This window comes from Sus scrofa, chromosome 2, assembly GCF_000003025.6.
Source record: "Sus scrofa isolate TJ Tabasco breed Duroc chromosome 2, Sscrofa11.1, whole genome shotgun sequence".
Lineage (NCBI taxonomy): Eukaryota > Metazoa > Chordata > Mammalia > Artiodactyla > Suidae > Sus > Sus scrofa.
This window is the reverse complement of record NC_010444.4, coordinates 75490247-75631388: the sequence shown is the minus strand read 5'-3', so window position 1 is coordinate 75631388 and position 141142 is coordinate 75490247. Positions and strand designations below refer to the sequence as shown.

The 141142-nt window shown below is 49.6% G+C and overlaps 4 protein-coding genes and 1 long non-coding RNA gene across 20 annotated transcripts; 1 reads left to right on the top strand and 4 right to left on the bottom strand.

Annotated features, from left to right (window-relative positions):
* LOC110259662 (zinc finger protein 57-like) lies at positions 4838–38985 on the bottom strand. Its single transcript, XM_021085144.1, has 6 exons — positions 37960–38985; positions 29251–29303; positions 7946–8072; positions 7323–7503; positions 5566–5696; positions 4838–5490 (listed from the first exon to the last, which is right to left on the bottom strand). The coding sequence occupies exons 1-6, from the start codon at positions 38048–38050 to the stop codon at positions 4838–4840; spliced, it is 1236 nt and encodes a 411-aa protein (XP_020940803.1). The 5' UTR covers positions 38051–38985.
* Positions 68280–80670, bottom strand: LOC110259369. Of its 2 annotated transcripts, none has more exons than XR_002341701.1 (5): positions 80442–80670; positions 79972–80154; positions 78041–78341; positions 76635–76689; positions 68280–68562 (listed from the first exon to the last, which is right to left on the bottom strand). It is a non-coding gene; the product is annotated as an uncharacterized LOC110259369 (long non-coding RNA). The 2 variants fall into 2 exon arrangements; XR_002341700.1 differs by lacking the exon at positions 68280–68562 and adding an exon at positions 70183–70619.
* On the top strand, positions 80713–93748 carry TLE6 (transducin like enhancer of split 6). 9 transcript variants are annotated; one of them, XM_021084151.1, is made up of 17 exons: positions 80713–80832; positions 81423–81507; positions 82255–82328; positions 83311–83356; positions 84880–84921; positions 88972–89034; positions 89119–89383; positions 89501–89523; positions 89645–89897; positions 89983–90086; positions 90176–90213; positions 90566–90818; positions 90908–91158; positions 91438–91579; positions 92261–92411; positions 92633–92709; positions 92857–93743. In XM_021084151.1, exons 2-17 carry the CDS (start codon positions 81460–81462, stop codon positions 92959–92961), a joined length of 1935 nt encoding a protein of 644 aa, XP_020939810.1. In that variant the 5' UTR covers positions 80713–80832; positions 81423–81459; the 3' UTR covers positions 92962–93743. The 9 variants fall into 9 exon arrangements, 8 of the variants coding, with proteins under 8 accessions (XP_020939810.1, XP_020939808.1, XP_020939812.1 ...); XM_021084149.1 differs by having other exon boundaries at positions 81423–81528; XM_021084153.1 differs by having other exon boundaries at positions 81423–81528; positions 89837–89897; positions 92857–93742.
* TLE2 (transducin like enhancer of split 2) lies at positions 94577–121113 on the bottom strand. Of its 7 annotated transcripts, none has more exons than XM_021084148.1 (20): positions 120947–121113; positions 115797–115894; positions 115349–115412; positions 114848–114892; positions 112570–112632; positions 109370–109444; positions 108974–109157; positions 108612–108631; positions 106856–106963; positions 106545–106589; positions 105797–105973; positions 103930–104068; positions 102944–103104; positions 101552–101628; positions 100535–100784; positions 99888–100135; positions 99603–99750; positions 97648–97798; positions 95975–96051; positions 94577–94867 (listed from the first exon to the last, which is right to left on the bottom strand). In XM_021084148.1, the coding sequence occupies exons 3-20, from the start codon at positions 115367–115369 to the stop codon at positions 94760–94762; spliced, it is 2097 nt and encodes a 698-aa protein (XP_020939807.1). In that variant the 5' UTR covers positions 115370–115412; positions 115797–115894; positions 120947–121113; the 3' UTR covers positions 94577–94759. The 7 variants fall into 7 exon arrangements, 6 of the variants coding, with proteins under 6 accessions (XP_020939807.1, XP_020939803.1, XP_020939804.1 ...); XM_021084144.1 differs by lacking the exon at positions 120947–121113 and adding an exon at positions 115970–116294; XM_021084145.1 differs by lacking the exon at positions 120947–121113 and adding an exon at positions 115970–116294 and having other exon boundaries at positions 108974–109154.
* AES (amino-terminal enhancer of split) lies at positions 129846–139181 on the bottom strand. Its single transcript, XM_021084158.1, has 7 exons — positions 138981–139181; positions 137749–137846; positions 135294–135357; positions 133906–133950; positions 133146–133208; positions 131046–131120; positions 129846–130961 (listed from the first exon to the last, which is right to left on the bottom strand). The coding sequence occupies exons 1-7, from the start codon at positions 139005–139007 to the stop codon at positions 130740–130742; spliced, it is 594 nt and encodes a 197-aa protein (XP_020939817.1). The 5' UTR covers positions 139008–139181; the 3' UTR covers positions 129846–130739.

The window sequence follows — 141142 nt, the reverse complement described above, 5'->3', positions numbered from 1 at the left end:
CTGTGCCAGAGCCACAGCAACGCAGGATCCAAGCCGCGTCTGCAGCCTACACCATAGCTCACGACAACACTGGATCCTTAACCCACTGAGCAAGGGCAGGGACCGAACCAGCAATCTCATGGTTCCTAGTCGGATTCGTTAACCACTGCACCACGACGGGAACTCCCTAGTTTGTTTGTTTGTTTGTTTTTTTTTTGTTTTTTTTTTTAGTGTTTTCAATCATGAAAGGTTGTTAGAGTTCCAGTCGTGGCTCAGTAGAAACAAATCTGACTAGCATCGATGAGGACACAGGTTCGATGCCTGGCTTTGCTCAGTGGGTTAAGGATCTGGCGTTTCTGTGAGTTGTGGTGTAGGTGACAGATGTGGCTCGGACCCGCTGTGGCTGTGGCTCTGGCATAGGCCAGCAGCTACAGCTCCAATTAGACCCCTAGCCTGGGAACCTCCATATGCCACAGGTGCAGCCCTAAAAAAAAGACAAAAATCAATCAGTCAATCAATCATGAAAGGTTGTTGAATTTTCCCAAATGCTTTGTCTGAATAGATGATCACTTTGTCTGAATAAGGATGAGCACTTGTTTTTACCCTCCATTCCGACATGGGATATTGCACCGGCTGATTTCCATATTGAACCATCTCTTGAATTCCAAGAATTCCACTTGGCCATGGTGTATAATTCCTTTATACTGAATTCTGTTTGGTAGTATTTTGTCGAGGATTATTGTATCACATCTTATGATGTCTGTAATTTTCTTTTGTTGCTGAGTCGCTTTGGTATCAGGGTAATGCTGGCCTTATAAAAAGGAGTTAGGAACTGTCTCCACCGCCTGTTTTTTTGTTTTTGTTTTGAAAAGCATGAGAGGGATTATTAGTTTGTTTCGTCTCTTTTGTCTTTTCTAGGGCCACATGCGTGGTACGTGGAGGGTCCCAGGCTAGGGGTCTAATGGGAGCTGTAGCCACCAGCCTACACCAGAGCCACAGCAACGCAGGATCCGAGCCGCGTCTGCGACCTACACCACAGCTCACGGCAACGCCAGATACTTAACCCACCGAGCCAAGGCCAGGAATCGAACCCGCAATCTCATGGTTCCTAGTCGGATTCATTAACCACTGAGCCACGACGGGAACCCCATTGGTTGTTTTTCTAAATGTCTGGAAGAATTCACCAATGAAGCCATTAGGATCTGGATTTTTTTGTTGGGAGATTGTGGATTACTGGTTCAATCTGCTTACTAGCTATAGAGGGATTCAGATTGTTTATTTCTTCATGATTCAATCCTGTAGGATTTGTTTCCAGGAATTTGTCCACTTCATCTAGGTTATCTAATTGTGTGTACAGTTGTTCATAGTAACCTTATTAACCTTTATTTCTGTAGAATCAGTAATGATGTTCCCACTTCCATTTCTGATTTCAGTAATTTGAGTCTTTTTTTTTTTTTTAGTCCGTCTCACTAAAGGTTTGTCGGTTTTGTTAATCTTTTGAAACAAACCAACTTTTGGTTTTATTGATTCTATTGCTTTCCTGTGCTCTATTTTATCTCTACTGTAATATTTATTTTCTTCTGCTAGCTTTAGTTTAACTTCTTCTATTTTCAGAGCAATTTGGGCTCTGCATGCCAGTTTGCTCTCAAAGCACTCACAGCAGTTTGGAAAAACAGCAGGGGGAGATTTCCTCCAGGAAGGGAGGAAAGTTTGCAAGGAAGGATTCTAACAAACAAGCCTAACAGTAGCCTCTACCTTTCTCTTGTTGCCTCTCATATTCCAGATTTGTGGGTATCCCACTTAACAACCATAACATTACATTTTTAAAATCCCCTACTTTCATCCAGACCTTTCCTCTGGAAGGACTGTACAGAAGAGACATAAAAGTATTTCCAGGAATTCCCATCATGGCTCAGCAGTAACGAACCCTGCTAGTATCCATGAGGACACGAGTTTGATTCCTGGCCTCACTCAGTGGGTTAAGGATCTGGTGTTACCATGATCGGTGGTGTAGACTGCAGATGCAGCTCAGATCCTGCGCTGCTACGGCTGTGGCAAAGGCCGGCAGCTACAGCTATGATTTAACCCTTAGCCTGAGAACTTCCATACATCTCGGGTGCGGCCCTAAAAAAAAAAAAAAAAAAAAAAAGGCAAAACAATGGTATTTTCAGAGGAAAACATTTTGATACAACTTACTCAGAAAAACAAATTGTAAGGATTACTCAGGATGAAATCCTATGTTTTCAAATATTTTCAGTTTTCAAGTTGGCGTTGTAAAACCTCTCAGCCTTTTTGTTAGGATCATTTCTATAGTGTGTGGCTCCCCAAAAATCAGTATGTTTCTGGGGACAGCCACCTTAGTAGGCCAGGAGAAAGGTGAGGAAAGGGGGGGAGGGTGTCGTCCTAATGATAAGGAAAAATTTTAAAACTGCTGTTCTATTGGTCTTGGCCTTGTGTTAGTGATGCTATTGGCTGCGAGTGCTTGAAGCACTCGCTCGGGCGTGTACACTTGTGGGGAGGCCACACACACATTTTCCCTGAGGGAGCCAGTGTTGTAATTTGGCTGGCACTTGCGGTTCTTACTATGATTTTAAGAAGCACCCCAGCAAAAAAGGCATCAAGGAACTTAGAACAAAATGACCCAAAATGGAGAGTATGCTACATGTCCAGGGGCCACACAGCAAGGTCATGGGTAGAGAGAGACTGTGGACCTGCCTTAATTCTGGTTCCTATGTTAAATTTAAAACAAGAACTGGTGGAGGTTCCTGGTGGCACAGCAGGTGAAGGATCTGGCATTGTCACTGCAGTGGCTCAGGTTTAATCCCTGGCCCAGGAACTTGTGCGTGCTGCTGCAGGTGCAGCAAAAACAAACAACAACATCAAAAACCTAAGAACTGGAATTAAGGCAAGGGAAGGGAAAAGCATGGAGACTCAAGTGGCCAGTTACCTAGTTTACACCCAGCTTTCTGAAAGAGAAACTTCATGGGTGAGTCAGCCTGGTCTTACATGTAGTCATTTTGCTAGTAGCTGGCAATATGTCTGAGACAGATTTCTTTGAAATGGATGAAAAGCTTATCGGCAGGAACTTACACTGCAATCAAAAAGCCTAGTGTCAGATCTTCCTGGTGGCCTAGTGGTTAAGGATGTGGTAGTGTTGCTGCTGTGGCTCGGTTTGATTCCTGTCCCAGGAACTGCTGCTTGCTGTAGGCTTGGCCAAAAAAAGGTGGGGGGGGGGAATAGAAAATGTGAACATATAACCAAACAGAGCTGGTAACAAATCCAGGTTCAGTTGCTCATCACTCGAAAGGCCAAGACTTAAGAGACAAGTGTCGGGGGAAAAGGAAAGGTTGCTTTATTCAGGAGGCCAGCCGCCTGGGAAGATGGTGGACTAATGTCTGAGACCATCTCCCAAGTTGCTGGTTGAGAGTCAGAGGTTTTAAAGGCTCTGTGAGGGAGGGGGCTGCAGGGTGGGCGAGCCATTTGTGCAGTTCTCAGGTTAGTTGGCAACAAGGTGAAGTCTGGGCATCACCAGTCCTTTGGTTTCAACCAGTCTGGGGTCTGTGTGCTTTCGGTCAGCAATTTTCATCTACTTGACGTCTGCTTCCTTTATAAAAGCACCTTCGGAGTGTGTGTTAGACCTTCTTCATCTGTATCTTTCAGGGGACTGTGCTGCGCAAGGGAGTAGGAATGAGGAAAGGCTTTCCCACATAACTTACACACAGAGGCCTTCTCTCTGGTGTGCGTGTTTGATGATTTTGCTCTGTGACTGACTTAAGAGTCTAAATTGCTGCTAGAAAAGAATGAAATTCTGTCATTAAGGACATCATACATGATACTAGAGGGTATTAATCTAAGTGAAATAACTGAAGCAAATACTGTGTGATTTCACTCATATGCAGAATCTAAAAAACAAATCATGGACAATCACAGCAAAACAGAAACTGACTCATAGATACAGAGAAACAAGGGGTGCTCATCAGAGTAGAGGGTCGTGAGAAAATGAATATATTGGTGAGGGAGATGAAGAGAGAAGAATTCCAGTCATTAGCCCCTTGTATCACAGCAGGTTACAGATCTGGCATTGTCACTCAGGTGGCAAGGGTCTAATTCCTATCCTGGTAATTTCCACAGGCCATGGGCTCGGCTGAGAAAAAAAGCTTAATGTCAGGCACTTCTACTACAGTACTACATAAAAGAAAAACTTACGTTAAATGCAAACCTCCAGGACTTGCCATTGTGGTTCAGTGGGTTAAGGACCCGAAATAGTGTCTGTGAGGATGTGGGTACAATCCCTGGCCTCGCTCAGTGGGTGAAGGACCTGGCATTGCCACGAGGTGCAGCACAGGCCTAAAGCTGCAGCCCCGATTCGACCCTTAGCCCAGAACCTCCCAGGAACTCTGATGCCGCAGGTGCAGCCCTAAAAGGAGTAAAAAAAGGCACATTTCCAATCACTACAATTCCAATAACCTTTAAAATGAAAAAATATTAACTGCAAAAATCAGAAAAAAAAAAAAACAGTATTCAAATTTATAGCTGAACAAAGAGTTTGACAATACTGTATTTCCAACTTCTATCATTTTTTCCCCTGGTATAAATTTTCTGGAGCTGTATACATGAATTAGCACAAGTGTCTAACGTTACTTAATTGTAAGATTTCCCTCTAGACAGAATGACTTAAGGCTTTTGAGCATCACACGCAGTCACTGTGCTGCTACCCAGTGTGTACCTTCATGTGATTTTTTAAGGATGAAGATTGACTGAAAGCTTTCCCACACTGTGTGCATTTGTGTTTCTCTCCATTGTGAGTCCCCAGGTGCTTCTGAAAGGCTCCAAAATCAGCAAAAGCATTCCCACATTTTCACAGTTTCTCTTCATGGTGCCTTCTTACATGTTTCTGAAAGGATGAGAGCCAACTGAAGTCTTTTCCACACTGTTGACACGCGTAAGGTTTCTGTCCAGTATGAGTTGCCATGTGGGCACGGAAGGATCTGAGAGAAGTGAAAGCTTTCCCACAGTTTTCGCAGTTAGAGAGATTCTCTCCTGTGTGCGTTCTCATGTGTTCTTGAAAGCTTCCGGGCCAGATGAATGCTCTCCCACATGCCTTACATTCATAGGGCTTCTCTCCAGTGTGAACCTTTTCATGTCTTTGAAGAGACTGGAGATGAAGGAAGGTTTTCCCACATACTTCACATTTGTGGGACTTCTCACTGTGTGTTATCATGTGTCTTTGAAATGTGGAGGGATACACGAAAGCTCTCTCACACTCCTTACATTGATACAGCTTCCCTCCAGTGGGAGTCTGCACGTGTCTAGCAGGACTGGAGGACTCACTGAGGGTTTTCCCACACTGCCTGCCTTCAGAGTTTCTCTCTGTGGCGTGAATCAGGATGTGCTGCGCAAGGGAGTAGGAATGAGGAAAGGCTTTCCCACATAACTTACACACAGAGGCATTCTCTCTGGTGTGCATTCTTCGGTTTGAGGGACAGACACAGGCCTGACTGCACTCCTGACCTGGATAGGGTTTTGGTCCATGATGAGCTCTGACACAACTTGAAATGGAAGAAAGATGCCTGAATTCTTTCCTACATCTGGGGCATTTATATGGTTTGATTCTGGAAGAAAGAGTCTTGTACAGGTGAAGAGTGGGAATGTGACTGCAGGTTTCTCCACGTTGATTTCCTTCGCTAGGTTTACAGAATCTGCCCAAATTGTGATTTCTGCTAAAAGTGAGAAGCACTTTATTAATGATTTGTTAGTAGCAATGAACAAGTATTAGAAACAGATCCACAGATATAAAGAATAGCCTTGTGGTTGCCAACGGAGAGGGAAAGATTGGGAATTTGGGGTTAGCAGATGCAAATTATTCTTTTTTTTTTGTCTTTTTGCCTTTTCCAGGGCCGCTTCCCGCGGCATATGGAAGTTCCCAGGCTAGGGGTCCAATCGGAGCTGTAGCCACTGGCCTATGCCAGAGCCACAGCAACAAGGGATCCGAGCCACATCTGCGACCTATACTACAGCTCATGGCAACGCCAGGTCCTTAACCCACTGAGCAAGGCCAGGGATCAAACCCGCAACCTCATGGTTCCTAGTCGGATTCGTTAACCACTGCACCACGATGGGAATTCCAATGCAAAGTATTCTATATAGGATGGATAAACAAGTTCTATGGTATGGCACAGGGAACTATATTCAATATCCGTGATAAAACTTAATGGAAAAGAATATTTTTTTAAAAAGAAATGTGTGTGTATGTATATATGTGTACATATATGTCTATGTATATTTGCGCGTATATATGTATACATATATGTGTAACTCTGTGGGGATATGTGTGTATCTATACGTATGTGTATCTATGTTATGTATATATGTGTGTGTATGTATATATATGTGTGCGTCTATGTATCTATGTGTATATACATAGACGTGTGTGTGTGTGTATATGTGTATATATGTATGTCTAAGTGAACCATTATGCTCTACAGCAGAAATTAACACAACACTGTAAATCAACTAGACTTCAATAAAAGAACCTTAAGAACAACAAAAAAACCCAAGCATTGGAGCTGCATGTCTAGGGAACTCCCACTGTGCGGCACTGGGTTCAGGATCTGGTGTTGTCTCTGTGAAGACAAGGTTTCCATCCCCCGCCCAGCACAGAGTTAAGGATCCAGCATTGCCGCAGCTTCAGTTCAGATTAGATCCCTGGCCTGGGAACTTCCACATGCCATGGGTGAGGCCAAAAAAAAAAAAAAAAAGAACTATATGTCTGACTATATTTCAGTATATAAGAATTTGTTCTATATTCTGAATTTTCTGAAAGTAAATTAAATAAACACTTTGGAAGAGAGCTCAGCTGTCGTTACTATACACACACTGTAGATCATAAATGGGATTTCCCTGTAACTGTTTCTACCTGAATTTTGTTTCAAACACTTACTAAGTCAAATTATATTGTTGGGGAGTTTCCATCATGGTACAGGGGAAACAAATCCCACTAGTATCCATGAGGATACAGGTTCAAGCCCTGGCCTCGCTCAGTGGGTCAGGGATCCGGTGTTGCCACGAGCTGTGGCATGGGTTTCGGACTCGGCTCACATCCAGAGTTGCTGTGGCTGTGGCGTAGGATGGCAGCTGTAGCTCCGATGTGACCCCTAGCCTGGGAACTTCCACATGCCACAAGTGCGGCCCAAAAAGGTGAGCAACAACAACAAAAAACCCCACACACAAAATTACGTTGTTGAATAAACAAATCTGGAGCTAGGATTTTTTTTTTTTAATTTCACAACCTACTAGGATTCTATCCTGGGACACTACTGCTTTCTCTTTTGAGTGTAACTCACCTCAGATGCCTGCCCTGGTTTCTCTGAGCTCCAGTACTGTGATCTTCCCCACACTCTCCTAGAATGTCAGCACAAGAATTATATTTTGTGAATTTTGCTATTTTCTGTTTGTGACAGATTTTTTCCTCAGATGTATCCTGCTGAGCAACTGACTCGCTGGCTTTAGACAATGTCTCATAATCTGAAAGAAAAGAAAAATGAATACATGCATTTAGGAATAAGGCTCTGTGAGCAAAGACAGACTCTGAGGACGTCAGCACTTTTACGACCTCAGTGCGGCCAGGCACAAAGGGTCAAGAATGGCAGACAGTTCACGAAAGACCGTCATGAGGCTTCAAACCATAAACCTCTCTCTCTGTGAACCGAAAGGACCCACGAAGCCTGTACCCACACTAATGACAATAAAGGAGCATCCAGTCTGTTAAGCCAAGACAAAAAAAAAGTCACTGCTAACACACGGATTTCCACTGTCCTGAAAACATTATCAGATTCTAGGCTGTGGCCGCGGCTGTCTCATTTACCAGTGTATCTACCGCTTTTCCCATGTTTCAAGTCTGGCAACAGCGCTGATGAGAAATGCCTGTTCCCTGAAGGACGAAGTGCACGGGCGAAGCTCTCCTCACCCACAGAGGCCAGGTTCCTGCAGGTCTCCAGCATCACGTCTCTGTAGAGCCTCCTCTGAGCAGGGTCCAGCAAAGCCCACTCCTCCAGGGTGAAGTTCACAGCCACGTCTTCAAAGACCACAGAGCCCTAAAACACTCAAATTTGTGCAGGAAGATGGGTGAGTCTGTCAGCACTGGGAGGCTGGATTCAAGTCCCGGGAAGTCCAGACAGGGTCCTGTGGGCCCCAGACACCTGCTCAGATTCTTCACAACTCACTCCCTATTTCACAGCACCCCCAACAATCTGAACTTAACTCATTTATCCTGTCTCCTTTTGCCTTACTCCTTTCTACCTGTAGGGCCCAGAAAGAGGGGATACATACGAAATAAACACTTCCATCTGAAAAATGTGCAGCGAAAGGGCAACTGAGCAGGCCTCAGTGGGCCAAACCCTGAACTTCAGGACTAACCCTTGACCAGCTCCTGGGAGAAAGCGTGTAAGGCCCTGGAATACATTGCCTGATAAGAACATCTGTGTGCCTGGGGTCTTGGGCCATGCCAGAGTTTATGCCGACGACATGACTTATGATGTATGCCTGGTTTTTGCCATCCTAGGTTTTGGGGGAACATGGTATCAAACTTCTAGAGAAGCCGGACACTGACAGCTAAGGTCAGTGCATGGGCACCCCAATGCCTATGTGACCAACAATCAATAAAAACCCTAGATTGGCAGTTCTAGGGCTTGGGTGTGCTCCCCTGCTTAGTATATTTCATACATGTAGCAAATTAAACTCTGCACATGCAGTGCAACTTGCACTGAGAGGATAACAAAGTTTGAGTCTACCTCTCCTTCACAATTTCTTATTTTGTGGCCTCACCCACAGCACATGAAAGTTCCTGGCCCAGAGATCCAATGTGAGCCACAGCCACCACCCAAGCCATAGCTGTGGCAAAGCCAGATCCTTTAACCCACCACACCAGGCCAGGATTGAACTTGTACCTCCACAGCAACCTGTGTTTCTGTAGCCAGGTTCTTGAGCCACTGCGCTACAGCAGAGACTCCTCTCCTTCACTAATTTTAATATCTGTCCTTTTCATAGGAGTTCCCTTGTGGTACAGCAGGTTAAGGATCTGATGTTGTCACTGCAGTGGCTTGGGTCACTGCTATGGTGCAAGTTTAATCCTTAGCCCGGGAACTTCCACATGCCACAGGTGGGGCCAAAAATCAAAAAAGGAAAAAAAAAAAAAAATCCTGGAGTTCCTGCTGTGGCTCAGGTCAAGGATCTGGCATTGTCTCTGCGGTGACTTGAGTTGCTGCTGAGGCTCAGGTTTGATCCCTAGCCTGGCTTATGGGTTAAGGATCATGGCATTGCCACAGCTGCAGTGTAGGTCACATCTATGGTTTGGATTCGATCCCTGGCCAGGGGAACTTCCATCTGCTATGGGTGAGGCAAAAAAAAAAAAAAAGCCGTGTCCCTGTAATAAACTGTGTATAATCACTATTCTGAAGTGGTTCCCCCTGAGAGCTCTGTGGTGAATCCTTACACCTGGGGCTGGTCCTGGACACCCTGACACAGAGGACCATCAATTCCTTGCAATAAGAAGCAGTTCACTAGAGCCAGTTGAAACTGGCAGAGGAAAGAATCACCGAACTTGAACACTGACAGATGATATGAATCAAGGTGAAAGAGCCTCAGAGAAATGTGGGGCTGCATTTAGTGCACCAACATCTGACAGCAGCACAAAGACAGGAAAGAGGCCATGGGACAAACAATCAAGGCAGCACTGGCTGAAAGCATGCTAAACTTACTGAAAATCACCAAACTACGCAGACAGATGTCAAAGCGAGGCACGATCAAAGTCAAAGGCAAGGAGAAAAGCTTGAAAGCAGCAAGGAAAACACCTTGTCACCTAAAAAGGAACCACAGTAAGACCACGAGCTGATTTCTCAGCAGAAACCATGGAGGTCGAGGTATGGGATAACACAGACAAAATGCTGAGAAAAGGAAAACTATCAATGAGGGATGCACATCCGGAACGTGATCTTTCAGAAATGACAGTGAAATGAACACACTCCCAAGTAAAAACTAAGAGGAGTTCCTGCTGTGGCGCAATGGGATCAGTGGGGTCTCTGGAGCGCTGGGATGCTGGTTCCATCCTTAGCCCCTCACAGTGAGCAGGTGGTACCTGTGGCTCGGATCTGATCCCTGGTCCAAGAACTGTATATGCCATCCCATCAAAAAAGAAAAATAAGAATATTTTGGGAGGGAGGTGGTCAAGGGAAGTGCCTTATAAATACTAAGGCAATTCTTCAAACTGAAAGCAACTGTCCCAGATGGTAATTCAAATCCACATGAAAAAAAAAAAGCATACCGGTAAAAGTGTTTATATAAATACATATCCTCTATGATTTAAAAGGCAGTTGTGTAGCAGCTGCCCAGCTAGCTCAGTCGGTAAAGCATGAGACTCTTAAAAGGCAATTGTGGGAGTTCCCATTGTGGCTCTACAATAACTAACCCGACTAGTATCCACAAGGATGTGGGTTTGATCCCTGGCCTGACTCAGGGGGTTAAGGATCTGGCACCATGAGCTGTGGTGTAGGTCACAGGTGTGGCTCCGATCTGCTGTGGCTATGGTCCACCCCTAGCCTGGGATCTACCATATGCTGCAGGTGAGGCCCTAAAAAGAAAAAAAATTTTTTTTAATTAAAAATGAGGAGTTGGAGTTCCCATGGTGGCGCAGTGGTTAACCGACTAGGAACCATGAGGTTGCGGGTTCGGTCCCTGCCCTTGCTCAGTGGGTTAACGATCCAGCGTTGCCCTGAGCTGTGGTGTAGGTTGCAGACGCGGCTCAGATCCCACGTTGCTGTGGCTCTGGCGTAGGCCGGAGGCTACAGCTCCGATTCGACCCTTAGCCTGGGAACCTCCATATGCCGCGGGAGCGGCCCTAGAAAATGGCAAAAAGACAAGAAAAAAAAAAAAAAGTTCCCGTCGTGGCTCAATGGTTAACGAATCCGAGTAGGAACCATGAGGTTGCGGGTTCGACCTCTGGCCTCGCTCAGTGGATTAAGGATCCGGTGTTGCTGTGAGCTGTGATGTAGGTCACAGATGCACTCAAATCCCACACTGCTGTGGCTGTGGTATAAGCTGGTGGCTTAGCTCCCCGATGCGACCCCTAGCCTGGGAACCTCCATGTGCCACGTGGGTGCAGCCCTAAAAAAAAAAAAGAAAGAATGAAAGAAAATATTGCCAAAGCTAAACGACTAAACAGGATTAGAGGCCCAGAATTAAACCCACACACCTAGGGTCAATTAATCTATGACAAAGGAGGCAAGAATATACAATGAAGAAAAGACAGTCCTTTCAATAAGTGGTGCTGGAAAAACTGGACAGCTACATGTAAAAGAATGAAATTAGAACACTCCTTAATACCATATATAAAAATAAACTCAAAATGGATTAAAGACCTAAATATAAGACTGGATACTATAAAACTCTTAGAGGAAAACATAGGCCAAACACTCTCTGAACATAAACCACAGCAATATCTTCTCAGATCCACCTCTTAGAGTAATGACAATAAAAACAGATATAAACAAATGTGACCCAGCTAAACACTTTTTTTTTTAAGTTTTTGCACAGCAGAGGAAACCGTAAACAAAATGAAAAAACAACCCACAGAATGGGAGAAAATATTTGCAAATGAAGCAACTGACAAGGAATTATTCTCCAACATATATAAATACCTCCTAGAGCTCATTATCAAAAAACCAAATGACCCCATTGAAAAATGGGCATAAGATCTAAATAGACAGTTTTCCAAAAATGACATACAGATGGCCAAAAAAGCACATGAAAAGATGCTCAACATCACTAATTATTAGAGAAATGCAACTCAAAACCACTATGAGGTACCACCTTACACCAGCCAGAATGGCCATCATCAAAAAGTCTACAAACAGGAGTTCCCGTCGTGGCGCAGTGGTTAATGAATCCGACTAGGAACCATGAGGTTGCGGGTTCGGTCCCTGCCCTTGCTCAGTGGGTTAACCATCCGGCGTTGCCGTGAGCTGTGGTGTAGGTTGCAGACGCGGCTCAGATCCCTAGTTGCTGTGGCTCTGGCGTAGGCCAGGGGCTACAGCTCCGATTCGACCCCTAGCCTGGGAACCTCCACATGCCTCGGGAGTGGCCCAAAGAAATAGCAAAAAGACAAAAAAAAAGTCTACAAACAATAAGACCTGGAGAGGGTGTGGAGAAAAAGGAACCCTATTACACTGTTGGTGGGATTGTAAATTGGTGCGACCACTATGAAAAACAGTTTGGAGAGTCCTCAAAAACCTAAAAATAGAATTACCATATGATCAGCAATTCCACTTCTGGGCATCTATCTGGAGAAAACCATGACTTGAAAAGATACATGTACCCCAAGGTTCATTGCAGCCCTGTATACAACAGCCAAGACACAGAAGCAACTTAAATGTCCATTGACAGAGGAGTGGATAAAGAAGATGTGGTACATACACACAATGGAATATTACTCAGCCATAAAAAGGAATGACAAAATGGCATTTGCAGCAACATGGATGGACCCCGGAAATTACCACACTAGGTGAAGTGAGTCAGACAGTGCTACACACTTATATGTGGAAATTTTAAAAAGGACACAACGAACTTATTTGCACAACTGAAACCGACTCACAGACTTTGAGAAATTTATGGTTACCAAAGGAGACAGGTGGAGGTGGGGAGGGATGGGCTGGGGGTTTGGGATAGAAATGTTCTAAAATTAGGTACAAGTAATATAATAAAATTCATTTAATTTTTAAAAAATGATAAAATAATAATAAAGTAAAAAAGACTGAAGGGATGAAGAGGCTCTGCAACCAGAGGAAAATCGTTTGGAAAATAATGCAGCTTTGGAAGGACCCACTAAGCTTTCTTTTCTGGATCTAGTGACAGTATTATTTAGTAAATGAAGACTGAGCACATGGAAGAATCATGTTAGTTCTCATGTGTACTGTAGCAACCTTTAGAGTTCAGTGTGGAAGTCTGTTAACAGTTACTGTAAATTGGCATTTATGCTACAAATTCTTTTTTAGTCATTTGTCTTTTTGCAGCACAAGTACTAAAATGAAAACATCCTGTGGAGCAAAGTGAGTTTTGATTATGAACTCTATTCAAATAATGGCTTAAAAGAGGTCCTGTTCTGGACAAAGGAAGTTAATCATGTAAAAATCAGAACTGTCCTAAGGTGAAAAGCGTGTTTTGGCTTAAAAGAGATACATGTTTTTTGGGGGGGGCGGGGGGCAAATCTGTGGCATATGGAGGTCCCCAGGCTAGGGGTCAAAATCAGAGCTGTAGCTGCCAGCCTACACCACAGCCACAGCAATGCCAGATCTGAGCCACATCTGTGATGTACACCACAGCTCATGGTAACACTGGATCCCCAACCTACTAAGTGAGGCCATGGATTGAAACTACATCCTCATGGATACTAGTCGGATTCATTTCTGCTGCACCACAACAGGAACTCTGCCCTATACTTTTTGATCGAACAGGTTCATGGTGAAAATTAAAATTTCAAATTTCTTTTAAGGAACTTTTTTTTTTTTTTTTTTTTTTTTTTTTTTTTTTTTGTCTTTTTGCTATTTCTTGGGCCGCTCCCGCGGCATATGGAGGTTCCCAGGCTAGGGGTCGAATCGGAGCTGTAGCCACCAGCCTACGCCAGAGCCACAGCAACGCGGGACCCCAGCCGAGTCTGCAACCTACACCACAGCTCACGGCAACGCCGGATGGTTAACCCACTGAGCAAGGGCAGGGACCGAACCCGAAACCTCATGGTTCCTAGTCGGATTCGTTAACCACTGCGCCACGACGGGAACTCCAGGAACTTTTAAAGAATAACCATTAAGTCATATTTCACAAGTGGTAAAGAAAGCCTTATTTACTGGAAAAATTTTGTTTGGCATAGTAGTAACTGGGTAAAAAAGGTGTAATATGTCAAAATGAGAAATAAAAAGCTAAAGGCTATTTAGCTAAATAGTATAACTGGAAATTTTTTACTCTTTAGCATGGCTTTTATAAATGCATGGTTAATAATTTTATTTGCTGTTGGTAATTAATAGCTCATTAATGTTTTCCCCACCTCTGATAATGAATTTTAAATTACAAAAAATTGTCCAATAGCTTCAATTTAAAAAGAAACTAGATGTTGAAATAAATATATTTTTATAAAAAAATAAAAAGACGTGGTACATATACAGAATGGAATACTACTCAGCCATAAAAAAGAATGAAATAATGCTATTTGCAGCAACATGGATACAACTAAAGATTCTCATACTAAGTGAAGCAAGTCAGAAGTACAAATACCATATGGTATCACTTATATGTGGAATCTAAAATGTGGCCCAAATGGATCAATCTGCAGAACAAAAACAGACTCACAAACATGGAGAACAGACTGGTGATTGCCAAGGGGAAGGAGAAGGGACTGGGAGTTTGGGGTTAGTTGATGTAAACTATTACATTTAGAATGGATAAGCAATGAGGTCCAACTGTATGGCATAGGGAACTACATCCAACCTTTTGGGATAGAACATGATGGAAGATAATATGAGAAAAAGAATGTATATAGAAGTATGACTGGGTCACCTTGCTATACAGCAGAAATTCACAATATTGTAAATCAACTATATTTTAATTTTTAAAAATTTTTTGAATAAAAACTTCCAATGGGAATTACCCCCTGTGGTGCAATGGGTTAAGAATCCAACAGCAGGGAGTTCCCGTCGTGGTGCAGCGGTTAACGAATCCAACTAGGAACCATGAGGTTGCGGGTTCGGTCCCTTCCCTTGCTCAGTGGGCTAACGATCCGGCGTTGCCGTGAGCTGTGGTGTAGGTTGCAGACGCGGCTCGGATCCCGCGTTGCTGTGGCTCTGGCGTAGGCCGGTGGCTACAGCTCCGATTCAACCCCTAGCCTGGGAACCTCCATATGCCGCGGGAGCGGCCCAAGAAATAGCAACAACAACAAAAAAAAAAAAAAAAAAAAAAAAAAAAAGAATCCAACAGCAGTGGCTCTGTCACTGCAAAGACACAGTGGGTCTCCGGTCCCAGCCCAGCACAGTGGGTTAAAGGTTCTAGCATTGCCATAGCTACAGCTCATATTCAACCCCTGGCCTGGGAACTCCCATATGCCACGGGTGCAGCCATAAAACATAAAAAATAAATAAATAAGGGAGTTCCCTTCATGGCTCAGTGGTTAATGAACCTGACTAGGATCCATGAAGATGCGGGTTTGATCCCTGGCCTCACTCAGTGGGTTAAGGATCACGTGTTGCTGTGAGCCTACCATGAAGGTTGCAGACTCAGGCTTGGATCCTGAGTTGCTGTGGCTGTGGTGTAGGCCAGCAGCTGTAGCTCCAATTGGACCCCTAGCCTGGGAACTTCCACATGCCATAGGTACAGCCAAAGAAAGAAAAGAAAAGAGAAAGAGAAAGAGGAGTTTGGACCTCCCCTCGTGGATCAGCAGGTTAAGGACCCAACATAGTCTCAGTGAGGATGGGTTCAATCCCTGGCCTTGCTCAATGGGTTAAGAAACCCACATTACCACAGCTGTGGCATAAGCCTCAGCTGCAGCTCCGATTCAACCCCTGGCTTGAGAACTTCCATATGCCACAGATGCAGCTGTGAAAAGGAAAAAAAAATTATAAACTTCCAACAAACTGAAGTCCAGGCCCAGATGTCTTCACAAATGAATTCTATCAAACATTTATAGAAGAATTTAACACCTATCCTTCTGAAACTTCCCAAACTCCTCTTTCTTTCAGAGGAAGGAATATTCCCAAACTCATTCAATGAGACCACCATCACCCTGATACCAAAACCAGACAAAGATACCACAAAAAAAGAAAATCACAGGCCAATATAACTGATGAACATAGATGTAAAAATCCTCAACAAAATACTAGCAAACCAAATCCAGCAATACAGTAAAAGGATCATACACCATGACCAAGTGGGATTTATCCCAGGGATACAAATATCTGCAAATCAATCAGTGTGATACACATTAACAAACTGAGGAGTAAAAACCATATGCTGGAGTTCCCGTCGTGGCGCAGTGGTTAACGAATCGGACTAGGAACCATGAGGTTGCGGGTTCGGTCCCTGCCCTTGCTCAGTGGGTTAACGATCCGGCGTTGCCGTGAGCTGTGGTGTAGGTTGCAGACGCGGCTCGGATCCCGCGTTGCTGTGGCTCTGGCGTAGGCTGGCAGCTACAGCTCCGATTGGACCCCTAGCCTGGGAATCTCCATATACCACGGGAGTGGCCCAAAGAAACAGCAAAAAGACAAAAAAAAAACAAAAAAAAAAAAACCATGTGCTCATCTCAATAAACTGAGAAAAAGCTTTTGACAAAATCCAACACCCATTATGATAAAAACCCACCAGAAAGTGCACATAGAGGGAACCTACCTCAACATAATAAGGCCATGTATGACAAACCCACAGCTAATGGTGAAAAGCTAAAAGACTTTTTTCGCTAAGATCAGGAATAAGACAAGTGTGTCCATTCTCGCCACTTTTATTCAACATAATTTTGGAAGTCCTAGCCATGGCAAACAGAGAGGAAAAGAATAAAGGGAATCCAAATTGGAAAAGAAGAAGTAAAATTATCACTGTTTGCAGACAATGTAATACTGTACATAGAAAGTACTAAAGACCCTACCAGAAAACTGTTGAAGCTCATAAATGAATTCAGAAAATTTGCAGGATATAAAATTAATACACAGAAATCAATTGCATTTCTATATACTAATAAGGAAAGATCAGAAAGAGAAATTAGGGGAGTTCCCAAGGTGGCGCAGGGGAAACGAATCAGACTAGTATCCATGAGGATTTGGGTTCAATCTGTGGCTTCGCTCAGTGGGTCAGGGATCCAGTGTTGCTGGAGCTTGTGGTGTAGGTCTAGATGTGGCTCAGATCCTGCATTGCTGCACCTTTGGTGTAGGCTGGCGGCTGTAGCTCCAACTTGACCTCTAGCCTGGGAACCTCCATATGCTGTGGGTGAGGCCCTAAAAAGGAAAATTAATTAATTAATAATTAAATTAGGAAAACAATCCCATTTATCATTGCATCAAAAAGAATAAAATACCTAGGAATAAACCTACCTAAAGAGACAAAAGACCTGTACTCTGAAAACATAAGATGCTAATGAAAAAAATCAAAGATGACACAGACAGAAACATATACCATGCTCTTGGATTGGAAGAATTGATACTGTCAAAATGACTATATGACCCAAGGAAATCTACAGATTCAATGCAATCCGTAACAAATTACCAATGACATTTTTCACAGAATTAGAACAAAATATTTTCAAGTTTGTTTGGAAGCAAAAAAGACCCCCAAGAGCCAAAGCAATCCTGAGAAAGAGAAATGGAGCTGGAGGAATCAGGCTTCCTGGCTTCAGACTAAACTACAAAGCTACAGTCATCAAAACAGTATGGCACTGGGACACACACAGAAATATCAATGGAACAGGATAGAAAGCCCAGAATTAAGCCCACACACCTACGGTCAATTAATCTACGACAAAGGAGGCAAGAATATGCAATGGAGAAAAGACAGTCCCTTCAATAATTGGTGCTAGGAAGACTGGACAGCTGCATGTAAAAGAATCTAATTAGAACACACCCTAATACCATCCACAGTGGGAACCTGCTTATAGCACAAGCAACTCCAGCCAATATTCTGTGATAGTGTAATGGGGAGGAGAAAGGGCCCTCCCAGAACAAAGGGAAGGCAACATGCAACATCAGCTCCTGGCCAGCACAGTTTTGTAACAATGTAACATAACCTGAATCCATGGGCACAAGCATATCTATAACTGTCCCCTCAGAAATTACAGAATGTGTGTTACCTTATAAGGGGGACAAAGGGACCAGAATGTAAAAGAAAAAATAACAGAGGGTATATAAGACAGCGCCCCTCTGCATTCGGGGCTCAGCCTTTGGATATGAATCCGCTGAGCCATTGCTGGCAGGAATAAACACTGCGTCCTGGCCTCGGTATCCTGTCTCCCTGTATGTAAGTCCTGCAACAATAGTTTATTTGGGAAAAATAATCTGAAAAAGAATGAATATGTGTGTGTGTATATATATATATGTGTGTGTGTGTGTGTGAATCACTTTGTTGTACAGCAGAAATTATCACAATATTGTAAATCAACTATACATCATTAAAACTTTTTAAAAATGGGGAAAAAAATTTTGCAAGAGGTTGTAATTATAGCTCCAGGATCTACTAGTGGAACTTGTCTGGATCTCAGAGAAAGGAGTTCCACCCAGCAGATGCTGGTGTTGTTAGGAAATCAGATACAAGGGAAGTTCGGAGCTCAGTGGTTCATCAGCAGCCAGGTTCCTGCCCCACCTTAAACAAGAGATAAGTGGCCTCTTGTTCCAAAGCAGCTACACTCTGCCACTGGTCAGGATCCACGTGGCTCAGCTCCACAGAGGTCCCAGCAAGTCAAGGGCAAACCTGACTCTCCTTGGTGTGGCTCTCACTGTGTACAGCCTGGATGGCTGGGTTGCTCGGGGACTCTTGGAGCCTACAGATGTCCCTACAGTTAGCCCATTCAGGGTGCCCAGAACCTGTGGGCACCATGGATGGAGCCCCCACCAGGCATGGTCATGGACACTGCACGCCCCTCTCCATGGTGCAACTTGCTGACCTACTGATGGATCCACTCAGCCACCTGCACAGCCATGCTTATCACCATGCCCTGCCCCCGGCCTCCAGCACATCTGCTCAGAACCTCCCCACTCTTGGCCGCTCTGCCCTGCGTGGGTCTCCACCTGGGAAGCCCCCCACCCCCAAGCACACCAATGCCTCAGAGGGTGACATCACAACTTGAGCAAATTACGAGGGTAAGGATGCTTCCCACCCCTCTGGACAGTGGGGCATTCCCCTCCTGGGTCACCTTCACATCACGAAGGAAGAGACAAATCTGATGGTCAACCTCAAGGTCCAGCTGCACTAATGCCACCAGCTGATGGATGCTGAGGGCCCTAAAGAGGACTGTTTTTCTGAAATAGTTGCTTGCCTCTGAAAATATTTAGTAAGTTCCCTCCAACTGCATGGCCCCAGTAAGGTCACTGCACCTTCACAGCAAGCCAAGCCTTGTACGTGTTCTAACCCCCAGCAGCCATGGGGAGGGTGGGGGAGGCACTTCCCTGCAACACCCCCAGCTTGGCCTGGAGATCCTAGGGTCAGGGACCTCTTGTTGCCATGTTCACCAAGTGACCTGTAGGTTATTTATGGCCTGATGCACCCACAGAGATCTGACTCCCTGTCATCACGGCTGCCACCAGCACCTGTCTTGCACTCAAAATCGCCACCTTCCTTCCCCCCATCTGCTACACAAGCCCCTCCTCATTGTACTGTGACCCCTACCACACGTTGACCAAGTGGGCCACACCTGGCATGACAAATATATTTGTGCAAACCTCCGACATTAGCCCTGGACTTGCAAGAGAAAGGATGTTGGGTCTGTCTCCCCGAGGGACACACATACATCCCCAGGCGTGACCCCGCAGCTCTTCACAATGACTACAGGCTAACTCCCCACACCTGTGGCACATGGACGTTCATGGGCCAGGAAGGGACTCTGAGCCACAGCTGCTACTTACACCACAGGGGCAGCAACCCAGATCCTTAACCCACTGCAGGAACTTCCCCCCAAATATCTTGAGGCTCATGTGAGTTAAAGCAAACCCCTCAGCAGGACCCCAGACGGGTACCCTGAGGTAAGCATCAGATAATCAACCCTTTCCTCCAAGGTGGTACTTTTTTTTTTTGGCTGCACCTGTGGCATGTGGAAGTTCCCAGGCCAGGATTGGAACCTGAGCCACAGCGGTAACGATGTATCCTTAACCCACTGAGCCACCAGGGAACCCCTCCTCCATGGTAGTACTTTCTAAAGGCTACCAATTATCCTCAAGGACAGAGACTGCCTCACCCTGTAAACTCACTGCCCTCAAAGGATACATAACACTTTATTCAGATTCTACTGTGGACCTGGCTCCAGAGACCAGGAGCAAGTCCACAGCACCCTGCCCAGTCCACAGTGTATCCATGGAGAGAACCCCTAGGATTATAATCCTGTTACCTTTCATATCCCAGCACCCTTCACCCTCGTGGCACTTTTCCACCTCAGATGTCCTACTCACATACCAGGAGGACCTTTCTTATCTCTGTTGGGAATGGCCATCACTAGTGGACGGGCAGGCTTAGGAACAGGCACTAAGGCCACTGGGAAATAATCAGCCACCCTAAACAATGAAATGCAGACACTCTACCAAACACTGATTCTGACGCAGCAACAACAGGGCTCACTAGCACAAACGGTGAGGACTGACCAAGTGGAGTTGGGGAGTTCCCTGACAGCCAAGTAGTTAAGTGATCTGGCATTGTTACAGCATGGCTGGGGTCATGGGGTAGCACGAGTTCGTCCCTGGCCCAAGAACTTCACATGCTATGGGCCTGGCCAAAAGTAAAAATTTTAAAAAGTGGCGTTAGATATCCTATTGGCTGAACAGGGTGAAGTCTGTCCCTTGCCAACCTCCAGAAGGCATCTTAAACAGATCATGCATAATATAACTAAGATATTTAAAGAAACTCCACACTCCCAGAGGTCCTTGATTTGTTCTTGTGGCTCTCACCATCTCCTGGGGAACAATGGCTACAAAAAGATTTCAAATTGTATTGAATCTGTTCGTCATAGGCTTCACCATCATTGCCTTGGTTGAATGTGCTTGACTTTGTTTTTGTTTTTTAGGGCCACACTTGTGGCGGCATAGGGAGGTTCCCAGGCTAGGGGTCAAATTGGAGCTACAGCTGCTGGCCTACACCACAGCCACAGCAACGCAGGATCGAAGCTGCATCTGCAACATACATCACAGCTCAGTGCAACACCAGATGCTTAACCCACTGAGTGAGGCCAGGAATCGAGCTCAAAACCTCATGGTTCCTAATTGGATTTGTTAACCAATGAGCCACAAGGGCAACTCCTGAATGTGCTTTACAATGGCCTCATATCACGTCCTTGGACATAAATGCTACTTAAAGGATTGCTCTAGCTGACACTGAAGCATCACAGGACAGATTGTCAAGAGTTTAGCTCAGCTGCTCCATGGTACTGCTGCCCTGGTATCCATTCTGTTTGGCCAAGCAGCCTTCAGGGTCCTTGAGCTGACCCTGTCCATGCCTTAGACAGCAGCCACCAGAGTCCCAAGCAAACCTAAGTTTCTGATATGACTTCACCAGTGGCCCTTGTGATCAAGAACCTCCCCTGCTTCTCCTTGTGCATCCCTTAGATAAGACCCCCGTGGCGCCTACACAGGAACTGTCAGAGAGGATCAAGGAAAGAAGACCCAGTTATGGGTTGTCTACAAGAAACTCTTTATTTACCTATTTTTGGCTGCAGCCCACGGCATGCTAAAATTCTCAGGCCAGGGATTGGACTCAAGTCACAGCAGTGACAACACTAAATCCTTAACCATCATAGAGTTTCCATCAGGGAACTCCAGGAAATCCCCTTTAAATATAAAAGGAATTTAAATAAAAGGAAATGGATGGAGAAAGACATACCATGCTAACACCAATCCAAAGAAAACTGGAGTAGCTATATGTCACAAAGAGCAGATTCCAGAGGAAGGGAAATTATCAGGGATAAAGCCAGGCATTATATGACGATGAAGGCATCAGTCCTCCAAGAAGATGTAACAATCCTTCATATGTTTTTGCCTAACAACAAAGTCAACATACAAGACACAAAAAGTGATAAAACTGCAAGGAGAAATGAATGAATCCACTATTAAGGATATTTGAGGAGTTCCCATCGTTGTGGCACAGCAGAAGTGAATCTGACTAGGAACCATGAGGTTGTGGGTTCAATCCCTGGCTATGCTCAGTGGGTTAAGGATCAGACGTTGCCATGAGCTGTGGTGTAGGCTGCAGACGTGGCTAGGACTCTGAGTTGCTGTGGCTCTGGCTTGGGCTGGCGGCTACAGCTCCAACTCAACCCCTAGCCTAGGAACCTCCATATGCCGTGGATGCAGCCCTAGAAAGGACAAAAAGACAAAAAAAAGAAAAAAAAGATATTTGAGACTTCAACACATCTCTATCAGAAATGACAGATCCTATAGGCAAAAAAGTGAGTAAAGACCTAAATGAACACAACAGCTCCATCTATAGCTGAATATAATTCAAACTACAGACGGCTTCATCCAATGACAGCAGAATATATATTCCTCTCAAGTGTACATGGGAACTTCAGCAAAAAAGGCCGCCTCTTATGCCATAAAACAAACTCTAATAAATGTTTTTTTTTTTTCTTTTTAGAGCCACACCCACAGCATATGGAAGTTGCCAGGCTAGGGGTCAAATTGGAGCCACAGCAACTCGGAATCCAATCTGAGTCTGTGACCAACACCAAAGCTCACAGCAACGCTGGATCCTCAAACCACTGAAGGAGGCTAGGGATCAAACCTGCAATCTCGGGAGTTCCCGTTGTGGCTCAGTGGTTAACAAATCTGACTAGGAACCATGAGGTTGCAGGTTCGATCCCTGGCCTTGCTCAGTGGGTTAAGGATCTGGCGTTGCCGTGAGCTGTGGTGTAGGTTGCCGACACGGCTCCGATCTCGAGTTGCTGTGGCTCTGGCTTAGGCCGGTGGCTACAGCTTCGATTAGACCCCTAGCCTGGGAACCTCCATATGCCACAGGAGCGGCCCAAGAAATGGCAAAAAGACAAAAAAAAAAAAAAAAAAAGAAAAAAAAACCCTGCAATCTCATGGATACTACCTGGATTCGTTTTCACTGTGCCACAATGGGGATTTCCCCTAATAAATTTAAAAACATAGAAATCATAACGGATGCACTTCGACTACAGTGTAATTGAACTGGAAATAACAGGGAGTTCCCTGGTGGTGTAGAGGGTTAAGGATCCAGCATGGTCATTGCTGTGGCTTGGGTCACCGCTGTGGTGCAGGTTCAATCCCTGGGCCAGAAATTCCCACCTGTTGGAGGTGCAGGCAAAAAAAGAAAAATTGGAAATGACATAAAGATAGCTGGAAAGTCACCAAAATACTTAGAGATCAAACAACCAAATTATAAACAGCAAACGGATCACAGAAGAAGTCTCTAGAGAAATTAAAAAAAAAAAATTGAACTAAATGAAAAATCAAAATAAAACTGATTCCTTCACGGCTCAGCAGGTTAAGGAGCCAGCATTGTCATAGCTGTGGATAGGCTTGATCCCTAGCTCAAGAACTTCCACATGCCAGTGGGGTGGCCAAAAAAAGAGAAGAAAATCCAACTTATCAAAAGTTGAGGGATACAGTGAAAGCAATGCTTGGAAGGAAACTAGCACTGAAAGGATATATTAGAAAAGAAGCAAAATCAAAAATCAATCATTTAAACTACTGCCTTCAGAAACTAAGAAAAGGTCGAATTAAATACAAACAAAAAAATCCCAAAAACACTAAAATCTGGCACAGATATAAATAAAATCTGAAATAAGAAATCAACAGAGAACATCAACTAAACTAAAGCTGGTTCTTTGAAGAGATCGATAAGATCATAGGCTACCTAGGGAAAAAAATAGAGAACACAGAAATGAGAACTATAGCAATGAAACAGGGACTGTCATTACCCATCCCTGGATGTTGAAAGGATAATAATGGAACAGTACAAATAAGTTTGCCCCCAGATTTAACAACCTAGACGGAATGACCCTATTTCTTGAAAGACACCTCTGTGAGAACTCACACAGGAATAGCTAAGTCTAAATAGTCCTAAATCTATGAAAGAAACTGAATCAAAGTAATAACCTTCTGGGAACCCTCCTACACTGCTGGTGGGAATGTGAACTGGTACAGCTACTATGGAGAACAGTTCCTTAAATAACTAAAAATAGAGCTACCAAACCATCCTGCAATCCCACTCCTTGGAAGTACCCAGAGAAAACCACAATTCAAAAAGACATACACCACAATGTTCCTTGCAGCACTATTTACAATAGACAAGACACAGAAGCAACCGAAATGCCCATCAATAGACGAATGGATAAAGAAGATGTGGTACATATATACAATGGAATATTAGCCATAAAAAAAGACAAAATAATGCTACTTGCAACAACATGGATGGACCTAGAGACTATCATACTAAAAGAAGCAGGCCAGGCAGAGAAAGGCAAGTATCATATATTATCACTTATATATGAAATTTAAAAAAAAAAAAAAAAAAAAGCTTGGAGTTCCCGTCGTGGCTCAGTGGCTGACCAATCTAACTAGGAATGATGAGGTTGCGAGATCAATCCCCAGCCTTGCTCAGTGGGTTGGGGATTCGGGGTTGCCGTGAGCTGTGGTGCAGGTTGCAGACGAGGCTTGGATCCCATGTTGCTGTAGCTCTAGGAAGGCCGGTGGCTACAGCTCCTATTAGACCCCTAGCCTGGGAACCTCCATATGCCACGGGTACAGCCCTAGAAAAGGCAAAAAGACCACCCCCCCCCAAAAAAAGCTACAAATGAACTTATTTCCAGAACAGAAAAAGACTCACAGACATAGAAAACTAACTTATGGTTACCAAAAAGGAAAGGGGAAATTTATGGGGGGGAGGGATGAATTAGGGGTTTGGCATTAACACACACACACTACAATGTTCTAAAACAGATAACCGACAACAACCTACCGTATAGCACAAAGAAGTATATCCCATATTTCCTTGGGGGGTGAGGGTGTTTCTTTTTTGTTGGCCATACCCAGAGCAGGCAGAAGTTCCCAGGCCAGAGACTGAACCTGCACCACAGTTGTTAAGTGACAACACCAGATCATTAGCCCACTGAGCCACCAGGGAGCTCTGAGTATACTCAGTATTTTGTAATAACCTATAAGAGAAGAGAATCTGAAAAAGGTGTGTGTTTCTGTGTATACGTATGTGTTGTGTATGTGTGTATAACTGAATTGCCATAGTATATACCTGAAACTAACACAATAATGTAAATCAATTACACTCCAATTAAAAAAAAAAAAAATAGGAGTTCCTGTTGTGGCTCAGAGGTAATGAAACTGTCAGTATCCATGAGGATGTGGGTTCAATCCCTAGCCTTGCTCAGTGGGTTGAGGATCCAGCGTTGCCCTGAGCTGTGGTGTGGGTCACCGATGTGGCTGGATCCAGAGTTGCTATGGCCGTGGCGTAGACCAGCAGCTGCAGCTCTGATTTGACCCCTAGCCTGGGAACTTCCATATACCTCCAGTGCAGCCCTAAAAAGCAAAAGAAAAAAAAGATACATGCACTCCCCATGTTCACAGCTGCACTATTTACAACAGCCAATAAAATAAATGAATAAAATGTAATATTACTCATCCATAAAACAGAAAGAAATATGCCATTTGCAGCAACATGGATGGACCTAGAGATCATCATACAAAGTGAAGTCAGAGAAAGACAAATATGACATCACTTACATGTGGCATCTAAAATATGACACAAATGAATTTATCTACAACACAGAAACTGACTCACATAGAGAAGAGGCTTGTGGTTGGGTGAGGGGTGAAGGGGGAGGACTGAGAGTTTGGAATTAGCAGATGCCATTATATACTGAATGGATAAAGAAGAAGATCCTACTTTATAGCACAGGGAATTATATTCAATGTCTTGTGATAAACCATAATGGAAAAGAATATATATATATATATATATATATATATATATATATGCATGTATAACTGAGTTGCTGTGCTTTACAACAGAAATTAAAACTGTAAATCAACTATACTTCAATAAAGTCTTAAAAAAATAATAATTGCTTGACGTGGGAACCCCCTCACCTCTGATGACCAGAAGTGAAATGTTCTGTGTGAGAGAAAGACAGAGGAGAGCTGTAGTTTGTTGTTTGCTTTTTTTTAACACAATCTCTAATGAAGGACATAAATTGAACTTAATAGAAAAATTATAAAGTGTTACTTAATGCCATCAAAGAAGAAAGGAAAAATTGAGAGATGGTGCTTGTTCTCTGAAAGGAGACGCAACGCCTTCATAATAGCAACTCTCCCAAATAGAAGTACAGTTATAATAAAATCCCATTATATCCACAAGCAGGTTGGGTTTTTTTGGTTTAATTTTTTAAATGGACACACCAGTGGGATATGGAAGTTCCTGGTCAGGGACTGAATCCGAGCTGCAGCTGTGGCAATGCTAGATCCTTTAACCCGCGACACCTGGAATCCGTGCCTCCACTGCGATCCAAGCTGCTGGAGTCAGATGGATAACATGAGGCAGGAGGTAGATGGGCCCCTGGACTGAGAACGGCTGGGACTTGTAAGGGCGAGTAAATTGGGCCTTGCTGCTCTTTGACACGTCAAGGAAAAAGTTAATTACAGGAGCTGAGCTCTGCTGGAGTAGAAAGATAAGAAGACCACATTAATCACTCCTGGGGTCAAGGCGATCTCCCCAATTACACATGTGCGGTATGACTCCTAGAGGTCAAAAAGCCAGGGGACACCAGGCCAGAATAAGTCCACCCTCTGCTTTGGAATCCATCTCTGCCAAAAACGCGCACACATACTGGGCAGGGTCCTATGTCCAGGCAGGTGTGAGAAATAAAACAAGATAATTGGCTAAAGGTAAACAAAGACCCAGAAGAACTGTGCATAGAAGTGATTTGAATCACCTCTCGGGTGCACTCCTCACTCAGGGGGATGCTGGCACCCACACCCCTCTTTAGGGGTGTGTATTATTTCTTTGCTTCATGACTAAATAAACTACTTCTCTTGTGTGCTCTCCCACTTGCACTGTGACCCTAACAATAAACTTCATACCTGTTGTCACAGTTTTTGCCTCCTTGAAACATTCTTGCTTCAACAGGGGGAAGGATCAGGGTAATTCTGCTTCTGGTCTCTAGCTGGTTTAGCTGCCAGGCTGCCCAGGTTCAATTCCTGAGCAGGGAATTAAGATCTCGCTTCAAGCCATCACTCCTGCTGTCTCTCTGAGATCAAACCCACTGTGCCACAGCGAGAACTCATTGGTTCTGAAATTTATGAAAAACTACTTCCAAAAACTGAAATGAGAGGCATATGTCTAGGAATAGTCAAGTTATATCAGCATTATTAACTTAATGCAAAATCACATGGATAATTTAGAAATAGCCTGACAGAGTTCCCATCATGGCTCAGCAGAAACAAATCTGACTAGCATCCATGAGGACGTGGGTTCAATCCCTGGCCTTGCTCAGTGGGCTAAGGATCTGGCGTTGCCGTGAGCTGTGGTGTAGGCCAGCAGCTACAGCTCCATTTGACTCCTGTCCTGGGAACCAACATATGCCGAAGATGCGGCCCTAAAAAGCAAAACAAGCAAAAAACATAGAAATAGCCTGATAACCATGGGTACACCTCAAAGAGTACTCACCGCCCCCAGCACTTCTGCAGAGAGATCCCCTCCCCTAAAACTCGAGGCATCAGCAGTTTCCTCGGTGGTTCTGAGGCAGAATAATAACTCAGGCAGTCAGCATAGGAGCATGGGCTTTGATGCATTCTTTGATATGGCCATTGATTAACATTTGTGGCTTAAGGGCTCCAGGGGATAACATCCCCACAGGCTTTGTTTACTATAGGGAGTGTATCTATGCCCAGATGGACATTAATCTCTAACCGACTGTGACTCAGTCTGTGGGAAGAGAAGGGCAAAGAAACCATGAGACTTATGGGACATTTCCACCCCTAAGACCCCAAAAGACTGACATAGGTAACTAGGCAAGGCCAATGGGAGAAAACCACATCTCTCTGGAGTCCATGTTGGTACCCCCATCTTTAAGGGATAAAAACCCCTATAAGACAATAGAGAAGGGGACTCTTCTTCCCCCTCCCAGCTGTTCTGGGAGCTCTTTGCTTTCCTATAATAAAGACTTTGCTTGCTGCCTGTGTTTGCAAAATGCATTCTTCAGCTCAGTGAAGAAGAATCCAGATTCCTGTAATCTTTCCAGCATCAATTCTACGGTTGGGAGGCCACCCGCATGGGGTGGGGGAGGGACACAAGGCCCCAAGACACCTGCCTTTCCCCCTCCCTGACAGCTCAGCTTGTCCCCACCCCAGATGATGCACCTGCTTCAAGCACCAAAAGTGTTATTTACAGGAGACAGTGTGTGTATGAGAACTCGCAGGATCACTGACCCAGTGTGTAAATGAGAATCCGCAGGATCACTGCTTCCTCCTGCGTTCACAGATAACCACAGGGGAGGGAAATTCAGAAATTCTAGGGCACTTTTATGGTTTCAATAACTGAATACTGTTATCCCTTTCAGAAGACAGGTTTCGTTCACTAATATCCTGACGATAAGATAAAGTAAGTAAATCAGAATTGAACATGTCTGGCTTTATTTTTTAATTGTATGGCCGTAAATCAACCATAACAATTTAAAAAAAAAATGAAATATGCTCCCCCCCATAAAAAAATTCATGGCCGCACTCAGGGCTTATGAAAGTTGCCAGGGCCAGTTTTGTCAAAGGCTGCAAGTGTGGCAGCGCTGGATGATATAACCCATTGCAAGGGGCTGGGATTCAACCCCACCTTCTCAGCAACCAGAGCCTCTGCAGCTGGATTCTTAACCCACTGCGCAACATAGGCGGAACTCCAGACTCGCTTTCACAAGTTATATTTTATGGAATTTTCATTAATCTCGCTCCCACGTATTAACACAAAATGGCACAGGTTCTGAGTGTCACGAACTCTGCACCTTGTAAGGAAGAGTCACTACCATTTCACTGAACACATCTCTTCATCCAGTTCACTATATTGTGTGGAACTTTCTGCATTTCCCCCACAACTGCAGGGAAGACAGAACAATCCTGAGAATCTTCCCGGCGGGTTCCCAAATTGAGCCCCAGAACAACACGAATCAGAACGACACAGTCCGCACCAGGAGGCAAACAGACCTGAGGAACTAACTACTCTAAATGGAAGGAAAGGGGGAAAGGATCTGTTATTTTACCTTTACTGAAAGCTTAAGCGACAGTGTAAGCGAAACGGTCAGGTCCAGGGATGGATGGGTCCCCTACAGCCACCCCAACCTCCCCCCCGCCCCCAAGTCCCGTCCTCTCTCCGACCCCAGCCTAGGGACGGTAGGGGACGCCATGACGCCACTCCAGAGAGAAGGGCTAATTAGGGTGGTAGCTGGGGAGATCCAGGGGGTAGACCCGTGAGCTCCTGCGAGTTCCAGCCAGTTCGAACCAAACCCTCCAAGTTTGCGGCCAAGACCCGGGCACTCACCATATCCGCCTTGCTCTGGGCTCTCCCGGGCGTCCTCGCCGTGGCTCCGCGACCTGGGCAGATGAGAACGATGGAGGAGACACACCTGGGGCTGAGCGCCAAGTCCTTGTGGGCCGAAATTGCGCCCGCCCCCGGCTCTGATTGGACTGTGCTCCTGGGTCCCGAGATCTGATTGGACAGTGGTGCGGGGCTCCGCTGCTTGAAGGGGCGGTTTGCAAAGTTTCTCCTGACCCTAGATTGGGCAACTCTCTAGCCCATCCCTCCTACTGCAAGGTTTTTCCTCCCGACCCCGCCCTGCCTCCCTAAAAGAACAGGATATCAACCGTCCAATACAAAATTACATTTCTTTGGTCTTTTGTTTTTCCTTTTTGGCCACCCCAAGGCATATAGAGTTCCTGGGCCAGGGGTCCTATCTAAGCCACAGTTGCGACCTCCGGCATCATCAGATCCTTCTGTGTTGGGCTGGGTTAACCTGGGTTCTGGTGCTGCAGAGACACTGCCGAGCTTGTTTGGAGCCATCTGGGAAGTCCGAGACACTGCCGATCTTGTTGCGCCATAACGGGAACTCTTAATTTTACATTTTGTACATTAAGCTCTCTTTATATCTTTCATTAGACTTTATTTTTTGGCCATGCCTGGGGCATGCAGAAATTCCCCAGGTAGGGATCGAACACACACCACAGCAGTGACAAGGACAATTCCTTATCCGCTAAGCTATCAGGGAACTATGATTAGACTCATTTGGGTTTTATTTATTTGTTCATTTTTTGGCCCACAACATGTGGAAATTCCTGGGCCAGGGATTGAACCTATGCCAAAACAGTGACCCAAGCCAATGCGGTAACAATGCTTGGATCCTTAACCTGATGCGCCATAAGAGAACTCCTCCTTAGACTTATTTTGTTTTTTGTTTTTTTATTTTTGGCCACCCTGCGACATATGGAGTTCCTGGGCCAGGGGATCTGATCTGAGCCACAGTCACTACCTAAGATGAAGCTGCGGCAACGCCAGATCCTTACTTAACCCACTGTGCTGGGCCAGGAATTGAACTTGAGTCCCAGCCCTCCCAAGACGCTGCTGATCCCGTTGCACCGCGGTGGGAACTCCTAGACTCATTTGACACAGGATTAATTTTATTTCTAATTCTGGATATATTATCTTTTTTTTTTTCCCCCAAATGAGAGTTGCAACATTTATTTCAGGTTCTTTCTCCCTCTCTCTCTCTCTCTTTTTTTTTTTTTTTTTTTTTTTTTTTTTTGTCTTTTTTTGCCACACTTGAAGCACGTGGAAGTTTCTGGGCCAAGGATTGCACCACAGCACCACAGCAGCAACCTGAGCCACAGTGGTGAAAATGCAGAAGCCTTAAGCCACTAGCTCACCAGAGAACTCCTTGAACATATTATCTTTTAAATTAAATCCTCAACCTCCTTTCCATAGCGATTGGAAATGAAATGATGTTTATTTTTATACTGAGTTTGCATCCTAAAAACCTGTTAATCATCTTTTTTCTTATGGTTCCTATATATGAATTTGAGGTTCTAGATACATAATTGTTTCAGCTATGACATGAGATGTTACTTTTTTCAATTCCTTTGTACTTCTTACACCTATTTCTCATAGCGCCGGCTAGGCTATCTAGCAGACTGCTGAAGGCAGCAGGACTATGGGCATTCTTGGTTTGTACATAATTTTACTGGACAAGTGACATTTTTACCCATTGAAAATTCTCATCTATTCCTTGCTAACCAACATTGCAGAAACAGAAATCTGACTGAAATAGAGGCATTTATTTGGGATTTGTTAGGACTGCAACCCAGCAGGCATAGATTCAAGAAGCACTTGAATTGGTTTTTGCCTGAATGCAAAATGGAAGAAGCTTATAAAGGCAAAGCTGCAAGGCCATGGTTAGTTACAAAAGTTGTTTGTCAAAATTTTCAATGGGAACTGACAAGAATGGTGCATATTCAGCAAAAATTTGTTAGGGTTTGAAATCATTAGATAATTTCAGCGTGGGGCCTTGAGAACAAGGTAGCAACTGGTGGGTTTTGTTCTGAATATAACTGTTTGAATGTGTGGGTCTGGTAGTGTTCAAAGAAGATTCAAGTTAGAGTTCCCATTGTAGCGCAACAGGATTTGTGGCATATCTGGAGCGCTGGGACAGAGGTTTGATCCCTGGCCAGACACAGTGGGTATTTCCCCTATGTTGTAGGTCACAACTGCAGCTCAGAAAGGATCCCTAGCTGAGGAACTCCATATGCTGTGGGGCATCAGAAAGAAAGAGAAAGAAAGAAAGGAAAGAAAGAAAGAAAGAAAGAAAGAAAGAAAGAAAGAAAGAAAGAAAGAAAGAAAGAAAGAAAGAAAGAAAGATTAGTTCAAGTTAACAGTGGAGCAGGGATGTGTCTGAGAAGAGATCCTCAATGGCTGCCAGATGCCATTGTTCTATGCCTCAACAAAGATTGCTCTCTTACAATTACAGCTTGTTGTGATACTAAATTATTAAGAAATTCACAATCTCAGAGTTCCGTTGTGGCTCAGCAGTAATGAACCTGACTAGGATCCATGAGAATGTGGGTTTGATCCCTGTCCTTGCTCAGTGGGTTAAAGATCTGGTGTTGCTGTGAGCTGTGGTGTAGGTCGCAGATGTGGCTCAGATCTTGTGTTGCTGTGGCTGTTGTGTAGACCAGTAGCTGTAGCTCCGATTTGACCCCTAACCTGGGAACTTCCATATGCCACAGGTGTGGCCCTAAAAAGAAAGAAAGAAAGAAAGAAAGAAAGAAAGAAAGAAAGAAAGAAAGAAAGAAAGAAAGAAGGAAGGAAGGAAGGAAGGAAGGAAGGAAGGAAGGAAGGAAAGAAAGAAAGAAAGAAAGAAAGAAAGAAAGAAAGAAAGAAAGAAAGAAGGAAAGAAAGAAAGGAAGGAAGGAAGGAAGGAAGGAAGGAAGGAAGAAAAGAAAAGAAAGAAAGAAAAGAAAGAAAGAAAAGAGAAAGAAAGAAATTCACCATCTGGACAGTAACTTTAATCTTCATGTCAAAGTTTTTTTTTTTGTTTTTTTGTTTTGTTTTGTTTTGTTTTTTGCTTTTTAGGGCTGCACCCACAGCATGTGGAGGTTCCCAGGCATTGGATAGGGGTCCAATTGGAGCTATAGCTGCTGGCCTACACCACAGCCACAATAACTCAGGATCCAAGCCTCATCTTCGACCTACACCACAGCTCACGGCAACACTGGATCCTTAACCCACAGATTGAGGCCAGGGATTGAACCAGCAACTTCATGGTTCCTAGTTGGATTCGCTTCCAATGTGCCATGAGGGGAACTCTTTTTTTTTTTTTTTTTGGGCAGCATTTGCAGCATGTAGAACTTCTGGGACCAAGGATCAAACCCACGCCACAAAAGTGACCTGGGCCATATCAGTGGCAACACAGATCCTTTAACCACTATGCCACAAGGGAACTCCAAACAAGTTCCCTGTAACTCAATGTACTATCCAATTTCCCATCTAAGATCAAAGAAAATGAGCAGAGGCTAAATTATAAGCAGATGAAACTTTCATCTTCCAAGACTTTCTATCATTACTCATTTCTGTGAGGAACACATATATGGTATCCACAAGTAACAAATAACTTGGAGGCCAAAACTTTCAGTAATGAAGACTCAATGGGAGGGTAAATCTTGACTCAGGAGATTCCAGTATCTCTAACAGAGGACCAGGAAAGACATTTAATAATGCCAGCTTCAGATCATTACGGCTTCAGACACACTATGAACATAATGCAAAGAAAGGATAAAATTTTTTTCATCAAAAATTATACCATGTGTGGTCAATTAATCTTTGACAAAGGAGGCAAGAATATAAAATAGGAAAAATACAGTCTCTTCAGCAAGTGGTGCTGGGAAAACCAGACAGCTGCATGTAAATCAATAAAACTAGAGCACAACCTCACACCTAGCACAAAAATAAACTCAAAATGGCTTAAAGACTTACGCATAAGACAAGATACCATAAAACTCCTAGAAGAGAACATTGGCAAAACATTCTCTGATATAAGCCATACAAACATTTTCTTAGGTCAGTCTCTCAAGGCAATAGAATAAAAACAAAAATAAACCAGTGGGAACTAATCAAACTTACAACCTTTTACACAGCAAAGGAAAATATTAAAAAAAACAAAAGACAACCTATAGGATAGGAGAAAATAGTTACAAATGATGCAATCGATAAGGGCTTAATATCCAAAATATACAAACTCATACAAAACAACAAAAAAAAGACAACCCAATTGAAAAATGGGCAGAAGACCTGAATAGATATTTCCCCAAAGAAGACATACAGAACAGCAACAGGCATGTTTAGAGAAATGCAAATCAAAATTACAATGAGGTAATGTAGAACTTCTGGGACCAAGGATCAAACCCACGCCACAACAGTGACCTGGGCCATATCAGTGGCAACACAGATCCTTTAACCACTATGCCACAAGGGAACTCCAAACAAGTTCCCTGTAACTCAATGTACTATCCAATTTCCCATCTAAGATCAAAGAAAATGATCTTCACACCGGTCAGAATGGCCATCATTAGTAAGTCTACAAATAGCAAATGCTAGAGAGGGTGTGGAGAAAAGGGAACTCTCCTGCACTGTTGGTGGGAATGTAAAATGATACAACCACTATGGAAAACAGTATGGAGGTATGTCAGAAAACTAAATTTAGAACTACCATATGATCCAGCAATCCCACTCCTGGGCATCTATCTGGACAAAACTTTCATTGAACAAGTTACATGCACCCATGCATTCATTGCAGCATTATTCTCAATAGCTGAGATATGGAAACAACCTAAATGTCCATTGACAGATGAATGGATTAAGAAGACGTGGCACATATACACAAAGGAATAATACCATAAAAAATGGAATAATAGCCATAAAAAAGTTATTGCCATTTGCAGTAGCATGGGTGGAACTAGAGACTCATATTAAATGAAGTAAGTCAGAAAGAGAAAGCCAAATACCATATGATATCACTTATATCTGGAATCTAATATATGGCACAAATGAACCTACCTACAGAAGAGAAACAAACTCATGGATGTGTACAGCTCCTATTCAACTCCTAGCCTGGGAACCTCCATATGCCATGGGAGCGTCCCTAGAAAAGGCAAAAAGACCAAAAAAAAAAAAAAAAAAAAAAAAAAAGAAAAAGAAAAAGAAAAGAAAAAAAAAATGGAAAACAAACTCATGGATGTGGAGAACAGACTTGTGGTTGCCAAAGGAGGAGGGGGAGGGAGTGGGACGGATGGGGAGTTTGAAGTTAGTAGATGCAAATTTTTGCATTTGGAGTGGATAAGAAATGAGCTCCTGGAGTTCCCGTCGTGGCGCAGTGGTTAACGAATCCGACTAGGAACCATGAGGTTGCAGGTTTGATCCCTGCCCTTGCTCAGTGGATTAACGATCCGTGTTGCCATGAGCTGTAGTATAGGCTGCAGACGCGGCACGGATCCCGTGTTGCTGTGGCTCTGGCGTAGGCTGGTGGCTACAGCTCCAATTCGACCCCTAGCCTGGGAACCTCCATATGCCGAGAGAGCAGCCCAAGAAAATGGCAAAAAGTCAAAAAAGAAAGAAAGAGAGAAAGAAAGAAAGAAAGAAAGAAAGAAAGAAAGAAAGAAAGAAAGAAAGAAAGAAAGAAAGAAAGAAAGAAAGAAAGAAAGAAAAGAAAAGAAAAGAGCTCCTGCTGTATAGCACAAGGAACTCTAACCACTTGTGATGGAACATAATGGAGGATGATGTGAGAAAAAGAATACAAAACTGGGTGACTTTGCTGTACAGAAGAAACTGACAGAACATTGTAAATCAACTACAATAAAAATTTTTAATAAATAAAAAGTAAGTTATACCAATTTATGCATGGAAAAAAAAAAAAACCCACAAGCCAAAAGCCACTTAATACCCCTAGGGTAGGCGTTCCCCTCATGGCTCAGCGGTAAATGAATGTGACTGGGATCTATGAGGATGCAGTTTCCATCCTTGGCCTCACCCAGTGTGTTAAGGATCTGGCGTTGCCATGAAATGTGGTGTAGATCTCAGACATGGCTCGGATCCCGCATTGCTGCAGCTATGGTGTAGGCCAGCAGCTGTATCTCTGGTTCAACCCCTAGCCTAGTAACCTCCATATGCTGAGGGTGCAGCCCTAAAAAGGAAAAAACAAAAAACACCTAGAATGTCTCTAGGTTCAAAGACATTCTAATGGAGAAATTAGACAAGGTTTTTATGACTGTACAATTAAAATTAAAGTCAAAGATAACAGGAATTCCTGTTGTGGCTCAGCAGAAAAAAACCTGACATGTATCAGTGAGGATGGAGGTTTGATCCCTGACTTCGCTCAGTGAGTTAAGGATCTAGTGTTTCTGTGAGCTATGGTGTAGGTCACAGATCTGGCACTGCTCTGGCTGTAGCTCTGAGCTGAACCCTAGCCTGGGAAACTTCCATATGCCACAACTATGCCCCTAAAAAAAAAAAATTAAATAAATAAATAAAGTCAGAGATAACAAAATACAAGTAGTACAGATGAAGTGAACATGGAGGGATGGTTATTACTTAAGTGTTCAGGTCGGCAATGTGCAGTAGAAATTAATATACTGGGTACCCTGTTGAGGATGAGGCTCTTCCAAAGGAAAAGTTTCCCACATTTTTTTTACGTTCATAAGAGTTCTTTTTTTTTTTCTCCTTTCCTTTGTAGAGCCACATCTGTAAGCAAATTCCCAGGCTAGGGGTCAAATCAAAGATACAGCTGCTGGCATACAGCCACAGCAATTCAAGATCCAAGGCACATCTTCAACCTACACCACAGCTCAGGGCAATGCCCAATCCTTAACCCATTGAGCAAGGCCAGGGATCAAACCTGCATCCTCATGGACACTAGTTGGGTTCTTAACCCACTGAGCCATGATGGGAACACCTCCACTCATAAGAGTTCTTGACAGCATGTTATTTACACTTGTAAGTTTTAAGAAACAATAATGGCTTTCCCACTGTCCTTGGATTCAAGTTTTACTCCAGTATGTGTCTTCAGGTGTCTCTGCAGGGATATGAGACACTGGTGGGCTTTTTCACACAGCTAACATTCATATGATTTCTCTTTACTGTGTGTTCTCATCTCTCTTTTCAGAGACAGGGCATACCTGAAGGCTTTTCCACACTTCAGACACTCATAGGTTTCTCTATACTGTGCGTTATCATGTGCCTTTGCAGGGATCTCAGATGCTTGAAGGCTTTCCCACACTGCTGACACTGATGCAGGTTTCTGTTCACTGTGTGTTCTCATATGTTCTCAAAAGGATGTGGAAGTAATGAAGGCTTTCCCACATTCTGTACATCCAAAGGATTTTACTTCTCTGTGTGTTTTCATAAGTATCTGGTATAACAGAAGTCCTTCTCACATTCCTTAAGCACAAAAGTTTTCTCTCCAGTGTGTATCCTCATGTGTCCTTTAAATGTGTAAACTCATGTGTCCTTGCAGGCTTTCCCACATTCCTTACATTCATAGGGTTTTGCTACACTGTGCAGTTTCATGTGTTCTAGAAGGTAGCTGGACCAAAATAAAGCTTTGTCATGCTGCTTACAGTCATAGGGTTTTGCTACACTGTGCATTCTTACATGTTTTCTAAATTGTATGCCACGAATGAAAGCTTTCCCACATTCTGTCCATTCATAGGGTTTCTCGCCATGCAATGTCATGCAATCTAGAAATAATATCTGAAGGATTTCTGACATGTGTCAGATTTCCCATCTATAAGGAGATCTCTTATGTCTCTGAAAAGATGAGGAAAGAGTGATAGCTTTCCCAGATTTCTTACACTATAAAGATTGTTTATTACTGTAACTTTTCACAAATCCCTCAGATGCTCTCCCAGAAACATTTAAAGGGTTTCTCTACAATGTCTGTTGCCTCAGGAGGTTTTAGCCAGGAGACCCAGCTGCAGGCTAGCCAACATTCCTCACATTCCTCACATGGTTTGAGTCCAGGGTGGGATTTTTGCTGCTTTTTCAGGAAAGAAAGATCCCTGAAGGCTTTTCCACACTTAGTGCATTCATGATGCTGAACTTCAGTCAGACATCCCTTATAAACAGTACAATCTGTAATCCTGCTCAGGTTTTTTCCACATTTATGATCATCATTCCCTTCAGAGAGAATAAATAACTTCTGTTCAAAACGAGAAGCACAGGAGTTCCCACTGTGGCTCAATGGTAATGAACCTGACTAGTATCCATGAGGATGCGGGTTTGATCCCTGGCCCTTTCCAGTGTATTAAGGATCCAGCATTGCTGTGAACTGTGGTATATGTTGTAGTTGTGGCTTGGATCTGGTGTTGCTGTGGCTGTGGTGTAGGCCTGCAGCTGCAGCTCTTATTCAACCCCTAGTCTGGGAACTTCCATATGCTGCAGGTGTGGTCCTAAAAAGAAAAAGAAAGAAATGTTTGTTCCTTAAAAACACCAGGGAGTTCCCTGGTGGCTCAGTGGGTTAAGGATCTTGTGCTGTGCTTCACTGCAGCAGCTCAGGTCACTACTGTGGCAAAGGTTCTATCCCTGGCTCAGGAACTTCCACATGCTACAGGTGCAGCCTTATTTATTAAAATAAAATAAAATAAAATAAAATAAAATAAAATAAAATAAAATAAAATAAAATACTAAGTGCAGGAGTGATGTTGTCCTCACCCACAGAGGCCAGGTTCCTGAAGGTCTCCAGCATCACATCTCCACAGAGCTTCCTGCAGAGTCTCATGGGAAATGACAACAGGCAGTACATTAAATGCAGTTTACTCAGTGATGGTTAAGTGCTGGAAATGGAAGCAAAGTGCAACAATAATAATTAATAGACACTCATGAAAAAGAAATGATTTTGGAGTTCCATTGGTGGCACAGAAGGTTAAGTTTCTGGTGTTTTCATTGCTGGTTACAGCTCTGGCACAGGTTTGATCCCAAGCCAGGGAAATTTCACATGCTGCAGGTGTGGCACCCGCCCCCCCAGAAAAAAACAAACAAACACTGTTTTTACTGAAAAAGCAGATCCTGATGTAAAGACTGAAATTGAAATCATCATTCATATACCATGGACACCCAACTTGCTCAGAAATTATTTCTTTGAAGCTCTAAGAACGGGAGCAGATTGTCAGAATGTTATCAACACTGATTTCCAGGACTGCTGCATCTGAACAACTCTTAACTTGAAGGTAATGGCTGAAGGTAATGGCATTGGGGAGCCTGGGCTGGTCCCCCCATATCCAACAGAGGCAGAGACACAACCCCCTGTCAGGACCAGGGCACAGACACAGGCCAGGGCCCAGGGTCTTGCACAGCTTTTGGGTAAGAGGAAGCCTAATTCCTGAGGAATCTGTCAAGACAGCAGGGCCTTTCAAACAAATAACGAAGCGCCCAGAAATCAAGGAAGATGTCCCACAACAAGAGCTGTGGAGAATCTGATGGTAATAGAGTCAAATGTGATTTTTCTTTCTTTTTTTTTTTTTTTCAACTTTTTTAGGGCTGCATCTGCAGCATATGGAAGTTCTAGGGCTAGGAGTGGAATCAGAGCTATAGCTGCCAACAAATACAACAGCCAGAGAAATGCAGGATCTTCACCACATCTGTTACCTACACCACAGCTCATGGCAATACCAGGTCCTTAACCCACTGAGCAAGGCCAGGGATCCAACCATCATCCTCAGGGATGCTATGTCAGGTTCTTAACCTACTGAGCCACAATGAGAACTCCCAATGATCTAAATACAAGGAATAAGATAAAACAGCAAATTAAACTCAAAGAAGATATAAAGAAGGAGTTAATAAAAATGAGAGAAAAACCATGACATTAAAAAGCCAAATATAGGAATTCCCATTGTGGCTCAGTGGTAATAAACCTGATCAGTATCCAAGAGGAAATGAGTTTGATCCCTGGCCTCACTCAGTGGGTTAAGGATCCAGTGTTGCTGTGAGCTGGGATATAGGTCACAGATGAGGCTCACATCCTCAGTTGCTATGGCTGTGGCGTACGTGGCTACAGCTCTGATTCTACACCTAGCCTGGGAACTTTCACATGCCTAAAAAGACAGAAAAAAAAAAAAAAAGTCAAATAGACTATGCTGGTCATATTCTATTTCACAATCTAAATGAAAATACATAGTTGTGCCCACATTGTAAAAACCAGTCACGTACATTAAATGCACACATAACACTGCTTGGTGATGAAGGACAGATATAAAGCTGAAAAGAATAACAAAATGACCAGGAGTGTCGGCACCCTGGGGACTACCCACTGGGAGATAAGTTTGTTGGAATTGTCAGCTTGTCCTCCCCAGTTGCAACTCTCTGCAGGTCCCAGGAATAAAAAACATTTTTGCTGGAAAATAACTGACTTATATTTTTAAGGTCAACAACCATTTCTTTTTCTTTCTTTTCTTTCTTTTTTAATGGCTGCACCTGCAGCATATGAACATTCCAGGGCCAGGGATGGAATTGGAGCTGTAGCTGCCAGCCTACACCACACTCACAGCAACAGAGGATCGGAGACTGCAACCTACACTGCAGCTCATGGCAATCCCGGATCCTTTAACATACCGAGTGAGGCCAGAGATCAAACTCGAATCTTCATGGATTCTGGCTGGGTTCTAAGCCACAACTACAACTCCCAACAGCCATTTCTTACCCAAACTTTGCTCAGACTTCTCCCGCAGAGGCCCCTGACTCTGGGTCCTTGCTCACCCCAACTCCCGCCCCACCCTGAGCAACACTGAACTGCAGAACAAGACCCTGCAGACCTGGCCAAGAAAGCACTGAGGACAGAGGGGCCTGGGATCTGACAAAGAGCCTTGCTCTCAAGCTCCTCACAAAGAGAAAAGCCCTTTGCTGTGGGTTAGAGATGGTTTCTGAAACAAAGATTTCCTTCTCCATGGCAGAGTGGATCACGCTTCTGGTCAGGCACTTTAACAACCCTGTGACTTTTCCTTTTATAAGCCACTGACTCCCTCATCCCCAAAACACTCTAGATTTTTCACACAAATGTCTCCCAAATAGCAGTGTTTAAGACCCCAAACAGAGCTCTTTGTTCTTTGCAGCCTAAACACTGATGATCAGCCTACATGCCAGGAGAGCTGGGGACCTCCTGGGTCCGGGGTCAGTCCAGTAGGCAGCACACTGTGGACCTGTGCCCTGTGCTTAAGCACAAAGACGTTCAGTGATCTCACTGCCTGCAAGGAAGGAACCTGCTGTAGGTTTGACCTGTGCTACCCCACCCCCATGTCTGCCCTTGACCAACTTGTCAGTATCCCCTTTCTTACCCCACAGCATCAGGTTCCTTCCCCACAGGCCCCTGAACACTGGGTCGCCCCCAAGTTTGAACAACCCTGAGATTTGCAACAAGCCCCTGGTCTGCTTCACCAGAGAACAGTCCTACCATGGGGCGCTGTCCAGTCCAGGCACATTGGTCCCGCAGTCAGAGCAGTGCCCTCGCTCGCCCAGTTTGCCTCCTGCTCAACCTCTTCACAAAAGAGAAAAGCCTTTTTCTGTGCGATTGGAGACGCTGGCACATCTCTGGGATGGGAGCCTCGGCCCTATCGCCACCGTATTTGCAATACGAGTCCCCGTGATACGTGTAGGCTTGACTTTTTCTGTCAGGTCCAGGGCGGATCCCCTTCAACCCTCAGCACATGACCATCCTCAGCCTTTCCTGACTCGGACCCCCACACCGCCAAACACATTGTCAGGACGGCCTGAGCCAACCCTAGGCCAAGGTCGTAAACTTGAGTCCTTAGGAAGGCCGGGGAGTCGGTGGGGGTCAGGACGCCAGGACCCCACCCCACGGCTGAGGGGGACACTCAGGTCTGGACCCCAGGATAGCACCGCAGGACCCAGACCTGCAGCTGAGGCGGAGGTTCTGGTCAGGACAGTACTCGGTGTCCCCACCACGTGGCTGAGGGGGAGACTCTGCTTGGGATCCCCACGGGGGTGGGGAGAAGGATATCCCGGCCTGCCCACCCACCCCCCTTTCAGCAGACTGGGATCAGCCTTTTCTTTGTTCCATCCCAGGAAGCGCACACACCATCTCTGTCTCCTTTCCAGTTCTCTGAAGCGTCTTCACCGCCCAGCAACCAGGGCAAGTAAGAATCTCCAGGAAGAAACACCTGAGGCCTCTCAGGATAACTTCCCACAAGCACCTGGTCAGCTGAGAGCAAAACCTTTGGTGGGGCCTCCAGAGAGTATCCTAAGCTGATTGGCTGGTTGTCCACCAGCCCACCCAGTCGCCCTGGATTGGACAGTTTGCCAGACCCTGCCTCTGCACCTGAGTGCAGGCCACAGAGACTCTGGGGGCTGATCCCACTCCTGGAACTGATGCCAGAAAGATGTTATCAGAATCCAGGTTCTTGTTCAAAGAGGGAAGAATTAACTTCACATACAGGCAGCAAGCAAGCAAAGTCTATATTACAGGAAAGCAAACAGCTCCCAGGACAGCTGGGAGGGGAAAGAAGAGCCCCCTCTCTATTGTCCGACAGGGGTTTTAATCCCTTAAAGATGGGGGTTACCAACACAGGTTCCAGGAAAATGTGGTTTTCTCCCATTGGCCTTGTCCCATTACCTATATCAGTCCTTGTCCAATAGGGTCTTAGGGGTGGAAATGTCCTGTAAGTCTCAGTTTCTTTGCTCTTCTCTTTCTGTAGACTGAGTCACAGTGAGTTAGAGATTAATGTCCATCTGGGCACAGGTACACTCTCTATAGTAAACAAAGCCTGTGGGGTTGTCATGCCCTGTAGCCCTTAAACCATAAATATTGATCAATGGCCATATCAAAGAATGCATCGAAGCCCATGTTCCTACAATGACTACGTGAGCTATTATTCTGCCTCAATCCCCCCTCTAGAGTTGGAGACTCTAACTGGGGGGAGGGGGTGGGGGGTGACAACTGCCCCAACTGCTTTCTGCTGACAAGAGGCCTAGTTAGGGGAAAGCAGTTAGGTTTCCATTCATGGGACAGTCAAGCAAGCTCCGATACATTATATTGGGTACCCCGTCTATCACCATTTGAAGGTTGATAGCTTTTAATTGGAATGTAATGAAGCAAGAAATACAACTGATTATACAGGGTCCGAATAAAAGGATCAAGATCACAATGATGACTGTGGTGAGGAAATGTTTCCACTAGGAGGAGGTCAACCAGTTCCAGAGGGCACCTCCACGCACTGGAGCTGGATTGGACATCTTATGAATCTGCTGCTGGAGAGCTTGCAGGGAATCAGACACATTCTGTGAAAAATCAGGAATATAGACACAACATTCAGATTTTACAACAGCACAGGTAGCTCCTTGAGCTGCAGTGAGTATATTTAAGGCCATTCGTTTTGTAGCACTACGTTTCTTATTTGTTGTTCCATGTTTAGGGCAAAAATAGCTTCTGCAGTATCATTAAGAGCTTGTCGAGTAAAATTAGTTAAGGCTTCCATCCTCAGTATTATGTCAGTGGTTCCTAATGAAGGCACAAATATTGCTGCTAAGTAATCCTACCAGCGGAACACTGATCTGGCCCATTTAGCATGTAAATAGGGAAGGTTGGCTGGTGCTCAGCTCAGAGTTTTCATAATGTTGCCATGAGCAAAAGCCAATCCCAGAGTGCAGCACCCGACCCATCCTGGGGGCAGCCAAGGCCACAGATTACTTCCATATATCCAATAAATTCCATTTGGGGGCAGCCAACATACGCCAGGATTAGATCGCCAGGCCATTCCAGGCCATATGGGAGTCTTATTTGGATTGTATATGACCTAAGAACCATGAGGTTGCAGGTTCGATCCCTGCCCTTGCTCAGTGGGTTGAGGATCCGGCGTTGCCGTGAGCTGTGGTGTATGTCACAGATGCAGCTCGGATCCCGCATTGCTGTGGCTCTGGCCTAGGCTGGTGGCTACAGCTCCAATCCGACCCCTAGCCTGGGAACCTCCATATGCTGTGGGAGCAGCCCTAGAAAAGGCAAAAAGACAAAAAAAAGAGTAATAGTAAAGGAAATAATAAAGGGGTGGATTAGTCGAGCCCTTTAAAGGACTCCTAAGGAGATCAGGCACTGCTTGACGAGAAAAATATAACCACAACCGATCCCAGCATAGGGGACAAGGCTGAAGTCATATAAGAGGTGGTATCAATTGGCCTAAAGCCCCAGGGGTGCTGAACTGGCTAAAAATAGCAAAAGGTAGAAGACCAGAGGTACCATATAATGGGATGAACTTATAATTTAAGGGGAACTCCTGAAGCTTATAGAACTGGATTATGAGGATCTTTGTCCACATAATCCTTAAGGTTTTGTTTTTTTCCCATAGTGCAAGGGGTGTCCTTGCATCTTGTCCTCTTAGGGACAACATTAAAAGATGGATTTCTATCAAAAATTGGACTCAGGCCACTTGACCAACATCATTTACTGTAAAATGCTGGCTCCTAACATGCTGTAGGAATCAGGGAAGGTGGAGATAGGAGTTTCATAAGGGGTTAGGGACGGCTACTTTAAACCCTTCACCACCTCTCAAGAATTCACAAAAGCTTTTTTTTTTTTTTTTTTTTTTTTTGTCTTTTTGTCATTTTCTTCAGCTGCTCCCGCAGCATATGGAGGTTCCCAGGCTAGGGGTCGAATTGGAGCTGTAGCCGCCGGCCTATGCCAGAGCCACAGCAACACAGGATCCAAGCAGAGGCTTTGACCTACACCACAGCTCACAGCAACGCCAGATCCTTAACCCACGGAGCAAGGCCAGGGATCGAACCCACAACCTCATGGTTCCTAGTCAGATTCATTAACCACTGAGCCACGACGGGAACTCCTCACAAAAGCATTTTTGTTCCTCACATGCCTTTTGAAAATTGCTAACCTTCAGAAATATAGTAACCTGTGATTTCCCAAATGGTTTCCAAAGGCTACAGTACATAGAGGAGATTTCAGGGTAGGGGGAATGGCAAGAAAGTTCGCCTTGTGATTGGCTTTGTCTGTATCGGGCCATCTCCACCTTGGGACACCCCATTTGGTGCCTCTTGGCATATGGCAGGAAGGTATAAACCCCGACCAGACTACTGGCCCAGAGGGCTGACTTTTAGCTGTATGAGGTCGCTCAGGCACTTAAACAGAACCACAGATGGGGCTCTGCACTGGCTTTGCGTCCAGGACACGTCTCAGGCTCGCACACGCATTCACCCTCCTTTCAGAATTGAACAAAACTGAATGAAGTAGAAAAACCACAAGCTTGCTGCTGCTTCCCTTGTGAGCACTGGTGTATTGGATCCGATCCCAGACGAGCCCCCAAAAGATGATGCCAGAAAGATGCTACTGGAATCCAGGTTCTTGTTCATGGAGCCGAAGAATGAGCTTTGCAAACACACAAGCAGCAAGCAAGCAAAGTCTTTATTATAGGAAAGCAAAGAGCTCCCAGAACAGCTGGGAGGGGGAAGAAGAGTCCCCTTCTCTATTGTCTTATAGGGGTTTTTATCCCTTAAAGATGGGTGGTACCAACATGGACTCCAGAGAGATGTGGTTTTCTCCCATTGGCCTTGCCTAGTTACCTATGTCAGTCTTTTGGGGTCTTAGGGGTGGAAATGTCCCATAAGTCTCATGGTTTCTTTGCCCTTCTCTTCCCACAGACTGAATCACAGTGGGTTAGAGATTAATGTCCATCTGGGCATAGATACACTCCCTATAGTAAACAAAGCCTGTGGGGATGTTATCCCCTGGAGCCCTTAAGCCACAAATGTTAATCAATGGCCATATCAAAGAATGCATCAAAGCCCATGCTCCTATGCTGACTACCTATTATTCTGCCTCAGCCCCAGAGGGCTGAGGTGCGTAGCAAAGGAATGATTTCAATGAGCCCAGACTCTTGCATCTTCCCTTATTTAGAAAAGCACTAAGTCCTTAACTTGAGATGTCTGGTTTTCTTTTGTTGTTGTTGTCATTTATTTTACTTTTTGTCTTTTCAGGGCCATACCCTCAGCATATGGACGTTCCCAGGCTAGGGGTCTAATCAGAGCTGTAGCTGCCAGCCTATGCCCCAGCCACAGAAATGCAGGATCCAAGCCAAGTCTGCAATCTACACCACAGCTCACAGCAATGTCAGATCCTTTAATCCACTGAGCAAGGCCAGAGATCAGGCTCATTACCTCTGAGTTACAACAGGAACTCCTAGGTGTCTGGTTTTCTTTTCTTTTCTTTTCCTTTTTTTTTTTTTTTTTTTTTTTTTTGCTTTTCTAGGGCCGCTCCCACGGCATATGGAAGTTCCCAGGCTAGGGGTCTAATTGGAGCTGTAGCCACCAGCCACAGCCACAGCAACGCAGGATCTGAGCCGTGTCTGTGACCTACACCAGAGCAACGCCGGATCCTTAACCCTCTGAGCGAGGCCAAGGATCGAACCCGAAACCTAGTCGTACTTGTTAACTACTGAGCCACGACGGGAACTCCAAGAAAAGTTATTATGCTTATTATTTCTTATGCTTCTTTTAGAAATGAATTTGTTTTTTTAGGGCCACATTCATGGCATATGGAAGTTGCCAGGCTAGGGGTCAAATTGGAGCTACAGCTGCCAGCCCACACTACAGCCACAGCAATGCCTGATCTGAGCCGCATCTGTGACCTACACCACAGCTCATGGCAAAGCTGGATCCCGACCCACTGAATGAGGCCAGGGATCAAACCCACATCCTCATGACACTAGTCGAATTCATTTCTTCTGCGCCACGATGGGAACTCTATGAATTATATCTTAATAAAGCTTCTTTAAGAGAAAGAATGATGAATTCTACCAGAATGCAACATGGAGTTATTCATCTTAGGATGCAATATTATGTGCATCCCTGATCTGGTAAAGTCAGGAAGGCTTTGAATGGCCTAACCACAAGCCCCTGCCAGCCCCCAGGCCTGCAGAAAAAGTCCTCTCACCAAAAAACCCTCCTTGTCACAGTGACCAGATACAGGAGTTCCCACTGCAGTGCAATGGGATCAGTGGCTACCCTGCAGCACCAGGATGCAGGTTAAATCCCTGGCCGGGCACAGTGGGTCAAAGGATCCAGTATTGCTGCTGCTTCAGCATAGGTCGCAGCTGCTGCTCAGATATGAGCCCTGGCCCAGGAACTCAATATGCCTTCAGGGAGACCAAAAAAAAAAAAAAAAAAAAAAAAAAAAGTGGCCAGATACAGCTCCTGTTTATCCCAAGTAGCAAGTTTCATCTCCCACATCAACCTCTTCTCATCAAAGCCTGCCTCCTGCAGCTGGTGTTCACTCTGTCCCAAAGTACACCCCCAAGTACCCTGCAGGGCTTGAGGTATGTTGTCGCCCAGGCTTGTGAGTCCACATGACTGAAAAACTGCTGTCCCCTCTCTTGCCTGTGTCAGTGTCATGTGTTGGTCTCCCCATAGCCTTCCTTCCCCCAGATTATAACAGAATGCCATCTCCCACTGCAAGGCACACGATGCCCAGCTGTCCATTCTTTGGACAAGCTGACTCTGTCTACCAGTAAGTAGGGTTATTCCTGGTCACCACTGTGGCCTCAGTGAGAGAGAGTTGGAGTCTATGAGTAAAAAGGCATCAGTAGTGGGAAAAACCATCACCATACAGAGAGAAAGGGAATATCCCAGCATAAAGTTACAACGATTCAGGCCACCCAGCTCTCATCTGAATTCACTGGAACCATGCACCTTTAAATTTTGGATTGTTTTGAAAGGTAATAAGACACCTCTTAAGGAAATTATAATGCAACCCTTCCCACCCCACACAGTGGGGTCTGAGGCATCAACTCATAAGCAAACATTAATTGCTCTGCAATAAGAGTTAGAAAGTCATCCTAAATGAGATCAGTAATACTACAAAGAGCAGCACAAAAGCTGAGGTCAGATTTTTCCCCAAAATTCATGCAGAAATGATCTTATATTACTGCAGAATGAGTTACCAAAATTACACTTTCAAAGACTTTTGGATTCTGGAATTGGAGATAAGGGTCTGGGAATCTATATAAAATTTCTAAACCTGTATGCATCTAGTAACTTGGCCTCAAAATAAGGTAAGCAAAAAAAAAAAAAAAAAAAAAAAAAAAAAAAAGATTGGAGTTTCCTTGTGGTACAGCAGGGTAAAGATGTGGCATTGTCATTGCAGCAGCATATGGGTCGCTGCTGCAGCACAGGTTTGATTGCTGGCCCAGGAATGTGCATATGTTGTGGGCACAGCCAGGAAAAAAAAAAAAAAGGAATTAAAGAAAAACCTGCAAAATCCACAATCAAAATGGGAGACTTGGGCACAAGTCTCTGGGTAAGAGAAAGTTTCAGCAGTTAAAAATTAGCTTCCACATCTGTTTTTCAAGTTTTCTCACAGCTTGACCTAGTAGACTTACATAAAACTCTCAAACCAACAATTAGAAAATATATATTCATGGAGTTCACACCACGATACAGTGGGTTAAGAATCCGAATGCAGCAGCTAGGATCCCTTGTTCAGTTCTCAGCTTGGCACAGTGGGTTAAGGATCCGGTGTTGCCATGGCTGTGGTGTAGATAGCAACTGCAACTCTGATTCGATCCCTGGTCCCAGAACATTCACATGCCAGGGGTGCAGTCATATAAAAACAAAAACAAAGAAAATATACGTTCATAATGAACCCATGTGGAGGGTTAACTTTATTTACTTATTTTGGCCACACCTAGGGCCTATGGAAGTTCCCAGGCCAGGGATCAAATCCCAGCCATAGCTGTGGCAACACCAGAGCCTTAACCCACTGTACCAGGCCAGGGATAAAACCCATGCATCCACAACAAGCTGAGCCACTGCAGTCCAGGCCAGGGATAAAACCCACACTTTCCTTTTGCACAGCAAAGGAAACCAAAAAGAAAACAAAAAGACAACTTACAGAATGGGAGAAAATAGTTTCAAATGATGCAACCGACAAGGGCTTAATCTCTAGAATATATAAACAACTTATACAACCCAACAGCAAAAAAAACCAATCAATCAATGGAAAAATGGGCAAAAGACCTGAATAGACATTTCTCCAAAGAAGATATACAGATGGGAGTTCCCGTCGTGGCGCAGTGGTTAACGAATCCGACTAGGAACCATGAGGTTGCGGGTTCGGTCCCTGCCCTTGCTCAGTGGGTTAACGATCTGGCGTTGCCGTGAGCTGTGGTGTAGGTTGCAGACGTGGCTCGGATCTCGCGTTGCTGTGGCTCTGGTGTAGGCCGGTGGCTACAGCTCCGATTCAACCCCTAGTCTGGGAACCTCCATATGCCGCAGGAGCGGCCCAAGAAATAGCAACAACAACAACAACAACAAGACAAAAGACAAAAAAGACAAAAAAGACAAAAAAAAAAAAAAAAAGAAGATATACAGATGGCCAACAAACACATGAAAAAATGCTCAACATCACTGGTTGTAAGAGAAATGCAAATCAAAACTACCATAAGATACCACCTCACACCAGTCAGAATGGCCATCATTAATAAATCCACAAATAACAAGTGCTAGAGGGGCTGTGGCTGTGGAGAAAAGGGAACCCTCCTGCACTGTTGGTGGGAATGGAAACTGGTACAGCCACTATGGAGAACAGTTTGGAGATACCTTAGAAAGCTATACATAGAACTTCCATATGACCCCGCAATCCCACTCTTGGGCATCTATCCGGACAAAACTCTACTTAAAAGAGACACGTGCACCCGCATGTTCATTGCAGCACTATTCACAATAGCCAGGACATGGAAACAACCCAAATGTCCATCAACAGATGACTGGATTCAGAAGATGTGGTATATATACACAATGGAATACTACTCAGCCATAAAAAAGAATGACATAATGCCATTTGCAGCAACATGGATGGAACTAGAGAATCTCATCCTGAGTGAAATGAGCCAGAAAGACAAAGACAAATACCATATGATATCACTATAACTGGAATCTAATATCCAGCACAAATGAACATCTCCTCAGAAAAGAAAATCATGGATTTGGAGAAGAGACTTGTGGCTGCCTGATGGGAGGGGGAGGGAGGGGGAGGGAGGGGGAGGGAGGGGGAGGGAGGGGGAGGGAGGGGGAGGGAGGGGAGGGATCGGGAGTTTGGGCTTATCAGACACAACTTAGAATAGATTTACAAGGAGATCCTGCTGAATAGCATTGAGAACTTTGTCTAGATACTCATGTTGCAACAGAACAAAGGGTGGGGGGAAAAATGTAACTGTAATGTATACATGTAAGGATAACCTGACCCCCTTGCTGTACAGTGGGAAAATAAAAAAATAAAAAAATAAATAAAAATATTATTTTCAGGAAAAAAAAAAAAAACCCACGCTTTCGCAACAACCTGAGCTGCTGCAGTCAGAGCTGTAGCTGATGGCCTACACCACAGCCACAGCAACGTGGGATCCGAGCCACATCTGCAACCTACACCACAGCTCACGGCAACACCAGCTCCTTAACCCACTGAGCAAGGCCAGGGATCGAACCCGCAACCTTATGGTTCCTAGTTGGATTCGTTAACCACTGAGCCACGACGGGAACTCCTGCAGTAGGATTCTTACCTACTGTGCAAGGGACTCCCGAGGGTTAACTTTAAAGTAACCACATATTGGATGCATCAGGGGTTGCAAGCATCCTTAAAATTGTGGCTTCAGGAGGGATCTTTGCAGTGAAAAACAGCAGTATGTCATGATTTTGGAGGCAGATGCACTAACCTACACATGTGGTAAAATGGCACAGGACTCCACACATGAAATACACACACACAAATGTGTGTATGTGAAACTGGGGAAATCTGAACAAATCCTCTGCATTGTTCCAGTGCAGATCTGCTGGTTTTGACACAATACTCTGTTTACATAAGATGTTACTGTGGGGGAAGCTTCAGAATAGGCACGCACGACCTCTCTGTACTATTGCTATAACTTCCTATGAAACTATAATTATTTTGAAATTAAAAGATTAAAAAAAGAGTTCCCATCATGGCTCAGTGGCAACAAATCTGACTAGGATCCATGAGGATGCAGGTTTGATCCCTCGCCTCGTTCAGTGGATTAAGGATCCCACTTTGCTCTGAGCTGTGGTGTAGGCCACAGATGTGGCTTGGATCTGGCATTGCTACGGCTGTGGCATAGGCCAGCGGCTATAGCTCCAATTAGATCTAATAGTTCCTAGCCTGGGAACCTCCATATGCCACAGGAGCAGCCCTAGAAAAGGCAAAAAGACAAAAAAAAAAAAAAAAAAAAAAAAAAAAGGGAGTTTCCGCTCTGGTGCAGCAGGTTAAAGATCCAGCATTGCCACAGCTGTGGTGTAGGTCACAGCTGCAGTCTGGATTCAATCTGTGGCCCAGGAACTTCCATATTCTGCAGCTGAGGCCGCCCCTCCAAAAAAAAAAAAAATGTTTAAAAAACCACCCCAAACAGTGGCTTAAACCAGCATGGAGTTTCTTTTCTCACGTGAGGATGCTCAGAAGCAAACAGCAAGAGTGGCACTGCCAAGTGGATGTGCTACTGCAGGCCAGGCTCCCACGCCTTTTTCCAGCCTGCAGCTGTGATCCCTATTGCTACAAGGTGGCTCCAGCAGCCTGAGGCAGGGGGTCGGGGTTACAGGCAGGAATACAAGGCTAGGGGCGGGGAGAGGGCAAAGGGTGAGGAGAACAAGCCGGTCATCTCTGTCCCTAGTGACTTCTGTCTACCCCTCACAGTCCAGGAACAGGAACTTTGGATGCAAGGAAGGGTGGGAGGTGCTGTTTTTGTTCCATATGTAGTATTTGTGGTTCTTCCTACACAGAGCACCTCCCTGCCCCAAACAACACAGAATTCTGTTAGTTAGGAAGGAGAAGGCAACTACTACTCAGACCACAAGTACCCTCTGCAAATGAAGCCAACAGTACATCTTCACAAAGACCAAATTAATAAAAGATTTAATACGATAAAGGCTACATGTTCTGATCACAATGCCACCGAGTGATGGAATGTGAGAGGTAATTTAAAATACACACATTCTGAATATTAATTTTTCCCCAAGAAACTAAGAGTCAAAATACTCATAGGATAGGAGAAAACTATAATTTGAAAAGACACGTGCTCTCCTAAGTTCACAGCAGCACTATTTACAATAACCTAGATATGAAAACAACCTAAATGTCTATCTATAGGTGAAAAGATAAAGAAGAGGTGATACATATATACAATGGAATATTACTCATAAAAAAGAATGAGGGAGTTCCTGTTGTGGCTCAGCAGAAACAAACCCAACTAGTATTCATGAGGATGTGAGTTCGATCCCTGGCCTCACTCAGTGGCTTAAGGATACAGTGCTACTGTGAGCTGTGGTGTAGGTGGCAGACACAGCTCGGATCCCATGTTGCTGCAGCTGTGGCTGTGGCATTGGCCAGTGACTACAGCTCCAATTCAACCCCTAGTCTGGGTGGGAACTTCCACATGTTGCGGGTACAGCCCTAAAAAGCAATAAATAAATAAATAATGAATGAATGAATGAAAGAAATAATGCCATTTGTAGCAATATGGATGAACCTAGAAATTATCGTACTAAGTGAAATTAGTCACACAGTGAGAGACAAACATCACACGCTATCACTTATATGTAGAACCTAAAAAAAGGATACAAATAAACTTGTTTGTAGTAGAGAAATGGACTCACCGACTTCGAAAAACTTACGGCTACCAAAGGGGATTGGTGAGGCGGAGGGAGTGGACTAGGGGTTTGGGATGGAAATGTGCTAAAATTAGGCTGTGATGGTGGTGTACAACCATAAATATAATAAAATTCATTGAATTAAAAAAAGAATAAAATAATGCCATTTGCAGCAACATGGGTGGAACTAGAGATTCTCGCACTGAGGTACATCAGAAAGAGAAAGACAGATGCCATATGATATCACTTATATGTAGAATCTAAAACACAAATGAACTTATCTATGAAACAGAAACAGACTCATGAACAGAGAACAGATTTGTGGTTGCCAAGTGGGTGGGAGTTGGGGAGGGATGGATTGGGAGTTTGGGATTAGCAGATACAATACAAACTATTATATTGATTTTTTGTTTTTGTTTTTGCTTTTTAGGGCATATGGAGGTTCCCAGGCTAGGGGTTGAAGTGAAGCTGCAGCTGCCAGCCTACGCCACAGCCACAGGAACGCGGGATCTGAGCGGCGTTCAGTGACCTACACCACAGTTCACGGCAGTGCCAGATCCTTAACCCACTGAGCGAGACCAGGGATCAAATCCGCGTCCTTATGGATACTAGAAGGGTTTGTTAAAACTGCTGAGCCACGACAGGAACTCCACGAACTATTATATGGATAAACAACAAGGTCTTACTGCATAGCACAGGAAAGTCTACTCAATGCTGTGATTAACCATAATGGAAAAGAATATGCCAAAGGATATATGTTGTGTGTGTGACTGAATCACTTTGCTGTACAGCAGAAATTAACATCAACCTTGTAATTATACTTCATTATCATTAAATTGTTAGTTCAATAATAATTCAATTATTATTCGTTATACTTCAATAAGACAAATTTTTAAAAATATTCACAGGACATATTGGAAGATACTTAGAATGTGATGGTGATGGACATACCCCAACGCAGCACTCTGCAGATCAACTCTGGGTGAGCCAGGCAGGCAGCATGGAGTCCCCAGCAGGTGGGACAAAAAGCAGGCTCATCGTCTACCTCATGGGAAGGACCATGACAAAGGCAGAGCCCCTCCCTGCCCTGGTGCCCTCCTCAGAGAAGCTCCTGTGCAGTGGCCCAAGGCTCTGGGCTCTGGGCATTCTCGCAGGGCCTCCCCTCCGCCCCCATGGGTTCTGCTCCCAGGAGGATGGATGACACGTGACGGTGGACTTGCCACCGACATTCAGGAAGCTCTTCTGTCCTCACAGGCCTCTCCCAGGACTAGCCCCACAGTGATCACAAACGCAGAGGCTGTGGTTTGAGGCAAGAGTGCCCAGGCCATGGGTAAGTGTGCGGGAAGCAAGGACAGCAAACGCTTTGCCACAGCTATGATGATCCCTGGCCTGATTATGGGAAGTGAATTCCGAATTCTCCCCTTCAAGTACTTACTCAAACTGAGGAACATCTATGAAGTGTTTACTTCTGGCAATGTTCCAGAACAAAACGTTTGCATTAAGGTTAGGTTGAGGCCCGCAAACTGGCCTGATTGCCAAGTCTGACCCCATGTAAACAAAGGGTTATGCGGGGAGGGGTTCCTTGAATGCAGACACAAGCGTTCATTTACTGTCTGAACCAGGGAGCAGCTGTGACAGAAAACCTGTGGACCTCAAATCCAAAAACACTTGCCAACTGGCTTCTGACAGAAAAAGTCTGCCTTAGTTTTCTTTTGACTTATGCTTTTCATAGACGTTCTCTGGAGGTCTGCTTTCGTCTTGAATAAAAATCATTCGATTCACATTTGTCTTGGTCCAAACTAACTTTGCTAAGAGCAAAGGACGAGGATCTATTCCTCTTAAATCTTACCATTTTCATTGACTCTTGAACGTCTTTTGTCCAAAAATATCCTGTTTAGAATTGGCTCGATGGTTGTAAGCTGAGTCTTCCAGTCTACAATATAATGGACCACAAACAAGCAGACAAACAAACCCCAAAGTTCTTAGAAAAAGAGTTGGACAAGAAGACAAAAAAAGAATTAAAAATGGACAAAGGTTTTAATAGACATTTCTCCAAACAAGGTATATAAATGGGCCAATAAGAGGCTGAAAAGATGCTGAACATCCTTACTTATTAGGGTAGTAATGATAATGAGATACCATTTCACACAGAGTAGGATCAAAAGTCATAGGAAAGAAATGAGGAAAATGGACCTTATGCCCTGCTGGTGGGAACATAAAACTGATAGGGTAGAGTAGGATAATTAAGTAGTTAATTAAAACTCCCACTACAGAGATTAAAGACAGCCTCGGTTAGACCATATATGGTCAAAGGAGGAACTAATGATGTAAGCTTTGAGGTCTACCCAGGAATAAGGAAGAAAGTGGTCTTGGTCTTCTCCCCTCCCCACTTTTTCTTCCTTTTCTTTTCTTTTCTTTTTTTTTTTGGTCTTTTCTTTAGGGCCTTACTCGTGGCATATGGAGGTGCCCAGACTAGAGGTCTAATCAGAGCTACAGCTGCCAGCCACAGTAATGCCAGATCCAAGCTGCGTCTGCAACCTACACCACAGCTCAGGGCAACACTGGATGCTTAACCCACTAAGCGAGGCCAGGGATCGAACCCTCAACCTCACAGTTCCTTATCAGATTCGTTTCCACTATGCCACAATGGGAACTCCATAACAGCCCATTTCTTAACCTCTGTTTCCTCTTGACTAAAAATTTGGCTAGGCTTCTTCTCACAGGACCCTGAATCTGTCCCCAGTCCTGAGCAAGCACTGAAAAAGTGGCCTGTGGTTCCCCCCTTCTGGGTTTTCCCGGGGATCCGCTGACCACACCCAGACACTCTGCAGACATCTCTGGTCATTTCCCCTTAAAATATTCTGGTTATCTCTGCTTGCCCTTTCTCACCCGATTTTTTTTTAAAGGCTTTTTCTGTTTGAGACTCTTGCAGATTTTTGTGATCCAAGCATGTTTCTGACTCCGAGTATGTCTCCTACATTAAGTCTCTACTATCCAAGGCTGGACAGGTATATAATGATAACAGCTATACAAACAGATTAACATGGACTGCATTTCACAGCATGAAGTACATGGAACCTCCCTGGGGCTTCTCTTACATTAATTCCCCTATTTATAAAGAGAGAAACTCAAAGAAGATGTAAAGAAATGGAAAGATATTCCATGTTCCTGGATTGGAAAAATCAATATTGTAAAAATGGCCATACTACCCAAAGCAATCTACAGATTCAATGTAATCCCTATCAAATTACCCATGACATTTTTCACAGAACTAGAACAAACAATCCAAACATTTATATGGAACAACAAAAGACCCAGAATCGCCAAAGCAATCCTGAGAAACAAAAACCAAGCAGGAGGCATAGCTCTCCCAGACTTCAAGAAATACTACAAAGCCACAGTCATCAAAACAGTGTGGTACTGGTATCAAAACAGACAGACAGACCAATGGAACAGAATAGAGAATCCAGAAATAAACCCTGACACCTATGGTCAATTAATCTTTGACAAGGGAGGCAAGAACATAAAATGGGAAAAAGAAAGTCTATTCAGCAAGCATTGCTGGGAAACCTGGACAGCTGCATGCAAAGCAATGAAATTAGAACACACCCTCACACCATGCACAAAAATAAACTCAAAATGGCTGAAAGACTTAAATATACGACAGGACACCATCAAACTCCTAGAAGAAAACAGACAAAACACTCTCTGACATCAACCTCATGAATATTTTCTCAGGTCAGTCTCCCAAAGCAATAGAAATTAGAGCAAAAATAAACCTATGGGACCTAATCAAACTGAAAAGCTTTTGCACAGCAAAGGAAACCAAAAAGAAAACAAAAAGACAACTTACAGAATGGGAGAAAATAGTTTCAAATGATGCAACCGACAAGGGCTTAATCTCTAGAATATATAAACAACTTATACAACCCAACAGCAAAAAAACCAATCAATCAATGGAAAAATGGGCAAAAGACCTGAATAGACATTTCTCCAAAGAAGATATACAGATGGCCAACAAACACATGAAAAAATGCTCAACATCACTGGTTGTAAGAGAAATGCAAATCAAAACTACCATAAGATACCACCTCACACCAGTCAGAATGGCCATCATTAATAAATCCACAAATAACAAGTGCTAGAGGGGCTGTGGCTGTGGAGAAAAGGGAACCCTCCTGCACTGTTGGTGGGAATGGAAACTGGTACAGCCACTATGGAGAACAGTTTGGAGATACCTTAGAAAGCTATACATAGAACTTCCATATGACCCCGCAATCCCACTCTTGGGCATCTATCCGGACAAAACTCTACTTAAAAGAGACACGTGCACCCGCATGTTCATTGCAGCACTATTCACAATAGCCAGGACATGGAAACAACCCAAATGTCCATCAACAGATGACTGGATTCAGAAGATGTGGTATATATACACAATGGAATACTACTCAGCCATAAAAAAGAATGACATAATGCCATTTGCAGCAACATGGATGGAACTAGAGAATCTCATCCTGAGTGAAATGAGCCAGAAAGACAAAGACAAATACCATATGATATCACTATAACTGGAATCTAATATCCAGCACAAATGAACATCTCCTCAGAAAAGAAAATCATGGATTTGGAGAAGAGACTTGTGGCTGCCTGATGGGAGGGGGAGGGAGGGGGAGGGAGGGGGAGGGAGGGGGAGGGAGGGGGAGGGAGGGGGAGGGAGGGGGAGGGATCGGGAGTTTGGGCTTATCAGACACAACTTAGAATAGATTTACAAGGAGATCCTGCTGAATAGCATTGAGAACTTTGTCTAGATACTCATGTTGCAACAGAACAAAGGGTGGGGGAAAAATGTAAATGTAATGTATACATGTAAGGATAACCTGACCCCCTTGCTGTACAGTGGGAAAATAAAAAAATTATTAAAAAAAAAGAAATAGTTAATCCCATAAAAAAATCAAATCAAATCAAATCCATTAAAAAAAAAAAAAAAAGAGAAACTGAGGTGCCGGGAGAAGGCACAACTCCCCCACCATGGCAATGGGATCGGGGGCCAGGAAACCCCTCTAGACCCCTAGTCCTGAGCTGGCTATGTAGTCTGGCGGAACCATCATGCCCCCAGACTCCTGGGGTGAAAACATCAGGGAGCCCCTACCCAGATCCTGAGGCCCACCAGCCTCCAGAACTCTCCACCAGGCAGGGGCCAGAGTCAAAATGACCCTCACTCGCTCCCCTTAGAGCTCTGCCCTGGTCTTCGATCTGCCTGCTGGCACCACCGGCCCCTCGCTGAGCCCTGCCAGCCTCGGAAACCCGAAGTGCCGCCCGTCAAGTCTAAGGAGCAAACCTTGAAGAGGCTTGCTGGAAGAAACTTCCACTTCCGACTCTGGGGCGGGAGGAGGTGAGGCGTTCCTGGGATGGACGGAGTCTCTAAAGTGAGCGGGCGAGCAGTATCCTTCAATCACGGGGCGGAGACATCATAGTCTGGGACAAGAGTTGGGCCCTCAGGCCGTATCTGCATACCTAGAGGTGCGCCTAGGGCTTGTCTGGGGTCAGGACTGCCCTGTGGGTGTAGCTGTAATCGGCCCCACCCACCTGGGCAAGTCTAAAAGAGGTTTCCTGGGGGCGTGGTTTATGTTTGTCTCTGCTCCGTGGCTTATCTCCCCTCCCACTTAGGTCAAGAAGTTCTTTTGTTGTTGTTTTGTTGTTTTTTTCTGCTTTTTAGGGCTGCAACCGCGGCATATGGAGGTTCCGAGGTTAGGAGTCTAATGGGAGTTACAGCTGCTGGGGTACACCACAGCCACAGCCACGCCAGATCCGAACCGCTTCTGCGATCTATACCACTGCTCACTAGATCCTTAACCCACTGAGCGAGGCCAGGGATCGAACCCGCAACCTCATGGTTCCTAGTCGGATTCGTTTCCACTGTGCCACAACCGGAACTCCAGGTCAAGGAAGTTTTAATTATCTTCATGCTTATAAGGCTATCAAACAATAGCCCATATTTAGGATTTTCTCATGATGGTTCCAATCTTTTACAAAAATGGAATCGTTTCATACACACTTTGTGTAACCAGCTTTGCCTAAACCAATGCATAGGGTCTAACTCTGAAGGTTAATGGGCTTTTTATGGCAATCTGCAAAAAGATCCTCTCAATCTAAATACTCCATCCCCCAGAACCCTCCCCAAGGACAAACACTGTCTCCAACATTTTGCCTAACCTTCCAAAGACTCTGTATACACACACACAAAACTGCAGCGTATTCCTCTAATAAATACTCATTACGCCTCTCCTATGTCCTGGACTGTTCTGAGCACTGAACAATATGGGAAAAAGTGACCACATAAATCCTTCATCCTTCTTAGATTCTAACGAGGAGGGACAAGAAATAACCATATTAACAAACAGCATATATAATAAATACATCCCAATATGAGAGCACATGTCAAGGGCTGAATACACAGGTAAGGAACAGAGGAGTGGCTATGATCACCTGATCTTTCTGCTGCCTCTCCCAGGCCCAGCACAGCTGTTTGATTCCTATTACAGGGAAGCCTCCCCTCTGCCCTGACCCCCACCTCACCCACCCCCACCATCCCAGGGACCCAGACCCACTCCATTCCAGTTTCTAGAAAGGATACTTTTAGCACTAGAGTGCTTACCTAGGGTAACTAAAGAGGAGTTGGGACAAGCCTAGGGCTATGTCTACATCATCCAGAAAGTGAAAAGACAATCCACTGAATAGGAGAGAATAACTGGAAGTCATGTATCTGATAAGGGAACTGTATCTAGAATATATTTTTAAACACTCCTACAATTCAATAATAAAAAGACGAATTATCCAATAAAAATGGGCAAAGGATCTCAACAGACATTTCTCCAAAGAAGACACACAGAGAGCCACTAAGCCATGAAAAGAGTCTCAACATCATTAGCCACCAGGGAAAGGCCCACCCATTACCACAGTGAGATAGCTCTTCACACCCACTAGACCAGTTAGAATCCAAAAGTCAAATAATAAGTCTTAGTGACATGTGGAGAAATCAGAATTCTCATTCACTGTTAGTGGGAATGTAAAATGTGTAGCTGTCATGGCAAATGGCCTGACAGTTCCTCAAGTGATTAAACATACTATGACACAGCAACTCCACTCCTACGCATCTAGCAAAAGCGATGAGAACAGGTTCAAACATACTTATACACAAATGTTCACAATAGCCAAGAGGAGGAAGCAACCCAAGTGTCCATCAATAGGTGAAGGGATAAACATAGGGTCCACCCACATACTGGAATGTCATTCAGCCTTAAAAAGGATATTATGACACAGGTGACAATACAGATGAACCTTGAAAACATTATGAAAGAAGCCAATCACCAAAGACCACATACTGGAGTTCCCTGGTGACTCTGTGGGTTAAGGATCCAGCATTGTCACTGCTGTGGCTCAAGTTTGATCCCTGGCCTGGGAACATCCACAAGCCACGGATTCAGGCAAAATAAAAGACACACACCCACATGTTGTATGATTTGATTCTTATGAAATAACCCAAAGAAGGAAATCTATAGGGAGAGAAAGTAGATGATCGCTTCCTTAGGGCTGGGGTCGGGGATGGGGAAATAGAGAGTGATAAAGGGTACAGAGTTTCTTTTTGAGGTAGTGAAGATATTCTATGATGATGGTTATACAATTCTGCGAAAATGAAAAATCGTTAAACTGCACACTTTATATGAGTGAACTGTATAGCATATGAGTTATGCTTCAATGAAGCGGTTTTTTAAAAATATACCCTAAGCTCTTTAAAGAAAAAAATTGTGACCACTGGATATCTTATTGGACACTACGTGCCTCCATGAAAGAAAAACACCAGAAAAATCACAGCTTGGAGAACACTGAAAACCGTAAGAAGCTACACTGAGAAATGAGACAAGGCAAGGGAAAAAAAAAGTGAACTAAAAGCTGACTCAGCTCTTCCATGTGACCATGAACATGGGAACTGTGGACTTGCAGGTACTGGCCAGAATGGGGTGGTGGCTGGGGCGGAGAGACAGCTCTTCTCACACCCTGGGAGCCACTTCAATGACAATCTCTGGCAGTTTCTATCACAATTTAAAATGAACACATCAACTGCCTTGTTGGCTTTAAAGATCACATGTTGGTAACATGCAGAGATCAGAAATCCCACACAAGCAACTGGAAATTTTGGTGGCTTTCAAGAGGCTCAACCAAGTGACAGGGATTAGTGTGGGTGGAGACCTCCCTTTCACAGTAGACCATTCGGTACCACACTTAGCCCAATTTGTTCACTTAACGACACAAATCACATGGATGTTCCATAGAAGTCGGTTTTTTTTTTTTTCTTTTGTCTTTTTGGGGCAGCAGCCTTGGCATATGGAGGTTCCTAGGCTGGGGTCTAATCAGAGCTGTTGCTGCCATCCTACGCCAGAGCCACAGCAACGCCAGATCCTTAACCCGATGACGGAGGCCAGGGATCAAACCGCTGTGCCATGCTGGGAACTCCGAAAGTCAAGATTTTTAAACATGGAGCTCCAGGAGTTCCCTTCGTGGCTCAGCGTTTAGCGAACCCAACTAGGATCCATGAGGATGCAGGTTCAAACCCTGACCTCACTCAGTGGGTTAAGGATCCAAAGTTGCCGGTGAGCTGTGGTGTAGGTTGCAGTCGTGGCTCACACTGCACATTGCTGTGGCTGTGGTGTAGGCCAGAGGCTACAACTGATTGGACCCCTAGCCTGGGAACCTCCAAATGCCACAAGGGCAGCCCTAAAAAGCCAAAAAAAAAAAAAAAACCAAAAACAACCATGGAGCTCCATAAAAATAGTTTTGCAAAACTATCAAATATCCTGTGATCATATAGTTCCTCTTCTGACCACTTTCACAGTTGCATACTAGGTTCAAGGAGAAGGATGGGTAGTTTGCATGTGAAAGTGAGACAGGCTGGGACCCTTTGCTGCACTGTTTGCACCTGCACCTGGAAAAAATGGCTCCTAGAGCAAGTGGATACAAAGAAACTATAAAGGACTAAGAATAGCTGTAGGCATGTGCACTGGGGGTAAATTATAAACATTAGATACAAAAAAGCCAAAACCCAACTGACACTTTTGAGGTGCCCAGAGCAAAGCCAGAGGCCTGAGCAGGATCCCTGCACACTGCACTAAGGTGGGGGGCAGACCTCAGAACACACCCCTACCTTCACCCCAATTAAAGAACCAGCTGCCCTCCACAAGAGGGCCAACCAGGGCCCCTGGTACTTACTTTCCCTCCCTAGCACCAATAAAGCCTTGCCTGAATTCCCCCTCTGGCCTCTCATCAATTTCTATACATTCAAATCCAAAGACCTGATTTGGTAACAAAAGTAAAACATTAAGAAAAAAGACTAACATACCATCGATAAGAAAATAGTTAAAGGAGTTCCTGCTGTGGCTCAGCAGAAACAAACCTGACTAGTATCCATGAGGATGTGGGTTCCATCCCTGGCCTCGCTCAGTGAGTTGGGGAATCTGGCATTGCCATGAGCTGTGGTGTAGTTTGCAGACACAGCTTGGATCCCACATGGCTGTGGCTGTGGCGTAGGCCAGCAGCTGTAGCAGTTGAAGCCTGGGAACTTCCATACCACCGCTAAAGGTGTGGGACTAAAAAGCAAAAAAGAAAAAAAAAAAGAAAGAAAATTGTTAAATCATAGTACAAAGCAGATGTAAGATGTAAGGAAGTAATTATATCTTCATATATACACTGGTTCTCCAGCAAGGTCTATTCTGCCCCCTGTGGGGATATTGGCAGAGTCTGGAGCCAGTTTTGAATGTCACCACTGACTGGGAAGGGGCTGCTACTGGTATCTCATGAATGGAGGTCAGGGATGCTATTCAACACCCTACAGTGCACAGGAAGGCCTCTCTGAAAAGGAATTATCTGGTCCTGAATATCAGCAGTGCTAAATTTGAGAAGCCCTGGTATGAAAAAACTAAATCTCAAACATTATGTTCAAGAAAAAAAAAAAAAAGCTGGTAATGAATATACACAGGTTTCCATTATAGTAGTTTTTAAAAACGCAAAAAAAGATGTTTTTTTTTTAAACCTACATACATGGAGTTCCTGTTGTGACTCAGCAAGTTAAGGACCCAGCATTGTCTCTGTGAGGATGTGAGTCTGATCCCTGGCCTGATTCAGGGGGTTAAGGATCCAGTGTTGCTGCAAGCATAGGTGCAGCACAACTTGGATCTGGTGTTGCCATGGCTGTGGCTTAGGCCCCACATGCAGCTCTGATTCCACCCCTGGCCTGGGAACTTCCGTATAATGCTAGGTGCAACCATTAAAAAAAAAAAAGCAACCCCCCCCCCAACAAAATCCCCTACATACACAGCCTAGAAGCCTCCATCTCAAGTTACTTTTCTTCTTTTTTTTTTTTGGATCTCGAAGCATATGGAAGCTCCCCTGGGCCAGGGATTGACCCCATGCCACAGCAGCAACCCCAGCAGCCAAATGTGGAAATGGTGCTTCGTTGAGATTAATGCTTACTCCACCTCACACATTGCTCACTTTGCACAGGGTTCCCCCATATCCACACTAGGAAACTAATTCTTAGTTATAAGTGCTGCCCCATTCAGTGTAAGGTGCTGAGAAGCACCCCTGACTTCCATCCTCTAGATGCCAGTACCACCCCACCTTCACCACCCCCAAGCAGGGACAAAATGTCTCCAAGTATTGCCAAGTGCTCCCTGGTGGTAAAACTGCCTCAGGGATGAAAAATCACTGCTCTAGACCATTCATTTCATGCTGGTTTTCTCCTAAGTCCAAAGTCATAATTTTGCTGCCTGCACTTCAGGGGTCTAAGGCTTTTTTTTTTGGTCTTTTGTCCTTTTAGGGCCGCACCCGCGGCATATGGAGGTTCCCAGGCTAGGGGTCTGTCTAATCGGACCTGCAGCCGCTGCCCCACACCACAGCCACAGCGACGGCGACGCGAGATCGGAGCCGCGTCTGCGACTTACACCACAGATCACGGTAACGCCAGATCCTTAACCCACCGAGCGAGGCCAGGAATGGAACCAGCAACTTCATGGTTCCTGGTCGGATTCGTTTCCGCTGTGCCGTCTAAGACTTTAACATGAAGATGACGACCACGACGATTAGCTGATACTAACAATAATCAACACTTTACGTTGCCTTCATCTCTTACTAAATGGAGGCAATGCAATGTACGTTTGTTCTACAGATGTGGAAACTGAGGCTCTGGAAGAATTAACAATTTGCCCAATATCACCGGAGAAATAATAAAGGCTTGAAGCCAAGACCGGAACCCAAAGCTGGCGCCCCCCCCGAGAAGAAAAGTCTCCATGCATGGAATACCAGTGGCATAATAAAAATCAACTGATAAAAGTAGTACCTGCCCTGACATTCATCAGGCTGGGAGGGCGGGTGAAGCCACTTGCAAAATCAACAGGAAGCAAGATAAGCTCCAAGAACACGCTGCAGCTGAAAGTGTCAAAACAACCCCCTTTTGAGGCATTCCTGTCTACCTAGCTGTAAACTCTGTCCATTAACAGCATAGCTTCCGACCGTAACCTTATCAGTAAGAAGATAACGTCCCTCTCCCGCCTGGAAGCTCAGATTCTCTTGGATACCAAGAATCCTACTCCATTTCCACCCAGGTTCAGGGTTCAGATAAAGGGTTTCCGGACTCTACAATCCACAGGCATCTCATCTCTGTATTTCTCACGAAAACAGGACCTGGGTCCATGTCGCGGTCCAGACCCCACGGTGACCCCTTTGCACGTGGCTCAGCGTTGCTCTGCGCCAACGGAAACCAGGATGTATTTACATCTCACCCACACGCCTTCCCGGCAACTCTAAAATGAGTCCCGCGCGAGTCCTACGGTTTAGGGCGTCAAAAAGTCCCGCGCTTCACACTAAACCCAAAGGCCCAATCCAGTTCGACTCGGGCTGGACGCTAGAATTCGCCCTTTAAACAACCCCGCCCCCTGCCCTTTGAACTGTGCCCCGCCCTTTGACCCACTCCAAGCGCGGCTCGGCCCTGCGGTGGATTACGGAACAACCACCCTCAGGAGCCTATGTAGGCTAACACAGCAGTCGCCGCGGTTGGCTCCCGATCGCCATTCCGCATCCGGCTCCGGGGCTGCTGGGAGCGGAAAAGGGGGCAGGCCCGAGTTTGGGATTGGCGGATCCCCGAGGATGGGCGGGCTGGCTGTGTCCTCCAATCGTCGAGCAGAGAAACGCTATTCCCTGTTCACTGGGGTGCTACTGGGCACAGTGCCTGGCCCCACCCCCCCCGTAGGTCTTTCCTGAAGCTGGAATTGATTGTGGGCGTGGTTAAGGAAGGGTTCCCACATGGGCGTGGCTATGGCTAGAAAGAGGCCCAGGGGTGCCACGTGATTTCCCGTGCAATTACTGAGCCCCCAGGTGACTGTGATAAGCTGTGGTCTGTCACATGAGCAATAACTGGTTATTTCTGCGAACACTTTCCTCAAGCTAATACACCTCTGTAAAAAGACATTCCAGTTGTTGGAATGTTTCTTCCCCAAAAGTCACTCTCTTCTTCCAGAACTGGGGTCCCATTTTATTCATTTCTCTACCAATTGCTTTTCTGATAAATGCGTTGTGATACTCCATAGTGGCCACTGGATGGCGGCCTAGTTCACGTTTTCGCATTTGTGTCTCTTTTTGCATTAGGGTATAGGAGGGAAAAACGCAAGTGGATTCCTCAAAAAAAAAAAAAAATGTTTATTAAGCATCTCTGTATTCCAGACTCTATTCTCTACATTAGGGAAGACAACAGTAAACGAACACAAAAATCATTGCATTCATCCTTCTTAGATTCTAGTGGAGAAGGACAAAAAATTAACCATGTTAATAAAGAATATATATAATAAACGTAATATATCCCAATGTGGACAGGGGAGCAACTAAGAGCACCTGTCCCTGCTGCCTCCTCCAGGCCCCGCACAGCTGTTTAGTTCCCATCACAGAGAAACCTCTATACTGCCCTAATTGCCCTCTCTCCCTATTCTGGGAACCCAACCCCAGTCCTTTTCCAGATTCTAGATAGGATGCCTCTGGTACAGGAGAGTGCCAGGGTGACGGAGGTGAATTTGGGGAGGTCTGAGGACTCTGGGCAGCTCTTGGGTGTAAGCTGTCATCTCAGGCACTTGAAGAAGCTCACATGTACAATGGAAGGTGGCCAGGATGTGGTGCAGTTTGCTGAATTTACATTCAATTAGGGAGAATAAAAAATTCTTACATGTAGGTTTTCCTTTTAAGGACGTGTCTGTTTGGAAATGATAACTTCCTCCTACTATAGTGCACGCAAATCAGTTCTGAGCATATCATAGGCCTGAGTGTAATAGCTAAAACTCTGAAACACCTAAAAAAAAACAGATGAGAAAATTCTTTGTGACCTCGGTTAAGGAAAAGATTTCTTAGCTAGGATACAAAATGTGGCAAAGACACACAAAGAAAAGATCAGGTGGATTATTAAAATTTTGAATATTTTCTCTTTGAAGACCCCTGTGAGAAATCAAGCAGGCAAGCCACAACAAGGAGAAAATGTTTGTGAAACAGATCCTGACAGTCATTGTGTCCACAATATACAAAGAACGCTTTCAATGGAGAAAATCAGGACCACAAGAGGGCCCCCTTTCACCACCAAAACCTCGAGCTGGCTGTTTGGGACTAACCACTGAAGTATTTCAGGATAAACAAACTTGGCTCACCTGTGTGCAGTAAAGCAAATTTACTCACACCGGATTGTGATGAAGGAAACGGCAACGTTTATTGAAGACATCAAGCAAGGAACCCTGGCAGCTAATTCTCTAAAGACCAGAACTCCCTAGGGCTTTCAGGGAAAGGTTTGTTAAGGACGTGATGAGGGAGGAGGGGTGCAGGGTCCGGGCTCAGCTGGTGGACATTCTTCTGATTGGTTGTTGGTGAGGTAATTGGGAGTCAACATCATCAACCTTCTGGTTCCGACCGGTCTGGGGTCTACGTGTTCTTGGGCAGCATGCAGTTAACTTCTTCCACCTGGTGGGGACTTTGTTATCTGCAAAACAGCTCAAGGACAGGACTCAGAATATTGTTTGTAGCCCTTGAGGAGGAATTAAAGGTCCTTGACTTTGTTTAAAGGCCAAGCTATTATTACTTTTGTCTTGCTTGACTGTTTTCCCTTCTTTCTGCGTTTTCTAAGTTCTCTGAATTTATTCTTTGGTCCTCCAGGAAGGCCTAGGCGGCTAAAGGTTTTTATACAGACAAGAGGCAGGTGGGGATCATGGGGGGTGGGGGTTGTCCCGTGAAGGGCCCATAGGCTCCTGCTTGGTTACAGGGCCACAGATGTTAATTTACTCCCAGAGTTAAAGGAGAGAAAAATGCACAGTTACTTTATACATATGTGTATCTACACACAGAGGGAATGATGGCACAAAAAGGGACAAGCTATTAACATGGGGACAACTGGGTGGAGAAGGAACACGCAGGAGTTCTTGGTACTGATGGTGCTTTTTTTTTTTGTCTTTTTGCCATTTTTTGGGCCGCTCCCGTGGCATATGGAGGTTCCCAGGCTAGGGGTCCAATCAGAGCTGAGCTGCCAGCCTACGCCAGAGCCACAGCAACGTGGGATCCGAGCCGCATCTGCGACCCACACCACAGCTCACAGCAACGCTGGATCCCTAACCCACTGAGCGAGGCCAGGGACCGAACCCGCAACCTCATGGTTCCTAGTCGGATTCGTTAACCACTGCGCCACGACAGGAACTCCTGATGGTGCATTCTTTCTATAAGCTTTAAATTATATCCAAATAAAAAGTTACCTAAAATACTTTTGTAGTTTGCACTAGAAAGCATATGGGTAGCCAATGAATGATCAAAAGTGACAGTTTTCTTATGTTTCTATTAGTGTGGTTTTTTAAAATTTTTTATTTTAAAATTTTATTTATATATTTATTTATTTATAGAGCCTCAGCTACTTACCTATGCCACAGCCACAGCAACTTGGGATCTGAGCTGAGTCTGTAACCTATACCACGGCTCACGGCAATACCAGATCCTTAACCCACTGAGCAAGGCCAGGGATCAAACCTGCGACCTCATGGATGCTAGTCAGGTTCGTTTCCACTGAACCACAATGGAACTTCCTTATTTATTTTTTGACTGCACCCACATCATGTGGAAATTGCTGGGCCAGGGATTGAACCTGGGCCACAGCAACAGCCCAAGCCATAGCAGTGACAATGCCAGATCCTTTACTCAATGTGCCACCAGGGAACTCCAATATGACTCCTTTTTAAGGGGAATTTTTATTGAGAGAGTGGTAGATTCACAGGCAGTTGTAAGACATAATTCAGATAGATCCCTTCTACGTTTTGCCCAGTTTCCCCAGTGGTAACATTTTGCAAAACTCTAGTAGGATGTCACAACCACGATCTTGACGTTAATAATTTTTTTTTTATTCAGGTGTGTGTATTAAGTTCTATACAATTTTATCACCTGGGTGGGTTCATGTATCCACAGTCAAGATACAGAATATAGGAAATGATACGGCTGTGGCTGAGGGTCGCACTTGTGGCATATGGAAGTTCCCTGTATAATCACACCCATCTCCCTCCAAATTTTCTCATCACCATAACCCACCAGGAAGTGGGTTTTTTTTTTTTTTTCAAATTTTGTTTTTCTTTTTTCAGCCATACCCATGGAATATGGAAGTTCCCAGCCTGGGGGTCGAATCAAAGCTACAGCTGCCAACCTACACCACAGCTACTGCAAAGTTGGATCTGGGCAGCATCTGTGGCCTACATAGCAGCTTGCGGCAATCAAGACTCTTAACCCACTGAGCGAGGCCAGGGACCAAACCCGCATCCTCCAGGACACTAGGTCTGGTTCTTAACCTGCTGAGCCAAAATGGGGACTCTAGAATTTTTTTTTTTTACTTTTTAGGGCCGCACTTGTGGCATATGGAAGTTCCCAGGCTAGGGGTTGAATCAGAGCTACAGCTGCCGGCCTACACCACAGCCTCAGCAACATAGGATCTGAGCCATTTCTGCCACCTACACTACAGCTCAGGGCAACACCGGATCCCCAATCCACCGAGCGAAGCCGAGGATTGAACCTGCATCCTCATGCATACTAGTTGGATTTGTGTCCCCTGCACCATGACAGGAATTCCCAGAAGTTTTTTTTTTTTTTTTTTTTTTTTTTTTTAGGACAGTCATACTCCTAGGAGCCCCCTAAATCCCACGGCCCCACCTACTGAACTACAAATGCCTGGCTGGGCTCAGAAATCTACATATTCACAAAGATGATCTCGGGGCTGGGACAGTATCCGGACAAGAAGGGCCTGAAGCATCTATTGGGACAGAAAGCCAGGCAGTGTTCACAGAATGATGGGAGGTTGTCACAAGAGCACTGAAGCCAGTTTGAAGGGGCCCCACCACCAAATCTGGGGCAATGGGACCATTAAAACAATGAAGGGGATTAGCCGAGGGCCCTGAGGGCAAATCTGGGGGCGGTGCTTCACGTGGCAAATGATGATTTTGCAATTGTCCCAGCAAAGAATGTTTCAGGCAAGCATCAGCCATTGGAATCGCTTCTGAGATGTTTTCCAATGCCCATCCTTGTGTGCAAGGTGATATTGCTGCCCAGTGCTGCCAACTGTGGTGAAAACAGAAAAGACACAGTAAGGGAGCTAGAGAGTGCCTCAGGCAGGGATAGGGTGCTATTTTATGGAGGGTGGGGTCAGGGAAGACCTCTCTGAGGAGGTAATTTTTGATCTGAGACCTGAGGTAGTTGAGGGAATGAGTCTCAATGTGGGATTCCACGGATGGGAAACGTTCAGAACAGGTACATCCACAGAGACAGAGAGTGGGTTCCTGGTTGTCAGGGGCTGGGGAGGGAGGGGTGGGTGACTGCTCATGGGGACAAGGCTTTTCTTGGTTTGATGAAATGTTCTAGAATTAGCTAGTGGTGGATATTCCCTTTGTGGCACAGCAGGTTAAAGATCTGGCATTGCTGAAACTTCGGCATGGGTTCGATTCCAGGCCCAGGAACTTCCGCAAGCGGTGGATGAGGCAAAAAAAAAAACAAAAAAAAACAAAAAACAAAAAAACAATTAGCTAGTGGTGACTGTTACACAACTTTTGAAATATATTACAAATCACTGACTTGTTCACTTTAAATAGGTCAATCACACATTATGGGAACTCTTAGCTCAATAAAGCCGTTGCTTAGGAGTTCCCATCGTGACTCAGTGGAAACCGATCTGACTAGCATCCATGAGGACTCAGGTTTGATCCCTGGCCTCCCTCAGTGGGTTAAGGATCTGGTGTTGCTGTGAGCTGTGGTGTAGGTCGTAGATATGGCTCCAATCTGGCATTGCTGTGGCTGTGGTGTAGGCCAGCGGCTACAGCTCTGATTTAATCCCTAGCCTGAGAACCTCCATGTGCTGTGGGCACGGCCCTAAAAAAGACAAAAAATAAGAGAGGGTTAAAAACCATCAAGATTGATAACAGGATGCCATCTTAAGCAGAGCTATCTAGACTTCCCATTGTGGTGCAGTGGGTTAAGAATCTGACTGTATTGGCTGAGGTTCCTGCTGAGGTGCAGGTTCAACCCACAATGGGTTGCAGCTGCAGCTCAGATCCATGCTGAGGGTGTGCCATAAAATAATTAAGCCAGGGAGAAGCACAAGGAAAGGCTCTAAGCTATTCAATTTTAAACTAGTCATTTCTAAAAGGTATTGTGGGCCACACATGCAATTTAAAATTTTCTAGACTCCACACTTTCTAAAAGGGAAAAATATTAATTTTAAAAGTACAGACATATAGGTGTGAAATGCATGAATCTACTTTTCCCTGTTTTTTTGTTTTGTTTTATTTTGTTTTGTTTGGTGGGAGGCATGCCCATGGCATGCAGAATTTCCCAGGCCAGGGATTGAACCTGCCCCACGTTGTAATCAGAGCCACAGAAGGGATGACGCAGGATCCTTAACCCACTGAGGCACAAGAGTACTCCTTTTTTCTTTTTCTTTTTTTTTTTTTGTCTTTTTAAGGGTGCACCCATGGCATATGGAGGTTCCCAGGTTAGGGGTCTAATCAGAGCTGTAGCTGCTGGCCTACGCCAGAGCCACTGCAATGCCAGATCCAAGCCAAGTCTGCAAACTACACCACAGCTTACAACACCACCAGATCCTTAACCCACTGAGCAAGGCCTGGGATCCAACTCACAACCTCATGGTTCCTAGTCAGATTCGTTTCCACTGTGCCATGACGGGAACTCCTTTTTTCTTTTATGTGTATGCGGGTTTTTGTTTTGTTTTGTTTTTTTTCCTGTAGTAAATGCTGAAGCACTATGCAATCCACAGTTAGTTGAAGCTGTGGACATGATGTTGCTGAAACTTGGCCTCTGTCCACTGGTGCTGAACAGAAATGCAGAGACAGAGTTTTTGGTAAAGGAGAAAAGAACAGTTTTACTGATTTGCCAGGCAAAGGAGGCCACAGCAGTCTAGGCCTTAAAGACTGTGCCTTCCATTGGGAAGAACTGCAGGCAGTTTTACAGTAAAAAGGAGAAAAACAGGGTTCTGGATAAGAATCAGTGTTGAGAGCAATAATGCATTCTTCTTTCTTTGGGGGAATCTTTAGTCATCGAAGTTGGTGTCATGAGATCTCAGCATGATCCTGATGGTCTTCTTGGTTATCAAATCTCGATTTTTCCTAAAATAAAAATACTTGTGAAGAGGACAGAGGTGAGGGCAATCTAGGAGAGTCCCTTAGAAAAACCACATGTTTATAATCTTTGACCCACAGGCAACTGTGCTCAGGGTGCCTAATCTGTAGCTCATGGGTGATTCTGTTTAGGGTGCAATTAAGCAGAGAGAGAAGCACAAGGAAGCGCTCTAAGCTATGCAATTTTAAACTAGTCATTTCTAAAAGAAGCTTAAGGAATATAACTTCTTGTAGGTGGGTGAGGTGACTGTATCAGTGGAAAAGTAGATACTGAGCATTACAAGATGCTCGAATTTTCAAACGTACAGAAGGTCGGCACCCCTCATCCTCATGTTGTTCAAGGCTCAGCTGTATTTTGTATTTATCACCATTTGTCCAAAATAGTCTCCAATTCGAAGTTCCCATCGTGGCTCAGTGGTTCACGAGCCTAATATCCATGAGGACACAGGTTCAATCCCTGGCCTTGCTCAGTGGTTTGGGGATCCGGCATTGCTGTGAGCTGTGGTGTAGGTCGCAGACGTGGCTCAGATCCCATGTTGCTGTAGCTGTGGCACAGGCCAGCAGCTACAACTCTGATTGGACTCCTAGCCTGGGAACCTCCATATGCCGCGGGTGTGGCCCTAAAAAGACAAAAAAGAAAAAATATATATATTCTCCAATTAAAAGGGAACGCTTTTGCACTGTTGATAGGAATGTAAATTGGTGCAGCCACTGTGGAAAACAGTCTGGGGGGTCCTCAAAAAATTAAAAATAGTTACCAAATGATCCAGCAATTCTACTTCTTGGGATTTTTCCAAAGAAAATAAAAACACCAATTCAAGAAGATATATGCACCCCTATGTTTGTAGTATAACCAAGCTAGTGCCCTGTGGGGCTCTTAGGCACACAAGCCTTTCTGTGTCCTCCATTGCTTGTTGTCAGGGACTAAGCCTCAGCCTCCATGACCTTCCCTGAGCTCCAAAGGGCAGTTGCTAATCAGGGAATGGAGGCGACGCTGAGTCCAGGGATGAGCCGTGCAGCCTTGGGGCAGAGTCCTGGTTCCTCCTCAAGGAACGTACAAAACAATATTTTTGAGCCCTTCTGTAGATCGAAAACCCCCAACAAATGGAAGAACTGCATGATGAAGCATTCTTCCGTCTGGGAAGGAGGACCACCAGAACCAGTCCTGAGGCCACTAAACACCAGCTTTGAGAAACAATGCAAGCTTGCCTCTACCCTGATCCTTATCCATGGCCCTGATCCTTATGCCACCCCCCAAACTATAAAACCTCCTCCTAACCCCTTCCACGGGGGGCACAGTCTTTAAGGCATTAGCCTGCGGTGGCCCCCTTTGCCTGGCAAAGCAATAAAGCTATCTTTTTCTCCTTTACCCGAAACTCTGTCTCTACATTTCCTTTCAGCACTGGCACAGAGAGGCTGAATTTTGGCAACAGTAGCAACACTATTTACTATAGCCAAGGTATGGAAGCAACCTATAGAGCAATCTATAGAGCAGTGGACAAAGATGTGATATAGGGAGTTCCTGTTGTGGCTCAATGGAAATGAATCCGACTAGGAACCATGAGGTTTGGAGTTCGATCCCTGGCCTCGCTCAGTGAGTTAAGGATCTGGTGTTGCCATGAGCTGTGGTGTAGGTTGCAGATGAGGCTCACAAATCTGGAGTGGCTGTGGCTGTGGTGTAGGCCAGAAGCTATAGCTCTGATTGGACCCCAAGCCTGGGAACCTCTGTATGCCTTGGGTGTGGCCCTCGGAAGCAGAAAAAAAAAAAAAAAAAGATGTGGTATAGGAGTTTCCTGGTGGCTTAGTGTGTTAAGGATCTGGTGTTGTCACTGCTGTGGCACGGATTCAATCCCTGGCCATGGGTGCGGCCAACCAAAGCAAAACAAATAACTAAAAATAAAAATATCCATGAGCATTTTATGTCTTTAGTAGAAAGTCTTCAAAATCCTGTGTGCTAGGGAGTTCCCATTGTGGCTCGGTGGTAACGAATCTGACTAGTGTCCATGAGGACTCAGGTTCAATCCCTGGCCTCACTCAGTGGGTTAAGGAATGGATGTTGCCATGAGCTGTGGTATAGGTCACAGATGCCACTTGGATCTGGCGTGGCTGTGGCTGTGGCTGGCAGCTACATCTCCAATTTGACCCCTAGCCTGGGAACTTCCATAGCCTTCGAGTATGGCACTAAAAAGACCAGAAAAAAAAAAAAAATCCTGTGTGCTACATACTCAATTCAGACACTTAATTGTCACTACACATCCTTGGTCTGTATTTAGATGTCATAAAATTTACCATTTAAAGATTAGATTTTCGTTCCCAAATTGTTCCAATGAGAAACCAGCTCTGCAGGTTTTAGCCCCCTAGATCTTGCCAGGTAACTGGGATGGTTAATTAACCTAATCGAGTGTCATCTTTTAAATTGACATTTAAATTAATTTAATATACATAAATTTAGACATCCATTTCTTCAGTCTCGGCAGCCATGTTTCCATAGCTGCTCAGACAGCAGAGCTCAAAAGAGAGCAGTGCTTAGAGCCACAGGAACAGAAATGGAAGTAACTCAGCTTTGTGATTAGGAGGAGGAGGGATGTGGAGACAAGGGTTAGTGAGATAGAGCTAAAGCCTCCATCATCACATGGAATCATCATGTCCACCACTGCAAATCCATGGAAAGCACCAGAGCTCAACCTGCGATGGCCAGCTGCATCGCCCCCCCCACCCGCACCCCACCCTCTGCTGGTAATGCCCATTCTCAAGCCCCACCTTAGACAACCTCACCAGAAACTCTGGGCTTAGGAGTTCCTGTTGTGGCTCGGCAGTAAGGAACCTGACTAGTAGCCGTGAGGACTAGTATCCACGAGGACCTGGGTTTCATCCCCGGCCCCACTCAGTGGGTTAAGGATTCAGCATTGCCATGGCTGTGGTGCAGGCTGGCAGCTGCAGCTCTGATTTGACCCCCTAGCCTGGGAACTTCCATATGCCCCAGGTGAGGCCCTAAAAAGCAAAATAAATAAATAATAGTAATTTTAAAAAAGAAACTCTGGGATTGGAACCCAGAGATCTGTGTTTTAACAATTACTTCCCCAGAGATTCTGATTCATATACAAGTTTAAGAACCATTGGTGCAAATATTTGAAAGTAAATACCCTAAGAAAAGTAAAAAGCAGCAAATTCCAAGGAACCCACTGAGGCCCCAGCAGATCATGGTCACTTGTCATTTGAGATCTTTGGGTTCTCTTTGTTTCCTTTTGTTTCGTGTTTAGTATTATTTTGTATTGAAATAGAGTTGATTTGCAGTTTTATATGAGCTTCAGGTGTATAACATTGTAATTCACTATTTTTACAGATTACTCTCCATTAAAAGTTATCACAAAAGAATGATTTCCTGTTTAGGAACAACGTGTCAGTGTATGTCTTTGGTGAAACATCATCATCATCATTATTATTATTTTGCTTTTTTTAGGGCCATGCCCATGGCATATGGAAGTTCCCAGGCTAGGGGTCGAATCGGAGCTACAGCTGCTGGCCTACGCCACAGCCACAGCCACAGCGGATCTGAGCCGAATCTGCGACCCACATCAGAGCTCACAGCAATGCCATATCCTTAACCCACTGATCAAGGACAGGGATTGATCCTGCATCCTCATGGCTACCAGTTGGATTCATTTCCACTCGCCACCAGTGGGAACTCCTAGTGGAACATTATTGAAAGTATCCATAGACGCTAGATAATAGAAAGGCAGATAAACAGATGAACTGAAGGGTCTGGATTCCATCCACCCAACCACCCAGACCCACTTGCCTCTGTGATTCCGGCATCCCATCTCAAAGGATGGGCAGAAATGAGACTCCAAATCAGGACTGGAGCTTGACAGCCTGGTGGCTGATGAGGGCAAGGTGGCACCTGCCCACCAGGAGACCCCCTTCTGAGGAGGAGGAAGTTCCTGCCACTGCTCATGCCCTAATGTAAATGTTTCCCTCTGGGAAGATGTGGAGCAACTGGGCCCTCATGGCACCGTTGGTGGGAATGGATTGTGGGGCAGCCAATTTGGAATCAGCCTAGCAGCTTCTGAAAAAGGTTAGCAGACACCTGATCCCACCGTAGCTACCTCATAGGCATCCCCTGGAAAGGAATGAAAGCAAGTTCCAATGCACAGATCTAAGCAGGGTTGTTCATAACAAAACAAATGTCTATCAGCAGGGGAAAGGATGAAAAAAATGTGGTCCATCCCAGAGTTCCCTTGTGGCTAAGTGGGTTAAGGACCTGGCGTTGTCACTTCTTTTTATTTTATTTATTTATTTATTTGCTTTTTAGGGCAGCACCTGCAGCATATGGAGCATCCCAGGCTAGGGGTCCAATTGGAGCTACAGCTGCTGGCCACAGCCACTTCAGATCCAAGCCTACACCACAGCTCACAGCAACCCACTAACCTGCTACCTCATGGTTCCTAGTTGGATTCGTTTCCATGATGAGAACTCCCTGGCATTGTCACTTTGGCGGCTCAGGTAACTGCTGTGGTGCAGGTTTGCTCTCTGGTCTAGGAACTTCCATGTGCTGTCAATGCAGCCAAAAAAAAAAAAAAAAAGTGGTCCATCTATGCAATGGAATATTATTGGCCATAAAGAGGAAACAAGTACTGACACATGCAAAAATATAGACAGACTTCAAAAAATAAGCTCAGTGAAAAATATCAAACACAAAATATCACATATGTTATAAAGATATATCTAGAGAAGAACATACCTGGTCAACTCATGTTATGTAAATTATACTTCAATAAAGCTGCAATTAAAAAGTTGCTCCGGCAGAGGGTGACAGAGACCACACATTCAACTCAGAACCTTGGCGTTCTCTTGTGGTACAGCAGGTTGAGACTGACCTCACTACACTGGTTCCAATCACTGAGGCACGGGTTCCATCTCTGGCCCAGGAAATTCTATATGCATGGGTATGAGGTCTAATTTGCTGACTATCTTCTCCTCTTCCCTCCTCATAGAGGGAGTGAGCTGGACCCCCAAGAAGGTATTCTGCAGCGTCTCAGTCCCCTGGGGGTCCCACTGGGATAAAGCCACCACCTTCATGTAGAGGAATCATTGGATGAACAATTGGCCCATTGGAAGTTTGCTGGGAAGCTGTCAGCAGCCTAAAATGCCTGATTTAACCACCATGGTCCTGCTGAGCCCTACATGTTCGCCAAGTGGCTGGGTGGGTGGAAGAGTTGCTGTTCAGACGTCAACTGGGTCACATCCCTTCACCAAGTCCCAGGGGAAGGAGGGTTCTTGGTGGGGTCAAAGTATGGATTGGGATGAACTGACACTTTGGGATGGATGTAACCAGCGGACAGGGCTTCGCCCTCAAAAGACAACCTCAGTACCACCAGCCTGCCCAGCCCAGTAGGGAAGAGTCAGAGCATGTGGGGTGTTTTGGGGGGCCACCTTGGACCCCACCTGAGACCCAGCCATGGGAGGAAAATAAGCACCAAAAATGCACTTGGATGAACACAAGTGTCATCCCCCCAGTCATCCTTTCAGCCACGCACAGACGGGATGGACAAGGGAGAATTAAATACAATTGAAAAATCATGGGGTAGTGATTAGGATTAGGGGAGCAAGAAAGAGATAGGGATGGGGCCTCCTTGAAAAGAGATTTTAAATTGAGTTCTGGATGGCAGAAGATGTTCACTGTAAAGAAGAGAACAAGAGGAGTTCCTGTTGTGGCTCAGCAGTAACAAACCCAACTAGTATTCATGAGGACGTGGATTTAATCCTTGCCCTCACTCAGTGGTTTAAGGATCCAACATTGCCATGAGCTATGGTGTAGGTTGCAGACATGGCTCGGATCTGGTCTTGCTGTGGCTGTGGTGCAGGCTGGCAGCTACAGCTCCAATTTGACCCCTAGCCTGGGAATGTCCATATGCTGCATGGGTGTAGCCCTAAAAAGACAAAAAAAGGGGGGGAGGGGACATGAGAAAGGCTGAAATGTGGATAAATGCGCACCATACTCACCAGTGATCCACACCGAATCAGGGAAGCCACCCCCAGATTCCTGACCACCAGAGCCCTGTGAGGTGATTGATACACATTTACTATTTCAAGGTACTAAGCTTGGGGGCACTTTGCAAAACAGCAGTAGCTAACTAATACATCCAGATTTCTTTAGGAGCTCCAGGTCCCAGAGATCCCAAATTCACTTCGGGATGGTTACACTTTCCTCCAAGTTTGGTGGTCCAACCCAACCACCATGTAGACAGTTCAAACAAAGGGGTTTCATTAAGATCTGGGCATTAAGGTGTAAGGGTTATCCGTGTACTTCTGGGATTCAAATCCCAGTTTAGCCACTGAGTAACAACAGCAGGTCGTGGGGCAAGTCAGTCAACCTCTCTGAGCCTGTTTCCTCCCATGCACAACAGGGATGTCAGGAATCACTGAGGGTTGAGGGGGTTGCTCTAGTTACTTAATTTCTCTTTTATCTTCCCTCCTGGAAGGTAGAGTTGTGTCCCCTAAAATGATACATTTAAGTCCTTACCCCTGGTAGCTGGGACTAGGACCTTGCTCAGAAACAGGGTCTTAGCAGATATAATTAAATAAGATGAGGTCATACTGGAGTAGGGTGGCTCCAAATCCAGTGACTAGTGTCCTTATAAGAAGAGGGATGTTTGGGCATTCCCGTTGTGGCTCAGTAGGTTAAGAATCTGACGAGCATCCATGAGGATGCAGGTTCCATTCCTGGCCTCACTCAGTGGGTTAAGGATCCAGCGTTGCACAAGCTGCGAGGTAGGTGGCAGATGTGGTTTGGATCTGATGTGGCTGTGGCTGTGGTGTAGGCCTGCAGCTGTAGCTGATTTGACGCCTAGCCAGAGAAACTCCATATGCCACAGGAGTGGCTGTAGAAACAAAACAAAACAAAAAAGGGAGTTCCTGTCGTGGCTCAGTGGTTAACAAACCCAACTAATATTCATGACAGCGTGGGTTTGATCCCTGGCACCGCTCAGTGAGTTAAGGATCTGGCGTTGTTGTGAGCTGTGGCGTAGGCTGGCAGCTATAGCTACGATTCAATCCCTGGCCTGGGAACCTCCATATGCCACAAGTATGGCCCTGAAAAGACAAAAGACAAAAAAAGAAAAGGGACCTTTGGACACACACAGATGGCCATGTGAGGACAGAGGCAGAGACTGGGGTGACACATCTGCAAACCAAGGCCACCCGCACCACCAAAAACTGGAAGAGCAGGAAGGATGCTCTCCTGAAGAACTTCAGAGGGAGCAGAGCCTTGCTGGCCAAAGCCTTGACTTTGGACTTTGGACTTCCCGCCTCCAGAATGGGAAAGAATACATTTCTGTTGTTTTAAGCTCCCCAGGTTTGTGGTTGTTACAGCAGGCGCCCAGAAGGGAATGCAGGAAAGGAATGCGAACCTCTTTCCACCAGGTGGCAGAAAGCAAACCTCAATCAATGCCGGGTAATTCAATCAATTCACTTTTCCTGGGGCCAGGCTAAGTTCATGTGGTGGCTGGGAGCAGGGCCAGCTGGGGGCCTAGGGTCCTTGGGCAACTCCCAGCCCGGCCAGCATCTCTGGAGGGTCTCTGGCTTGCAGTTTCTTGGTCATTCATCTGTTGCCTGGAAACACACACCCTCTACCTCCAGCCTTTCGGCAGCTTCACCTGCACTGTTGTCACTTGGCTATTGTCTGTGGCCCACGTGGCCCACTGGGAGGTTCTGGGGATGAAAGAGAGAACGTGTATGAGGGGGTGGCATTGAAACCTGTCACTACCTCCCAGCTGTCACCTCTCTGTGGTCACTCCACAGCCCCCTCCCCACCCTGGGCTCTTGAGCCCCCTTCCTGGTCCACACCCAACCCAAGTGATCCTGGGGCCTCTGAGCAGCAGGGTCTGAGGTCTCCGGGGTGGGCCCAGGGGAATGAAAGAGCTTTGGAAATGCAAAGACTTTTTCTCTCCAACTTTCATCCAAACCTTGGATTCCAAGTAAACCACAACAACTCGAGAACCAAGAAAGAAATCTTAGCTTCCTCCTTCCCAAGGAGCTGTGTCATCTGCCCCCTTTCTGAGTGCTCAAGGAGGCTGTGTCCCTGCTGGCCAGGCTGGAGCAAGCAGGGGACAGTGAAAGGAAGAAGCAGAAGGAGCCACATCAGCCAAAATGGCAAATGTGACCCCAACCCCATGCTCAGGGACATCCCACAAGTGGAGACAGAGTAGCTACTCTAAAATGCTTCTGATTTCCAGAGGGACCTAGGATTTTTTTCTTTTTTAAGACCCTCAGGGAGATCCCGCGGTGGCATAGGAGGTTAAGGATTCTCAGCTGAGACTGGGATTTGATCCCTGGCTGGGAACTTCTATATGCCTTGGGTCTGGCCAAAAAAGAACCTCAGATCTGGTTCTGCTCTCACTGGCAATGGGAAGGTAATGGGAAGGTTCTAGATCTGCAGTGGGGATGGTTATCCCTAGCCACATGTGGCTACTGAGCAATTGACATTCTTTGGGCCAGTGTGCCCGAGGAACTGACTTTTAAGTTTTATTTCATTTTAATTCATTTTAATTTAAATAACCACAGGTATCCAGCAGATACCCTAGGAGACAAGACAGCCTCGGATAAACTGGTGTGTCCAGCTGACCAACGACAACCATGGAGAGGAGGGGAGCACACAGGGAGAGGCAATTAGCAGCAGACTGGACCATAAATATAATACACTTCAATTGAGGGCCAGTGGAGGGATCAAGGGCGAAAACCTTTAGTTGCCGCCAATCCGTGGCAGCCCTCACTTTCTTCTCCATAGATAAGCCACAAAACCCAATTTGTGTGTTTACATCATAACCCCTAGGGGCTGCACATCCCAAGATCTGAACCCTCAGTGGCCTATTTCCCTTACACACTCCTCACCCCCCACAAAGCACAAGATGGGGTTGTGGGGGAGATTTCTCCGGTTTGTGTGGATCCCAAGCCAGCATCCTTCCCACCCCCTCCAGGTGCAGGCAGGTATAAGAATCCCCATCAGCATTCTGTGAATTTTGAACACAACAGGGTTTAGGGCCATGGAGATTACAAGATTAGCTCCAATATAAAACAGATTTGGAGAAAAATAAGAAAGGGAGAATGGAGGCCTCCCTAAGGTGGTGACCTCTGACCCAGAGCTGAAGGTGAGGGATCCAGTCAGTGGCAGTCAGGGGAGAGACCCTCTCTGGCCCAGGGGAGAAGAGCCAGTGTAAAGGCTCTGGGGTGGGCACAAACTTGGCGTCTCACCCCAAACTCTGGACTAACGGCTTCACATCTCAGAATCCCTCCACACACCCCACCCCTAAGTCTGACATCACCCCAGGCCTAGAGTACCCACCACTCTTTCTCTCTTGGCCTTGAACCTGAGAGAGCTGAACTAGGCCAATAGTCCCAAGGCCTTTGCAGCTCCAGCTTTTGGTTCTCAGATTCTCAGAGCCTCTGTCCCTGGGCTTGAAGAGCAGCAGGGAAAATTCGCTGATAAAATGCACAGCCCTGGGTTTGGCTCCTGGGAAGCCTGGAACTAAAAAAGTTCAGTTTTTTAATATTGAGGAAAAGGGTCTTAGTGCGTATCTAAGGACTAGAGCGAGACTGCCCTACCTAAGATCCCCCCACTTCCACTCTCAGCGCCCCACCCCACCCCCGCCTCCCAGCCACGAGTCACTCCTGGGTAAGACGAAAAAATTATAAGGCTTCTCACCAAACAAGGCAACTACAAGCCTCCCAGGCCCTCCCCAAGTTCTACCCTCTCAGACCCCCAAACCCCTTGTCCTTCTAAATATCTTTACTCCAGCCTGAACCCCAAACTACCTTGACTCTGCAAGCAACCCTTTCCTGCAGCGGGACCGCGAGGGTTAAGCTGCGGCGCCGGGCGCGCTGATTGACAGTCCGGCCGGCGGCTGGGGAGAGCCGACCAATCAGCGACGGCGACCGAGACCCACGTGGGAAAGCAGCCTAGCCATTGGCCAGCGCCGCCAGCAGCCGCCCGCGGAGCCTGAGCCCACGTGCAGCTGCTCCCTGCTCATTGACCAGCTTCCCGGTTCAGGTGGCTGCGGGCCGGGGCGGGGCTGGGGCGGGCCGGGGTGGGGCCCGATGGGTCAATTGGCCCCGGGGGATGGGAGGAGGCGCTTCCAGTCTGCCTGAACTTGGCCGACCCTCGCGGCATCTTCCTGGCACCTCACGGGCCACGATCTTGAGGGAGGCGAGTAGACCCGCCGGTCTCCTGGAGGACCTCAGGGTCCCTGGGCTGGGGAGGAGGCTGGAGGGATGCTGAGGGGTAGAAGCGAAGTGAAGAAGGGTTAGGCTTGCTGCTACAGGAGTGATTGGAGTAGAGCGAAGTCTCTTTCCTCCTGAGAAATTTCTCCTAATGCACCTGGCCAACTCTTACTCATCCGTCAAAACCCCTTTCCAAATTATGTTCTCCCGTACTTTAAGAAGTTGTCTCAAAACTAAGATTGAGCTTTGGCATCCTTCTCTGGGTTTCCTCCCACCCTGACTGCTCCTGGCGGGGTGTGTAGGTGTTCAGAACCATACCCCCCCCACCACCTCATAAGGTGAGGTCCTAGGGTCCCCATCACTAATTAACACAGCTGGAAGCAACAGCGGGGTAGATGAGTGAATGTAGGATGTAGGGAATGCTGTGGAATACCGCAGGCAGGGAGGGGACTGGGGACTCAGGACTGGGTCCTGGCAGGGGTGGGTGGGAGGCCGAGGGTGGGGTAGAGCTGCTTCTGTCCCTGCCACTGCCCAGCCTTCTGTGTTCATGATCTTCTGTCTTGTTACTTTTATTAGAGTCCCTGGCTAAAGTCTTTGTGACTTCTGCCTGAAGATGACCTCTCGGGGCCATCGCAGCCCCCACGAGCACCTTCAAAAGATGGTGAGGCCTCCAGGAACTTTGGTGAGGAGGGCCTGGCTTGGCATTAGCCCCTGGGGGAGAGGGGGTAAGAGGTTGGGGGCTGGGCTCAAATCTAGTTCTCCTGCTCCTGAGAGAGGAAGAGATGTAGGCCTGTCTTGCCAGGCCTTAAGCTGGGGACACCAACCCATCATGGTTTAAGATATTTATTTATTTAGTCCTTTTAGGGCTGAACCCATGACATATGGAGGTCCCCAGGCTATGGGTCCAATCGGAGCTGCAGCTGCTGGCCTACATTGCAGCCATAGCCACAAAAACACAGGATCCAAGCTGAGTCCGCCACCTACACCTCAGCTCATGGCAATGCCAGATCCTTAACCCACTGAGCAAGGCCAGAGATCGAACCCAAATCCTCACGGATACTAGTCAGATTCCTTTCCTCTGCACCACAATGAGAAATCCTCAGTTAATATTTTATGAACCAAAAAAAAAAAAAAAAAAAAAACCTCCCCCCATTCCTTCCTAAAAGACTATTTCTAAGCTTAGGCCGGGGGCAGGCAAACTTCTCTAAAGGGCCAGAGAGTAAATATTTTCAACTTTAGGCCAAGAAGCAAAATGGAAGATGCCTGTGGGTACTTAAGTAATAAGAGAGCAAGCCAGTTATCTTCAGGTCTCAGGAAGTCCCACCCCTCCCTCCTGGGAACTGATGACCTGATTGCTGGGATACTGGGAGCCTGTGGGTCTTGTTTATCCCTCTTTCAATCTCTCCAGGCTCATCCTGAGGCCAGCCTTCCAGCCCTGAACTACCAGGAGGTTCTGGATCAACTCAAGCAGCAGTTCCCCAGGTGAGGGCCATTCTCGGCAGCTGGAGCCTGGCTGTGGCCCCAAGTCCCACTGAGGAAAAAAATCCCACTTGGTGTCTCATTGGCCTAAAAGTCAGAACAATTAAAAGGAAGGGAGTGGGGGGAGGAAGCATATTGGAGGCCGAAGCAAAAAGGAAGGAAAACCGGTAAAAACCAACCTGGCTTGCATTTAAATGTTTGATTTATTTTGTCATTTAGTGTGAATTTGCTTGCATTCAATTGTATATTTGAAGGAGTTCCCATTGTGGCTCAGCGGTAATGAGCCCGACTGTTATCCATGCGAATGCAGGTTGGATCCCTGGCTTCGCTCAGTGAGTTAAAGATCCTGCATTGCATGAACTGTGGCTCGGATCTGGTGTCGCTGTGGCTGTGGTGTAGGCCAGCAGCTGCAGCTCGGATTCAACCCCTAATCTGGGAAATTCCATGTGCTGTAATGCAGGTGCAGCCCTAAAAAGGAAGGGAAAAAAACAAACAAAATGCATTAAGGAGTTCCCCTGATGGCTCAGCAGTTGAGGATCCAATGTTGTAACCAATGCGGCACTGGTTCGATCCCTGGCCTGGGAACTTCCACATGCCACATGTAGCCAAAAAAAAGAACATGAAAACCAGATTCATCTTGACACTGCCTTCAACGTGGCACCAAAAAAAAAAAAAAAAAAAAAAGGGGGGGGGGAGTTCCTGCTGTGGCGCATCAGGATGGCCAGCATCTTGGGAGCACAGGGACGCAGGTCTGAGCCCCAGCTCAGCACAGTGGTTTAAGGATCCAGCCTTGTCGCAGCTGCAGCTTAGATTTGATCCCTGGCCTGGGGGAACTCCATATGCCCTGGGACAGCCGGAAAAAAAAAAAAAGAAATGGCACCTAGAAGGGACTAGCTCACTTCCTGAAACAGCCCTGCTAGGGGGCTGGGGACAGGGCTCATGCTGGGGAAGGGTTTTGAGGAATCTGGTCTGTCTTTCTTGGCAGGTTCCCCACTCACTTGACATCACAGATGAACAGCGCTTACTACCTGGTGAGCCCCGCCCCTCCGCCCACCCCCATCAGGCAGCTCCTCTCCTGGAAAGGGAAAGGGCTGTTCTGTTTGGCCTCAGGAGTCAGCTTTGGGGACACCTGCTCCTCTACTTTGCTTACTTTAGACAACTGAGGCAACTCACTGAGCCCAAGCTTCCTGTGAGTTTTTCTTAATAAAATATGGAAAACAAGTAATTGCATATTTAAATTAAGGAGATATTTCTTTGGCTCAGTGAGTCAGGAGTATAAGACATGACTGGAGTCCCTGTCCTTCAAAAGTGTATGTCCTAGTGTGTGCTGTCTTCTAGAACTTTCCATGAAGATAGAAATGTTCTCTATCAACAGGGTCCCATATGGCACCCACTAGCCACATGTGGCTCCTAAGCACTGGTAAGGAGCTGAATTTAACTTGATCAAAAGTTAGAGCCACACTTGACTAGTGGCTACTTCACTGGACCAGTCAGCTCTAAAGGAAGGAGAGAAACAGATAAGCAAACAGGGAAATGAGAGTCACAAAATATCAGCATCAAGAAAGCAGAAGGAGATCCCATTCGTGGCTCATTGGTTAATGATTAGTATCCATGAGGATGCGGGTTCAATCCCTGACCTCGCTCAGTGGGTTAAGGATCTGGTGTTGCCGTGAGCTGTGGTGCAGGTCATAGACGTGGCTCAGATCCCACAGATGTGGGATGTGGCCCCAAAAAGACAAAAATACGGAAAAAAAAAAAAAAACACAGAAGGTGAAGGGGTGAAAGTGAGTAAAGATTTTGAGCTAAGGTGGGAGTTCCTGTTGTGGCTCAGCAGGTTACAAACCCAACTGGTATCCAAGAGGATGTGGGTTTGATCCCTGGCCTCACTCAGTGGGCCAAGGATCCTGCATTGCCATGAGCTGTGGTGTAGGTTGCAGACTCAGCTTGGATCCCGCATTGCTGTGGCTGTGGTGTCGGCCAGCAGCTGCAGCTCTGATTGCTTCAGTCCCCAGCCTGGGAACTTCTATATGCCAAAGGTGCGGCCCTAAAAAAAGCAGAAGGAAAAAAAAAAAAAAAGATTTTGAGCTAAGGTAATCAGGAAGGGCCTCTCAAAGGAAGTGATGTTTGTGATGAGACATGGAAGATAAGGAGTTCCTGCCACCCTAGAGAGAACAGGGAAGGTTGTTTCAGGCAGAAGGCGCAGCACACGCAAAGATCCTGGGGCGAGACCAGGCCTGCATTGTTGGAGGAAGAGTGAGTGGCTGGATCAGAGTGAGCAAGAGGGAGGTGGGGAGGGCAGGGAGGGGGTAGGGGTAGGCCATGCCCCCCTTTGACCTTCACTTCATATCTGGAGTGAAAGCCAGGGGTCTCCCTGATTACAGCCCAGTCTGAGTGAGGTAGGCGGTATCCCATTTGATGAGAGTAGGGACAAGAGAGGTAGCACGACTTCCCTAGGGTCACACAGCTGAGGAGAAGCACACACAGCATTCAGTTCTGCACTCTAGCCCATTTGTATCGACCACCTCCCCGTGTGATTGCCATTGCTCCTTTGCAGTTCCAGAAGATCCGGCAGGGGCTCCAGGAACATCACAAGCAGGTGAATGAGGGACCAGGAGCTTGGGATGGGGCTGCCCCTCTTTTGCAAGGCAGGAGAAAGGGGGAGAGAGGGAGGAAGGGAGGGGACAGGGAAGGTTGCAAGGGGCCTTGGGGGCCATGGGAGGACCTGGGCTTTTACCCTGAGGGAGGTGAGAGCCTTGGAGGGCTGGGGACCAAGGGGGCTCTGAGGTGGGCCCGCCCTCCCCCGCATCTCAGGAGTGCATCCCCATTCCCAGTCAGTGCATCCCCCCACTGGTTCTTGCGTGGCTGGACGAGAACAGGGGCCTGTCAGCAGGTTGCGGGTTAGTTGCCTCTGCTAGGAAGGGGCCGTTTGTTATATGCCAGGCTTAGCCGGATGCGGTCTCCATGTGTCTGAGGTTCTCAAGGGCCTGGCTCACACTCGAGGTTGGGTGGGGGAGCAGGCCTGCACGGGGGCCCAGCTCCCAGCACAGGGCGCCTTGCCCAAGCTGAAGCACAGCTTCCACCCCTGCCTGTCCTCCCGCCACCTGGCCCCTTCTCCTGGGTACTGGCGGGACTTTCTGCCTGTGCCAGATGTGACTGGCGGAGGGCCAGGGCCGTGTCTGCGACTTAGCAGGGCCTGGGGTGGGGAGCTCAGGGAACAGAGAAAGACAGATCCAGAGCCTGGGGCGAGGGCGGGGAGGGGGGGTGGCGCTGAGACTGCGGCAGAGTGGGGGGTGGGGAGCAGGAAGCAACCAGAACACGGTTATTCATTCAACAGATATTTATCCATCACCTTCTTGCCAAGTGCTGTTGTAGGCGCCAGGGAAATAGCAAAGGAGAACACAGGCAAACCGCTGCCCTTGGGGTGAGAGGAGCTTGGTAAACAGAAGTGTCAGATGGTGAAGGCTGGGGCAAGGCAGGGATGGAATCAGGAAGCCCCAAGGGGACATGGGGGACCAAGGTAAGAGTGGGTTGCCATTCAGGGTGGTCAGGGAAAGCTGGCTAAGAAGGTGACATTTGGGAAAACTCTTGAAGGAGATCAGAGAGGGAGTGTAGGTGTCTAGAATGAGGAGTAGACCAGGCAGAAGGCACAGCCTGTGCAAAGGCCCTGGGGCAGGACTGGGCCTGGTGTGTTGGAGGGACATCGAGGAGTCCCCTGTGTCTGGATCAGGGTAAATGAGGGAGACAGAGGGAGGAGGCGGCATCAGGTTGGTGACAGGTGCTATCTTGCAGAGACCCTGTGAGCCTCCAGAAGGACTTGGGCTTTTACCCCAGGGAGGTGGGGGCCCAGGAGGGCTGTGAGCAGAGGGTGGGCAGGACCTGACTCAGGTGTTTACACGTGCCCTCTGGTGGGTGCTGCAGGGAAGATGGACAGTTAAGGGCCTGGACAGGAGCTGGGGTCCAGTTAGGACCATCCAGGTGGGGGATGCTGGTGGTGAGAAGCAATCCTATTGTGGATGTGTTTTGGGGAGGAACTTGACAGCACTTGCTGAGTATGGAGATGTAAACGGATGAGGATGAGGATGCTCAGGGCGCAGGTGGGTCTTCACCGAGCATCCCCTACCCCCACAGAAGGCCCCAGGTAACCATCCTGATCCCTAGCCATCTTGTGGTTCCACACAGACCACCTCCCCCTCCCGTTTCCCTTTCCTTGTTCTTTTCCCAGCCTCCTGGCTGTGCATTTAAAATCCCCAGCAGCAGCAGCCCCCCCTGCTCTCCAGCCTGCCTGCACACAGCTCTTCCCCAGGGAGGGCCAGCACGCAGGCAGGAGGGAGCAGCACTTTTCATGCTGAGTGCATTAAAGTGCCAGTAAATTGCGCATTAACGAGCCAGGGCGAATTGGGGAAGGCTCCCCTGGGCCTCATGCTGCTGGGAGGCCCAGCTGGGGAATCCATCACTGGCTGCCCTAGGAGGTAGCAGCCTGGCGCACCGAGGGCTCTGGCTCTGGGATGTAGGACCCCCTCCCTGTCTCTCCCTCCACCATCCTGTTTGCACTAACTGGCAGAGGATGGGACCCGCCTGGGAGTGGAGGCAGATAAACATGCTGGGCCCCCGCGTCTCTTTTTGGGCAGTTGGGTTTGATGCTCTGAGCCTCAGTTTTCTCATCCGCAGAATGGAAACACAACTGACAGCCATGGCGCTTATGCTGCCTTTCCATTAGCAATTACCTCTCTCTGTGAATCGGAACATTTGCCCAGGATTTCAGAATTCACCCTGGGCCAGTCTGGGAGCTTCTTGGCATTTACCACGGAGGGGCGTGTGCATTCATGAGGCCCATAGGCGCTGCCTCCAAAGCCACAAGCCAAATCAGAAATCCATGTCATCCTCTCTGATAGCCACAGGACACACATGGTTCTTTAAATTTTAGTTGACATTCATCAAGTAGGCACTGCCTACATTTCAAGTACTCAAAAGCCCTGTGAGGCAAGCGGCAACCACCTTAGACGGGCAGGTCTAGAACATTCCTAATAACACTATTTAGTCTGTCTGGACTAAATATAGCTGCACAAACACACATTCCCACAGAGCCCCTTATCTGCCCAGAAGGGTCTCCCTAGAGTGACTCCTGGGCAATACTCGGGGGAGCTTGCTGTCTTGTGTGGTCTCTGTCCTCAGCTGGATGCTGCGCACATTCTGGAAACCACTGCTCTTGATTTTTGGTGCCTCACCGTCCAGTCCAGCAGCCCCCAGCACACATGTGGCTATTGATTTTCTTTTTCTTTTTTTTTTTTTTTGAGGGGGTGTTCTTTTTTCTTTCTTTTTTTTTTTTGCTTTTTAGGGCTGCACTCCCGGCATATGGAAATTCCCAGGCTAGGGGTGAAATCAGAGCTGCAGCTGCCGACCTAACCACAGCCATGGTAAGGAAGGATCTGAGCCTCGTCTGCAGCCTACACCACAGCTCACGGCAATGCCAGATCCTTAACCCACTGATCGAGGGCAGGGATGGAACCCGCATCCTTATGAATACTAGTTGGATTCTTAACCTGCTGAGCCTCAATGGGAACTCCCAACTTTTTTTTCCTGATAAAGTTAACTGTTGACTTTTTTAAAAATTGGTTTTAATTTGTTTGGCCATGGCATGCAGCAGCTTCATGTGGGATCTCAGTTCCCAGACCAGGGACTGACCCAGGTTTGAGGGGTGAAAGTGCCAGACCCTAACCAGTTGCCCACAAGGGAACTCCCTGACTTTAAAAATAAGTGACCCTCCTACCCCTATCTGCTTTGTCACCTGCTCTGCTCCCCAAGAGGTAACCACTTGTTTCTTAGGATTTTTGCAACATTTAAGCAAATTCAAATGTCATCCCCACACATGTGTACACAAAGCTTTGTTCTCTCTCTCTCCTTTTATTTTGGCCTCACCCACAGGGTGTGAAAGTACAGGGATCAACAAAGCCACGCCACAATAGCAACCAGAACCACTGCAGTGATGGTGCTAGGTCCCTAACTCACCAGGGAACTTTTACACACCTTTGCTTCTTGAAGCTATTTTAGTTTTCTTTTGTCGTTTGAGGGCTGCACCCCTGGCATATGGAGGTTCCCAGGCTAGGAGTCTAATCAGAACTGTTGCTGCCAGCCTACACCACAGCCACAGCAACACCAGATCTGAGATGCATCTTTGGCCTACACCACAGCTCATAGCAACACCGGATCCTTAACCCACTGAGGCCCAGGGTGGAACCCACAACCTCTTGGTTCCTAGTTGGATTCATTTCTGCTGCACCATGACGGGAACTCCTCTTGAAGCTATCTTAAACAAGGGGTGGCATTCAGGCTTTAGTTTTCAAACTTCCCAAGAAGAGCAGTTGGCTGTGAGCTCAGATCTGGTGATACTTTTTGCCGTATTGTAATGTTGACTGGTGATTAGGGCTCGATTTTTGTCATCTGCGGCCAAAGCCAGCTTCTGGGTACCAAGGGCTTGATCCATGCTAGGTGTGGGACAGAGGGCTCTGCATGACCATGAACCCACCCAGAAACATTCAAGGCAGGTGGTGCAGCTGTTTTGCACATGGGAGACTGGCCTGTAGGGAGGCAGTGGCGCCCAGGGCTGTCTGATAAGGAAGCTTTAGCTGGGATGACATCCTCTCTCCAGGCAGAGAACTTCTTACAGATGATGGAGACTTGTAGTCAATCCTTGGGCTTCCAGCTGGGGAAGGTAGGTTCCTGGGTCCCCAAGGAGGGAGGGCATGGGCTGGGGCTAAGGCACCTCCTGGACCCCTCATGACCCCATGCCCTATAGCACCAGGGGAACCAGGACTCCCAGCACCCAGGGTCTGAGACCCTGCAGCCCTCCGGTCTCCAGAGGCCAAACTTCGAAGACATGGCCACAAGGTCATCCGACTGGCCCCAGCAGGCCCCTGGAGAAGACAAGGACACAGTCCACCAGCTAGACACGTGGCCATCCTGGGACCCTGAGCCCAGGTTTTGGCAGGATGTTCTGATGGAACTACTCTGGCGGATGTTTGCCTTGACTCACGATCAGGGGGAGCACCCGAGATGCATGAGTGAGTCTCCCTGATGGTGAGGGGAAGCAGGGCGTGGGGCGCGAGGAGGGACAGCATCCGTTGACCTTGGTCGCCTTGGTCTCCCCCTCTGTCCTCTCCTTCCACCCATCATCATAGTGACCGAACAGGCAACAGACCTGGTAAGTAGCTGGAATCCTGGGTACCTGGAGGGGGGGCTTCTGGGCTGGGTGTCATCCTGGCTGAGCCCCCAGGTTGGGCATTTGGGTGCCCATGGGGTTGGCCTACTCCCTCCACACTTAGCCCTTGAGTGCCCTCGGAGGACCTGAGCCTGTCTGCAGTTCCACATGCAAGGAGGGATGGCACTTGAGGCCGCTGGAGCATCCTGTCCACACCACCTGGGCCCTCCAAGCCAGCTCTGGTTCTCAGAGCACCCCCGCCCCCACCGCCGGCAGGTCCTTTGTTCTGAACCACCTCCCCAATTCCCACGGGCAGGAAAGCCAGGACCCAGGACCACGACACTTGAAAGTGGAAGTGCTTCCCAAGGCCTCTTTGGGTAATCCCCCTGGGAGGAGGGCAGCCCACTTTGGGGATGGGGGAGGGGCCATGCCCACCATCGATCCACTCTTGTCTCTGCCCAGTTTTCAGCTCTGCCAGGCCCTCCTCCAGCTCCTCTGAGGACACCCAAAAAGGGAGCTCAGGACTGGGCACTATAGCAGGAGGGGTGTTCTCCCACAAGGCCCAGGTGAGACCCGGCACCCCACAGGAAGGCTGGGGTGGGCTGGGGTGGGACGAGGATGTGGCTCAGCTGTGATCTCCTCCATCCGCCTGCAGGAGCTTGCCGGGAAAGCCCATCAGTTTCTGAAGCCTATGTAAGTAGGTCCCAAAACCTTGGGGTCTGAGGCAGGAGGAGCCCAGATGGGAGTGAGAAGGCTTCCTGGAGGAAGGGGCATAATGGTTAGGACCTCGAAGGATGGATAGGAATTTGCTAGGATAGGTCAAAGCATTTCAGGCAGAAGGGAGCAGTGTTTGGTTACGGGAGAGAGAGAATTCCAGGAGGGCTGTGGTAGGACCTTGCGGGATGTATAGTGTGCCAGGGAAATGAAGCCTGAGAGGACCCCAAGTTGGAAAAAGGACACAGCCTCTCTGGGGCTTGATAGATGTCCCCCTCTGGCCAGAGAGGCTCACGGGCTGACTAGCGATCCTGAGGCCTCCCCTCCCAAGATGCTGGGACCCCGAGGACTTTGAAGACACATGGAATAGGCCTGACATCTTGCCCTGGCAATCCAAGAAGCTGGCCATCCCACACCGAGTGGAGAAGATGCGGAGGCTAGATCATGGGGAGCCTGTGCTGGCCACGGCCATCAGCAGCTTCACGCGGCACGCCTTCACCTGCGGCAGGGGTGGCGTCAAGGTGTGGAGCCTGGTCGGCCAGGTGGCAGAGGCCACGTTTCCAGAGAGCTACCTGCGTGTCCAGGTGAGAGGGGCTGGCTCTAGGCTGGGCCAGAGCTTGTGGGAGAGCCACCTGCAAGGGAGGAAGCTCAGCTCAGGCTCTGACCACCCCAGACCCAGGGGGCCTACCTGCGCACCTGCTTGCTGATGTCGAATAGCACCACCCTGCTGACGGGCGGCCACAACCTGGCCGGCGTGAGCCTGTGGGACCTGACAGCACCCTCCCTGCACGTGAGAGCAGAGCTGCCCTGTACGGGCCTCACCTGCCAGGCCCTGGCCGCCAGCCCCGAGGACAGCCTGGCCTTTGCCAGCTTCACCAACGGCACCGTCAGGATCTGGGACCTTCGGAACCAAAGCGTGGTCAGGTGTGGCCTGGAGATGGGCGGGATCAGCCCTAGAGCCCCTTCCCACCTTGGCCCCTAAGCAGGGACCTAGCAGTCTCATGGCCAAAGTCCCTTTCCTTGAGGAACTTGCATTTGAGCCTAAGACCCAGGTTCAAAACTTGGCCAGGCTGTTTCCTCCCAAGCCCAGTCATGGTACTTCTTGTCTACCTCAGTTTCCCCATCTGTCACCCAGGTGTGATTGGGTGGGTGGTATCTCCGAGTCTCAGCTCTGACCCCCCTCCTGATGCCTCTCCTGGCCAGGGACCTGCCAGGATACCTGAACGGAGCCAGGAGCATTGCTGTCAAAGACCAGACCATCTGGACTGGGGGTCTGGATGCTTACCTGCGGTGCTGGGACCTGAGGACTGCTGGGGAGCCCCAGGAATACCAGTTCGAGTCCCAGGTGTGAAGCCGGAGTAGGGCCGGCTCAGCTGGGATGGACCTTGGACTGAAGGAGGTGGACGCGGGGGGAGGGGCAGGGAGGTAGTGATCCCCAAGTCTCAGTGATGCTGTGAAGAGAGGGGTCATTAGCTTTGCCCTCTCCAGCTTCCCAGGTCACTTTGGATGCCTCTGTGCTCTGTAACAGATCAGGTGTTGCTATTCCCATTGAGTCTGAGTCGATAAAGTAGAGATGACCATACCCATTTTTCAGATGAGCCAACCAAGGCCAGAGATGTAAAGTTTGTTTGTTGGGGCCTCACAGCCAGAAAGCAGGCAAGCAGTTGGCCCCCAGGGTGGGTCCCTGTGCACCTGTGGTTTCTATTTTTTTCTTTTTGCCTTTTCTAGGGCTGCTCCTGGGGCATATGGAGGTTCCCAGGCTAGGGGTCTAATCAGAGCTGTAGCCATGGGCCTACGCCACAGCAACACCGGATCTGAGCCACGACTGCGACCTACACCACAGCTCACGGCAATGCTGGATCCTTAACCCCATGAGCAAGGCCAGGGATAGAACCCACAACCTCATGGTTCCTAGTTGGATTCATTAACCACTGAGGCACGACGGGAACTCCATTTTTTTTTTTTTCCTCCTGTGGTTTCTTGAGTCCACTGAGACTTGACTTTTTCCCTGCTACCTGCTCCCCAGATAATGAGCCTATCCCCCAGCCCCCAGGAGGAGTGGGTGCTGGTGGGCACAGCCAATGGCCAGCAGTGGCTGCAGCCCACCCTTGGGGGCCAGAAGCACATGGCGGGGTGTAAGGATGGCACCATCCTTGGTCTCAAGTTCTCCCCACTTGGTGAGTGGCCAGCAGTGGGGGGACATCCCCAGCCTCACACAGACTGACTCCACCCAGCTCTTTCTGGCCCTTCCTCAGCAGGAACCACCCTCAGGGACGCTCTCCACAGAGCTGTGGGGGAGGTGGGGGACTCCCCACTTCCCAGATACCCAGGGGTCTGGCCCTTAGCTGCTGACCTGCCCACTTTCCCCTGTGACGGGGCTCCCCTTTGCCTCCTCCAGGCCAGTGGTGGGTGACTGTGGGCACAGACAACCTGGTCAGCATCTACAGCAGGTGCACAGGGACCACAGTGGTCCAGGTACTGGGGTGGGGCAAGCGGGTGGGACACTCAGGGGCTGAGCCCAGAGCTCCAAACACAGAGGCTCTGAAGGGACCATGTTTGAACTGATGGGCCTTCAAGGGTAGGGGTTGGTGAGCCCCCTCACTCTGCTCCCCGACTCTCCAGGTTCCCGAGTCATCCTCCGTCATGTGCTGTGATGTATCCGCCAGCAACCGCCTGATCATCACGGGGTCCAGGGACCACGCCTCAGTGTACCAGATCATGTACTGAGGCCTTGCCAGGGTGGGTGGGGTGGGCACAACTGGGCCTGTGATCTTTGTCACGTGTAATAAAGCAGCTGGAAAAAGAATTGATTTGGTGCTGCGTCCTGGCCCCAGCCATTGCATGGAGATTTGGAAGGACTCTGTCCAGCTTGCGTCTCTGGGCCTTTTGAGTCCACATTTCCTGAGACTGATCAGAGCCCTTGACCCCCACTGTCGTGGGGGCTGGATGTGGAACCCTTCTTCCTACTCTGTGAGCTCATCTCGTCTCACGCAGAGATGTTCCCAGGCCCTGCCTATAAACCCAGGGATGGGGTCCTCAGTCATTCAAGATACCTGCGTTGTTAGACCAGTGCTTCTCACCCCAGGGGACACCGGGCCATGCCTGGGGTCAAGTGTGATTGTCACAACCTGGGGGGGGGGCTCTTGGCATGGGGTGGGTGGGGGCTTGCGGTGCTCCTCGGCATCCCACAGTGCCTGGGGTGGCCCTGCAACCAAGAATTACACAGAACCAGTGTCAGCCATGCCAAGGGGGAGAGTTACAGCAGTGGCTCTCACCGGCCAGCACTCTTCCATCCTCTCAGTAGGGCTCCGAAAGCACAATTTGCCCACCCCCGTCCTTCCAGGATGAACAGCATCCTGGGTGGCATCATCTGGACCAGAGAACCAGCCCGTCTTCAGAAACTACCCAGGCATGACTGTTTCCAGCAGGGATACTGCCACCCTGCCATCTCCCCTCCAGAAGCTTCCCTGCCTCACCCTCAGTTCCCTCTGAGCCATGGTTCTGGTGGCAGCCCATGTGAGCTGCCAGAACCAGCTCTGAAGGCTTCCCCACCCCCACCAGCCTCTCCCCAAATCTGGCTCACATTTTCACGGGCTTCCTCTGCTTATGCCTCATCTGGAGGTTAGGAGGAACCCCTGCCCTCCTGGTTTTCACAAGACCAAACTCCTTACCTCTGAGCCTTTGCACATGCTGTTCCCTCGGTTCCCAACAGACCCTTCTATGACTCTTTAGCTCTTCTCTTAGCCATTATCACCTCCTCTGGGACTGACCTCTGCTTAGCCAGGTCATGTGCCAGGCTCTGAGGAATTCTCTGGATTTCAAAGGAAATGTACCTGCACCCCAAATAGCTTCAGGCACCACCATATTCCCTAACTCTTTGTTCGTGGGCAGGGTCTTTGGATGATTCTGTGCAAAGGGCTGGCGGTAAAGCTTTTGGGCCAAGGCTGTAAAAGCTGAACAGGACTCATTTCTCCTGCTGTGTTGGCCCCAAGCTATACACTGACCTGGTGAAACCCCCACCATCCTGTGGTCCCAAGTGTCTACTTGGAGTTGAGCCCCACCTGCCCTCCGGGTGTGAGTATGAAACATCTATTGTTTCAACCAACTGAGATCTGGGGGCTGTTTGTTACATGGCAGAACAGAAGCCACACAGCCCCAATACAACACCCATTTCTTGAACTCAGTGTTTCATGCAGAATGAATTCCCTCAGTGTCCTTATCTGGAAAAAGAGGCTGAAAGAAAGTCACTGACCCACGGCCACACCACTGGAAAGTGGCCTTCTCTCAATAATGGCGCCCAGAAAGAGCAAGGGTCCCCAGTTCCCCAGCCTGAGACGGAAAGGCAGTTGTGATAAATACATTTATTTCCCCAAAGTCCCCCTGCACATCTGGCCCCACATCCAGTGGAGGAGGATGCCAGGGGGTCAGAGAGCAGATGAGATGTGGGGCTCACAGTAGGACAGGAGAGAAAGTCCTGGATGTCTCTCCACCAGGAGTTGGGCCAAGGGTGCAGGAAGAGGGGGTCTCAGTAGACCACCTCGTACACAGTGGCCTTCTTGTCCCCCGAGCCCGTCACAATGTACTTGTTATTCCCGGAGATGTCACAGCTCAGGACAGAGGATGACTCCTTGGACTGCCGAAGGGAGGGGAAGGGGGTGTGAGTCCAGGACAGGGAAGGGGGGGAGAGAAGGGAGAGTGAGGCATGGCCAAGGCCAGTACTGTCTGGTTCGTGCTCCTAACCACCCACCCCTTCAGAAGGAAAAGGCGAGATGGCTGGGGCAGCACCTGCCCCTAAAGATGAGCCTATGGTCCAGGCTGAGACCGACACAAGACTCGGAGGAGCCCAACATGGGGAGCCTAGGCGGGGGGTAGGGGACAAGGGTGACATGGTTTCCAGAGAAAGGTCCTTTTTTGGAGCTGAGCCCCTGGACAGGTGATGGTGCTCCTGAGAAGAACGGGACCACTATTTTTTGGAAGCTCACAGAGGGTGTGCACCAGGCATGAGGCCACACACCACAGCAGAGGGCTAAGGCTTATAGCAGGATGACCCACACCAGTGCTCAGAAAACTTCTGTAGAGTCCAGTGGTACATTTTTAGCTTTTGACCTGAAAGCTCAGTGAAGTCCAGATGAGCTCTAGCCAGTAAGCCCAGAAACCAAATCAGTCTGTATCACATGATTAGCTTTTTTTTTTTTTTTGGCCTCGCCCATAGCATGCGGGAAGTTCTGGGGTCAGGGACCAAACTCGAGGCACAGCACCAACCCAAGCCCCAGTAGTGACAACACCAGATTCTTAACCCACTGTACCACAGAGGAAACTCCAAGATGGCAAATTTTACAAGTATTTTATCACTATTAAAAACAAAAACCTGACGTTGTCGCTGTGATGCAGCAGGTTAAGAATCCGACTGCAGTGGCTCAGGTCAACTGCAGAGGTTCAGGCTGGATCCCCAGCCTGGTGCAGTGGGTTTAGGATCCAGTTTTGCTGCAGCTGTGGTGTAGGCTGCAGCTGCAGCTTGGATTCCATCCCTGGCCCAGGAACTTCCATATGCCATGGGTGTGACTATAAAAACAAAACACGCAAAATCTGGTTGCACACAGATGTGGCCCTCGTGCTGACCATCTGCTTCTGTAGCTCCTGGCTAGTGGGGAGATCCCTCTGTTCAAAGCCCCCCCTACCCTCCCCCAGGTCCCTGGACACCTGGTATCCTGCCAGGGTGGGGACCTCAGACAGGAGGTACCTGGAAAATGCTGGCTCCATATGGCGTCCTCCAGGCGTTCAGCAGGTTGTCCTTCCCTGTGCTCACGAACCACCGCCCTGGGGGAAGGAGGGTGGGGGGTTCAGGAGAGGCGACCACAGAAAGCCTGGGCTGGGGGCTGGGGGCAGAGGCGGGGCAGCCTGTTCTGGCCTCTCACTGTCTTTCCTGCAATTTTTTTTTTTTTTTTTTTTTTTGGTCTTCTTAGGGCTGCACCGGTGGCATATTGGAGGTTTCCAGGCTATAGGGGTTGAATCAGAGCTGTAGCCACTGGCCTATACCGCAGCTCATAGCAACAGCAGCCACCACAGCCACAGCAACACCAGATCTGAGCTGCGTCTGTGACCTACACTACAGCTCATGGCAACGCCAGATCCTTAACCCATTGAGTGAGGCCAGGGATCAAACCTGCATCTTCATGGATGTCAGTCTGATTCGTTTCTGCTGAGCCACGACGGGAACTCCTCACTCTCTTTCCTGCACTTCTGTCCTCCTCCGGGGGACAGAGCCTCTCAGGAGTCTCCCCCTCTCATTCCAGATGAACTCAAGGCCCCAAAGAGCTCTGACTGGCCTTCAAGAAGGGGGAGCCCCAGGACAGTTGCCAAGTGAAAACAGGGTACTCAGGGAGTTCCCCTGTGGTGCAGAGGGTTAAGGACCTGGCATTGTCACTGCAGCAGCTCAGGTCGCTGCTGTAGAGCGGGTTCAATCCCTGGCCCAGAAACTTCCACATGTCACCGCCTCAGCCAAAAAACTAGAAAAGTAAAAAAATAAAAATAAAAAAATAAACAGGGTACTCATTTACATTTGAATTTCCCATCAACCATACATCATTTTTACTACAGGTGTGTCCCAAATATTTCATTATCTGTTTTTTATCTTAGTCACGCCCATGGCATGAGGGAGTTCCCATGCCAGGGACTGAATCCATGCCACAGCAGCAACCTGAGCCATAGCAGCAATGACACCAGATCCTTAACCCCTTCGGCCACCAGGGAAAACTCCCTGTGTGTTTTTTTAAGCATATGCACATTCCATGAAATACTTGGGACATTTTTTCCTTTTAGGGCCGAACCCATGGGACATGGAAGTTCCCAGGCTAGGGGTCAAATCAGAGCTGCAACTGCCAGCTTACACCAGAGCCTCAGCAATGCCAGATCCTTAACCTACTGAGCAAGGCCAGGGATGGAACCCACATCCTCATGGAAACCAGTCAGGTTCTTAACCTGCCAAGCCACAACAGGAACTCCCACTTGGGACATATTTTTAGTGTCAAATTTTTTTAGTGTACGCCCAAATTTTTTTAGTGTACGTATATCCAGGCAATAGCTGAGATATATCTGCACTAACAAATTAGTTGCTTTTTAGTATAAGTATATCCCATACATTGAGAGGGCATACTTATGCTAGTAAATGATGTGTTGTTTAGTGTATGTCCCACGAAATACTTGGGATCGACTAAGAAATTATTTGTCCTTTAGCATATGTCCCATGAAATACATGTGACATACTTCTACAAAGGAATGATTTGTTATTTATCTAAGATACAAATTAAACCGGGCATCCTGTTTGTGTGGTGGGGTTTTGGTTGTTGTGTTCTGTGTTTTGGCAAGCCTGCCCCAGCACCCTGGAGTCCCTGGCCTGACCCCTGGCAGACACACCGCAGGAGGCGAATTTGAGGGACAGCACGCAGCTCTCGTGAAGGTGCAGCTGGTATTTCTCGGGCTTCCGGACATGCAGGATCTCCACGTTGCTGCTCTCCATGCCAACAGCCAGCCAGTCCTGGTTGGGGCAGTGGCCCAGGGAAAAAATCTGGGGATGAAGAGGGAATGGAGGACATCAAAAACCCTTTGGGTTGTTGGGGGCTGCCCAGAGCTGGGGGCTGGGGGGGAGGTCCTACACCACAGCCCCCACGTGGAGAAGCAGCTGGCCCCGGGCCTGGACGCAGCAGGCAACTGCATGTCAAATCATTAATATTAATCAGAATTACACGGAACCCTGGGGCCTCACATCCATTATCTGCTCTGAACGCACAACAGCTTTGCAGGGGGGGGGAGAAGGGGGCAAAGCCAGCGGGGACAGGAGCTCCCCTCGAGCAGATGGTGGAGAGGAAGCTGAGGCCATATCCTGCCCAAGGTCACGCAGCAAGTCCACGAAAGACCAGGCCTTCCCACTCCCAGCTTGGGACTTTTGCCACTTGCCAACACCTCTTTTCACTTTGATTTGAAAGGATTCTGTGGCCTCATCAGTCCATACCCGGCCCACGTGTGGCACAGAGAAGAGCAAGACCTAAGCCTCTCCCACCTGAAGCCTCTCGCTGTCTTATTGGCAAATGAGACACGTGTGGAAAGAACCCTAACTTTCCAGCAGAGAGAAAACTGGGTAGTTTCATATGTTCCTGGCCACAGAGAAGTGGTTCTGTATAAAAAAGGGGGGCACAATAGGATGGGAGATATTCACCATGGGATGACGAGATAGGTATATCACCCATCTAAGTTTTGGAGACAGGAGATGGACACGTCTACCCACCTGCACCCCTGATTTCCCTATCAAAGGAAACTTCAAGCTAAAGAGAAGAGATGGTAAAAAAGAAAGAGTTTGGGGGAGTTTCCGTCATGGCTCAGTGGTTAACGAATCCGACTAGGAATCATGAGGTTGTGGGTTTGACCCCTGGCCTTGCTCAGTGGATTAAGGATCCGGCATTGCTGTGAGCTGTGGTGTAGGTCACAGATGCGGCTCGGATCCCAAGTTGCTATGGCTCTGGTGTAGGCCGGCAGCTATGGCTCCAATTAGACCCCTAGTCTGGGAACCTCCATATGCCATGAGTGAGGCCCTAGAAAAAGAAAGAAAAGAAAGAAAGAAAGAGTTTGGGAGGAAGCTTCTACCAAGCTTCAAGGAGGGGGCACGCTGGAGATAGGTTTTGAAGGATGAGTAGGAGTTTACCAGTTGGAGAAAAGAAGGGAAAAGCATGGCAGCCAGAAGGAACAATAAGTGAGGAGGCTTTGGAGGTGTCACCGGGCATGGTGTGTGAGAGGCTAGAGCATCAACGCCTTAAAGGACAGGCCAAGAACTCACCTGTCCCCAAGGCAGTGTGAGACAGGATCTGGGTCCAGGGTATCTGAAGACCTGTCCTTGACACTGCTCAGCCCTGACGAGCCCCCTGATTCTGTCCAGCCCCTTCACATCCTTCAGCCTGGCCTGCCACAGCAACTGCCCTGTGCCAAGCTCCTACACTGGCCTCTATCTGTCTGTGGGGGTCAGCAGCTCCCCTATGGTGAGTCCTGGTGAGAGATCAGGAGCTCTCGGTAGGTTCAAGAGGTTGAAGGCTGAGAGTAGAAACCAGCTACACAAGAAGAGACAAAGGAACAGGGGAATGGCTTGGCAAGAGCAGCTGGGAAGACGTTCTGAGGGTCTTAGCTCCACAGCTTCATACAAATCAGCTCCTTTGTGTTTCCCTGTGTCTGCCTTTGAAGAAGTAAAGAAGGCCTGTGGATCTGTCTCAAGGACAAGAGAGATGGACACAGAGGTCCATCTGGGAGTGGGTGCTTCAGGGGGAGAGGAAGAGAGCCCACATTCCTAGAACTTGTGTCCCCTCCTGCCAGACCCTGTGCGGCACCTGGGAGCTGAAGTCATGCTGCTGCAGCTGGCGGCCCTCCCGCAGGTCCCAGCAGCGCACGGTGTTGTCCAGGCCCCCTGTCCAGAGCCGAGTGCCATAATCAGAAATGTCGATGCAGCTGGCCCCATCCGTGTGGCCCTGGAACTGCCTGAAGAGAAGAGGGCCCAGGTGTCCATCCTGAAGGTGGTGCTGCTCCAGCGTCCCCCGAGGCTGCTCCTCTGCCCCCACAGCACAAAGGAAAGAGATCTAGGTCTTGCCCGAGGTTACAAGGCACCGGCCACCCACCTGACCATGGTCTGGTTCTGCAGGTCCCAGACCACGATGTTGCCATCGCTGCAGCAGGAAAAGCAGACCTTGGCGTCGGGGCTGACAGCCAGGGCGTAGCAGGCGGGCGCTGAGGAGGTCAGCTCCGCCTTGATGCGAGGGGTGGGCGCCGCCAGGTCCCAGATGGACAAGGTGCTGGCTTCACCGCCCACGATCAGACTCCGGCCGTCAGGCAGCAGCTTGCAGGAACGGATGTAATTGTCCCTGTTCTGGGAGCAGTGCGAAGCAAGGGCGTGGGGTTAGCCCCCCAGCCAAGCCTGCAGGAGCCCAGCTGAATAAATCACCCCCATTGACCTATAAGCTCCGCCCCTGCTTGGCCCACAAGTTCCACCCCACTGGCCCATAAGCCCCACCTGCTGGGCTATAAATTGTGTCCGGGTTGGCCTATAATCTCCACCTGGGGGTGGCCTAAGACCTCTACCCCAAATTGTCCAACAAGCCCCACCCTGGTTGGCCTAAAAACTCCTCCCATTGGCCTATAACCCAGCCTCTAAGCGGCCTGTAAGCTCCACCCTGGTTGGTCTATAAACTCCTCCCATTGGCTACAGCCCCGCCCCAGGTGGCCTGCAAGCTCCACCCCATGTATCTGCAGGCTTCGCTGCCCGTACCAAGCAGTCGAGCTGGGCCACTGGCGTCTTGGCACCGGGCTGGCCCACGTCCCACACCTTCACGCAGCCCTTGCCGCCCGTGTACACGTGCTGCGTGGAACCGCTGATGGTGACCGCGCACACCACCTCGCCGTGCGCCAGCGTGTGTAGCTGCCGCGCGTGCCGCGGGATGCCTGCGCCCACCAGCGCGTCGGACGGGAAGGGCACGGGCTGCATCTGCCCGTCCGCAGACACGTGGAAGGAGTAGGCCCTGGACGGGAGGTGGGGCATGATGCACGCGAGGCCGGGACCACCGGGGAGAGGGGAAGGGGATCCCTTAACCCTCACCCCCACCCCTCCCCGCGGCAGGAAGCAGGCTTCTCCTGCCTGTGCCCCCAGCGTTTAGGGAAGGGCGCCACACGATCAAAGGTGAGGGGGAAGTGATACAGAAGAGGAAGAGGTCCGGCTGTGGCCTGGAGCATGGTAAGCCAGCACTTAGTAAATGTCTGCGGAATAGAGGATTCAGGAAGATGCCTCCTGAGTTCCCCAGAACGCTGTCCAATAGTAGCCGCCCACCACGTGGGGCCAGTTAAATTTAAAGAAATTAAAATTTTCAGTTCCTCCGTCGCCATGACCACATTTCAAGTGCTCAAAAGCCACAGATGGCTGATGCCAATCAGACTGCACAGCCGAGAGTGCAGACCATTCCCATCATGGCAGAATGTTCTACTGATCTTGGGGCCAGGTCGTTCTCTGCCAGGAAGGTGGGGCCGACCTGTGCCTTGTAAGGTGTTGAGCAGCATCCCTGGCCCCCACCCACTGGAGGCTAGAAGCAGGGGGGCGTGGCACAAAAATCTACCCCTTGCTGAGAACCACTGCTCTAGCCATTGCTTGTTACACACCTCTCCATCCAGAGAGCAACTCTGGGAGGGGAGCCCCAGTTATCTTACAGAAGAGACTTTCTGGAAAGGCCGAAGGGAAGCCCAACCCCCGCCCCATAAACTTAGAGGAGGCAGGGAGCCCCATCCTGGTACTCACGGCTTTCCCCCAGGGATGGTGGGCAGGGAAGAAGAAATGGATGACCCTCGGAGATGTGGATGAGACTCAAATGCCATCTGCCAAAACACCAGCAGGGGTGTCACAGGACAGGTGATTCAAACCCACATCCGTCCTCTCACTTGCCATAGCCCTCTCTGTTTATCTGCCCCAATCTGTTTCTCAGCCCCTCCCCAAGAAAGCGGAGATGCCGGCTTCTCTACCCTGGCTACAGGTGGGAGAGTGGAGGCTTTTAGATGAAGGAACTCCACAGTCTCTTATCTGGGAATCCTAGGGCCCCAGATTTGGAAGGATCCTGATGAATCTTCTGTCTGATGCTTAGAACAGGGGTCAGCAAATTGCGGTCCCCTACTTGTTTTCATAAATAAAGTTTTACTGACACATAGCCACACCCATTCCTGTGTATGTTGTCTGTAGTGGCTTTTGAGCTATAAAGGTAGTAGAGTCCTTGTAGAGTGGTTGTGATAGAGACCAACTGGTCTGCAGAGCCAAAAATATTTACTATCTGGCCCTTTATTGAAAATATTGCTGGAGTTCCCGATGTGGCCCAGTGGAAATGAATCTGACTAGCATGCATGAGGACGGTTTAATCCCTGGCCTTGCTCAGTGGGTTAAGGATCTGGCATTGCCATGAGCTGTGGCGTAGGCCAGTGGCTGCAGCTCCAATTCAACCCCTAGCCTGGGAACTTCCATATGCTGCAGGTGCAACTCTAAAAAAAAAAAAAAAAAAAAAAAAAAAAAGAAAGAAAAAGAAAAAAAAATATATTGCTGATACCTGTTCTGCCACATCCCTTTCAAGTGCCCACCCAACCTTGGGCTGGGAGTAACTCCAATGACAGGCATTTTATTCCCTCTGGAGGCATCTACACCCACTTCAGGAAGGTGCACTCTCACCAAGCATCTATCCCAGTACTGCCCTCTGGGGCCCATGCAGACACCATCTCCTCCCCCTGCCCCAGCTCGGGGGTCTCATGTCTCTCCTTCAACTCCTCCCCACTTCTAGTCCTTTCCCTGGGCTAGTCCTTCCTCCGCAATCTACCAGAATCACCACAGGCCTTTAAAAATCCGGGCAAACAACTGTACACCATTTGCCAGGAGGCTGAAGTGGACCCTCATGTCCCATGGTGTGGCTTTCTGTTCCTCTTAATACAGCACAGTCACAGGTGCTTTTTCCACAGTCGCAGGTGCTTATTTGTATTGAGCTTGTAGGGCTACTGAGACCTTGAGATCGTCTTCCCACATGCACTCGCCAAGCCAGGACTCCCCTCCCTTTCCCTACTGCCTTGTCTCTCTGTGTTTAACTGGATTCTCCTCCAGCCCCCAGCCCCTGGGCCCTGTTGACACTTCCTGGCATCTCCCACCCTGAGGACTCACCATGGGGGAGCGTCCATACACCACAGAGCCGCTGACCTGGGGGGACAGGTGGAGGCTAACGTAGGAGCTGGGCACAGAGAGGTCCCCATTAAGGGCGCTGTGCGAGCCCAGGCTGAAGGACGTGGTAAAGGGACTGGACAGGGTCAAGGGACTCCTCAAGGCTGAGTGAGAAGAGACAAAGACAGGTCTTCAGACATGCTGGACCCAGATCCTGCCTTCCACTGACTTGGGGGAACTCTGGGGCTCTCATGCTCTGGCTCAGCATCCGCCATACGCTGTCCTGGCTCTAAATATTTACGGATGCTGTTCTGGTCAACATTCCTTTCCCTTTCCTTCTTCAGTGGCTGAACTCCTATGCATCCTTCAAAACCTACATTCATTGTCTGGCAACATTTTAGAAACATCCTAGAGCCTCCCCACTTCATCCCTAGCCTCTAGCCTTGCCCATTTTGGGTCCCTTCCTCTACCCGAGCCCTGATCACGCAGGGCTGGGAGTCTGAGGGTCTGGCTCCCTTCCCCCGCTATTGGGGAGCTCCTTGAGGGCAAGTTTCAGGGCTGATTTCTTTCTGGGACTCTAGAACCAGCACAGAGCCCAGCCACAGGACGAAAAGAATAGCACTGCCATCCCCGTTTTAATGATGGGGAATGTGAAGCTCAGAGAGGTTGGATCACTTGCTGGAGGGCAGACAGTTGATTCAAAGCTGGTCTCAAACCCAAGTCTGTCTAACTCCAAAGCTTGTCCTTCCAGTGCTGAAGCCCCTGAGTAAGTCACTCCCCATCTCTGGGCATCGGTTTCCTCCCCCAACATCAGGCCAAGACAATAAAAAAGCTGAGGACCACAGAGAAGTAGCATCCAGCTCAGAGTCGTGGAAAAGGCAAGGCACCGTCCTAGCTGGAATCCACACCTCTTGCCTCACCCCCCACCCCCCCCACACACACACTGTTTTCTAGAACTCCCCAGAAGGGAGGCACCAGCAGGTGCTCACCAATACTGTCCGTGGAAGGCGCTGGCTTGGCTGCGAGCTGGCGGAGGTGACTGGCCGAGCTGGGCCCAGGGGTAGACGCGTCCTCGGGCGGGGAGGAGTCGCAGGACTTGGAGGCAGGGGTGCTAGCGGGAAGATCATTCTGGGGAGAAAGGGCAGGACTGAACACCTCCAGGCATGGCACCTGGCACCTTGCAGCCCCAGGATCGCAGCAGAAGGTGGGTGGGAGAAGGGAGCAGGGATCCCTGGGTGGGGGTAGGTAGGCCAGGGCTCAAGGGAGGTGCCCGCACGCCTCTGGCCTCAGGTTCGCACACACCAGGGGAACTGCCCCATAGCCCACCCCCGGGGCACGGGGCACGCATGAGTGACTGCACGCACCGGACGGCCAGGTGGACACCTGTGTGCCCACAGGATGCACACACTTGCGTGCCCATGGGAACCAGCAATCTATTGTGAGAAGTGTGCGTGTGTACGTGTGATCAGGTATATGGTGCAGCTATGGGGTCAGGAAGACACTAGACGTTCTCAAAGTCTGGGACAAGGTGGGCCCACCCTGCGGGGAGTGGGGGTCAGAAGAGAAGACAGTGGACAAAGTTAGAACCTGTCACAACCTTTAGGGCCAGGGAACAAACACTAGGATGGGTGCCTGGACCAGGAGACCACAGTGTGCTCCCAGAGGAGAGACAGACACGTAGTCAGTGGATACCCCCTTGCTCCCCATGAGGAGGGGCTGTCCCCCACCCAGTTCCTCCCCAGGGGCATCCTGGAGGGGAGGGGAGGGGAAAGCAGACCTCCAGGTAGAAACAAGCTCCATCTTGGCTTTCTGCCTTCACTTCCTTTGCCTTTCAAGAAACTTCATATCCTTATCTTTCTTTTTTTTTTTTTCCTTTTCGTTCTTTTTTGGCCATGCTCGTGGAAGGCGGAAGTTCCCCCGCCATGGAGGCCAGGGACTGAACCCGAGCCAGAGCAGTGTCAAGGCTGGATCCTTAGTGACAACAACAGATCCTTAACCCACTGCTCCCCCAAGGAACTCTGCACCCTATCTTTCCATCACATGGTGTGTGACAGCCACACTCGCACGCCCACGGGAGGGAGTGGACGGGGCCAACGGCGGGGACAAGAGGGGTCTTTGGGGGGTTTCTCCATTAGAAACAGCGCTGCCCCTCCCCCTCTGTGTCTCCTCAGAGTGGGAGGAGGGCACATGAGATGCGATGGGAGCCCCAACCTTGGCGGTTGCCATAGCAACCTGCTGGGAGGGGAGGCCTAGAAACCGACGCAGTCTCCCTGGCAAGTGCAGGGCAGGGGTCTGGGGAAGATTTGGGGGGAGGTACAAGCAGAGCTGAGCTGTGAATGCGCCAGGGGAGGGCTTTGACGGGGTCCCTACACCTGGCATTAAACATCAGGAGGCGCAAGGAGAAAGTTGCTCCGCTAGGAATTGTCATCTTTCCTTGTGGGAACCACATTTCAGGTTAGGGCTGGTGCGTCCCCCTTGTCTCTCAAAGACGTTAACACTCACATGGCTGGGATCAGCCCAGCGGAGTTGCCAATTCTATAGTTGCACTGTGTTTATTTCCCCGACTTCCTATTTCTTGCAAGAGATACTTGGTTTCTGCATGAGATGGTGAGTTGCCTTTTAATACTATTTACAAAAATGCCTTTTCATATTTATGGAGGTTCAATAGAGGGAGTCCACTTAGGAAAAATTACCTAATATCAGGTGGTTTTGAGGAAGGTAGCAAAATAGTCACAAAGGGAACGTTGCACCACCCTAGCCTGGCTCATCTGTTGTCATTATGTCTGATGCGAGAGCGTCTGTTTCCAGGTTCCCGGGATAAAGAAAATGAGTTTCAAGGCCTCCCCCACTCCTTACCAGGACAAGCTCCTTGGCTCTGGGGAGAGGTGAGCCAAGGCTGGAGGCCAAGGAGGCTGGACTGTCCACCAGGTCCCGACGGGCAGGGATGCAGACGGGGGCCTTTCCACATGGGGTCGTGGCTGGGCTGGGGGGCTCGGAGGGTTGGTCCTGGGTTTGAGGAGGTGACGATGAGTGCTGGTGAAGCGGCAGAGGATGGAGAGGCCCTCTCTGTACTCCTCCCGTGTCCCACCCCAGCCGCTAGACTGGGCACTGCTGACCCACTTGGGAGGATTATGAAACCCCTGGGGCCTCAGCTGACTCACTTGTAAAGTGGGCTTAATGACATAAGCACACAGAGCAACAACTATATCGACTATATCAGGGCCTGGATTTTGTTTTTCATCCCTGAACAGAGGAGGAAAAGTGGGGTCAGGAAGGGGGTGTCACTCCCCCAAAGTCCCACAGTGAGCCAGGGCTTGAAGCCACCTCTGACACCCTCCTTCCACTGTTCTCTGGACCTGTTTCCCACCTGTGCTATGGAGAGTAGGGCAGCCTGGGGTGTCCTGGGTTCCCCCTTCTTCCCCTCCCCCTGCCCCATGCCACCCCCATCCCAGCCACTCCATAGAGAGGGGAACACCAGGACCCCCCGCTGCCTCTGGGCCTCCCAACACCCTAGATAACCCACCACCTGCTCTGGGACCAGGCCTCCGAGTTCCCTACCTCCTAGTCCTGAGGTCAGGGCGGGAGGAGGCTGGGGCGCACTCACCTCGTCCACTACCAGGTTGTAATCGCTCTTGTCTTCGTCACTCTCCTGGGGGGACACAGGGGAGAGAGATCACCTGGCCGTGCCCCTGCCTCCGTGGCCCCTGACCTCTCCTCGGGAGGGTCGGGTGGGGATCCTGGGGAGGGTCCCTCGTGGAGGAGGATGGGAGAGAAGGGGCTGAGTGCCCCAGAGGTGTGGGGTGGCCTCAGTTTACTCCTCTGTGTGGCGCGGGGAGAGCCGGCGACCAGGAGGCATCCTCACCCTCTCCCGGCTCTCATCTGCCCACCCCAGTCCACATGTGCCCCCCAACTCACATAAGGTCCCGACAGATCCTTCTCCTCTGCTCTCTGCTTCCCATTGCCACCCAGGCCGCTGGGTCTCTCCTCTTCCACCACACTCTCCGGGGGCGAAGGGGACACGCTCTGCAGAGACACAGGGGCCAGGCAGGAGAAAAGGTCAGGGTTTCTTGGGCCCCCAGGCTGTGTCCTGGCCCAGCCAAGACCTGGGATACCCATTGCTGTGATTAGGATCCGAGCCTCAAGCTTCCCATCTGGGAAAAGGGACCTTCCAAGGGCAGGCTCAATGTGGTTGTGACTACCACAGAGATCCCCAGACAGGCCCCAGTGTCCCCTGGGGAGCACTAGTGCCTGCTGAGAAGAGCTCTACATGCAAAATGCATTCCATCTTAAAGGCGCAGTACAATAAAAAGAATATAAAAGATCCATCAAGGGGGGTTCCTGTTGTGGCTCACGGAAACAAATCTGACTGAGGATGTGGGTTCCATCCCTGGGCTCAGTGGGTTAAGGATCCAGTGTTGCCACAAGCTGTAGCGTAGGTCGAAGACACAGCTCGGATCCCATATTGCTGTGGCTGTGATGTAGACCGGCAGCTGTGGCACCAATTCGACCCCTAACCTGGGAACTTTCATATGTTGCAGGTGTGGCTCTAAAAAGACAAAAAACAAAAACAAAAAACAAAAACCCAAAAAATAAAAAAAGATTCATTAAGAATTTATTATGTTGATTTTGTGTTGATTATAGGTTGAAATATTTTAGATGCACTGTGTTAAAGTTTACTATTGAAATTGACCTGCTGCTTATTAACTTATTTATTTATTGGCTGCACCCACAGCACGTGGAAGTTCCTGGGCAGGGACTGAACCTGCACCACAGCAGCAGGCCAAGCTGCTGCAATGACAACACCAGGTCCTTAACCGGCTGCACCACAAGGGAACTCCCCTGCTTAACTTTTTTAATGTGGCTACTAGAAAACTTACAATGATGCTTCCACAAAACTAAACAGGTGATTGGAACTGCACGGAAACACACACACACAACAAGTGCTTGTAAAATGGTGATTAAGCTCTATGGGTTGCACCCCCCTCAGTTTTCTGGCTTTGACCCTGTATTTTAGTTTGCACAAGATGTTATCGTTGGGGGAAGCTGGGTGAGGGGTGCATGGGACCTCCCTGTACATTTCTTTGCAACCTCCTTTGCATCTGTCATGATTTCAAAATTAAACAAGTTTAAAAAAATTACCTACAGGGCTCACATGCTACTTCTATGAGGCAACACTCTTGCGGATAGTAAAGTGGAGTGAATGAGGAATAAATCAATGATGGAGGAATGGAATGCTACCCGGGCATGCATGCATTTATTCAACTGCAAAAATCACTGAAGGCTGAAAAATTTATGTATTTATTTATTTTGGATGCACCCACTACATATAAAAGTTCCAGGACCTGGGATCAAACCTGTGCCACAGCAGTGACCTGATCCACTGCAGTGACAGTGCCAGATCCTTAACCCACTGTGCCGCCAGGAATTCCAAAGATGGAAAATTTTAAATAAATGAGATTCTAGTTTTATGGGGCATCTCACACACACACACACACACACACACACACACACACACACACACACACACAAAGGCTCTGGGCGACACAGTGTGGAAGCGGAGATGCAGTCTCCTTCGGAGGCCCCTATCAGCTCAGAACAAGCAGCTTCAGCCGCATGTGAATACAAAGCAAATGTTAGCAGAGAGGGCAAATCCCCATGCCCCTAAACTTACCCTGCTCAGCGCTCTCTCCACTGGAGGGTGGCGAAGAGGTAGAGAGAGAGAAGGAAAAAGAATGAGGGATTTTATCCCACGGTGCCAGAGTGCACAGCTCTCCACAGTGTATAAAGCCCCCTTCCCAGCTCAGAGCCCCCTTCTCCTTCAGACATCCTCGCAAAGAGGGACTATCCCTCCCCTGCACCACTCAGATAGATGCCCAGAGAGGGGTATAACCTGCCCAAGGACACACAGCCCCTTGGGAAGAGGGTTGAACCCTCAAGCCTGCAGCCCTTCCATTCCTTCATTCACACGAGTTTGGTGCCCCTGCCCTCCTCTTCCCGCATCCCCAGCCATGCCCCCAGCCACTGCCCACTCACCTCTGGACCCCTCGGCCTCCACGCCTGTCCGGTCCTCCTTGGCGACCGCGGCCAGCTGAGCCTGGGCGGCCAGAGCTCCCGACAGGGCCAGCAGCCCCGTGGCACTGCCGCCCACCAGCCCAGCTGGGCGAGGGGTGAGGGGCACAGGGGGGGCATGGTGGGACAGCGGCTGGAGCTGCTGCTGCTGGAGAGGAGGGGGGTGGGCCAGGGGTGGGCAGGGGTGGGCTCCCCTGCCCCAGCCCAAGGGACTGTGGAGAGGGGGTCAGGGTCAGGACAGAGGGGGTGCCCTTGGGATTTCCAGAGCGGCCAGAGCCAGGCCAGCTGCCCACCTGGCACCCCAGCTTCACCACCAATGGGGGGCTGGGCTGGAGGCGGGGGCTGGGCTGGAGGACTCACCCCGATGAGACTGTTCAGCTCCCCCACGGTCACCTGCTTGGCCCGCTCCACGGCCTGCAGCACCTGTTGTTGATGCTGGGTGGGGGGGAGTGGGGGACAGGGGTGCTCAGGAGAGCCCCCACCTCCCAGGCAAGGCCCCCTGCCCTTCTTCTCTCACCTGCTACTTCTATTTCCTTTCTCTCCCTCTCTCCCTCCCCCCACCCGTTTTTGGCTGGACCTGCAACAGGAGCAATTTCCAGGGCCAGGGGTTGAACCCACACCACAGCAGTGACCTGAACCACAGCAGTGACAACACCAGGCCCTTAACCTACTGTGCCACCAGGGAACTCCTCTCCCTCTCCTTTAAAAATTAAGAAACAGACAAAGAAACAAAGTCTCTACATGAAGTTAGAACTAATAATTATAAATCAGAGTTTATAAATGTGGGTCTGCCCTCGGCACTGCCAACATTGAGACCAGGTCATCCCCTGTGGAGGGCCATCCCCAACGCTGTGAGGGTGGAGTGGCATCCCCGGCCCCATCCATTTGATAAGCCAGGAACCCCTCAGTCGTGATGACCACAGATATCCCCAAGATCACCCAGTGTCTCCTGGGGACAGAGTCACAGCCAGTAAAGAACCGCTGTACACATCAGCACCCATGTACCCACTACCCAGGTCAAAAAATACAAACTGGCAGCCTCTAGAAGCCCCTGTGCACCCACCCTCCTTCCTTCCTCTCCCCACCTTCATGCAGTGAGAAAACGTCCTGTCTGCGCAGTTAGATACTGAAGCCACATGTGGCTACAGAGAGCTTGAAATGTGGCTGGTGCAACAGACAAACCGAACGCTTCCTTTAATTTAATTTCATAGACATTTAAATGTAAATTTAATGCAATACATTTGAAAAGAAATACAAATTAATACAAACGTAAATGGCACACGTGGCTGGTGGTTCCCGTGTATGCTCTGAGGCCACCAGGGCCCCCACACTCCCCAAGTTGGGGATTGGGGTTGTTCCCACTGAGGTGATGTCCAGATGCTGAGTGGGGGCCCCTGTATGGTGCAGGCCTGTGAGAATGTGTTGGCGTCCAGCGTTAGTACATCTTGACTGTCAAGGGCCAGAGAGTCAAAATTTTCAGGCTTGCAGGCCAGAGGGTCTTTGTGGAAACCCCTCAACTCTGCCCTTGTCTAAGGAAAGCTGCCGTAGACAATAGGGACATGAATGGGCATGGCTGTGTGCCAATAAAACTTTATTTACAAAAGAGGTGGAGGGCTGGTGATTTGGCCCCTGGGCTGTAGTTTGCTGACTCCTGGTCTAGAATCATGGAATTTGCTGGAGTGCACATGGGTGTCTTTTTTTTTTTTTGTCTTTTTGTCTTTTTAGGGCCACATCGGAGGCATATGGAGATTCCCAGGCTAGGGGTCTAATCGGAGCCGTAGCCACCAGCCTACACCAGAGCCACAGCAACGCGTGATCCGAGCCGCGTCTGCAACCTACACAGCTCACGGCAACGCCGGATCGTCAACCCACTGAGCAAGGGCAGGGACCGAACCCACAACCTCATGGTTCCTAGTCGGATTCGTTAACCACTGCACCACGACGGAAACTCCTGCACATGGGTGTCTTAATTCACTCCTTCCTAAAGTTGTTTTACCCTCTCTTCTGTGATTTTACCCTTTCTCACTCTGGGCCACTTGGTCCCCATCCTGGACTTCTGACACCATCTCTAAGCCACCAACCCAAGAGCCCAGAAACCTCAGATTCAGTGGGGTCCAGACCAAGGTGAGCGCCTCTCCCATTTCTTGGCCCCCAACGCAATGAGGGCCCCAATGTATTCACCCTGTGGTAGAGTCTGTCTTCTTGTCTCTCTGGAGATGGAACGCTCCAGATGGAAGCAGGAATAAAATGTAAAGGTCCCGAAGAGCTTGGGGCATTGGCACAAGGGCTAACTTTAATTTTTTAAGTTTCAATGAAGCTGTTTAATTTGCCCTGGCTCCACCTTTTTGTATTATTGTGGTTACAAACACATACAAGTTACCCTTTTAGCTATTGTTTTGGGGCCATGACCAAGGTATGCAGAAATTCCCAGGCCAGGAATGGAACCTATGCCACAGCATGGACAACGCCGGATCCTTACCCGCTGAGCCACCAGGGAACTCCACCCTTTTAACCATTTTTAACCATCCAGCTCATGTGCATTAAGCACATTTGCAATGTCAGGCAATCATCCCACCATCATCTCCAGAACTTTTTCATCTTCCCAAACTGAAACTCTGTCCCCATGAAACACTGACTCCCTAGCCCTGGCCCCACCATCCACTTCCTGTCTCTATGGATCTGACTCCACTAGGGACCTCAGGTGAGTAGAATTAGATAGTTATCTGTCCTTTTGTGACTGGCTTATTTCATTCAGCATGATGTAGGGACTAAGTAATAAGGACAAACTTTTTTTTTTAGGGTGGTGCCCGTGGCATAAGGAAGTTCCCAGGCTAGGGGTCCAAGTGGAGCTGCAGCTGCTGGCCACAGCCACAGCCACAGCGACCTACATCATAACTCATGGTCATGCCAGATACTTAACACGCTGAGCTAGGCCAGGGATTGAACCTGCATCCTCATGGATACTAGTTGGGTTCGTTACCACTGAGCCACAATGGGAACTCCTAAGGACTATCTTTTACTGGATTTTGTTTTTGTTTTCTTTTCAGGCTGCACCCGAGGCATATGGAAATTCCCAGGCCAGGGACTGAATCCAAGCCATAGCTGCGAACTATGCCATAGCTGCGAACTATGCCATAGCTGCAGCAGCGCTGGATCCTTTAGTCCACTGTGCCAGATGGGGGGTTGAATCCGTACTTCCTCGGCAACCTGCGAGCAGCTACAGTCGAATTCTTAACCCACTGTGCCATAGTGGGAACTCCTTACTGGCTGTTTACTAAGCACCTGGCATCATCTTCACCAACTAGAATGTATCAGCTCTTCTAAACTTCATGACAGAGGCACTGAGAGGGCAAGCCACTGGCCCAAGGCCACACAGCCAGGATTTGGACCAAGGTAGCCTGGCTGCAGGCTTGAGGCCCTATCCTGCCCCTCAGCCAACACCTTCTTCCATCCCTAAAGCCCTGCCCCAGCTGGTGCCCAGGCCCACAGGCCACCCAAAAGAACCAGTGCCTGCCACATATAGCCAGCTCCCCTCCTGGCCCCCCAGCAAGCTCACTCACCTCCTGAGTCAGGAAGGGGATAATCTGAGCACAGATTCCACTGAGGCGCTTCACAATCTCGGCCTGGCAGGGAGCAATGGGGAAGAGGCTTGGAGGGGGAGGTTCTCAATCCAGAGGGCTCAGGGCCAGAATGAGAGCCTGGCGAGGAGGCCGGCCACCTGATGTCCAAGGAGGCCTTGACCTGGAAGACTGGGACAGATACACCACCCACCAGACCCACTGAACAGAGATTCCCAGAAAGCAGCTGCACAGCTGCCCAGAACAGATTGGGACTCCACAGAGCTTTGGGTTTGAGTCCTGGTCTCTGGGGGACAAGGTCCCTCTCTAGGATGCGCCTGAGCCCTTGGCCTGCAGCCAGCGAGCAATCCCAGTGCATCATACTCAGGGCTGAGATGCTGTGACACAGTAAGAAACATATATATTTGAAAAAAAAAAAAAAGAAAAAGAAACATACATATTTGGTCTTTGCTCCAGTTCCTGGTACAGAGCTTCTAAAACCCTAGGGATTTCTGAGTGGTAAAGGGGAGAGAGCATCTTTTGTTATTCACAATTAGCCCCTTTCATCCACATCTGAGTTTATTAAGCGGGATGGAATGTTCAGCCCCACCCCCCAACCTCTGACCTCCAGGGAGGGGAGAGAGGCTGGAGGTTGAGGTAGTCACCCATAGCCAGTGGTGAAATCAATTCTGCCTATATAACCAAGCCTCCCTAAAAAATCCCTAACCAAAGTGGTTCAGAGAGCTTCGGGTGGGTGGTCGCGTGTAGATGCTGGGGGGGGGGCACCCAGGGGGGGCATGGAAGCTCCCCACCCCACCCCACCTTGCCCTGTGTATTTCTTCCATCTGGCTGGTCCTGAGTGATAGATATCCTTTATCATAAATGGGTAAGACTAAGTCTGAGCTCTCTGGAGTTCTGGGAGCCATTCTAGCAAATTATCAGAATGGGGGGGAGTCACAGGAACCCTGATTTATAGCCAATTGTGTCCAAAGGCCAGGCCCAGACCTGCGATTGGCATGTAAAGTGGGGGCAGTCCCGTGGGGCTGATCCCTGAACCCACAGCATCTGCCTGGACTCTGGGTGATGTGTTAGAAGTGGGATCAAGTGTAGGACATGCAACTGGTGTCAGAGCTGGAGAATTGGTTAGTGTAGAGAAAACCCACAGAGGATAGAGAGTAGGAGAGAAACAGAAGGCTTTTGCTTGGAGGTTTCATCTGGGACCAGGGCAGGGCAGGGGGTGTCCCACAGAGGCTGAACAGAGGGGAAGCGTGTGTTCTGTCAGCCTGTGCTTTGCCTCTAGGGGTGCAGGGTACTGTGTCGGTCTAGGTGAGGTTTGTGTCTTCTATCTGCTACCAGGAGCGTGGAACCAGGCTCCCAGAGCCAGGGCTCTACCCTATGCCCTCCACCCCATAAGGGGGTCCATTTCACAAGCCATGTCCAAGCAGACAAACCCCCTCCCACCCATACCAGAGCCAGCAGACCCAACAAAGCATGCCACAGCAGGCACTCCCAGGCACCTCCAGTCCACTTGAACTTCCTCCCACCCATCAGAAAGCCCCTAGACTCTGTCCAATTTTTTTCTTTTTTGGACGCATCCGTGTCATGTGGAAGTTCCCAGGCCAGTGATGGAACCTGTGCCACAGAAATGATCCAAGCCGCTGGGGTGACAACGCTGGATCCATAACCTGCTGCAGCACAAGAGAACTCCCTCTTGTCCATTTATTCTAATGTTCTGATGGACAGAATCTAAGATTCCATCAACCTCAGAATCTTGAGATCCCTCTCAGCCCCTTAGAAACCATCAGAGAATTTCGAGGTCAGTCTCAGGATCTGGGGGTTTAATCTTGGGCAACTGGAGTCAATTTCAGAAGCTTCAGGTCTAAGTCAGAACCTTGAGAAGCTGAGGACAGAATGGTGGAGACAACCACAGAACCTACGGGTCCATCTCCAAATGTCAGACACGCTGGGCTGAAAGGGACCTCTAAGACTGTCCATCTGTCCCCTTCCCAGGACAGAAGTCCCTCTCCAGCCTGACTGCTGGTCTCTGCTACGAGCCTTCCTTGACAGGCCCCTGCCCACCGATCGTGTCTCTTCTGGACAAGGTCTCCAGAAGTTCATTTTCCTTTCATACGGCTGAAATCAGGCCCCCTGGTCCCCGAGATTTCAGGATAAGGCCCCTGTTCCCTGGGTCTGCAACCGCTGGAGTGCTGGGTCCCTCTCCCAGCTTCCAGACACCCGCACATACACCGACACCCTTACTCCCGCCCCAACACACAGTTACCTGCTTATGCATTTCAATGTTGAGCCCGTAGGACATTTCATAGTACTGAAAAGGAAAAGCCATCTGGCAATGTCCACCATGCTGATGGACGTCCAGCTGCGCTGGGTGATGCTGGATCTTCCAATAGCCCCCAGGCTCAGGGAGATCATCACAGGACCCAGAGCCTCTCAGCCCCAAGGGAGCCCAGAGGAGGAACAGGATCCCCCTCCACTCTCTCCAGGGGGTGGAGCAGGGAGGCAGTGCCCAGAGACCCTGGCTGCTCAGAGGTGCCCCTGAGGACAGTGGACATCCTTGCCTTAGTGTTCTTAAAGGCTGGGAGGGCTCTGGGAGAGAGCCTGGAATCCTAACCAGCCCACTTTATGGATGAGGAAAAATGAGGCCCAGAGCTGGCCAGGACTTACCCTAGTGTGGTCCTAGGGTTGGTATCCACACCCTGAGTTTCCACTCATAGCCCAGCCCTCCTCCTCACTGACCCCACGCCGGTATGACAGCCACTCTCACCATGACATAATGTCGCTGCATTTCCGTCTTCTCACTGGCCAGCTTCTCACATTCCAGCTTGAGGCTGGGAAGGAGATGGGGTGTTGGGAGCCCACTCTCCCCGCTCCCCAGCAGGGACACCCACGGACCCCTTCTGGGCCAGTTTCCAAAGTGATAGGATTGGCTCTTCTCCTCCCCATTTCCTCACCCCCTCCCACACCCTCCCCATCCCTTCTCAGGCTCAAAATGTCCCAGTACGGAGTGTCTGTCCACCTCACCTGTGCTCCTACCTGAAGGCCTTTTATCCTACCCCTGGGGCCCCTCCCTCCTCCTTGCACGCCGGAGGCCCCGCCCCTCTGCCCCCAGCGGCCCCGCCTCTCTCCTGAGGGCCCCCAGGTGAGACCCCCAGGTGAGTTCCTGGGACCTGGGACCCCAGGGCGGGGCGCCCCCGCCCCCCACCCCCCCTCACCTGTGGTACTGAGCCTGAAGAAACTGGAATTCCTCTTTGATGCGGTCGCAGATCTCTAAGATTGAGAACTTGAAGGGCTGACCGGACTGAAGCGGGGTCTGGGGGGGGACGCCCAGGTTTGAGTTCCTGGACGCCCCGCGCCCCCATCCCCCGCAGCCCGGACCCCCACTCACCGGGTGCCTTCCTTGGGGGTACATCCTGCCGTTCCGGGAAGCACCCCCACGCCGCCGCTGGAGCTTGACGATATGGGGTGGGGGGGCGAGGCGGCGGCGAGGTGGGGGAGAGGCTGGGGCAGGGGGCTGCCCGAGAAGGAAGGGGGCAGGCGGCGTGGGGCAGGGGACCCCGGCGTCCCCCGCCCCTGAGCGAGCGCGCGGGGTCGCGGGGACTGAGGGGCGCTGAGGCCCCTGCTGGGCGGGAGGTGCGCGGCCGGCGCAGAAGGTCGGGCGAGCGGCGGCCGGTTTCAGAGGCGCGGGCGGCGGGCCCCGCGCGGAGCCGCCTCCCTCCGGCGGGGCTCGGCCGGGAGCCGCGGGCAGAGCCGCCTTAAGGTGGCGCCGCCGCCCCCGGCCCGCCCACCCGGCCTGCCTGCCCCGCGCACCCCCACGACTGCGGCCGCGGTCCCGGGACCACCCCCTCCCTCCGCCAGGGACGGGCGGGGAAACTGAGGCTCTCGTCCAGCCCCGCAAACATCGCCCCTCCTCCCCAGGGCTCAAGAGAGAAGAGTCAGGAAACAAATAAATACCTAGTGGCCCACGGTGGGAGTAGCTCGGTGGAGGGGGTGGGGGAGATGGGGCCAGAAACGGCCTTTCTGAGGAAGTGGGCTAAGACTTGAGGATGAGGAGAAAGCAGCCTGCCAGGGCTGACTAGGAAACCTGCCTGCAGGGAAAGGGACTAGCCTGTGCAAACACCGCAGAAGGGACAAGGCTGGGGGGCAGAGCCAGGCCTTCGCCCTCTCTGGGCCTCGTATTCACATCTGTAAAATGGCAGAATCACAGGCTATTTTTAAATGGCACAGCAGGTGAACTCAGCTTGGCCTGGCACAGGGTAAACTCCCAGAGATGGGAGCTGAGTTCCAATCGCCACCAGCAGACTGGGCTGTCTCCCCTCTCACGCTAGGGGCTCCTGGAAGGCAGAAGTCTCCCTGAGGATGAAAAGGAGTCTCTGTCATCAGACTGAGCCCTTTCTGAGGCCAGGGGTGCTGTCCCCAACCACAGACCACAGATATCCAGGGAGCATCCTTCATTCTTACCTGGGAGGTGGGACCTTCTTATTCCTATCTTGTGTGTGTGAAAAACATGAGGGTCCTTTGTTAAGTCAGTCAACAAACACATATTGAGAGCCTGCTGTGGACAGTGTTCTAGGCGTGGGGGCTCAGCAGGGAACAAAACAGAGGAAAAACCCCTTGCCTCGTGTTGATACCTGACCTGTGTCAGTAGATGAGTAAGCAAAAGTGTACAAAAGCCCTATCAAATGTATTGAGCATCTAGGACATGCCAGGCATCCTTCCAGACACCCAGGGTAGGTGGAGAACAGATTCCTGCCCTCTTTGAATTCATCTGGACAAGGCAAGATTGCAGTTTGAAAATTGTGGCATTATGTGTGTGTGTACAAAGAGGAGCTTAGGTGCCAGTGATTGGGGAACAGAGGGAACTTATTCATCTGGGGTGTCTGGGAGAGACCCTTTGGAAGAGGTAACACTGGAGATGAGATTGGAAGGTTAAAGATGGGCAGCAATGGGCAGGGAGGGGCAGAGAAGTCCTGAGGATAAAGATATGAGTGTGGGAGGTCCCATTGTAGCTCAGTGGGTTAGGAACCTGACTGGTATCCACAAGGATGCAGGTTTGATCCCTGCCCTTGCTTGGCTGGTTAAGGATCCAGTGTTGCTGTGAGCTGCAGTGTAGGTTGCAGATGTGGCTGGCTCAGATCCTGTGTTGCTGTGGCTGTGGTGTAGGCTGGCAGGAGCATTCAGCCCCTGTACTGGGAACTTCCATTTTTTTTCTATAAAGAAAAAAAATGAGTGTGTGTGTGTGTGTGTTACAGGGAGTGAGTACTCGATGGCCATCAAGATAAAATCCAAACTCCTCCCTCTTCCCACAAGGTTCTGTGCCCCTTCACCTTCACCCTCGTTCACTCTGTTCCAGCCATACAGGTCTCCTTGCTGTTCCTCCAACTCACCTGGTACAGCCCTGCCCCAGGGCCTTTGCACTTACTGTTCCCTTTATCTGGAATGCTATTCCCTTGCTTCTCATCACCTCCTCAGAAAGGCCCTTCCTGGCCACCCATCCAAGCAGTGTTCACCCACTTCACCCTGTTATTCTCAAATGCTGCATCCTATTCTCTCTCTTTCTAGGTTCTATCAGAGTTTGCTTTGTTCGTGTTTTGTTTTGACATGATTGTGTTTCTTTGTGGGCTGTTCTACTCTTTACTTGTCTCCCTCACTAGGCTGTGTAGGGACAGAGCCCCCTGTCTTGGTGCCTGCAGAGACTGGCACACAGGAAGTGCTCCATAAATGAACAGGCAGTGGAGTGAGAAGAAGAAACAGGGGATGCAGCTAAAGCCAGAAATCACTGGCCACACTCTTGCTGGAGAATTCTAAGAAACAGGGAGTTTCATAATTCCCTGATGCTGAAAGTTCATCATTCCAAGTTGTGGGAGCATCTGTGAAGTCCTTGCTCCAAAACCTTTCCAGAAGGTGCCTCGCCTCCCCTGGGAAGGCAGCACCTCCCCTCTCCGGACCACTAGTCCAAGCAGTGGTCCCCCTCCCTCATGCTCTGTTCCTTCCCACCCTGTAACTTCCCCTGGGCCTTCTCTTGTCAAAAGTTCTCCATCTCCTCAAGTTCAAAGATTCCTTCTTCATCTTCATCTTGCAGCTCTGCCCAGAGTGGCCTTTCCTCTCCCTGCTCCCACGCCCTCCTGACCTGGTTGCCCTTCCTTTCTGAGGGCTGATCTCTTTTCACGTAGCCTGGTCACCTGAATGTCACCTTTGCCCAGCCCTCTGGCTGCCCAGGCTCTAAGCCGCTGCTGTGTCCTCTTTGAGGCTTGAATCATCACCTTTGTGAAGATGGCTCCAAGCTCTGACTCTACCCCTGGTCCCTACCCCTGGGAGACCCAGCCCTGAGGGTATAGCCACTAACAAACAAATATTTCCTGGAGGTCCCCCAGGCCACTGGATGCACTGTCTTTCCCCAGATCTGTCCCTCACCCTGACAGGCCCCAGTCCACCCTGATCCCCCAGAACAGAGCATCGACCTAGTGGCGTCTTTCCCCCTCACCTGCCATGCAACCCTGCTCCACAACTCCACAGCCCCCTGCCATCACCAGCTCTTCCTCCTCTTCCATTTGGATCTCAGGCCACCTTCTCCCTCTTGTCACCTTCTGTTTGAGTCTGGGTCTGGCCCTCCCTCACTTAACTGCCTGCATGGGGAGGGGGTGCCCTTGTGATAAAGTCCCAGCTCTTTAGGCTAGCCTGAGATTCCCTGCACCACCTGGCCTGGCCCAGCTTACCTCCCTCCACCCTTTCAAACACTCTCTCTGCTCCAGCCCCACCAGCCAGATTACCTAATCTGTGTTCCTTCCCACCTCTGGGCCTCTGTTTATGTTGCTATCTCTTTCTGGAATTTCCCTCCTGCTCCTTTTCTGCCTGGAGAAAATCCATTCCTTCAAGGCCCAACCCAAATAGCACCTCTTCGAGGCAGCTCCTCCAAAAGGCCTCTCTTCCTCCACACACACGGAACAGAGACTGTCTAAAGTTGGCAGGAACATGGGTATTTATTCTATAATCCTCTCCTCCTGAGGAAGATGCTGAGGCCCTAGCAAGGAAGGGCCCAGGCCTTGCCCAGGAGGCTACCAGGCTGGGTGAGATGGAGCTGAGGACACACTTCAGGCCCATAGAGTCAGTGCCAGGGCAGAGGGAGCACTCAGGACCTAAGGGACCCAGAGCAGGAATAGGAACTCTGCCTGGTTAAGTTCAGAGGAGGCTTCCTGGTGGAGGGGACCTTCACCCACCAGTCTTTAGATCCCTCAGCCAAGCACACTCCACAGAGGAGGGTAAATACAGATTTGTGGGTTGCCTGAGAAGCCACAAAACCACACACACACACACACACACAGACACACACTCCTCTCGTGTTTGTAATCTGCCAGGAAGGAGGAGACGATTTGCTCTCTGTGCAGCAGCAGTCCCAGCTTTGAGAATTTGGGGAGGCTCAGCAGAGAGCAATCTGTGAGATGAGGGGACCCATCTCACAGGCAGATTACTTGATAACTCGCTGAAATGCCACATCCGGCCAGAGCAGGAGGCAGGGAAACGGCTGCCAGGAGTGAGTTACAGCCTGGGCAGTCTAGCACAACCTTCTCATTTCACAGGGAAGGCTTTCCCCAGCTCACTCCATGGCTTAACCCCCCACCCCTCTGGGTCTCAGTTTCCCCATCTGCAAAACCCGGGGGAGAGGCTGCAAAATTGGAGGAAGGGACTTAGCTTTTGATCTCTCCCCTCCCACTGTACAGAAAGACTCAGCCCTGGTTCCTGGCTGGGTTTTTATGATGTGGATGTGGGTGTGTTTTTTTTTTTTTTTTTTTTTTTTTTTTTAAAGGAAAAAGCTGAGAAGCAGCACTGGGACCCCGGATTGCTCAGACCACCTTAAATCAGCCTCGCCGCCTCAGCTACTGTGGAAATTCCTTTCTCCGCGGTGGTTGGCTGGGCGCGCCAGCCAATCCATCCGCGGCGCTCCCACATGGGTCCATGACGTCACAACAGGCGCCAGCCAATGGGGATCAGGGAGCCCGCAACCAATGGCAGAAGGCTCTAGGATCGTCTGGGCCAATCGGAAGGCGGCGAGGCGCTCCCAGCGGGGGACGGAGAGTGTGGCTCCCCCTCCCAGAGACCCTCGTGGATGCCGGAGACTGCCAATGTTGGAGAAGGGGGTGGGGATCCGGCTGGCTTAGTATCCAAAAACAAGGAGAAGCGAGGCACCCCCTGAGCCTGGCGTGTCTACCCTTAAAAACAAGAGTCCATCAGCCAACATACTACCTTGCAAAAGCCCGGCCGGCTGGCGGGGCGACTAGCGCCTTTCGCCCTATTTCACAGATAGGTAAACTGAGGTAAAGAGACATTAAGTCACTCTGGACGCCCGGGGAAGAACAGAGATGCTCACCTAACCCCAGAGGATTCCAGCACGGCTCCGTTTCTGTCATCGGGTCGGATGGGGAGGAATGAACCCATGTGCCAGCGAAAGGAGGCAGTGGCTGGTCCCTGTGCCTCAGTTTCCCCGCGCGCGCAAGCGGGAGAGAAGTCCACGGCAAGGGTTCTTGGAAAGACTACGAGCCCCAGAAGCTCCCGCGCGGCGCCGGCCCGGTCTGTCAATCAAAGTAACGTGGGTCCCTCTCCGGCCCGCGCTCCCCCGCCCGCTGCCTCTCTCCTGCCAGCTCCCGCTCCCTCCCCGCCGGCTCCCGGCCCGGCGCGGTATAATTACAGCCCATTGATCCGACCCGGGCCGGGAAAGCGGCTCCCTCGGGGAGGCCAAGCCTTTGGCTTCCGACTTCACCAACCTCTGCCTACCGCCCCCCTAGCCGAGCTGCCGGGCCACCAGCCAGGCCTGTCTCTTCCCGCTGGCCAGGGCTCGCGGGTGACCTCTAAGCCTTGGTTCCCGCCACGGTTGGCGTTAAAACCCCCTCAGAAAAATCACACACAGGTTTCCTTACACCCTGGACCAAGGGGAGCTCTCCTGGCCTGTTCTAGCGCTCCCCTCACGTGATCTAAAGACTGGGGCATCTCTCGGGGCCCCAGTTTCCTCACCTGTGTAGTGAGATGGTTGCACAAGACTTAGTCATGAAACCGTGCTTTCTGTTGGCCCCCAGTGTGTTCCCAATTTTAGGGAAGCTGGGGGAAACCAAGCACAACACTCGGCCCCCGGAGATTGGTCACGGCTGGGATTGGGGCAGAGCCAAGAGTGTGGTGACTGCTTGGGGAGTTGGAAAAACTTCCTAGATGTGGGGGTTGGTGGTGTTTAAGCTGGGGTTCTGCAGAATGCATAGGAGTTGCCTCCTTTGAGCAGTAACTTTATATCACCCTAAACCACCCTGGAAGAAGAAAGATGGTGATTGAGGAGACTTGAGCTCTGACCAAGGCCTTGCCTTGCTGGGTGGACCTCTGAACATTCCCTGGCTGTGAACCAGAGAGTGGTAATACCCCTCTGCCTACTTTCACAAGGGTCTGTAAAGTCCCAATAGGTTTTGGCCAATGGGAAACAGGGGAAAATGCAATCAGTGGCAGGAAGCACTAGGATTGGCAGGGGGCTTCAAATTCCAGCCTCTTCCTGGGCAAGAACTGGATGGCTCAGGGGGAAAAAAAAGAGGCTTTGGGGAGTCCAGGATGGACCTGGGCTCAGTGGGTATTCTCATCTGGAAAGCAAGGTTGCTAATGGAATCTTCAAAAAAGCTCAAGCGTACAAAGTACTTAAAATAATTAATAGTAAATGCTCAGAAAGGGGTAGCCATTTGCTCTCCCTTTATGCCCCAAAGGGTCCTTCTCTCCTGGCCTCCCTTCACACTCCACAGCTGGGCTCTGCACCCACTCTCCACTCCTCTCACATCCTGGATCCTCCATTAAAATGCGAATCAGTTCCCATCCTTCCCTCTGCTCAAGAATCTTCCATAGCTCTCCATCACCCTCAGAACAAAATCCAACCTCACTACCTCTGTCGACATGATCTGACCCCCATCACCTTCCTCCTCGCACCCCCTCCCTCTCTCCTCTTCACTCACTCCCCTCCAGCCACATAGGCCTCCTGGCTGTTCCTCCAGCACACCAGGCATGGTCCTGCCCCAGTGCCTTTGCACAAGCTGTTTCCTTTGCCCAGACCATGGCTGGCACATCTCTTCCTTCCGGTCTTAGAACATTGAACATCACAATCTAGGGAGGCCTGGCCTGGCCAGCTTGGCTGCAGTAGCCCCCACCCTCCCTACCTGGTCAGCTTCTCTCATTTCCTTCAGAAGCCTCATCACTCACTGAACCCTTAAGTTTGTTTATATTTATGGTCTGTCCAGGCCCAACCCAGTGCCTGCTCCACATATGTGTTGGGAAGATAAAAAGATGAGCTTAGAGAGGTGCAGAGCTCTCCCAGGTCACCCAGCATGGTGGGCAGTCCCCCAGGACCCCTGACAATCTGGCCAGTGCTGACTCAGCCTGCATGGGTCCCCTGCAACCTGAAGCCTGGGTTCAAACCCTACCTTGGCTGCTGTGTTGCTGTGATTCTGTAAAATGGGGGTAATGACAACAGTTTTTTCATCCTGTATCATAAGATCAAACAGCTTGACAGATGAACTGACTTTAGCCATTATCATGATGTGAGGGAATATTATGAGCTGGGGGCGTGGGGACAGGGCAGAGGAGCTAGCACCCAAAAGGCATCTATTTTTAACCCCCTGGGGTCTTCTGATGGACCCCACCCCACCAATGCCCTCTCCATCTCAAGCTCTGGCATCTTGCAAGCCCTGCCTCTGACTCTCCCCTGGGGGGCTCCTTGCTGGACCCCAGACTCACCCTGCCCCCAGACACTGCACAGGTGTGGGTGGAACAGTGTGGCTAATATGAATCCTACTCCCCAGTTTCTGGTTTGCAGGGAGAACTTTTATCCTCTCTGGATCTCAGTTTGCTCGTCTGGAAAAGGGGGCTGCCCTTGGTCATGGTACACAGTGCAGGGCGATTATGACTCTGGGCTCATTGCTCCCTTCACTTGACCTTCTGTCTGATGCTCACACAGCCCCGCAAAGTAGAAGATGAGAACTTGCAGTGAATGAGGCAGAACTGCCTCCAGGCTTCTGCCCTGGGCTCCCTCTGCCTGGAACACCTCCCTCCCCCCAGCCTTCTCCCCAGGGCAGCTTCCTTCTGTCATCCAAGTCTCAGCTCAAATGTCACCTCCTCAGAGTGCCTCCTCCCATCTCCTGGCTTAAGTAGCCCCCTGTCATTCTCTGTCTCCTGCCCCTGCTGGATTTTTCTTCCTAGCACTTGACTGTTCTCTGAAATTATCTTATTTGATGGTGTATTTGTTGTCTGACTTCCCTACACTCTGTGGGTTTCCACTAGGGGTAGAAGGATCTCTGTCCTGGATCCCAGGAACCCATCACAGAGCCTGGCACACAGCCGCAGCCCAGTAAATTCAGGTTGCAGGTGGGTCTGGCTAGAGAGTGAGGTGAGGAGGAGGCGGCGCGGCCCAGAGATGCCTAGGGATCTATCCAAGGTCACACAGCGCCGTGCTCCGCGGTGGGCGCCCTGCGGCTGCGGTCCTGGGGCCCCCGAAGCCACCCCGCCGTGCGTCCCCGGCCCGGGGGCGCGAGGGGGGCGAGTGCCAGGTGGCTGTCCCCTCGCTCGCTTCCTCGTCCCCCGCGCTGCCGTGGCCCGGGAATGCACAGGTAACTGTACGGGCCGGCCCAGCGCGGCACCCAAGGGGCCAGGTCAGGCCCAGCAGGGGACCAGGAGCGTGGGCACCGCCCCTCCCCTGGCGGGGATCCTGGAAACAGAGAAGGGAGGGGGAGAAGGAAACAGAGGGGACAAAGGGGAGGAGGGGAGGGGGGAGGGGAAGGGAGGGAGGGTGAAGGGGGCGGAGGAGGAAGGGGCGGTGGGGGAGGAGGACGCGAGGGGGCGGAGGGTCAAGGGCGGGGGAGGGGCGGGCTTCCTGGCCTGGCAGGCGCCCAGCAACCCGGCCCAGGGGGCCTGGGTGGGTGGGTGAGTAGGAGAGGTTTGTAGGAGGAGAGTGGGGGGAACATCCGCGAGGTCGGCCGAGAGGCGGGGTTGGCGGCGAGGTGGGCACAGTAGGAGGGAGATAAGGGGGAGGAGAGAGAGATCTAGGAAGACCTTGAGAACCTAGGGGCGGAGGGAGAGAGGAAGAGAAGGAAAGATAGAGACACGGAGGGAGATAGAGACAAAGCTAGAAAGAGAGACACGCGGAGCATCGGGAGGTAGAGGGGGTTCAGAGATAGAGAAGGGCAGATTCCGGGAGAGACCTTCAGAGCAGAATGCTTGGCAGTGGGCAGGGGGTTGGGGGTGCATGCAGCTCCCTCCTGCAGCTCCTAAAGTCAGAAAACATCTTGGCCCTACCTCTGTCTCCTCTCCAGCCTGGCCCCTCTGCATCCACAGATCTTGCTCATCCTGCATCTGGCTGCGCTCCTCCTGGGCTCAAACACCTTCCAAGGCTCCCTGCAGCCTCCCCCCTGCCCCCTCCCAGTCTACAGGCTCCAGAGCCTTGCGGGGCTGGCCCAGGTCCACCCATCCTGTGGGCTCCTCTGCCATTTTCTTTCTCCCTATATCTTCACTGAATACCTACTGTGTGCCAGGCAGGAGTCTAAGCCCTGGTGATTCAGGGGTGGCCAAAACAGACCAAACCCCCATTGTCTTGGAGCTCATCTCAGAGTGGGGAAAAGCAGAGGACAAGGGAATATTGTTGACCTAAGTTGTTCCTAGAGATCAATCCTGTGAAGATAAAGCAAGCAGGAGAGAGGGGGTAGTGATGACGGGGAGTGGGGTGGCTGTAGAAACAGTGTGTTCCAGGCAGAAGGAAAGGCCCAGAGGTAGCCCCCTACTTGGTCACCCTCAGACAGGGAAAAAAGGCCAGTTAGAATGAAGGCTCTGATCAAGGGGCAGGGCCACAGATCTGTCCACCTGCCCAGGGTCCAGAAGTTCTTCCTGCTCTTTCTACCCAAAATGGCTAAGATCTGGATCTTCCCATATCAGAATCCTGGTTCTGTGGCCATGTGCCCCTAGGCGAGTCACTTTGAGTCTCAAGCCTCAGTTTTCTTATCTGTAAGATGGTCCTTCCTTCAACAGGCATCTTCAAGAATTAACTGAGAGCTACAGCTGAAGCCCTGAGCCAAGGCCAGAGAGCATAATAGATACTCAGCACATGGCAGCTGTTTCTGGCTTCTGTTATGCTTGTGATTTGCTTTGCCTTCTCCATTATTTCCGGTTGTGCCTAGTGGGGCTGAGAGCTCTGCCAGCCAGCTCAGGGCTGGAGACCAGCTGTGGTGCCCTGCCTTGTTTTTATGACTTTAACAACTGCCTGCCCTTCCTCACGCCTCAGTTTTTCTGTCTGCACAATGGGGAGAGTCATTCCAAGGTCCTTAATTCCACCATCACTGCAGCTTCTTAGTGTTTCTACTCCAAGTTCAAGGCAAAAATATACAGACTCTGGAAGGCGGGAGTCCACCTAAATATTTCAGGCAGCAGAGGTACCTGGCCAGACTGGACTGTGAATGTTTAATGTGTCCTATCCTAGTTCTCGCTGGCCTTTAGAAGATATTTTTCTCCCTGGCTGGGGCATCTGTTAGTCCTTGACCCCTCCTGAGCCTGGGAGGCCAAACCAGGAGGAGGGGGTGGGCCTGGCTCTGGAGGGACTGGTGTGTGTGGAGACAGGAGCTGGGTCAGTTTCATGCCACTGGGGCCTGGAGGACTCTCCAACACTAAGGACATCAAATATGCATGGGGAAACCGAGGCTGAGACAGTCAGGGACCCCCACTCCCTCCATGCACACAGATTCCCCACCCCCCATCCCAAAGACCCCTAGAAAGGAGGAGGGGGTTGGGAGTCAGAGGGATGGGTTCACCCAGTCCTCGGCTCCCTTCCCCTCAAGTCCTTTGCCCCAGGAGCTGGGAGCAAAGCTCAGGCTCCCCCTCCCCCTCCCCAGCCCCCTCCGGAGTGTCTCCGCCCCTCCCCCTCGCCTCCCCCTCTTCTGCTGCTCCTTCACGCTCTCCTCCCTCCCCCCTTCCCCTCCCCTTCAGTCCCCCTCTTTTCTTTCCTTCTCCCCTCCTCCGTCCTTTCCCTAACCCCCCTCCTCCCTCCCGTCCTCCCTACACCACTCCATTCTCTCCCCTCCCCGCCTCCTCTCCCCCCTCCCTCTCCCCCTCCTCTCCCCTTCCTCCTCCCCCTCTCTTCCTCCCCCTCCTCCTCCTCCTCCCTTCCACTCTCTCCCACCGCCCCCTCCTCCCCTTCCTCCCGCCTCATTAGGCGCGGCCGCGGCGCGGGGCCCATTAGCGGATCAATTAGCCGAGGTCGCCGGCGGCGCGGTCGTTAAGCGCGGGAGGCCGCGGCGGGGAGGGGGCTCCGGAGACTGCATCTCCGCCCGCCCCGGCTTTTTGGCCGCGATCGCGCCCCCTGCGACCCTCTGGTCACGCACCCCACTGCAGATATCTGGACCCTCCCTAAACCCTCCGGGGGCCCAGCCCCGCGGGGAAAAGGGGGGGCTCCGAGTGCCAAAGAGAGGCCCCAGGTCACAGATCTGTACGTGGCGGGGCAGGACCCTTCCTTCTTGGGAGAAGACCCCTGAAGGAGACTGTCGGGTATGTGACGTCCAGCCCCGCAGCGCCCTTCATCTTCCAGCAACATCAGTAATATAATAATAATAATAATAATAATAATAATAGCGGATGGCTGGTGAGCCTTTGCAGGCTTTCTGCTAATCCTCGGAACGATTTCCCAGAAGCAGATCAGACAAGTGACTTCAGTGGCCTCACTCTCTATCCCTTCTCTGCCTTGGTCTCTATCCACACACCCGCTGACACATTTTGCATTTTGCTAAAGCATCCGTCTGCCCCAGCCACTAGGGCAGGGGCTTCCTCAGTCTGGTTCTCTGCTGTGTCCCTGGGGCTTAGGGCAGGGGCTGGATAAATGAATGAATGGACCAGTCTCTGCTAAAGCACCCTCCATAGACGCAATGATACGATTTTTATGACAACGATAGGTTCTGAGATTCTACCCATTTTACAGATAGGGAGGGGAAACCAAGTGGTGAAGCCACTTGCCTGAGTCATCCTGCCGTGAGAGGAAGAGCCAGGATTTAACCCCACACTGGGAGTTCCTGATGTGGCTCAGCTTCGGCTTCAATCCCTGGCCTTGCTCAGTGGGTTAAGGACCCTGTGGTGCCGCAAGCTGTGGCTTGGATCTGGCGTTGCTGTGATGGTCCAGCAGCTGCAGCTCTGATTCGACTCCTAGCCAAGAAACTTCCGTATGCTGCAGGTGTGGCCCTAAAAAGAAAAAAATAAAAATAAGCCCACACTGGACACCCATGCCTGGAACCATTCATTATGCAGCATGTTAATAAGTGCCTCTGTTCCCTTCCCACTAGAAATATGTGCAGGACCCCCTGGGAAGGATGTTGTCACAGAACTTTGCTTTGGCGGGGGCGGGGGGAGGGTTGGGGGGTGACCTTCAGAAAAATGACTTCTGGGAGACTTAGGGGATTAGAACTCCGGAGAGAGGGGAAAAAGAGAACACTGTTCCGGGCAGAAGGAACAGCATGTGCAAAGGCCTCTAGGCAAGAAACAGCAAGATGTTTCAACCTAGCTAAGCCTGCTGAGGAAGAATGATTAGAGGGGTGGGTAGCAGGACAGGACCTCAGGGTCTCGTGGGACTAGAATTTATTCCAAGGGCCACAGAAGCCAAAGATAATCCATTCTTACCTTTTTGTGGCCACCCTCACGGCAGGCAAAAGTTCCTAGGACAGGGATTGACCCAATCCACGGCAGTGACAATGCTGACTCCATAACCACCAGGCTGCCAGGGAACTCCAAGATGATCTATTCTTTAAATAATTTTTTTAAATTATGAAATAAAACACACAGAAGAGTGCATAGATTACAAGTGAACAATTCAATGAATTCACAGAGTGAATACACTCATGTAATCAGACCCCATGATCTTTAGAAGCCCCCTTTGCCCCTTCCTCAAAGGTGATACTATAGGTTACATGGGCCTGTTTTCTTGTTATATAAATGGAATTACATAGCATAAGCTCTTTTGTACCTGGCTTCTTTTATCGTTATGTGTGCAAGAAGATGCATTGTGTTGAGTGCAGTGGTTGCTGGTTTTTTCCTGACTGCATAATATTCCATAGGGATGCCTAAGGTCACAGCATACCCATTGTGCTCCTGGTGGAGAGCTGGTAGTTTCCAGTTTGGGGCCATGATGAGTAACTACAGCTGCTCTAAACACCCTTGTGGCATTTCTGTGGGACGGATTCAGCATCCAAATCTAGGGGGAATTGTCTGGTGCCAAAGAGGGATCTGAGGGCAATGTAATGATTTACACAGGTGGCAGAGATGAGTTCTGCATTTCAAAATAAGCAGGGAGTGATCCCAACACACTCACATGTTTGGAGGTGCTTTAGCTGGGGTGGGGGAGGGGTGGGACCCAGCAGGAGGGTCCCTCTGGCCCCTCTCCACCTCATCATTCTCTCCTTAGGGATAAGAGACCTTTTCCCTGAGGCCAGCAGTCCATCATTGCCCCTCCCTTTCTCCCTCCCTGTGCCCTTGATCCCCAGGAGAACCCACTGGAATGGGCAGGCATGTGATAATTCCTTGGACTTCTCTGTGCTCCCGGTTCCACGAATGTGGGATTTCTATGCCATGCTGACTTTGCAAAGGTCTTACAAAGTCAAGATGACTGCCCCCACCCTCCCCCTGCACCAGCCCCACATCTTTGGTGAGCAGCCTGAAGTTCTCTACTCAAATGCCAGGGGCATCTCTCTTCCTTCTGGCTTCCCTGGAGTGGTCTAGCTTGGATGCAGGGAATGAGGGTGGGCTCCAAGTGATCCTTGGGAGGTTTGAGGTCCAGCTGGGGGTCTGTGGTCTTTGATACGGAATAAAGGTGTGTGTGTGTGTGTGTGTGTGTGTGTGTGTGTGTGTGTGCGCGCGCGCGCGCGCGCGCGCGGCCAGTTCAGTCTCATCATCTTTCGTCTCCAAGAGTAAAGGATGTGTTTAGGAGCCCTCTGGTCTGGGGCTCAGCAACCCCTTAGCTTTTCCAAGCCCCTTGGCCTGATAAAACAGCTAGCTAGACCTCAAGCACCTAGGCCATGCTGTGTGACCTAGGGCCTCTCGCTGCCCCTCTCTGGGCAAGGAATCAAGTTCAGGAGTAAGACTACATTTACAAGTAGGATTCAGGTAGGACTCTAGATATCCATCTTAGAACAGAGCAGGAGGGATCAGACTTGAAGGGAGCCCTCTCCCACCCTGGGAAGGGGGGCACCTCGGAGCAGCCCGCAACACAGAAGCAGGAACACGGCAACCAACCTTCTCACATCTTTATTTGAAAGGCACAGCTAAGCCCACCCTCGATACAGCATTTTCACTTCTCTTCATAGAGATCAAACGACTGAACACAACAAAAGCTGACAGTCTAAAAAGGCTATATACAGACACAGGTGTGGGTGTTGCTTTTTTTTTTTTTTAACATTTTTATGTCTTTTTTTTTTTAATATCCCTTTTTTTAAAAGACAAGCTAGTATACTGGAAAAAGGGAAAAAAAATAAAATAAAAACCAAGACAACTTGAGTACCCTCATCTTTATTCGGGAAGGGGAGAAAGGGAAATCTGGGTTGCCCACCCCACCCTGCTGTCCGGGCTAAGCTGGCTTCTCCTGGCCCCTCTTTCTTTTGTTGTCAAGGGGAGAGGCCCAAGTGGGTGTTGGGAACTAGCAGAGGGTGAGTGGGTGGGAGGGGGAGACTGGGGCGCCCAGGGCGGGGAGGGGCAGCTAGCATTGTGTTTGCATGCAGTGCCAGGGTGGGACGCCAGGTGTGCCTGGAAGGGCCCAGTGGGCAGACTGTCAGTTACACATGTGCGAAGAATCGGGGAAGTGCAGGGGGTGTTGGACCTCTTGAGGTTTTGCTCCCTCTGACCCGGCCTCCCGCGGGCGCCTCCAGGCCTCAGCTTGCCTCATCTGTGGTATGAGCAGGTATGCACCCATTCAGGCTGCAGGGGAGGAGGGAAGCTGGGAGCTGGGTGTAGGAGCAAAGCCAGGGGGTGGCACACAAGCAGGGCGAGGGCCCCAGCAGGCGGCTACCATAAATACTACCAGAGTTTAGCCAATAACCCGAGCTATACTGTGTCTTGCGCTGAACATTCCTCTCACTCTGTGTCTGTCTCCCTTTGTCCCCACCCACCCACCCCATCCCAGCTCCCCACTAATCCGACTTCTCGCCGTCGTCCTCCTGGTGGGTGTCACCATCATGCCCATTCTTGTCTTCCTTGGAGAGGTGGGCTTGGGAGCCCAGTGCCGACAGCGAGAGGAGACCGGTGCCTGCGCTAACCGCTGGCAGCGAAGGGGGCTGCAGCCCCACAGGCAGTGGGGTCAGAGGCAGGGCCAGAGCCTGCAGCTGGGACAGCTGGTGGGCTTGGAGCTGCTGCTGCAGGGCAGAGGAAGTGGCGAGTTAGCCACCTCAGGCCCACAGGTCACCCCCCCACCCCACCCCCCAAGACCCCAGACATACTCGGATGATGGAGTTCAGCTCAGGTGCAGTGACCTGCTTAGCCCTCTCGATGGCTCCCAAGACCTGCTGCTGGTGCTGGAAGGGGGTAGGGTGGGGAGGAGTCAGCTCATTTGCCCCATCTCCTTGGGGTTTGTGGCACAAAGCCCAGAATAAGCCCCACTCCCACCTGGGCTGTTAGAGCCCTCCCTCTCCGTGGCTTCCCACCCCACCAGAAAACCCACCCCACCAGAAAACCTATTCCCTCTGGTTGATTCCTTTAACCAAGTCTCAGTCTCTTCATCTGGAAAATGGCTAGATGGAGCTACACAGACAACCTAAAGGGCTGGGTACTAGAATCTTTTTTTTTTTTTTTTGGTCTTTTTGCCATTTCTTGGGCCGCTCCCATGGCATATGGAGGTTCCCAGGCTAGGGGTCGAATCGGAGCTGTAGCTGCCGGCCTATGCCAGAGCCACAGCAACGCGGGGTCCGAGCCGCGTCTGCAACCTACACCACAACTCATGGCAACACCGGATCCTTAACCCACTGAGCAAGGCCAGGGATCGAACCCGCAACTTCATGGTTCCTAGTCAGATTCGTTAACCACTGCGCCAAGACAGGAACTCCGTACCAGAATCTTAAGAAAAAAGTCTTTGGTGAGTCTGACAAACCCTGGACCACGGCCTGTCCAATGCCATGCACAAAGAAGTAAAAGTGCAGTGTACAACCTGGCCAATTGCACAGGGAAGTTCTTGTCCTAAGAGCTCAGACCAGGACTGCTAACCTGAGCTCCTCTTCTTCCACATCTGGGAAGGCCCAGTGAATTCTGGTGGGGCTGGGGTATGAGTCTAGATTCAGGGCAATCCCCTCCCCCACCTCTCCCTGCCATTGGATGGTAAGTCTGTCTCTCTTGCCATTGGATGGTAGAATCTGCCAAGCTCCTTTTTTGCCTTGGCTACCAGGAAGCCACTGTCATGAAAGGAAACCACGAGTCTGGGTCCCAAGAACTCCCTTCTCGGAGCTTTCATGGTATCCTCCTGGCATCATCCCTAGGCATTACCTGAAGGACCCCAAGATATGAGCAAGGATTAAAGAGAAAATGAATTATCAACAGTAAAGCTGGCAGAGAACAGATGGGCCTTATTTGACCCAGGTGTAGGGGTGTGTGTGTGTGTGTGTGTATGTGTGTGTGTGTGTGTGTGGAGTGGGCTTCATATTAAGAGTCTTAGAACCCAACAAGCAGGAGTGGAAGAGCTGGATACCTGGTTCCTTTGGGTGTATTTGTGCATGTGCATCTGTATAGTGGCTTGTGTCTCTGCATCTGTCTGTCTGCACATATGTGCACCTCTACATCTGTGTTGCATCTCTGTCTGTGTGCTGTGTGTTGCATCTATGCCTATCTGTGTGTTTGGATGTCTGCATACATGTCCTGAGAGCCTCCTCATGCACACATGCCCTTCTCCTGGGCCAGGAAGGCCCCACAGATACAGATGAATCTCAGGAGGGTGAAAGGCGGAAGCAAAACAAGGAAACGAGATTCTTGGTGCAGTCTTTGGTGGCATAGCTGACATTTTTTATGTGAAATGACTCACTGGGGCTGGGAATTCCACAGAGGGTGAGGCCCCTCCCTTCAGTACCCTGCACCCCTGGAGTTTCTCCAGCCTGGGGATTCTTCTTCTTCTTTTTTTTTTTTTAAATCTTTTTAGGGCCACATCTGCGACATATGGAAATTCCCAAGCTAGGGGTTGAATTGGAGCTGCACCTGCCAGCCTACATCACAGCCACAGCCACTGCAACTTGGGATCCAAGCCATGTCTGCGACCCACACCACAGCTCACAGCGACGTCAGATCCTTAACCCACTGAGTGAGGACAGGAATCGAACCCGAGTCCTCATGGGTACTAGCTGGGTTCATCATCGCTGAGCCACAGTGACAACTCCCAGCTTGGGGATTCTTCTGCACAGGCTGGCTAGTGGCTGGGAGGTCCAGAGTAGGAAGGCATGTGCCCTGGGGCACCCAGCTCTCTGCCGCCTGCCTGATGGCTGGCTGCAGTGGGGAGGGCCTGAGGAAAGTTCAAGGTCCATCTACCTTCTCCTCCCTGCAGCCCTGGGGGATCCACTCACCTCTTGGGAAAGGTAGGGCAGGACCTGGGCACATATCCCATTCAGCCTCTTGACGATCTCAGCCTGGAACACACAGACGCTTCAGTCCTGGGCGGGCAGCTGGGGCAGGTGCAGACCAGCCCTAGGAGGCCCGGGGGTTCTGTCTAATCTGAGAGAAGGCCAGCTCGGCCCACGGTGGATCAACTCTTCAGGCTCACAGGCACCTTTAAAGGTGGCATCCAAGGCTGGATCTCTGCCCTGTAGCTAAGAGCACAGGTCAGAGGGAATCCAGGGTCTCGGTGGCAGTGGAAAGATGATGCTCAGCTCTTAGTAGGTAGTGAGTGCTCCATGGGAGGGAGGGAGCAAGTGGCAGGGGACGGCTGGCATCGTCATTTCACAACATACCTGATATTGGCCTCGCCAGGGCACAGGTGGCAAGAGCAAGGCCAGAGGGCGAGGGGCAATCTGGGGGCCCCAGGGCATGTTGGCACATGTCACACACCTCCACATCCCCACCCCCATCCACCGCCCCCACATCCCTCCCAAGCCCCTTCACAAGGGGAGACAATGGGATGGGGGTGGCAGGTCCCAGGAAAGTCTCTGCCCCTCCCCCTCCCGGAGATAAACCTCCCAGGAAGGCCAGAGAAAGAACAGAACAGGGGCTTTGGTGGTAACAGGATACCAGGGCAGACTTGGTGCTCAGCCAAGGGCGGGCTCCTACCTGCCTAGGGGTGCCCAAGTGGGGCATGGGGCGGAGGAGAGGGGGAAGGAGGGGGCGTACCTGCTTGTGCATCTCGATGTTCAAGCCGTAGGACATTTCATAGTACTGTGTGGGGGGAGACAGAGAGAGAGAGAAATGGGGGCGGGTGAAGGATAGGGGGGCTCGAGAGACAAAGGATGGGGGGAGCTACGGAAAGACAAAGAGGCAGAGAGGGAAGAAATCAAGAGACAGCCAGAGGGAAAGGCAGGCGAGAGAGATGGAGAAGCAGGTTGGAGGGAATGGAAGGGGAGAGACACCCACACCAGGAACAGGGTCCAGGTGCGTGGTGGGGGCTCTGCTGGGGAAGCCTCGGGAAGCATCAGGGCCCCAGCAGTGGCTTGGGTGCCCATGTTCCTGGAATAACGATGGGGGGGCCTCTCCAACTCATACACATTCCAAGGCTCCTAATCTTTTATCTTTATGTGTCTTGTCTGCGGGTGGCCCTGACTTCAGGGAAGTTTGCCTTCCTGGGTATAAATAATCTGAGCATAAACAAATCCTGCTGGGTCTGCCTCTGAGGCCAGCAGCCCCCCTCCTCACGCCCCATATCTGACCCTGGCCCCTCCCCTGCTCTAAACCATCCCATGGTTCCCCATCACCCAGGGGGAGGGGGAGGGGAGTCAAGTTTGTTCCCGGGCCTTTGTGTGGTCTCCCCTTCTCTACCCAGCAAGCTCTTACTCATTCTTCAAGACCCCAGCTGCAATGCCCCATTGTCCATGCAGCTGCTCAAACTAGAAGCACCTTCCTCTGGAGTCCCCCAGTCCCTCTCTCTGCCCCAGCCCTGTCCCTCTGAGGCCAGATCAGAGGTTCAATGTGTGGCTCTGCCTCCCCTATAGCCTGGGAGAAGTGGGCTCTTGGCTGGACCAAGGCAGGGGTTTTGGATGCAGAAATTGCCGCCTGGTGGGTATGAAGCTGAGCAAGTGATTTTGGAGGTGTGCAAGGGGGCAGGGTATCGAATGTAGCCCCCCCCCCCATGCAAGAGTGTCAGAAGAGTGTCAGCCTCCTCCCTGGAGAGGGGGGCCTCCAGGGGTCCTGGGGCCAGCCAAGCCTGGGTGAGGAGGGGTTAAACCTGGGAGGCCAGGACCATGGGGGCGGGGAGGGATCCGGCTGCTCCCCCACGTCAGTTCCTGGCTTTCACAGCCACTGCCTCCACGGCTGCCAAGGACAGCCGGGGGACCTGGCAGGCCCAGGCTGCAACCCGGTGGTTTGGCACCTCGGCCACTGCCTGGGCCGGCAGCCAGGCCAGCAAGACGGACTGAGCCCGGCCCAAGGGCTGGCTGAATGGAGAGCAGACCCTGACTCCTCGCACATCCCTGAGGAGGTGGCCAGGGTTCGGGCAGCAGCTGCTGGTGCCAGAGGGGGCTCTGGGGTCCACCATCCCTGCCTGCTGGCCCCTGGGGCTGGCTTACCATCACATAATGACGCTGCATCTCTGACTTCTCGCTGGCCAGCTTGTCACATTCGAGTTTCAGACTGAAGAAGAACAAGGGGAGGGGAGGGGGCTGGGCTGAGTTTCCCCCCATTGTGCAGGGGGACAGACACTTCCTCCTCTATGAAGATGGGGCAGGGGGAGCATCAAGTGTCCTAACTAAAACATGGGGATGATGAAACCAACCTTTGAGAGCTGGGGAAAATAATGAAATTAATAAGAAAGCCATGAAAATAATAAGAAAAATAACAAAAGTCAGAGCAAATGCCCTGACTGTAGGTCAGACAGGGATTCAGAGAAACTTTTACTTATCCTGAAACCTGACGAGGTCGAGGCTATTAATGTCACTCTCCTTTTGCAGATGACGCAGTGGAAGCCCAGAGAGGCTGAGTGAACAGGCTCAAGGTCACACAGCCCAGAAGCTGGCTTCAGAAGCTACGGTCTCAACTACTGGGGCAAACTCTCCAGCAAGGGAAGGGAGGAATAAATAGATCCTGCCCAGAGTCTGTGAAGGCCGGAGCTGACTGGCAGGGCTCAGGACTGGATTTACCAAGGAACCACCCAGCCTGTCTTGTGGGCCCTGATTTCCCTGGTGTGTGTGTGTGTGTGTGTGTGTGTGTGTGTGTGTGTGTGTGTGTGTGTGTGTGTGTGTGTGTGTGAGTGTGTGTGTAAATTTCCACCATCAGGTAATAGAGATGGTGACCACTGTCCTCTCTCAGGCTCCTCCAGCAAAGATGAGCTTAGGGCATTTCTCAAAGGCCCCCCGCCATGAGGGTGACAGGTTGAAAGCTGAGAGCTCAAATTCAAGCCAGACAGACTGGTTCATTGATGCTGTGTGACTCTGGGCAAACCCTTCTACCTCTCTGGGCCTCGGTCTCTGAATCTGTTGAGTACCAACCGCCCAGGGTAGGATGGTAAAATGAATTAAGACCAGAAATGCTCTTAATGCTAGCATCCAGTAAGTACCCAATAGATGCTTAGTTAATCTCATGGTCACTCCAAGAGACTGGAGTTTCACTGCCAGACTGGCTGGGACTTTTACACCCCAGTTTAGAGGTAAGCCAAGGCTGGCTTCTCTAATTTTCTTTAAAAATGTACAGTTGCTGCCACTGTTAAAAAAAAAAAAAAAAGGCAGTTTCATTCCAAACTGCATTTCTGGCCCTTCCTGAGGGACTGGCAGATACTGTACCAGTCCCCAACACAGTAGGACTCCTCGCTGTATAGCAGGAAGCCCAGGCCCAGCGGATCGTGACTCCAAAGCTCAGAGAGGGGGCCTGGCCTACCTGAGGTCACACAGCATGAGGCAGCAACCTGACCCTCAGTCTCTGGAGTCAGATCGGCCAGCCAGATTGGATCAGAGGAGAGCAAGGGCCAGGTAGGGAGGGTAGGACCCCTGGAGAGGCTCAGAAAGGCCAGGCCTGACAAGCAAAGCTCCTAAACCCTCCACATCACAGGACCAGAACAAAGCTCCCGGGCCTGCCCTTCAACCACCTTGCCTCAGTTTCCTCACTTTGAAATGGGCATATGATCAAAAAGCAGGGAAGATTCAATAAAAGGATGTATGTTCAGTATTTGGCAAATGGGGAGGATAGGAACACCCCCAAAGGAAAAACAGATCTCACTATTCCTATCTCTTCTTGGAGAAAACTCAGGATCCTTCATAGAACACTTTTGTGTGACCAAACTGAGGTCCAGAGAAAGCCCAAGACCCCACTGGTATCTGTGGCCATGGACCCCCTTCTGATTCTCAAGCAAAGACCCCCTCCGGAGCTAAGGCTTGAGACTTTGCAGTCTTCAACCCAGAAACTGAGTGTGAGAATCTCATTTTGCCACTTCCCTGCTGGGCAACCCCAGGAAACCCCTATCACCTCTGGGTTTAAGTTTCCCTAAATGTAAAATGAAGATAATAATAGTTCCTTTTTCTTAGATCTGGCACATGGCAAGCCCTTTAGAAATGTTAGATTAAATTCTGGAGGGAGCATCGCCTTGCTGCTGGGTGCCAGAAACCTTTTCTCCAAAACTAGGCAAAGAGATAACAAGCTATAGACTTTCTTTTGAGGGGTGGGTGGGGCGATGGAAGATCCAGCCCCCAACTCCAGCTCTTGGGAGGTCTTTTATCCAACGCAGTCTGGGGTGGGGGTGGGGGAGGGGAGAGGGGCTTGGAAACCAGACGGCTGAGTCTTTGGGCAAATTATTTAAATTCTTGTGCCTCAGTTTTCTCCTCTATGAAATGGGACTGTCCTAAAGACTAAATGAATTTAATATCCGTAAGTGTTGGAGACCTGGTCTGCCACATGAGACACTCAATACCGATTTTTTCCCCCCATTCTGTGTGTATAGCAGGGACCACAACTTCAGCTCCAGGCCTCAGTCTTGCCTTCTGAGCAGGGGGCTCCACCTTCACCCAGGGCAGGGACCACCAGCCCTCAGCTCACCTGTGGTACTGAGCCTGCAGGAGCTGAAACTCATCTTTGATGCGGTCGCAGGAGTCCGAGGTGGTGAATTTGAGTTGCTGGGGTAGGTGCGACGAGCCCTGTGGGGAGGGGGCGGCCCGGGTCAGGACCAGGAGGGGGCCGCCACCCACCTTCCTCCCTGAGGGCGCCCCCCCTCCACCAGGCTGCGGCCTGCGCAGCTGCAGCGTCCCCCCACACCCTGCCCCACTTCCCTGGCTGTGTTTACAGCCCCTGGCTCGGCCCCCGCCCTCGCTTCCTGCCCCCGCCTCTCCCCGAGAAGCTAAGGAGGGTGGGTGCTCCCGGAGCCGCTCGTCCCCCTCCACCCCCAGGCTGTGGGGGTGCATTTGAAGGGCCGCCCTTGGTGGGGGGTAGGGTGCGCCCTCTACCGCGCCTCCACAGCGCCGGGAGGGGTTGCACGTCTGAGCGTCCCAACTGCCTCAGGGAGGGGGGAGAACGCGTCCTAGTGAATCCCCCTCCCCAAAGCTGGGAGGCGGGGGCAGGCTTCCTGGCAAAGTCCCCTTGGGAGAGGGGGCTCTCAGCGCCCAAAATCTTCCGGGGGTGCGGGGGCCCACCCCAGATTCCTAGCACCCTTCCTCCAGGCCGCGCGCTCTTCCGGGAGGGGTGCGCCTTGACTCTCCCCCACTCCCAGGCCCCAAAAGCAGCCCCAGCGTTAGAGGTGCCTAGTGGGGCTCCCGGGGCGCCCCAGGCCCCAGGCCAAGGCCAGCGAGGCCCAGCCTGGCTTGGGGTGGGGGTGCGCAGGGTCCAGGGTCTGGGGCGTGCTCTGAGCTGGGGGCAAAAGGGGACCTGGGGGGGCTCTGGGCCCGGAAGCTGGGAGGGGGACCCGGAGCTGGCGGCGGTTGCGGGGGGGGAGCAGCTCTGGGCCCAGAGCTGGAGGGGACTGGGCCCAGGAGTTGGGGGGAGGTGCCGAGCTGGAGGCGGGGGGTTGGCCTGGCAGGGACCTGGAAGGGGGTCGCAGGGCTTGGACCTAGAGGGGGCGCTGGGTTCGGATATGGGAGGGTACGGGGCCCCGACCTGGAGGGACGCAGGGCCCGAACCTGGGGGAGGGAATAGCCCCGGCTGGGAACTGGGGATACCGGGCCAGGACGTAGGGGGACGCAGGGCCCGGAGCTGGGGGGGGTGGCTGGGCTGGGAACCGGGGGTGCCGGGCCCGGACGGGGGGGGGGGGGGCCGCCGGGCCGACGGGCCCCGCTTACCGAATGCCTGCTTTGTGGAAACATCATGTCAGTCGCGGCGGGGGGCGCAGGCTGCGCCCCGGCTGTGCGCCCCGACTCGGGCTGCTCGGGGCGCCGGGCGGCCGCGCCTTTGTCCCGGAGCCGATCGGCAGCTCCCGGGGCCGCCGCCGCCGCCTCCCGCGCCCGGCCTCGCCCGCTTCCTGCGCCCCCTCCCCGCGCGCCCGGCCCCGGCGCGCCCCGGGCCCCGCTTCCTGCGCGCCCGGCGCCCCTCCCCGCCCCTCCCCGCCGCCCGCCTCCCCGCACGCCCGGCCGCCGCTCCTATTGTCTAATGGCGGCGACGCCGGCAGTGGCCGCGGCCTCGGCTGCGCGGAGGCTCCGGCTCCACCTGCTGCTGTCGCCGCCGCCGCCGCCGCCGCCGCTGCTGCTTCCCGGGCCCCGTGCGCGCCGCCGAGGGGGGGGCGCGCGCCCGGGGAGGCCCGCGGATCCCCACCCATCCGCCTCCCCCGGGCCGGCCGGCGCGGTGACCTTGGGCCCGCGCGCCCCCGCCCCGCCGCGGCCCCTCCCGGCCGGGTGGCCTCGGCAACCGCCAGGGCCTCGGTTTCCCCATCGGTCAAAGCTTGGGGCCCGGCTGCCCCCATCGAAACCGCCGGCGCTGTCATGGCGCGACCCGGACGCGTGCCAGGGACATGCTCTGTAACCTTGGCTCACTGGCTTTTCTCTGAGCCTCGGTTTCCTCCTCCGTAGAAAGGCGGGGATGATACCGCCGACCTCCTGGGAGCCATACCTTGACTCACATTAATGGAGCGCCTACTGTGTGCCAGGTGGGGGTGGGAGGGGGTACAGAGTCCCTACCCTGGTGGAGAAGACAGAAGACAGAGAGACCAGCCAAAGAGCCAGGTCCCTGGCAGGTCAGATGGTGGTAACAGCTATAGAGAAAAGAAAGCAGGAGGGAGGGCCGGGAAGATGTGATTTTAAACAGAGGGAACTCAGATGGACCTCTTTGGCCGCTAAGCGGATCTGAAGACGAGAGAGGGAGCCAGTAGGCTATGGGGTTGGTCGCTTATTTTAGGAGGCAGAAACAGCCAGTGCAAAGGTACTGAGGCAGCACTGTGCCTAGCACAGGTGGGGGTGGGGTGCTTGAGAGGAAAAGGGAGCAGAGGGGCAGGGCTAGCAGCTTCTGGAATTTGCACAGAGGCCTGGCTTCCAGAAGGGCCTCTGCTTGGGTGGATGATCTGCTGTGTTGGTCTGGAAATTCCTAATAATTTTTGAATGGTCTTGTTTTGCATTGGGGCCTGCAAATTCTGTAGCTGGTGATGAGGCGGGACAGATGGTGCAGGGCCTTGTGGGCTCAGGGAGGATTTGGGCTTGCTCGGAGTGAGATGGGAGCCCTGTGAGATGGTGGGCAGAGGAGAAACAGGGCTGATGGGGACTTTGATAGGATCTCTCTCCCTTTCCTGTGGAGAGCAGGCCTCCAAGAAACCAGAAATAAGGCACATTAAGTTCCAGGAAGTGCTAAATACATAGGCTCTTAATTGTCACCATCATCATCATCCACTATGCACCTTTGCCTCCTGGATGAATTTAAATTCTTCCAGCCTTGGGTTTTCCCATTTGTAAAATGGAGACTTAGGACCGTGGTCACCTTTCCCAGGAAGATGAGGGTCCAGGACAAGGTTGAGATGAATAAGCAAAATTTAAGCCCCTCCCACCCCCAAAACCCATCAAGATAAAACAATACTTTAACACTATACATATGTATATATATTTTTTCTTTTTAGGGTTGCACCCACGGCATATGGAGGTTCACAGGTTAGGGGTCGAATCGAAGCTGCAGCTGCTGGCCTACACCACAGACACAGCAACACAGGATCTGAGCTGCATCTGCTACCTATACTACAACTCATGGCAATGCCAGATCTCTGTCCCACTGAGCAGTGCCAGGGGTTGAACCCAAATCCTTGTGGATACTAGTCAGACTTGTTTCCGCTGTGCCACAATGGGAACTCCAACACAATATTTTTAACAATAAAAATTCATGTCCAAAAATTCACAATGAGGAAAACACCATCATGTTAAATGAGATAGCATCCAAAGGGGTCTGCTACGAAAATGCAGGGTCTCCCTCATATGAGACAAAAGGCACAGGAGTTCCCTAGTAGTTCACAGGTTAAGCATCTGGCATT

What these genes read in the sequence shown, in the direction of transcription:
- LOC110259662 (XM_021085144.1), bottom strand. Translation starts at nt 38,050, where the DNA reads ATGTACTGCCTGTTGTCATTTCCCATGAGACTCTGCAGGAAGCTCTGT. An exon ending in AACCAGGGCAGGCATCTGAG is followed by an intron (nt 5,697 to 7,322) that starts GTGAGTTACACT and finishes CACTTTTAGCAG; the next exon opens with AAATCACAATTTGGGCAGAT. An exon ending in ACCATATAAATGCCCCAGAT is followed by an intron (nt 5,491 to 5,565) that starts GTAGGAAAGAAT and finishes AACCCTATCCAG; the next exon opens with GTCAGGAGTGCAGTCAGGCC.
- TLE6 (XM_021084149.1), top strand. Translation starts at nt 81,460, where the DNA reads ATGACCTCTCGGGGCCATCGCAGCCCCCACGAGCACCTTCAAAAGATG. An exon ending in GGAGCACCCGAGATGCATGA is followed by an intron (nt 89,384 to 89,500) that starts GTGAGTCTCCCT and finishes CCATCATCATAG; the next exon opens with TGACCGAACAGGCAACAGAC. An exon ending in AGAGCTACCTGCGTGTCCAG is followed by an intron (nt 90,819 to 90,907) that starts GTGAGAGGGGCT and finishes TGACCACCCCAG; the next exon opens with ACCCAGGGGGCCTACCTGCG.
- TLE2 (XM_021084144.1), bottom strand. Translation starts at nt 115,993, where the DNA reads ATGTACCCCCAAGGAAGGCACCCG. An exon ending in GAGCCAAGGAGCTTGTCCTG is followed by an intron (nt 104,069 to 105,796) that starts GTAAGGAGTGGG and finishes CTTTCTCCCCAG; the next exon opens with AATGATCTTCCCGCTAGCAC. An exon ending in CAGAACCAGACCATGGTCAG is followed by an intron (nt 99,751 to 99,887) that starts GTGGGTGGCCGG and finishes TCTTCTCTTCAG; the next exon opens with GCAGTTCCAGGGCCACACGG.
- AES (XM_021084158.1), bottom strand. Translation starts at nt 139,007, where the DNA reads ATGATGTTTCCACAAAGCAGGCATTCG. An exon ending in TGCAGCGTCATTATGTGATG is followed by an intron (nt 133,951 to 135,293) that starts GTAAGCCAGCCC and finishes CCCCCCACACAG; the next exon opens with TACTATGAAATGTCCTACGG. An exon ending in AGCTGAACTCCATCATCCGA is followed by an intron (nt 130,962 to 131,045) that starts GTATGTCTGGGG and finishes TCTGCCCTGCAG; the next exon opens with CAGCAGCTCCAAGCCCACCA.